The sequence below is a fragment of the Apium graveolens genome, unplaced genomic scaffold, assembly GCF_009905375.1.
Source record: "Apium graveolens cultivar Ventura unplaced genomic scaffold, ASM990537v1 ctg4796, whole genome shotgun sequence".
NCBI classification, from domain to species: domain Eukaryota; kingdom Viridiplantae; phylum Streptophyta; class Magnoliopsida; order Apiales; family Apiaceae; genus Apium; species Apium graveolens.
In genome coordinates, this window is record NW_027418693.1 from 3,239 (window position 1) to 147,417 (window position 144,179).

Genomic DNA, 144,179 nt, shown 5'->3' on the forward strand with positions numbered 1-144,179 from the left:
TCTACAAAAGTCAATATATCTAAAGTGCTAGTTCCTGCCATCACTACTTCTCCAATCATTCAAATCAAGGGCAAGCCTGATGGAATTGATTTGATTCAGCTAGCAGCAGCTGAAATTCAAGTGAAAGAGCAAAGGAGGAGAATTGATGAAAGGTTGCAACTGTTGTTTGGTTCTACACAAGACAAATCAACATCTGTGAAATACAGCACAAAAATTGAACCAATCAACATGGAGCTCATGCCAGTAGGGAGTCATAAGGATGGAGAAGCTTCTTCCAAAGAACTACAAGCTATAATTCTCAAGCCCAATGAAAGATCCAATAAGGACTCAACAAAGAATCCTTTAAAAGAAGTGGACTTTCCTCCTCCAAAAGCTGATGAGAACAAGATTTTAGGCAGGAGTATTGCTTATCTCAAAAAGACCATGGATGAGGCTGTAAGGAGAAATAGAGCTATTATCATTAGAGAGGGAAAGAGCATATGTGTGATGCAAGGACATCCCAAATTCTCAATAGCCAAGAAGGAAGAAGACAAGCAATTAAAGGCTGACAAAAGAGCACAAGCAAAGCTTGAACAACAGCTAAAGTCAAGTCTAGTTGAAAAAGAAAAAGGGATTCAAGTCAGGGGTGAAGACAAGACTACAAATCTAGATGAGGTTTTAGGGAGTATATTTGGTGAGAGTGTGGAAGAAAGAGAGGAATGGCAGAAGGGAAACAGAAGAAAGGCCAAGGCACATAGAAGGAGTGGAGATAACACTGAAGTAACCAAATCTATATCTAAACCACTACCTTCCATACCTGAACCCCTTGTTGCTGATCCCACAATAAACATCCATGGTGAACCAATCATTCCAAAAGAGGAACCTATTGATTGGGACACTATCAAATTGCCTACCTTTCTAACCACTCTTCCACTACCAAAGAAACAGAAAAGAAAACCAAAATCTACACCTCCCATATCCTCTAAGAAATTCACTCAAAAACAAAAACCTAAGCCTAAGTCACCCATTTCTAAAGATGATTATGTTCACATCTGTGACATAAAAGAAATTTCAGACATTGAACTCTATCTGGATGAGCTGGAGGATGTAAGGGGAATAGCTGCCTACAGACAGCTACCAGAGAGATTAGTGTTCAGATATAAAGGAGCTGGGGAAAGAACATGGCCTCTCCACAGGATTCTGGATGAAGGCTACTCTACCTTGATTAGAGTCTATTCAGCTATACACAAGGATTCTGGCTTTACCAGAACTGCCAAGACTGAAATTCTCAACAAGATAGCCAATATAAGGAAAACTTGGAGGGAGCCCAATGCTTTACCCAGGACTTTACTCATTCAAGAAAGGGAAATGAAAATTCACAAATCACCTCATTGGTTGATGGAATTTAGAGATGATAAAGGAGTCAGAAGATTTTTCAGACTTGAAGACCAACTCAAGATTGCCAGCAATGAAACTCTCAAAGAAATGCAATCTAAGTTGGATGTCAGTGTTGAAGATGAAGCTGAATTCTTCAGACAACTCCAACTCCAAATTGAGGAAAATGACAAAAGGCTAGGAAAGAAAACCAGGGAACAAAGAAGAAAAAGATGATTTGCTCAGACTAAAGGAGTGTCCTTGGAAACACTGTAAATCTTCAATTATCTCCTAGTACATACACTTTTGCAGCATTTTTAAATTTCTACTTAGTTTCAATTCATATATCTGTTAAGTGTTTTGTTATCATCAAGTTAACCCTGAATTTATGCCTACAATTCTTATAGACATAAATAGGGGGAGATTGTTAGGAATGTATGTGCATTAGTTTGATGATATGTTTAACAAAATACTTAAGTAGAAATTTAGTGTATGTAGCCTCAACGGATAAGACCACTTTGGCTATCCGTTGATGGTGTAGCTTTACTTAGAAATAAGTCTAGTGTTGTAGCATATTTCAGTCTCTGTATTTAAAATGTAATTCTTGGAAGTTGAGAGAAACTATGAGTCATGTTGACTACTAGATGATATGCAGATAGGAAGGCCAATTGTAAATACTTCATGCCTTGTAATTTTGTATAAGTGAAGTGGTATCAACGGATGACTTAAAGACCTTCAACGGATGAGAAGCTAAGCTTCAACGGATGTCTCTAAAGCTTCAACGGATAAAGTCATCAACGGATAACATCCTTCAACGGATGAGTGCATCAACGGATGAAAGCTTCAACGGATGAGTGCATCAACGGATGAAAGCTTCAACGGATGTTCTGATGATTAGCCGTTGATAAGGGGTAGTTGTACCTACAAACAGAGGCACATGGGTTGATAGAGACAACTGAGATGTGGTAGCCGAATTTCAGGAACAACAGAAAAAGCAGCCGTTCTTCTTTAGTACAAAGATGCAATAGTCAACAAAGTACTGGAGTGAACAGGAAAAGAAGCAAGTGAAGATTTTATTTTATTACTGTATTTTATATTGTTCTTCACTTGTACACTTGGTAATATATAAACCAAGAAGAAGCTAGTAATTTTAAGAGAGATTTTCCAGAGCTGTTTAGAAAAATATTGAGAGAAAATTCATCTAATTTGTACTAGGATGCAGCTGTGATCAACATTGTTTAATCACAGATTTTCTAAAATACCATCTCTGGTGGAACAACAAATCCACCAGAAAAGTTTTTAAGGTCTGTTGTGTTCTTTACATTTGTGCTTGAATATTTATCTGTCTGTATTAGCTTAAAGCAATTCACACACTTGTTCTTCTTGAACACACAACTTTCATAAACTGCTCAAAACTTGAAAAAGTTTTGAGATTTACATTCAACCCCCCTTCTGTAAATCTCATTGTTAGTCCACTAGGAATAACAAATATGTTAAAACACTTAACAACTTGAGTACAAAGGCATCAATTCAAAGCTTAATAGAGCATTATAAAGTGTCATAAAGGCCACTCAATATACCCCCAAACTTGAGTCGATGCTTGTCCTCAAGCATAAACAGACTCAAAGAACAAGAAATAAAAAATGCATGAATGCAATTAATATAAATGCAACGATCCCCATAGAGTAACTAAACCAAACAACGAGCAACATCTCAGCAAATGCAATTATTCGCATAAAGATCAAACAAATCTCACAAATCAACCTACAAACTAGAGATGTGCGTGTGTGCAAATGCTTACAGATGTACTATCGCAACTAGATCGACAATCATGACTCACTACTTATCAAGACAATCGCAAGTTTATAAATAAAATAAAAGTTAAACTCAGAATAACTTACAACACTTCAATTCTTATATCAGAGTTTTGTATGGATTCATACTTTTATTCACAATAAAACAACACAAGTATGCTTAATTAATCGTGCAATGAGTGAGGTCCATGAAAGACTTATACAATAGTACCCATGTAGCGAGCGTTAGGTTAGCGGATCCCAGACTATAAAAGCCTTAGGTCACTAGTCACAAAATCCCCTAAGAACTTAATAACTCGAGTACTAAAGAGCCCACTCATGATCACTTATACATACACTTATTCTTTTCTTCTTTTTTCTATTTTTTTCCAATTCTGAATGAGTGCGCTTCGCTCCATCTCATTCAACCCTAGACTACTCATAAATATGAGCCGGCTACTAGTCATTTGACACCTAGTCACACAACTAGCAATGAAATCCAATTTTCTCCAATTTTTAAATATCCATGTCTTTTATTACTAAGAGAATATCCTAAATTCCAAATATAAACAAGCGATTAAATCTCGACAAACAAACAAACCATGACTATGATCTGGCACTCTAACAACCTATAAGACTTAGTGAAATACAAGTGTCTCTAGCATGCAAATCAATCCAATAAGACTCAACATTACTAAATATGACATCACTACACTAGCATCAATTTCACAAGTCAATCGGAAAGTTATCTAAGGGATCATGTTATAATGTAAATGCATGAAACTACATGAACAAAATAAAATAAAACTACCAAAAATAAAAATAAAAAACTTCATGGCAAAATATGCAACTATATGAAATAAAACTATCATGAATATGCAATTATGAGACTCACACACTATATTCACACACTATATTCCTTCAACTACTACCCCCAAACTTAAAATATTCACTGTCCTCGGTGAAAGTAATAGTAAGGAATCAGACATACCTACTGTGAATCAGAATCCTCACCCTTAACGGGTGGAGTGTCAGGCGTGTCCGGAGGCGGTTACACGGAATCCTCACCAAATACTGGCCACTGGATGTCAACACCAGTGGCTCTAAAAGCTGTCCCAAGTGCCTGGGTGAGATCATGTTCAAACCGATTATAGATGTCGTGCATCGCATCCATCATCCTCGCGAGACGCCTATACTGCGTCGAACTCAAATCAGCTCCCATCTCTGCTCCTGCTGCCTCCTCCTACTGCGGTTGCTGCTACGACGAACCAGCCTCCTCCCTATACTGAGCTCTCCAAGATGCTAAGGGGGCATGCTGAGAACCTCCTACAGTAGCAGTCTCCATGGGCACACCACCTGGCAGATAATTATATGAATAAAGCCCATTAGGATCGGGCTTCCCTCCATACCACTCCTGTATGCTCTACAGAGAACTATCAATAGGAGCACTAGGAAGCTGCAGCTGCTCATGTGCTGGCCAATGAACACCAACTGTCACGCACAACTTCGTCACAACAGACACATACGGAATAGCACCTGTAGTACCTCCCCTCAAGAATCTCAGAATCCCCTGATATATCACCATCCCCAAGTTAATGTAATCACCCTGCAGAATCCCCCACAGCATACGAGCACGCTCCACAATAATCTCATGCACATGCGAAGATAGCATGATGTTAGCATAAATAAACGAGTTCCAAGCCTGTGGAAACCTGTTCATGCATGACGCAGGGAACGTGGAGTAATCAGTAGTGCCCCTCTTGATCTTCCAATGATTTTCAGGCACACAGAGAGTAGCCACGATAAGATCCAAATCAAAGTCCTCCGGAGTCTTATCATCCCAAGTGTCCTGACCCACCTTCCTCGTGGGCTGCTCAATCACCGCCCTGATAGCATCAGCACTGTACTCTATAGTCCTCCCCCTCACCAACGTGAAGCCATTCTTCTCCGCCTTGGCATTTGCATAGAACTCCCGCACCACACTCATGGGCACAACAGCGGGCGCCTCACAAAAAGAAATCCAACCCATCTCGAGAATCATCTCTAACAACTTACCATCCTTCCCTGATGGCAAAAAACCTTGCTCCTTAGCAATAGGCTTCGAGAGAAGCCTAGTGTACTCCTCATCAACCTCAGGAGTAGAAAACCTGGGCCTCACACCACCTGCGGATGAAGAATTGATGGTGCTGCTTCCAACTTGTGTTCTTTGTCTCTTGGGGGCCATCGGGATTGAAGAAGAGAGAATAAAAGTTTAAGTGTTTAGAGAGAATTTGTGTTTGAGAGTTTGTGAATTGGTGAAGAAGTTGTGTGTAAGTGTATGTATTTATAGGTGGAGAGGTGTGAATTCTATAAGGAATAGAAGTGGGAATTGATTATGGGAATCGTGGGAATAATGGAATTGATTAGGAGAGGGAATTATGGGATGTGGAAGTGTAAAAATCGGGTTGGAATTGATTTTTAGTTAAGAATCCCTATTTTTTCTTAAAACAGCCATTTTTCTATTTATTTTATCAGTGACCCGGCGCGGCCGCGTGCTACGACGGTGCGGGCATGCTCACTCTCTGGAAAACCGGCGCGGCCACGCGCTAGGATAGCGCGGGCGCGCGCTTGGTCGGCGCGCGCTTGGTCAGCGCGGGCGCGCCCAGCTTCTATAGTTGGCCCTAAATTTTTTTCTTTTTCAGATTTTTTTTGTGTTTTTCTCCTTTCTTCTTGCTTTTTCTACCTACTAGTATACAACATACTTGGGTTGCCTCCCAAGAAGCGCTTCTTTTACGTCGCTAGCTCGACATAGAATCTCGAGATCAAATGGACAATAAAACGGCACTAACCACCTCGCGGTTTGTCGTGTCACCATAGTAATGCTTCAACCTCTGACCATTTACCTTGAATGCTTGGCCCAGATCATTCTCAAAAATTTCCACCTCTCCATGTGGAAACACAGTTTTAACAATAAACGGCCCTGACCATCTTGACTTCAACTTTCCAGGTAAAAGACGGAGACGAGAGTTGAACAAAAGAACTTGTTGCCCCGACACAAATAACTTGAGCACTAAACCCCGATCGTGCCACCTCTTGATTTTCTCCTTATACATTTTGTTGTTCTCATAAGCTTGAAGTCGAAACTCGTCGAGTTCATTCAATTGAAGCATCATCTTCTTTCTGGCCGCCTCCAAGTCCAGATTCAACTTTTCCAAAGCCCAATGTGCCTTATGCTCGAGCTCCACAGGCAAATGACACCCCTTACCATAGACCAACTGGTACGGAGACATTCCCAATGGAGTCTTATATGTTGTTCTATATGTCCAAACAGCTTCATGAAGCTTCAAAGACCAATCTTTCCTTGATGGACACACCACTTTCTCCAAAATACGTTTGATCTCTCTGTTAGATACCTCAGCTTGACCATTTTTCTGAGGATGGTAAGTCGTGGTAATGCGATGATTCACATTATACCTTTTCATCATAGTAGTGAACTTGCGATTGCAAAAATGCGACCCTTCATCACTGATTATGACTCTTGGAGTTCCAAACCTTGTGAATATCTGCTTGTGAAGAAAATTAAGCACCACTTTCGCATCGTTCGTTGGTAACGCCTTAACTTCAATCCATTTCGACACGTAATCAACTCCCAACAAGATATATTGATTGTTACAAGATGAGACAAATGGCCCCATGAAGTCAATTCCCCAAACATCGAAGACCTCAACCTCGAGAAGTACATTAAAAGGCATCTCATCCCTCTTAGACATATTACCCACACGTTGACATCGATCACATTTCAAAATGAACTGATGAGCATCTTTAAACAAGGTTGGCCAAAAGAAACCTGCTTGAAGAACACGAGCTGTTGTCTTTTCTCCACCATAATGTCCTCCATAAGTCGTCGAGTGGCAATCTCGCAAGATCCCCCCTCGTTTCGCTGTAAGGAATACATCTCCTGATGATATGGTTAGCTCCTTGTCGAAAAAGAAACGGCTCATCCCACATATACCACTTCACGTCATGTAGAAACTTCTTCCTTTGAGCATAGGATAAGTCGGGAGGCATGATATTACTCACAAGGTAGTTCACAATATCTGCAAACCACGGTTCTTCCTCTTGCACCCCAAATAGCTGCTCATCGGGAAAAGACTCATTTATTAATGTCTTATCCAATGAAGTAGCATTAGGATTTTCTAAACGCGAGAGATGATCAACAACTTAATTCTCAGTTCCTTTTATGTCCTTGATCTCTAGTTCAAATTCTTGGAGCAAAAGAACCCATCTAATTAATCTAGGCTTCGAGTCCTTCTTTGAGACGAGATATCGAATTGGAGCGTGATCAGTGAAAACTGTCACCTTAGTCCCAAGTAGATAAGATCGAAATTTCTCAAAACCATAGACAATAGCGAAAAACTCTTTCTCCGCAGTAGTATAATTCAGTTGAGCACCAATTAGGGTCTTACTATCATAGTAAACCACAGGAAATATGTTGTTCTTCCTCTGCCCAAGAACTGCTCCAACTGCATAGTCACTTGCATCGCACATCATCTCAAAAGGCTCATTCCAATCAGGTGCAATTATGACTGGTGCCGTGATTAAACTCTTCTTCAATGTCTCAAAAGCTGCAAGGCACTCGTTATCAAACTTGAAAGGAACATCTTTCTCTAATAGACTGCACAAAGGCTTTGAAATTTTCGAGAAATCTTTGATGAAACGCCTGTAGAAACCCGCATGACCAAGAAAACTGCGAATTCCCTTAACAGAAATAGGTGGAGGAAGATTCTCAATGACCCCCACCTTGGCCTTGTCCACCTCTAGACCTTTACTAGAAATCTTGTGCCCGAGAATAATGCCCTGACGCACCATAAAGTGACATTTCTCCCAATTGAGAACCAGATTGGTCTCAACGCACCTTTTGAGAACATGTCCAAGATTTTGCAAGCATTCATCAAAAGAATCGCCAAAGACTGAGAAGTCGTCCATGAACACCTCCACATTCTGGCCAATCATGTCAGAAAATATAGCCATCATACATCTCTGAAATGTGGCTGGTGCACCACACAGACCAAAAGAAACTCGTCTGAAGGCGAAAGTACCAAATGGACAAGTGAAGGTGGTTTTCTCCTGATCTTCTGGAGTGATACAAATCTGATTATAACCCGAATAGCCATCCAGAAGACAGTAGTACTCATGACCAGCCAACCTGTCGAGCATTTGATCAATGAAGGGTAAAGGGAATTGATCTTTTCTAGTGGCTTTGTTCAGCTTCATGTAGTCCATGCAAACTCTTCACCCCGTGACTGTCCTTGTAGGAATAAGCTCATTCTTCTTATTTGCTACCACATTAATTCCACCTTTCTTTGGCACACATTAAACCGGGCTTACCCATGAACTGTCAGATATAGGGTAGATGATCCTTGCGTCTAGCCACTTAAGAATTTCCTTATTTACTACTTCCTTCATGATAGGATTAAGTCTTCTTTGTTGCTCGACCGTAGGCTTGCTACCTTCCTCTAGCAGAATTTTATGCATAAAATAAGAAGGGTTGATTCCCTTGATATCTGCTATAGTCCATCCAATTGCCGATTTGAACTCTCTTAGAATCCTAAAAAGTTTTTCCTCATCACTACCTGAAAGGTCAGATGCAATAATAACAGGCAGAGTAGATGCATCACCTAAAAATGCATACCGCAAATGCTCAGGTAAAGGCTTAAGCTCAAGAGTGGAAGATTCCTCAATAAATAGCTTGAGGCGTTTAGGAGCTTTGTTCAATTCCTCCATTCCAAGAGATTCAAAAATCATATCTATCTTCCTTTTCCAGGGAGAAGCATTCAAATATTGCAATTGTTCTTCACCTTCGTCATCTTCACTATCTGAATTCCCCAACAAGGCTTTCTCTAAGGCATCGAACCTTAACAATTGATCAAGTTCCGATGTAATTACCGAATCGACCAACTCCACCTTTAAGAACTCCTCATTATCAGTAGCAAATTTCATAGCATTGAACACATTAAAAGTAACATCCTGATCCAGAACTCGCATTGTGAGCTCACCCTTCTGCACATCTATCAAGGTTCGTCCAGTCGTCAAGAAAGGTCTCCCCAAGATTATGGGAGTCTTCTTGTCCTCCTCGAAATAGAGAATGACGAAATCGGCAGGGAAGATGATTTTATTAACCTTGACCAAGACATCCTCCATAATACCCCGTGGATATGTAATAGAACGGTCGGCCAACTACAAGGTCATATAAGTCAGTTTAGGATCAGGTAAGTCCAACTGCTTGAAGATTGACAAGGGCATCATATTGATGCTAGCTCCCAAGTCACATAAGCATCTGTCAAAAGATACTTTTCCAATAGTACATGGAATAGTGAAGCTTCCTGGATCTTTAAGTTTCGGAGGCAACTTCTGTTGCAGCACAGCACTACATTCCTCCGTGAGAGCGGCTGTCTCTAAATCATCAAGTTTCACCTTCCGGGAGAAAATACATTTCATAAACTTTGCATAATTAGGCATCTGCTCAAGAGCCTCGGCGAAAGGTATGTTGATATGAAGTTTCTTGAACACCTCCAAAAACTTCTCAAATTGCTTGTCCAGCTTTTTCTTCTGTAGCCGCTTAGGAAAAGGCGGTGGAGGATAGATATGATTCTCCCATGTATTACCCTAAGGCAGAATATGCTCAACAGTAGTCTTCCTTGGTTCCACTTCTTTATCCTGTTGCTCTACTTCTTTCTCAGCCTCAGCTTCTTCAGTCAACTCATGAGTTTGTTCGGGATTCGCAACCTTTCCAGACCTTAAAGTGATTGCCTTTACCTGTTCTTTAGCTTCCCTCTTTCCTGGCACTTCAGTGTCACTAGAAAGTATACCAGGCTGACGATTTAGCAAGGCATTGGTAATTTGACCAATTTGATTTTCCAATATCTTGATACAAACAGCTTGACTCTTGCACATAAGCTTCAACTCCTCTAATTCAGATTTTTCATTGGCTTGTTACAGCTGGAGTTGCTGTCTTGGTGCATACGGTGGTTGCTAAAAACCAGGGGGGTTGTACTGCTTAGCTGGGTACTGCTAATAAGGCTGTTGAATCGCATTATGAGCATTGCTCCAACTGAAATTAGGATGATTGCGGTTGTTAGGATGATAGATGGTTGGCACTGGTTGCTGCGATCGCTGGAAATTGCTCATGAACTGAGTTGATTCACTAGAAATTGCACACTGATCAGTCTCATGGGCACCAGCACAAAGTTCACAGACACTGGCGATTTGATTAAGTCCATAATTAGCCAAAGTGTCCACCTTCATTGTTAAAGCCTTAAGTTGGGCAGCGATAGCAGTTGTTGCATCCCACTCCAGAATTCCAGTGACTTTCCCCTGAGTCAGTCTCTGGGAAGGATTTCGGTACTCGTTAGTAGCCATCAGTTCAATAAGTTCATAAGCTTCATCGTAGCTCTTATCCCACAAAGCTCCTCCTGATGCTGCATCAAGTATGGGTCTAGAAGTAGCACACAATCTATTGTAGAAATAATTAATAATCATCCAATCAGGCATACCATGATGTGGGCACTTCCTTAGCATCTCCTTATATCGATCCCAAGCCTCACACAGAGATTTCCCAGTTTGCTGAGCAAACTGGGTAAGAGCATTCCTGATTGCAGCAGTCTTCGCCATGGGGAAGAATTTAGTGAGAAACTTTTGCGCGAGATCCTTCCAAGTGGTGATAGATCCTGCTGGTAGAGAGTATAACCTGCACTTAGCCTTGTCCCTCAAAGAGAATGGGAAAAGGCATAGCTTGATATCGTCTTCAGTCACATCATTGAATTTGAAAGTGTCACAGATCTCGATGAAATCCCTGATGTGCATGTTGGGTTTTTCCGTAGGAGAACCCCCAAACTGAACTGAGTTCTGTATCATCTAAATCGTGCTTGACTTGATCTCAAAAGTATTAGCCCTGATGGCCGGTCTGATGATGCTTGACTGAATGTCATTAATCTTAGGCTGAGAATAGTCCATCAAAGCCTTCGGATTTTCTGCTTGATCTCCCATCGCTACTACAAAAGGTTCTTCGACTTTCTCTTTTTCCTCTACCTTCTTTTCTTCCACAAAAACTTCCTTACGAATTACCACAACTTCTTCCTCGGCTTTATCCAGTGTTCTCTTACGAGTACGCGAACGCGTCTGCATACACCCTCGCTAGAGTACCTGAAATAAGACAAGGAAATAGATAAGTAACAATGTCCGAGTCAACGAACTTTAACGACCACTGATGGAAAGCACATAAACTATCAATTAACACTGCAGTCCCCGGCAGCGGCGCCAAAAACTTGTTAGTCGCTAACACGCGCTAATAATACACGCAAGTATACGAGTTCGCAAGTAGTATAGAATCTTTTCTAGTTTATTCCCACAGAGACTGTATTGATTAACTAATTAATTCACGCACTTAAGCAACAACGTATGGTTATTATTCAATGCTAAGACGATGATAAATTGAGGTTGTTTATAACTAAGAATTAACTAATGATTATAACTACAGGAATAAGATTGATTGAATTAATATATATGACAAACACGGGATTCTAACTTCATTAAATACTTCATTCAATAGCCTTATTGTTCATAACCTTAGCATGCAATGGTGATGACACTAATTAGACAACACGAAACTGATAAACGCCAACGTTCATTGCACGAGTACCATACTACCAGACATCAACAAAAGAGATAGAAGTTGAATAGACACCAATTATATTGAGACCCTATATGTCTATAGAATTTGACAACACGACGATTTAAGCACAAGTATCTATCTTGATTACACAGGGCAAGTAAGATGGTTAAAATTACCTACGAATCATGCATATCGAATACATGAACCTATACTAGCATGGTAAGTTCTAAATCCTTAAATTCACTTTCACTTCATTAAGAATTAACACACTATCTTATAAGTTCGCGTCGCTCATAAGACGAATACGCACAACCAATACTAGGATATCATACAATCACCACATACTAAGGCATCAAACAATTCAACTAAGGAAATCCATAAATAAATCCGCTAGAACCCCACTATAACGATTAGCCCATAATCGGACTCATCATCAATGTAGGTTCCGATGAAAGCATGGTATATAAAACGTAGTCTTTATAACACATAAATAAAACCAAGTAAAAAATAAGATTAAGGTTCACAAATAAGAAAACTAGCATCCAAATACAACTTAAAACAAAGGTTCACAAGTAAAAACAAGATCTTCTTCGTCTTCGTTGAATCGTGCTAAATCGGTCTTTTTACGCTCTCCTTGATATGTCTCTGACTTGATTACTTATTAAAAACGACCTAGAGTTGTTTATATAGCATCCCCATGCAGCATAGAAGTCTCCCAATTCGAATTAGAATATAATCAGAATTCTGCATCCCGTCAAACGCGCGGCCGCGCTGGCATTCTGTACTTCGGCGCGACCGCGCGCTTGATCAGCGCGGGCGCGCTGGGCTTCTGCCAAGACTGACTTCTTTATTTTTCTTGCAGCTTCGAGCCGGCTTTCAACGAGTTTTTATTCCAACACCACCTTGACACCAACTTAGCACCAAAATAATGTTAATGCACCTAATTACCGAGATAATGCCTGAAATGCAAAAGCACTCGAAAACATGTTAAAACACTTAACAACTTGAGTACAAATGCATCCATTCAAAGCTTAATAGAGCATTATAAAGTGTCATAAATTCCACTCAACAGTACGCAGCTCGCTTCTTAGCCTTTTCTTCTTCAATTAATTTCTTCTTAGAAACTTCATTTTGCTTCTTTGGACGCGTACCTGAGAACAGTGTTGTAGAGGTTGCAATTCTTTTCCCCTTATCCATTTCTAAGATTTTGCTTCAACATGAGAGATTGTTGTGGTTTTGGGTTACATAGAAGGATATATTTATAAGTCAAACATGTGGTTGTAATAGGAGATTCAAAATATTAATGGGATAAGTTTACATGTGACTTCTGGCCTAATTTCAGGCTTTCATCTATATATCATAAAAACACGAAATGACTTGACACTGATACAAGTAAATGCAATGACTTTATTTCATTTCATCTGCAAAAAGTAAAAACTTTTGTCAAATAGTTCTATTTTCCTTTGTATTTCGTTAATATGATTTGACTTGTCATTGTTGTTTTTCATATGTCCTTCCACATGGACCTTTTTTAGTATTTTATCGTAAAATTATTGAAATTGCTTGCATGTGGTTTCTACTGTGTACTCACGGGATAAGGGTCTATGAATTATTGTCACATTTCACATTGTTGGCAATAATGACACGTACATCAACAAATTTAACAGCCTATACATCTTCATTACTTTTCTCATCCACAACTGTTAGGCTTATTAACTTTTCATTATCACCCAACTACTTACACTATATAAATTTTATACCATCACACATATTTTATCCAAACAGTACTACAATGTCATCGTCCACAAATCACAAGTGGTTGCTACGAGAAAGAGATGACGATTATCGTAGTCTTTGGGTAAGCAGTCCAGTGGAGTACTTTGCCAGTGTACGCCGAAAATGGGCATTTCGACGTGAAGAATCTGAAAGTTTTACACATGATCTGATTGCGATGAGTGTAAGGGTTCCGCTTCGTCGTTCCCTATCCATATATCCTCGCCCTGAAGAAAATCTTCCTTAATCTAAATTTAGGCGAAAAGTAATTAAAGCTGTGACTCGTATTCGGAGGAAAAATAACCGAATGTTGTTGCGTATGAGTCGTTATTATATGTTTGAACTAGCACAAGATTCAGTTCCTGCTTCTGGTAGAGAGCTTACGGAAGCAGAACAACACATATTATTACAAAATGAGGATTACATTTTCGATGATTACATGTTTGATGAACAAATTTGACTTAAATGTTTTCCTTCTTTTTCATGTTTTATTACTACTTTCAACAGTTTCACGAATGTCCTTCCCATTTTATAGTTCCATTTTTAATTTATGGATGAACTATTTCACACACTTGCAGTTCCATTTTCAGACAATACAAATTGCTACGTTTTCTATCTTTTTTGAAATTACTTTTATTTTTAATGCTCACAACACACTAAATGTACGTCTACATCAAACAAAGAACATTTTTATAAATTATGTACCACTGCACTTCTAAAATTCTTGATTATGAGGCCTCGTCAAGAAAAAATATATTCCCTCGTGATACACTTTTCCAAGCATTTAAAATCATACAAAAAAAATAAAAAATACATACTACAAAAATGTTTACATTGCTCGTCAACAGAAAAAGAATTAAACCAGAATAATTTTTTGGGAATTAAATATGAACGTTGTAAAACATGCCCTCACGTAACAAATGCACACTCGACTCGCATGGCACCCTTTTCGAATCCACGAAAGTCATATATTTACAACTTTTTATTTAAAATAAAAAATATGCACTAAAAATAGATTTGCATGACTCACCAACAAAAAAAACCGAAATAATTTTTTTTCAATTTAATATTACATCTCAAAACATGACCTCTAGAGGATTATTTTTTTGTACTTGAAAAACAATAAACACAAGTTACAAACCGGGAGAAAAAGAAAAGAAAATTATAAACCCCGTAATGCCGCTACTTCTGGATCTCTGGGGTGAAATTTTTAAAAGATTTTGAGTGACCGTAAAAAAAATGAACTTTATCTTCAAATGTGGCAAATATGTCCGGAGCTAGAATTTGTGGTAATACCGTAATGATAAAATAATAGTTATACTGTAATGTAATAAAATAATATTAAAAAATAGAGGGGGCCAGGGGGTCACACCTTTTGTCTTTCTTTGAGTGCACAAGTGAAAGAACACTACAACTCCAACTCCCCAAGTAGCCCTTACTTTGGGCAGCCATTTCTCTCCTAAACGCAAAGAGAAAGAGAGAGAAAAGGTAAAAACACACACACACACAAACACAGACACACACTAATATATGTACTACTACCAACACCATTTTGATCATAAAATTATGTCACATCTTTATGTTATTTTTATAGCTTGACTAGTACTACTACTGTTCTTTCAGCATCTTCACTATCAATGTTTTGTAATATTCCCAATTCTTTGTTTTCTGGTAAAGCTCCCCTTACTTTATTTATTTTTATTTTCCCTTGGTTTATGTATATATAGCACCCCTTTGTGTATTTATAATGTTCCACAAGCAAAACAATGACTGTACCAGGTTAGAGTCTTACAATATTTATGTGTTCAAATGTGGATATGCTGAAATAATTTTTTCACGAGAGTCTGCGTATATTTTACCCTTCTCGTCCTTATACTCTTTGTTTGGTTTGGTGTTACCATTCATGTGTTTGTATATATATATATTTATGGAACGGAGAGATTTTAATTAGAAAATGTTTTATTTGCATTTACTCATTTTTCTTGCTGGATGCTGCTTGCTTGATCAGGTCTTTCTTCATCTTTTTCTTTCTTTTTTGGTGTGGTATAGTGTAATATTGGGAAATGGCAAATCCACATGTGGCCCAGGCTACAAAAGTTTTGTACTTGTGCAATAAAATAAGTAACTTCTAGAAATATATTCCCAGCCAGGTACCCAAATCTTGAATATTTCAGTGTGTGTGTGTGTTGGGACTTATTCATTAAATTTTAGAATTCACAATGTTATGAGTTGCCATGTACATAATTTAATTAATATTGTAAATCCATACAACTTTTAGGAGTTTTTATGGAAGTTATTTTGTTGGAATAATGTTAGGCTAAGATGGTTTTTCATGATATAAGTGAACCTGTCTTAAAAATCTGCATTTAAGCTCTGAACTGTGGTCTCTTGATACATTAAAGTCTGGTGCAAACACTGCTTGTAGTACAAAAACTAAATACACATATAAGAAGTCAGATATGGAAGGAGAAGTCATTTATATGGTCCTTAAGTATTCCAATGTCAGATACTATGACTACTTTTTTCTATATTTATTGTAAATGTAATCCAGAAGCATTTATATCTAAACCTGGCATGTTAATTGAATACTGGATTTAGCCTATCAGCAATGTCACTTCTCCCTGTTCAGTCTTACTTTGTTTTATGCCGAGTGATAGTTTTTATTTGGCAGTTTGATTTAGTTAGGTAATTTTGAATGAGAAGAATGGGAAGACAGCCTTGTTGTGACAATGGAGTAAGGAAAGGTGCTTGGACTCCCGAAGAGGACAAGATTCTTGTTGATTATATCGCAAAAAATGGCCATGGTACTTGGCGTTCTGTTCCCAAAAATGCAGGTAACTGTGTAGAGTTTCATGTTCTGTAGTTTGTTTAAAGATTGCTTAAGGACCGATGTTTTCTATGTCTGATGATATTTTTTTGTCAAGGGAGGACCTGTATATTCTACTTGTTTGATAATTTACTGTAGTCAATGGAATATCCGGTTTCGATTACCGTTTCATGAGAGATAGTGTTAAGCTCTTTGGAACTATGTATTTTCTAAGATTGTTTCTTCTTTATTGTAGGAGTTACAGATGATATTAGACAAAACGTTGCTAAGAGGAATGACGTATAACATGTTTGCTTTTTCTTCCAAACTCATACACACTTGATGTGCTAATTTTTTCAAAGTCAAATACTTTATTTGCTTTTTTCTCCAAAGTCATACGCTTGAACTAGTAACAGACAAAATAGTTGTTCGAAGAATACAAAATCCGACTTGTGATCTTTGACACTGCTATAAGTTTAAAGTTCTATATCTACCATGTAACCTCTTCTCTATAACTCTTCATGATATATCCACATCTGGTTTTTGTTGGTTATTATATGGTTTCAGCAGCACAATATCCTTTATATTTCTTCAATATTTCCAAAGACAAAAAATTTCAACTTTTGTGATAATTTATTCCCATCTACAAAACATCCTGCATCATGTGATATGTGTTAAACAGTTCTCAAATGTGTGGTATTTTCATAAGTTTCTTCTTCCTTGTGGGAGTTGCAGATGATATTTAATACAACCAGGAAACTAACACATTTGTTTTGTTCCTCTTAAGTCATATTCTATAATGCTTGTTTATCTACTGCAATCTTTGAAGCAGCGTGGCTACAAGTCGTTTTTGTTGTATTTGTATTCTTCTGATATTAATTTTTTGTGCTTAAATATTTATACATCACGCGACACCATACTTACCATCAAGTTTGGCCTCTTATGCATATTTAATATGTAATCAATATTTTTTCCAGTAGGCACCACACGATGGGCATGACCCAACAGATAACCAGTAGGCAGTAGCCATTTTGTATCAATCAAGTAGGATGACAAAGAGAATACTTGATGGTAGTACATTGTTTTTGTACACCAAAATTCTGTTAGCTTTGAACCCCCAAAGATGAGAGTTTGTTTTGGTGCCACCGTAGGTTTTAGTTGGTGTGTTCTCATTCTATTTGCTAATGTGTATCCTCCTACTTTACTTGCATCATAGATCATCTATGTTACCATCGTTAGGAAGGTAATAGTCGGCTTACAGTTTTCTAATCTGAAACTTGAACCAGGACTCCGTCGCTGTGGGAAAAGCTGCCGGCTTCGTTGGACAAACTATCTAAGGTCTGACATTAAGCGAGGTCCATTCACTCCCGAAGAAGAGAATATTATCATCCAGTTGCATGGAGAACTCGGTAACAGGTAATTGCTTGCTTCGTTTTCTTTCTTTGGATTCCTTATACCAGGACAATAAAAAATATTTGAAGAGTGTGATCATGTTTAATATTGTAGTAGCATTTGGTACTGGATATGTTTTATTCACAATATGTGATCGATACTGACTTTAGGGTATTCAGTTTCTGTAGTACCTGATAAAGTATATATGTATAGTGGATAACTGGTAATCTGGTATTAACCTATCACATTTACATAGTTTTTGTTTATTTGTGAATGTAAAAACCTATATATTCTTTCACTCGTTGAATAAATTTAAATCAGTAAGGATTTCGCTAGTTCATGCTAAGTAGTAGTGTTAATGACTAAAAATTTAGCACTTGCAAGTTGTTCCAAGTATTGAATATGTTTGATATGATATCCTGAACACTTACTTTTGCACAAACTTAAGCCACAGAGAATATTTTCAGGTGGGCTTCTATAGCATCCCATTTGGAAGGAAGGACAGACAATGAGATAAAAAATTTCTGGAACACCCATCTAAGGAAGAAGCTACACAAGACACAGAAGACAAACCTTCCAACTGGCCAACCATTATTCAGTTTCTCCAAAGCAATGGAAGTTAAAACTGAGTCCCCATCAACTAGCCACATGGTGCAGTGGGAAAGTGCCAGAGTCGAGGCTGAGACTCGGTTTTCCTTAACTTCGTCACTGGCCTGCCCCTCTCCAAAAGTTGAACCGCATTCTGATTACTTTATAAAATTATGGAACTCGGAAGTAGGAGAATCATTTAAAAACATAAAGAAAGAAGCAGAAATGACATTCCAAGAGCCAAAGCAGGAGATGACCTCACCATCAATAGTTGAATCAGACTCGGTAATCACTAATCAGGCCGAAGGTGCAGGTGCAGCCCTTACCTTGGGTGACATGGCTGACAATGAAAAGGAGATGTTACTTGTCACACCAGATAAAGAAAAAGACAAGGTCGGATCAATTTCCTCAAATTCATATGAACTCGATAGTTGCTCCGACGCGGAACTGGACCTGCTGTTGGACATACCAGGGGGAAACTATATGGATTTTCTTCAAGAGGACACATCTGATGTCTCCCTTTACCTCAAAAATCTTATGTGAGAGGGTAAGTTTAGTTGCTGGCTTAGTTGCGGCCTAGCTGTCATGAGATCCTTCACAAACTGGGTTTAATTTTGCATGCTAACTTTACAAGCTAGACATATCTCCAAGTTAGAACTTTAGAACCCTGTAATGGTTTGCAAGTTTGGTGTTTGATATATACAGTAACTAGCCCTTTTTGTTATCTTGCATTCTAATACAATGATCAAAGACAATTAGGGCTTGTTCCTAGGAGCATTTATGTTCCCCTGTTTGGATGCTATCATTGCCTCTCTCTTTTTTTCTTCTGCTGCTACAGAAACAGAAGTGACTCTGTTTTTCAGTTTTTATACTGATGCAGCCTTCTCCAACTTCTTCTGCTTATTATACATCTCTGCGTCTCTGATCTTTTAAAAAGGGATTTAGTCGTGGTTAGAAATAGTGTCGAAACACTCCAATTCAGTTTAAAAAACTAACACTGAATTGAAAAAACGAATTAAAGCTCCTCCTCAAAGAAATGAATGATGAAGGCTGTTACTCTATCTTTTAAAAGGCCATATTTGCCTTCTATGGTAGCTTTCTTGCTGTTCTCTCATGATCCAGTTCAACATGAGAAATCCATCTTGCTTCAATGGATTTTACATTTGTAATAATCATCATTTATCAAAATTATAGAGTAAATCAGAGTTTTCTATAATAAAGAAAGAATATAATATCAAATTTGTGCTTCAATAGTTCCGTATTCGTATTCATCTTAATAGGCTCACCTTTTCCAAGTATTATTATTTCATATAACAAAATTGTGAAGTTTACGTCTGCAGAAGAACACTAAGTGAGTCACTTATAAATTCTTTATTTCAGTGTTTTTAAATGGGCCACAGCGTGTCATAGCTAAGTTATACCAATAGATACCCAAAAAATAACTTAAGGTTTGTGACCGATTTATGGTGGATAAGAGGCATATACCTGTTGCGATAGCTGCTCGATAATCAACTTCAGGGTTGTAACAAAAATATAGTGGATTATTTGCAACTTCGACTACACTTAAAACAGCTGGGCATGAAAGGAGCCAACATAGTAAGTTAAGTGATGACTAAAATACATTCTGTATTCTTCATTTCCAATGCACACATAATTTTAAGTCCATACCATACAGATGCAGGCAATTAGAATTTTGCTAACACTTGTGCAACGGCGTGCTCAATAACTATAAATAACTTTACACGTGGTAGGCCAATACCAATACAAGCTACAGAAGTTCTGGTTCATGGGTACAATTCCAACTTCAGCAAGATATGTGTCCGGTGTCCACATATAAGTAATGACTATTACATTTATATAGCTGTGTAGCTGTATTCGTCCTCGCCAGGGCCTTGGGATAGAGCTGTCAACACTACCAAGGTTCCGAACAAAATGGTGGCGATAGCTGTAAAGTTGACAAGGAACGCCTCTGAACCATACTTCGCAATCCCAGAGTTCTCAAGGAATGTAAGCTTTTCAAGAAACCCTAGAGTGGCAGTGCCAACAGCCAGGATGTACAAAAATAGCCCAAATAGAATGTGCCATGGGAGCGACTCCTTCCTGATCAGAGGCGTACCACCAGGATAGAAGAATACCACAAAACCATATGTCCACTGCAAACCGCTCATAATTACGAATTAAGTGGTGTAAAAATTGTCCATCAGATTCAAGTCCAATAGATTTTAAGAATTAGCAGCTAGGCTATTGTATTAGAGGAAGACCCCTGGGCGCTTGGCAAGTAAAAAAATAAAAACTAGAAAACAAGATGGCTAAAATTTTAAAATTCAGGGAAAAACAATGTGACTTTAGCAAGCTTCGAAGTCCTCCATATACGAGTTCTTTCATACAAGCTGATCCAGGACATAACATATTAATAGGTCAAATGAAAATTCAATCCAACTACATTCTATAAATTCAGGGGCAAAATATAATTCTAGACGGATACATTCTGTTAAGCTCCCCCAACACCCACACACTGGTGTTCGAAGGTTGTCTTGCCAGGCTAGGATATAACATGTGTAAAGGTTAGAATTAACTATATTAGTACCAAAATTTTGAAATTTCAGCACTGTTTGTAGCCCTTCGCCCACACTGGGTACACCATTGCATATTATTTAAAGCAAATATAAAAGAGTCCGAAAGCAATATGCCTAGTTTGACATGACATGATGAGTTGCAGGCAATGCTGCTTTATTTCAGATAGCCAAGTACCATAACAAGAACAAGCATATATTTCTATATTGAAAGTATGAAATTGCTATGACGAGTATATTGTATATTATGAAAAAAACTCATGGTAGGAAAGACAAGGGGAGAAGTACCTGTATGGCATAGAGGACTACAACCCCGATCCCGATCCAGGAATGTAAACTGTATAGATTGGCGATATTACTCTCATTATGAAATTTGAAGGCCATGTAAACACCAAATATGGCTAGTATCAGAGCGATACCATGCAAAACTAGATGTATCAATTTCTTCTCTTTCTTCTTTAGGGGGAGAGATTTGTAGCTTATGATTGCTAAATTCAAGAAACAATAAGAAAAACGTCAGATTATCAGCTACTCAAACTATAATGGTACTACCAAATATATGTTGAAAAGATAAATTACTTACCTTCACCGCCAATGATAATCAAGCCAATTAAAAGCAAAACAGGATGAAGCTGCAAAAAGGATGAAAAGAAATTGTGAATAGATAACAACACTGTTGCCTGCTGTGCGAAAATTAAGGATAGAATCCAACAACTGACAACAGATATGCATAATTCACTAAAATCTTTAGGCCAAAGCACATTGTCCTTATTTTTGACCTTGTTAAGTTTAAAAGTGGAGGTTTGGAACCCTGGTTAACAAGTGCTGTCTCATTCAAAAGGCAAATATGAAAAACCGGGCTAGTAAGTGCTGTCCAGTTAGGAAAGTAAAACCATCTACTTGATCCATCACATAATTACAACCTTAGATTTTTCTGTAAGTCAAGTTTTTCATTTAAATAACATAGCTAAGCTTTCTACCTCACGATCAATATTACCACAAAATTCCGCAAAATTATCAGTAGTCGTGTGTTAAAATTTTAGCAAATAAAGTCGCAACAGTGAAGTAAAAGAGCCAACAAATATAGAATACAGAGATTAGCTAAAATGTTTTCCCAAGTATCCTTAACAAGATAACCCTACCTAGACTATAAAGCACATAAGAACTTGCAATATCTAAATCAAACAACATGATGAACACACAGCAAACAAAGATCAACTAATAATTCATTAACAAGCGAAATCAATTTCAAGAGCATATAGTTAAAAATCCAGATACATATAACAAGATAAAACTAATACAAATTTATATACATGAACAGTAGTGTTTTTTCGTGTGATATAATTGTTGTCCACTTTTAATTAATGTCGTTTTGTAAAATTTTAAGAGTGCAGAACAATTGTTCTCACGAGCCTAAAGTGAAAAAAGAGGGGTGGCTAGGAAAATTACATTAAAGATGAGATTCTTATTTTCAGATTCCCAGACTAAGCCTCCTCGGAAGTGTATAGACCAAACAAGAACCATCACAGCTGCGATTGCACCCACCACGTGCGTTGCAAATGACACTGGCAGTGCTTTCAGTTCGATTCCCCCCATATTTTCTCCTCTTTGTTTCTTGTTCCTGTGTTTTGTGTTTTTATACAGACATATATATAGTTAGTTATTATGTGTTTCGAACTGGTTAAATCATTGGATAATAATCCGATAATGTTTGCAGGCTTGCTCTGTGTCTTCCACAATCTTGTTAGGGATTTGTGACGTGGCGTGCTGTGATTGGATAAATGTGCCCCCACGTCTCTGCTGTTTCGTGTCTCTTTTTTAGCCGCTCGGACTTGACCAGTTGGTGTAAAACACAATTCATGTACGATTACCTATTTTTTCAGCCAGATTCATAGCTCATGCCGTATATTTATGGTCGAATTTAATATTTTTCTGGAGTATATACAATTAATAAAATATAAACAGTAGGGTAAGTCCAATGATGATATTAAAATAGATGTAGCTATTGTTACAATTTGAAACCAAAAAGTAGTTTTTGATGCTAAAATAAAAGTTGCACTCCAATGCTAGTTTCATAACTAGTTTCAAAATTTCATAAATATTTTAACTTCTACTTAATTTAATATTGTTTTGATACTTTAAGACGTACAAGATAATAATTATTTAACTTTTCCCCTCAATTTGTACTAATAGATGATGTGACAAGTACGCATATATGTATCCTTGATTTCAAATATAAAACCAAGGATGCATATTTGCATCTAAATATGACACCCCTTTGGAGTTGAATATTTTGCAATTGGTGCTATAATATAGTAATAGTATCAAAGATAGCATTGCATTGGACTTACTCTTATAGACAAAGAATTTCATATGTCTGTATGTAAAATATCAACAATCTCCTTGAAGCTATTATAATGGCTGTCAAATTACAATTTTGCCCTTTTATATTGACAAATTATAAAAATATTCTTCTCACATATTTTTTATTAAAAATAGGTATATTGCTGTATAACTAAGAATCGAACACCTCTTACTCAAAAAATTTCATATCACTATTAGTCTGCTACATAACTTCTTTAGTTTTCTTTAAAAAAATTATTAGAAAAGCCACATACTCTCTTTTTATCAAAAAAAAATCTATTACTTTAAATTTTGAATAAATTAAATGTTGGTTTCAATTATTTATGTTAGGAATATGTTGTGTACTTGATGATCAGCTTAACAAAACACCTTAGTGGATTTAATTTAGTGAATTTTGTAGCACCCGACGGATGATTCAATATTAGTCCCGACGGATGACTAATTGATATCCATCAGGTGAGTAGCTTATGTAAACAATAAGTCATGTAGCACATTTCTGCAAACCACTTTGTGTAAGATTCTGTAGTAGCTTATAAATCATGTAGACTCCTAGTAAATGTGCAGAATAGGTTGATTAAATGTAAATATAAGATGTCTTGTAATCCTGCACAAATGAAATGGAGTCAAGATGTCTTGTAATTCCTTCTATCTCTTCCAAAGGAATGGAAATCAATGTCAGTCTCATTGAGAAACTCTCAAGATTATAAGGAGTTTACTCTGGAGAGACTGTATGGCATCCTGAAAACTTATGAGCTTGAAATAGAGCAAGATGAGAGGATGGAGAAAGGAAGGAAGAAAGGAGGGTCCATAGCACCGGTTGCTGAGTTGGAGAAAGAGAAAGAGGTGAAGGTAGAAGCAGTTGAGTCTACATCAAAGGTCTGTGAAAACAAGGGCAAGGAGCTGGTAGCTGAAAATGAAGATTCTTTGAGCCAAGATAATATGGATGATATTGATGAACATCTTGCATTTCTTTCCAGAAGATTTTCCAAGCTCAAGTTCAAGAAGAACTTTGGAGCAGCTAAGCCAAATAGAAACATGGTGGATAAATCAAAATTCAAATATTTCAAATGTGGCTTGGCAGGGCATTTTGCCAGTGAGTGTAGAAAGTCAGATTCCGGCAAGAAGGAGTTTGAGCCTGTGGATTATAAACAGAAGTATTTTGAATTGCTCAAACAAAAGGAAAGGGATTTTATTACATAAGAAAATGACTGGGCAACATATGGTTTAGATGAGGATGAAGATGTCAGCTATGTAAATCTAGCCCTAATGGCCAAATCTGATGAAACGGAAACAAGTTCTTCAAGTAATCAGGTAATCACCACTAACCTAGCTCATTTATCTAAAGCTGGGTGTAATGATACAATTAATGACATATCTACAGAACTATATCATTTGTGTGTTACACTTAAGTCTCTCACTAAGGAAAATGCTAAAATCAAAGAAAACAATATGTTTTTAAGTGAGAGGAATAATGTGCTAGAGTCTCAGTTTATTGAATTTGAGAAATTGAGAATAGAATGTAAGATTGCTATGGAGGAATTAACCGAGTCCTTGAAGAAATAAGAGATTTTGAAGAAGCAACTTGAACGAGAACAGGAGGTGATTAAGGCGTAAAAATCATCTAGAGATGTTCATGCTCAAATCACCAAAGTTCAAGGTATTGAGTCCTTTTGTGATGCAGCCTGGAAAAAGAGTAAGGAGAATCTGGAATCCAATTTGGTTGAAGGATTGCTAACAGATGTGGACTCGACGGATGATGAGAGTCATCTGTCGGATAATCAAAAGGATTATCCGTCGAGTGACACAAATACTCATCCGTCGGCTGTGAGCACAAGAAAAAGATTTTGCCTAGTAATTTTAGATGATTTCTCAAAGTTCTCTTGGACATATTTCCTAAAGTCTAAAGATGAGACTAGTGAAATCATCATCAATCACATAAGGCAAGTCAATAATCATCCAGATTTTAAAGTTAGAAGAATCAGGAGTGATAATGGAACTGAGGTCAAGAATATTGTTATGAGAGCATTTTGTGAAGAGAATGGGATTATGCATGATTTTTCAGCGGCAAGAACTCCACAACAAAATGGAGTAGTGGAAAGAAAGAACAGATCACTTATTGAAACTGCAAGGACAATGCTTGAAGAATCAAAGTTACCAACATACTTCTGGGCTGAAGCTGTAAATACTGCATGCTACACTCAGAATATTTCTTTGGTTAATCAAGCAAAGTGTATGACACCCTACCAATTATTCAAGAACAAGAACCCAACTCTAAATTTTCTTCATGTCTTTGGCTGCAAATGTTATATCTTGAGAAATCAAACTGAACAAAATGGAAAGTTTGATGCTAAAACAGATGAAGGAATTTTTGTTGGATACGCTGTTGGTAAAGCATAGAGAGTCTACAATCTAAGAACCAACATTGTTATGGAATCAATACATGTTGTGTTTGATGATAAGAAGATTGAAGGACTACAAGATGGAGATTACCATGAGAGCCTCAAATTTGATAATGTGGAGATGATTAGTGATGACAGTGATGATGAAAGTGATCAAGAAATAATATCAAAGGATAATGCAGAAAAATCTACTACCAATGAAGCACAAAATTTAACATCTGTCGAGTTGCAAAATGCTTCATCCGTCGGGAGACAATCAGCTTCATCCGTCAGGTCATCAAAAGAAGCTGAAAGTCAGAATAGATCACTTACAGAAAGTTCCCCTTTCTCAAATCAAAGATTCATAAACTCAGGGGGAGTTTCCAATAATCAAAACTCAGTTACACATCAAGACAACAATGAGGCATCTTCATCTAGAGCTAATCTACCTCAACAAAGAAAATGGACAAAAGATCACCCCTTTGAGCTCATCATTGGTGATTTATCTTCTAGAGTTCAAACAAGGAGAGCAACTCAAGAAGAATGTCTGTATAGCAGCTTCCTATCTAAGGATAAATCAAAGAAGGTAGAAGAAACTTTGTTGGATCCTGATTGGATTTTAGCTATGCAGGAGGAGCTAAACCAATTTGAAAGGAATAAAGTATGGAAGCTAGTACCTAAGCCTAAAGGAAAGAATCCAATTGACACCAAATGGGTATTCAGAAACAAGATGGATGAAAATGGCATAGTGGTCAGAAACAAAGCTAGATTGGTTGCTAAGGGCTATTGTCAACAAGAAGGAATATATTTTGATGAAACTTTTGCTCCTGTTGCAAGACTCGAAGCCATCAGAATTTTCTTAGCCTATGCAGCTCATGCCAGTTTCAAGGTCTATCAAATGGATGTCAAGAGTGCCTTTCTAAATGGAGATTTAGAGGAGGAAGTCTATGTCAGAGCATCCTGGTTTTGAAGATCCAAATTTCCTAAATCATGTCTACTATCTTTTGAAAGCACTCTATGGACTGAAGCAAGCACCTAGAGCCTGGTATGACACTTTATCAAAGTTCCTTTTGGAAAATCACTTCACAAGAGGTACTATGGATAAAACTTTATTCTTTAGAAATGTTAATTGCTCTAGTATACTAGTTCAAATTTATGTAGATGATATTATATTTGGCTCTATAGATGAAAAACTTTACAAAAAGTTTGCCAAATTGATGCAAAGTAAGTATGAAATGAGCATAATGGGAGAATTAACTTACTTTCTTGGTTTACAAGTTAAGCAAGTTAGTGATGAAATATTCATTAGTCAAACTAAATACATTCATGATCTTTTAAAGAAGTTTGATCTAATGGATTGCACATCTGCAAAAACTCCCATGGCCACTGCAACTAAGCTTGAATTAAATACTACTGGAAAGTCTGTGGATATTTCAAGTTATAGGGGCATGGTTGGCTCACTTCTGTACTTAACAGCTAGTAGGATAGATATAATATTTGCTACTTGTATTTGTGCTAGATTTCAGGCTGACCCTAGAGAATCTCACCTAGTGGCTATTAAGAGAATTTTCAGATATCTCAAGGAAACACCAAAACTTGGCATTTGGTACCCTAGAGATTCTCGTTTTGATCCAACTGGTTATTCAGATGCAGATTATGCAGGTTGTAAAATAGACAGAAAAAGTACAACAAGGACCTGTCAATTTCTAGAAAACAAGCTTGTGTCCTGGTTCAGTAAAAAGTAAAATTTAGTTTCTACTTCTACAGCTGAAGCTGAATGTATTGCTGCTGGTAGTTGTTGTGCACAAATTTTGTGGATGAAAAACCAATTGTTGGACTATGGTCTACAAGTGGATAGGAATCCTATTTTCTGTGATAACACAAGTGCAATTGCCATCATTGAAAATCCAGTACAGCATTCAAGAATAAAGCACATAGACATCAAGTACCACTTCATAAGGGAACATGTGATGAATGGTACTGTGGAACTGCATTTTGTTCCAAGTAAAAAACAGCTTGCAGATATATTTACCAAGCCACTGGAAGAATCCACCTTTTCAAGGTTGGTAAGTGAATTAGGTATGCTAAATTTTTCTTGAATTATTTCAGATATTTTGCAAGTTGTTATGCAACCAGAAATTTAATTGATTTTTCTGTTTTGGATGAAATTTTGGCTAAAGTCAAAATTTACATCCCGAAGGATGATCATTATCCATCGAGTTTGATCATCTGTCGGAATACAATTTGTCAATAAAATCAATTATTTTTCTGGAATACTTCATAACTCGACGGATTACTGATTTATCCTCATCCGTTGAATTGTCTCAATCCTAGCTGTTAATTCCCTGAATATTATCCATCGAGTATACTTACAGCTTGTAAGCATCACCCGACGGATAAGTAACGGAATTTTTACAATTTATTTATTTTTAAACGGCTATTTTGGGCAATTTTTATTGGTTACTTTATTTTACTTTATTATTTTTGACAGTTATTTTCCGAGATAGTATAAAAGTAAATAAAAGTAAATTCACTTTTATTCATTTCTTTTATCATTCTCAAGATTCAATTGCTCTAATTTCTTTCTTCTCAAAAGCAAACCCTCTCTGCAAATTCCAAACCTCTAACAATGGTACCTGTAGTGAAAATCATGTCTCAAACCGGTTATATCTATGAGAAAAAAAAACTTCTCAACTTTGGTAAACAAGGAGATTCAACAGTCTGGTGACTATCACAAAATGATGGATTTTGTGAAGAACTGCAAACTCAACTATGCCATGCTGGAATCATCCACCATTTACTGTGAGGTTGTTGAAGAGATATGGATAACTGCAGTGTACAACTCGACAGACAAGACCATCACATAATTTTGCATAAATAGTGATATTATTAAAGCATGCTTCAAGATCCCTGATAATACTGTAACTGCTCCACACACAGATACTGACATTGTTAATATGCTTAATTCATGGGCTATGCACTCACTACTTCTAAATTAAGTGAAATTAGGAGATTGGGTCTTAGGAAGGAATGGAGTTACCTGTGTGATGTAGTGACTAAGGTGTTTTCTGGTAAAGTTAGTAACTTTGACTCTATAAACATTTCTATGCTTAACATGCTTTATATGTTAGTTACTGATAAGTACTTTAATTTCAGTGATTTGGTTTTGTTTGAGTTAGGCTTTAAGTTAGGAGAGGTCAATAAGAGAAGTAAAAGTGTCTACTATGCTAGATTCTTTATGATGTTTGCTAACCATCTTATTAAAGATATTATGATTGAGAACCCAACCAGCAAGTTAAATAAGGATAATTGCAGATTTAAACAGAGCAACCCATCACAAGGAGGTTCCCTTATACTACTTTCCAGTAATTGAGGGACCTCGGGTAAGTGAGGTAATTTCTTTTAACTCCACTCTTCCAACCTCACAAACTTCTTTGCTTTCTAGTGTAGCTATGGCAACTGTGTCAATGTCCCAACAGTTGCCTACCCAAGCTACCAAACCAACAAAAGTTCCTAAATCCAAAGCTAAAAAAGCCTCCTCTAATTTCTTTCAAATGAAATCAATTGTAAAATCCACCAAACCTAAAGAGAGGAGTGTGAAGGTGGGCAAGGAGAGTTAAGGGACAGGGTGAAAATCAAAGAAGCCCTAAGGATAAGGCTGGTGAAAAGAGTGTACCCAAACCTAGCCACACCACAATTTCCCAACAAACTATGGTTGTTGATAAGGATATTAGCTCATTACTGGTTTCATCCTCCCAAAAGGATGTTACCATTGTGTTAGGTCACACAACACTGTAGAAGGGGGTTGAATACAGTGTAGAATACAATCAAATCAATTTCGAACACAAGTAACAGTAAACAGATATATTTGATATAATAAACTCTGTTAAAATGGAACTGTTCTCTCTCAGTGATGAACAAATATCACGAGAGCTGCTAGGTTACAATGTATGATCTTCTCGATAATGATAACACATATAGTGTAAACCTATGTCTGTGTTTATATAGTACACAGTTACAAGATAACTTCTAATTGATATGAAATATAATTCTGTCTCCTAAAATATACCAATCAGATATCTTATACAAGTCTTCTTATCTTCTAACTTTTTCCATGCATATCTTCTTTTGTATTAGTCTTGATCTTCTTTCCTGTAAATCAGCTTCCTTCCTTAACTGTTAGTCCTCCCGTACTTAAGTTCTGATATCCATCTTCTGATATTTATCTTCTGATAATCTAAGTTCTGATATCCTTAATTTCTGACTTCCAGTAAGTACTGATTCCAGTAAGTACTAATATTTCCTGTTTGTTAAGATCTGAAAACTAAACATGAAATATATCAGACATGACATCTCAAATATATCTAACAAGTTCTCCCAACTTGTAAATTGTGCAAAAATATACAAGTTAATAGATTTGATGATGTCAAAAACATTTAAGTTCAAATGTAATGAGAGTTTAATAAGACTATTAACTACAACTTACAGTCCTTGTAGCTTTACCAACTTCACTGGATCAATCTGAATCCATAATGATTCTTAACAAAATCTCTTACCAGCTTGTCTTCAGCTTTTCTCAGAACTTCAACTAACTGTGCTTTGACCTGCATCAGTTCTTCATCTTTACTATCACCAATTTGATAAATGGCTATTCTGAGAGCTTGAATTGATGTTCTTTCAAGTCCATCACCAAGTCTGATAACTCTAGGATGTGAAGAGTTTTCATTATAACATAAGCATTTTCCTTTCAGATTAACTTCCATCTTAGAAGAGTTCTTCAGCATAGGAATTTATCTTCCATCACCTTCAGTAATCATTGGTATACTGAGAAGTCTTTGTACCAGAGATTCTAAATAGATCTCTTATAGCCTTCAAAATGTATTCTGACCATCTTCTTGTAACATCAGATTTTACTTCCAGAAGATAGTGAATATTTTGAAGTTCTCTGATAGACTTCTTTAGCACATCAGTATCAGCTAGTCTGTAAGTTAATCCATCATAGAGAAATAAAATCAATTTCTCCTTTATATTATAATTATCATGAGCATCTATCACAATTTGAGCAGACAGCACTTTGTCAAGGTGCTTTTGTTTGATTTGTTCATATGGTTTGTCTGTCAACATGAAAGGATCTCTTAGAGTAACTTCTACTCCTGTTTGTATCTTCTCTTCATCAGAACCTATTCCAGCTTTATCTCTAGGTTGCTTGGATCTCAATCCAAATGTTGCGAGTTGATTCATCATAAGATTGGATTTTGGTTCAACTGGAGTAGCTTTCTTCCATAACAGCTTCTTCTTATCAGCAATTGTCATCTTTTCCAAATTAACTTGATCAGAATTTGTTGTTTCTTCTGTAGCTTGCTATTCTTCATTCTGAATAACTTGAGCAGTGTCAGAGGTTGTTTCAGATTCTTCAATTATCTTTCTTCTCTTCAGAATTTGAACAGTTTCATTTTCTATCAAATCATCATCATGCATTGTAGTTTGATAGACTGGAATGGAAGAACTTATCTTTTTCTCAATCTTTAAAGGTTCACTAACCTTTTCTTTTCCTTTTGAATTAGGATCAATCTCAGTTTGTGATCTAGTCTTGGACTTTGAAGTCTCAGAATTTGACTTTTCCCTGATCACAATGCCTTTTTCCTTAGGCCTTGGAGGTTTCTTTGCATCAGAAGCTTTAGACTTAAGATTTGTCTTATCAGCTTCAAATCTAGCTTCTTCCTCCTTGAGAGTTTCCAAATCCATTCCTGGATTTTGTTTCAGAAATAATCTTCTAGCTGTCTCCTCATCAAGTGTCTGGATTTTAGGATTTTTGTAATAAACAGTAGTCTGCTTCCCTTTTAGCTTCAGAGTTTGTAAAAAATTCTGAGAGTCTTTAGATCCTGACTGAATCAGAATATCAGAACTTGACATCAGACTTTGCTTATCAGAACTTGACTTTAGACTTTTAGCATTCACAGCATCAGAACTTGACTTGTTTTGTGTAGAATATTTTCCTTGAACTTTTCCTTGACCTCTACTCTTATTAGAGTTTCCCTGGTCATCACCTTTATCATCCTTTTTCTTCAGTATTTCAGTAGGTGAGCATTTGGACTTAACTACCTTCTCCCCTTTTTGGCATCATCAGGAAGTAAGAGAGAAAAAAGAAGTTGAACTGAAGATTGGATTTCATCTAATAGAGCTTTCTGAGAAACTTGGTTAGCCAGGACCTCAGCAATTTGGGTCTGTTGCTTCTCTTGAATCATCTCAATGGCTTCAATTTTCTCAAGAGTAGGTCTGATATATCTGTTCTTGTTAAGCTTGATCTGTAGATCTAGCTTATTATCATGTTCTGTTAGTGTATCAACCTTTTCATGAGTAGAAGAATGTAGACCTTGAAGATGTTTGGTAGATAGAGCAGTGATCTTGAAATGTGTCTTTAAATCAGCATTTGTGAGCAACTCATCAGCTTTAGCATTATGCTCTGTCAAAACGTTAGAACTTGGAATAAAATCAGTGTCATTCCACTTCTTGGTCCACTCCACACCTCTGTGAGTATCCTCCCAAGGAATAGGTGTTTCCTGTTCAACAAATTTCTTCACCAATTCTTCCTTTCCCAGAATGGGAATTGGAGTCTCAACAAAAACATTGTCTTCAGAACTTGAGGAAGACTCATTATGTTCTGACAGCACAACAGTGTGTGAAGCAAATGGAGATTCAGGAACAGCTTCATTTAAATTCTAAACATCAGAATTTATCTCCAGAGCTGATGTGGTTGATGTAGATGGTATCTCAGCATTTAAAATTAGAAAATAAGTTGGAGATTATTGAGCTTCTTTAGATGGAGCTTCTAGATAAAGAACATTTGGTATATTCAAATTATGAATATCTATTTCAAAAGTTGTAGTTTGTCCTTCAGCATCATCTATAGCTTTAATAGGAGAGACAGGAGGTGTTGACACAGTATCCTGAGCTTGAGTAGGGAATGGCAGAGCTTCAATTACCACAGGTTCTGATGAGATCAGAGATTCCTGATCCCCTTCCTCAGCTTCAGTTGAATCCTAAGATATAGGCTTGGCCTTGTACCTTTCGGCCCTCATTTTCTTTAGTCTCCTTGCAAATGAAGGAGTTGCTTTAGCAGCTTCAGAACTTACAGATTTCCTCTTCAAAGTATCAGAACTTCGAGCTGCAGTTTCTTTCTGAGAAGTAACATTCTCAGCTCCAACTATCACAGGTTCTGATGCATGAACCCATGCTTCAACTGTTTCCTCATCATCATAATTTATTATTGACCATAATTTTAATCAAAACATTCATCAAAGGATAAAGTTCAAATAGATGAAGTAAAGATTAACAAATTACAATTAGAACATGCACAGTCACATAATATGAGAGAAACAGAGACTAAATCTTGCAATTAAGGGAAATTCCATTAATATATCAAACGAGTACATTTCATAAAATTTATAGATTACATGCAAAAATTACAAGATAGTCCTAGTCTAAAAGAACAAGAGGTCTGTGTGAATCTCTTGTAGAACAGAGTTCCAGAGCTCTTCAGGAATGGCGGTGACATGCCACTCCTGTTGCCAGTCATCACAACTCAACTCTATATTGAAAGTTTCATAGTTCATGAACAAGTTGAAAAGAACCATTTTTGTTTATAAAGAAGAAAAATGATGAGAATTAAAAGAGAGAGTGAGTTTGTGAGAAAATGGAAGATGATTTGGGTGAGATGAATTGTCGATTTTAATATCCAATGGAATACCAAGGGACGCGAGGACTGTTTAGCGATTAAGAGTAAAAAATAATGATGCCTCATCTCCCTAGACGGATGTGTAATAATAACAGTCAATAAAAAGTTAAAGCAGGAGTTAATGAGCACGAGAAATAAACAATAATTACTGTGCACATGCAGTTTTTCAAGACAAACACGTTTATCACTAACCCATAATGATTATGACTGTTTTTATCTTACCCAAATATATTCTGATTTAAATATGATTGTTTCTGTTTTTACCACAAATAAGTCAAGTAAAGAATAATGCCATGTAAGCATCAAGGATTCCATCAGGATTTAATATGAGAACTTAAATTTATATCAGGTTTTAATAGTCATCAGAATATGGTTTCTGTACTCAAAAAGTGAATATCTTTTTCTGTGATTCTTCATACAAATACTGACTTGTTTTCTTCAGAGTTTAATCATCAGAACTTCCATCGGAACTTGTCCTCAGAATTTATGCAAATGACACTTAACTATTTGTCAAAAATAACTTAATCACCAAAGTAATTTTCATCATTCATATGGAGTGAAAGTGTGTGCATTCAGCAGAATATCAGATAAAGATTAAAGTCTGATAAACTTCAGTACATCTTAGAAATAAGGCATAACTAAGAAAAGTGCGTAAAATTTGTCATCAATCGTGAAGTCTACTATGGAACAAATTTATGCAAGAGTCCACCTCAACTGTTTGTGCTCATTTTATGCATCTTTTGAAATTCCTTTTTACAGTGGCTTCTCAGTGTAAGTGAGTCACGACTGCTTATCATAATTTATGATGTTGTCATAGTATTTCTCCAGTAATCAGAGAATGTGAAAAGTCACCAAGAAAATTTATTTGATTTTTTAATGCATATTACTTAATAACAGCAATGCACTTGGGTCTTCCCTTCCACATATTTACTCTAGATCTCAACGGAGTACCTGACTTTTATTTTCTTTTCTTTTTTGTTCTTTTCTTTTGATAAGTGAGGCTTATCAGCATTTAGTTCATCCTTAAGATTTATTGACATCAGAATTTGACAGATAAGAAGCAAGAATCTAGTTTGTGACTTAGTAATAAGATACACAAAGTAAACTTGACTAAGTTCAAAATCAGAATTTGCTTGTGTTAATGAGTTTCCACATAAATAACTAATTCAAACATGGGATTTCTAGTATGTTAAAGACTACTAGGTCAACATCTAGCACAATTATCCTCATTGGATTGAATAGTCACAGAACATTCAAAACCCTATCAGAGTTTAAAGATCCATATCATATAACAATCAGTATTTAATGAATTTCAATTAAAGAACATATGTTATGAAGATACGACAATCTGTAAACACTGATCATAAAGTCTGATGCATGAGAACAAAAACCAAGCAGATTTAGAGAAAGAACCTGAAACCATTCCAAGTTCATTTACCAGTCTTGTAAAAGTAGCTTCACATACTGGTTTTGTGAAGATATCTGCTAGTTGTTGATCTGTTGGAATAAAATGCAATTCTACTGTACCTTCCATCACATGTTCCCTTATGAAATAGTACATAATGTTGATGTGCTTTGTCATTGAGTGTTGAACTGGATTACCTGTCATAGAAATAGCACTTTGATTATCACAATAAATAGGGATTTTAGAAAATTCCAACCCATAATCTAGTAACTGATTCTTCATCCAAAGAATCTGTGCACAACAGCTTCCTACAGCAATATATTATGCTTCTGCAGTTGATGTGGAAATTGACTTATATAATTTGCTAAACCAAGAAACCAATCTGCCTCCAAGAAATTGGCAGCTTCCACTAGTGCTTTTCCTATCTATTTTGCATCCTTCAAAATCTGCATCTGAGTAACCTATTAGCTTAAAATCTGATTCTCTAGGATACCACAATCCCAGATCAGCTATACCCTTAAGGTACTTGAAAATTCTCTTCACAGCTATTAAATGAGGTTCTCTTGGATCAGCCAGAAATCTTGCACAAAGACAGGTAGCATACATGATATCAGGACTACTTGCAGTTAAATAGAGTAAAGAACCAATCATACCTCTGTAGTTAGTAATATCTACCGGTGAGCCAGTATCTTTATCTAACTTGGTTGCAGTGGCCATGGGAGTGGATACAGTTGAACAATCTTGCATTCTAAATTTCTTCAGTAAATTTCTGGTGTACGTGGATTGACAGATAAAAGTACCTTCTTCATTTTGCTTGACTTGAAGGCCCAGAAAATAACTAAGTTCTCCCATCATACTCATTTGATATCTTGATTGCATTAGCTTTGCAAACCTCTCACAGAGTTTGGCATTTGTAGAACCAAATATGATATCATCAACATATATATGTACCAAAAGTAAGTCTTTTCCATGGTTGAGGTAGAACAATGTTTTATCAATTGTACCTCTGTGAAATCCACTTTCCAGAAAGAATTGAGCTAAATTCTCATACCATGCTCTAGGAGCTTGCTTAAGGTCATAAAGTGTTTTGTCAAGCCTGTAGACATGATTTGGAAATTTTGAATCTACAAAGCCTGGAGGTTGTTCAACATGACCTCTTCTTCCAATTCTCCATCTCATATGGTGTTTTTCCATGCTTGTTTATGAGTGTAGCATTCTGTGTAAAACAAGCAGTCTACACAGCTTCAGCCCAAAAGTAGGTTGACAGCTTTGCTTCATCAAGCATAGTTCGTGCAGCTTCAATGAGAGTCATGTTCTTTCTTTCTACAACTCCATTTTGTTGTGGAGTTCCAGGTGCAGAAAATTCATGTTTGATTCCATGCTCTTTGCAGAATTCTTCCATGATTGAATTTTTGAACTCAGTGCCATTATTACTTTTTATAATTTTAACAGAATCTCTGACCAACTTATCCAGCTGTTTGACATGATCATTTAGAGTAAATGCAGTTTCATTCTTCTTGTGCAAGAAGTACACCCAAGTGTACCTTGTGAACACATCCACTATAACCATAACATATTTCTTCTTTGCAATAGACATGACATTGACTGGACCAAATAGATCAACATGCAGTAGGTGATAAGGCTCAAAAATTGATGACTCAATTTTGCTCTTGAAAAAAGATTTTCTTTGTTTTGCCTTTTGACATGAATCACGAAGGCCATCAGGAGCAAATACTGATTTTGGCAATCCTTTCACAAGATCTTTCTTTACAAGCTCATTTATGTTGTTGAAGTTTAAATGAGAGAGTCTTTTGTGCCAATCCCAGCTTTCTTCAATTGATGCTCTACTCAACCGACAGATTGCGGAACCATCAGAACTTGTTGAAAGTCTGGCTTCATAAATGTTACCATGCCTGTAACCTTTCAGAACCACTTTGCCTGTAGAATTGCTAACAATTTCACAGTGTTCTTCAAAGAAATCCACATGATAACCTCTGTCACATATTTGACTCACACTCAGCAGATTGTGTGTAAGCCCTGAGACAAGAGCTACTGTTTCAATGATGACATTCCCAAGATTAATACTGCCATATCCCAGAGTTTTCCCATGTTGCCATCTCCATAAGAAACTCTTGGGCCAGCTTTCTCTACAAAGTCTGAGAGCAGGGCTTTATTTCCAGTCTTATGTCCTGAACATCCACTATCCAGTACTAGGATGTTTTTCCCGTTGCCCTGGAATTACAAAAAAAACCACTAATGGTTAGTTTTAAGGACCCAGACTTGCTTGGATCCTTTGACCTTTTTAAGTTTGTCAGCATTTGCAGCGGATTTAATATCAGAGTTTATGCTAACATGCTGTTTATCATAACTTATATCAGACTTTGCATCAGATTTTACACTAAAAGGAATTAAAGCAACTTTCTTCAAAGAAGGTTTTATTGGATAATAATCATAGTATAAACTATGATATTCCTTACAAGTATAAATGGAATGCTATAAACTACCACAATGAAAACAAGGATTTTGTGACTTAAACCTAACATACTGACTCTTAACTCCTGACTTAGGAGGTAAAGAGTTTATATTCTTATTCTTCCTGCAAAAAGAAGCAAGATGGTTAGAGTTTCCACAGTTATAACATTTCTTTCTAGGAGCATTAGGAACATACATATAATTATTGCTTTTATTCACACCTTCCTTTCCATTCCTATTTTTCCTAGCTGCCTTAACCTTGTTGACATTCCTTATTTCTTTCAGCTTATGCTTAAGCTGCTTCTTTGTCATTAAGCCTATGTTGACTTTAGTTGGTTTATCTTGTTCTAATTTGTCAAAATTTGACTTCTTCTTAACTTCTGTCACAGACTCTTTCATCTTTTCGGAATCAGACTTTACAATTTTAGCTACAAACTTAATAGGATTTACCTTTGGCTTAACGGTTTGTTTAACAACAATTGGCTCAATTTGTTCAGTTCCTTTTTCACTTTTATCATCTCCATAACCTAAGCCCTCTTTCCAGTTTCCACTACTTAATAAATTATGAGTTATTCTGTCAGAGTTAGTCCAAGTCCTGATAATCTCTTTTTCTTTTTCTAACTCAGTTTTTAGAGATTTATTCAATTTTAGCAATTCATCTCTAACATAAAAAGCATCATCTCTTTCTTTCTGAGTTTGATGGAACATAACTAACTCTTTTTCTAAATAATCATTCATTTTCTTAAAAGCAAGATTTTCAAAAGTTAATCTTTCACATGTTAAAGTTTGATCTATGTAGCTAATAAACATGGTTTTAAGATATAATCTCAACTCAGTAATATCATCAGTATGAAAGGCATAAGTTGTTTGAGGTACCTTCAGTTCAGCAGTTTCAGGGCTCCCATCAGCATTTGCCATCAAGGCATAGTTCACCTCATCTTCAGAATCTGAAGTGTCTGTCCAGCTTTTCTTCTTTGTGACAAGTGTCTTGCCTTTGTCACTTTTTTCTTTCTTGTAGTAAACTTTCAGTTTTTGAATCATCATCATCAGAATTTGATGATTCTGAATCAGACTTTATGATGAGAGCCTTTCCTTTGACTTTCTTTGAGACAGCCACTTTGGGAATTCCTCCTCAGCCTTAAGAACAATTGTCCTTGACTTTCTCCCATATCTCTTGCTTCTTTGATCCATCTCAAGTTCATAAGTCTTGAGCATACCATTTACATCAAGAGTAGTTTCATCAAGAGCATAGTTGTCTCTTATAGTAGTAGACTTCAAATCCTAACTTTCAGGAAGAGCTAAAAGGAATTTTAGATTTGAATCTTCAAGATCATATTCCTTGTCCACCAGTGACAGATCATTCAAGAGTTTGACAAACTTGTCATATAAGTCAGTTAATGACTCATCACTTTTTGAGTCAAAGTGCTCATACTCTTGAGTGAGTATAGTCCTCATGTTCTTCTTGATTGCATCAGTTCCCTGACATCTTGTCTCCAAAGCATCACATATCTCCTTTGCAGTCTTGCAATGAATTACCCTGTTTGACATGACATTATCAATGGCACTATGCAGCAAATGCCTTACCTTTGCATTCTTGGAAATGGATGAGATATCTTCAGCTGTATACTCACTTTTCTCCTTTGGTATGGTCTTTGTTGGCTGATCTACAACTACAATAGAGAGCTTGGTTGGCTTATGCGGTCCTTCATTAATTCTGACAAGGTATTCTAGATCAGTAGCTTCCAGAAACATAGCCATCTTCACTTTCCATATGGGATACTCAGAAGGTCTCAGTATGGGAACCCTAATAGTCTCATATCGACTGTGGATTTGAGTGTTTTTAGTTTCTTCAGTTTTGTTGGGCTTGGTTGGATTTTCTGCTTCTTCAGACATGATTGTTTGGATCTTTACTCTGTGTGTGTTAATAGATAGGCTCTGATACCACTTGTTAGGTCACACAACACTGTAGAAGGGGGTTGAATACAGTATAGAATACAATCAAATCGATTCCGAACATAAGTAACAGTAAACAGATATATTCGATATAATAAACTATGTTACAATGGAACTGTTCTCTCTCAGTGATGAACAAATATCACGAGAGCTGCTAGGTTACAATGTATGATCTTCTACATAATGATAAGACATATAGTGTAAACCTATGTCTGTGTTTATATAGTACACAGTTACAAGATAACTTTTAATTGATATGGAATATAATTCCGTCTCCTAAAATATACCAATCAGATATATTATACAAGTCTTCTTATCTTCTAACTCTTTCCATGCATATCTTCTTTTGTATTAGTCTTGATTTTCTTTCCTGTAAATCAGCTTCCTTCCTTAACTGTTAGTCCTCCCGTACTTAAGTTCCGATATCCATCTTCTGATATTTATCTTCTGATAATCTAAGTTCTGATATCCTTAAGTTCTGACTTCCAGTAAGTACTGATTCCAGTAAGTACTGATATTTCCTATTTGTTAAGATCTGAAAACTAAACATGAAACATATTAAACATGACATCTCAAATATATCTAACACATTGAAACAAGCTCCCAACCAGGAGCATAGGCCAAGAGGGGTAGGGACACTAGCTCACCACAAACTTATGCCAGAAAGAAAAGTTCAAAAACCCTTGGGGATGCACAGGGCTCACATACTGTGCAAACTGGTGCAAAAGACCCAATCATTGTACCTTCTCAAAGTCAGGTTGATGTGGCTCCAATAAATGTGGAGTCATAGCCAAAATCTCTTATAATTGAAGTACCTGAAACACCAAACTCTCCCACACACTCATTGGATGTTGATATGATTCATACATCTCAACCAAATTCTCCATCTTTAACTCTCTTAGAGAAGTCAAAAATCCATGCAAGTGAGCATCATCTTCTAGATGATTTGTTGGCTCACTTGCCATTTCTTTCAGAGACTGTTAAGACATCTGTGCCAAAATTTTCATCAATCTGCACAGAGTCTATAATAGTCTCCACTCCAAACTAAATTATTTCTTCTATCCCGATGGATATTTCTCATCCGTCGAGTAGTGATTATTTCTCGACGGATAAGCTTAACAACAGTTATCCGTCGGATAGTCAAACTGCTAACCCGAAGGATGTTCCTCATCCGTCGGGTGTCTCTGCACAGCTTCAAATTTCATCTATTCTTACAAGTGCAGAAGACTTAGTAGTAGTGCAATCACTCCGAGGACTGAGGGAAGGGAGTGATTTGAGTGAGAGTCTGGGTTGCTCCCAGGAAAAAGGAGAGGAAAAGAGTGATCTAATATAGTCCATTTCTTCAGGACTGGCAAAAGTGAGTGAGAGGAGTCCCACCTTAGATGGTGAAGGTGAGGGTGTGAGGGTGGGGAGCCAAGGTGAGACCTTGATGCAAGAAAAGAGAGATAATGAGAGAAATGCAGGTACAGGAGATATAAGGGTGGATGTCATTGCAAGTGAGTTAATGAATGTCCAGGATGCAGACAGGGAGGGACTATTTCAGCAAAGTCAAGCTGTTATAGATTCTGCCTCCTTGGATGCTGAGACATTTACTCACCATGTTCCAGCATATCAACTTCTAGTTGGACAGGGCAATGACAATGCAGAAAGGATACTAAATTTGGTGCACGCCACACAGTCTATGCAAAGAGCAAAGGATGCAATCACAGCTCTGCCCTCTACAGCTGGTGATATTGACTATGAGACTAGTGGTTCAGAAGATTTCTTTGGTGGTGAGGGTGAAGAAAGTGAAGGAGAGCTAATGGACATAGGGGAAGAAGCAGGCCCTAGTTCCAGATCAGGCATGCCATCAAGACCATACTCATCCACCTTATCAGTTGTAAGTCATATGTCATAGACCTATTTGTATATTCGAGGATTCAACTCAACTCAAATAAGAATGTAATAAGTAAATAGTGGATCTACCGTCAGAGAGATCTCGCAAAGTAATATCTGTCAAAGGATTCAGAGACAATGTTCATCTACAGACTTGAGGAGTTAATTCACTGGAAGAAGTTCAAGAAGTTGATCATGCCTCAGTGATATAAATCAAGATCGTGGATTTAATCAAGTGACAGAGATCTCGTCAGGGTATCAATAAATTACAAGGATTTAATCTGAAGAAAATCAAAGTGTCAAAGTCAAGACATGAAGAAACGTCACGGAAGTTAGTCACTCATGAACCAGACAGTACATCGAGTGTCAGCGTTGAAGTGGTGGAATTGATTCATAATTTTCAGTGATTTTCAGAAGATTTGCAGAAGAATGGTTGCTGCTCAAGACTATAATTAATTCTCTATTAATTAATTAAGTCATCTAATTTAATTAAGAAAATAAATTATATCTGCGAAGAATAATTTATTTATTAATTGAATTAATTGATTAATTAATTCTGAATTAATTCTAGGAATTTTAGGAATTTTCAGAAGCTTAATTGGATTAAATTCAAGCATTAAATCAGCAAGACAATTGAAAATGAACTAGCATGACAATCAGGATTGTCATACCGATTGTCATGCTAGGCCATTTTCCATTGTCATACCGAAAGTTACTCTAGGAGGATAATTGTCTTGCTAGTTCATTCTGATTGTCATGCTAGTTCATTCTGATTGTCATGCTAGTTCATTCTGATTGTCATGCTAGTTCATTCAGATTGTCTTGCTAGTTCAATCAATTATCCTACCGAAAGTCTTGCCAGCTATAGGATTGTCATGCCAATTAAATTCTATTCAGCTGATTGATTAAATAGAAGCAGAGAAGCAGCATCTCAAAAATAATCCAACACACAAGTCAAGAACAAAAGAGCAGCCGCCTTGAAATATAAAATCATCTTCTCTGCAGAAATTCAAGATCAATTTCTAGTTTGTTAATGTTAAATCCAAACCACTAGAATTATTTATCTTGTTCTTGTGTAACAATCTAGCGGATCAAAATCCCTAGAACTTAATCTCAAATCGCGTTTAGCATTTGATTCTAATTATTGCAAAAATAGAAAAAGTTCATGTCGAATTTATTCTAGATTTGTGATAATTGATTTGAGATTAATACCTTGTAATCGATACAGTTGTTGTAACACCTTTCAAGTTTAATAATATTTTTATTTAACTTGAATTTTGTTTCACATTTTTTATTCCGCATTTTATTCGATTATTTGGTAACGTTTGTATTCAACCCCCCTTCTACAAACATATTGGGACCCAACAATTGGTATCAGAGCCTTCTGATTAACGAACAAATCAAGATCCTAGACTTTTGTGATTTTTCAACTCTTTGAATTTTTATTCATTCAAAAATTCATAATGACTTCACATAAAGTTGGAACCGTTAAAATTCCACAATTTGATAAAGAGAATTATATCATGTGGAAGAAGAAGATGCTATTATTTTTACAAGTTGCAAATCCCAAATATTCAAACTTGTTAAAGAAGGGTATAAAAACTCCGATGATTATTGAACCGGAGGTAATAATAGATGGTGTGGTGACTACTGAAGCTAGAACCTATCCAAAAGAGCCTGAAGAGTTTACTCCTGCTGAGAAGGAAGAAGCCTCCTTGGATGCCAGCCTTCAATTAATATTAATTGATTCCCTTGATCCCTTGATGAACAAACATGTGATGAACTGTAAAAATTCCAAACACATGTGGGAAACTATTGAGGTGATTAATGAAGGCACAGAGGAAGTTAGGGAGAACAAGTTGGAAATCCTAACCTCTGAATATGAACATTTCAAATCAAATCCAGGAGAAGGAATTACTGAAGTGTTTGAGAGGTACAATGCGTTGATCAACAACCTGAACATCAATGGAAAGTATTATTCAATCAGGGAGGTCAACAAAAAGTTCCTTTTAACACTACCAGCTCATCTTGAACATAGAATCACTGCCATTAGAGAAGCTAGAGATCTGAGTGAGATTTCTTTGGACAGGCTCTATGGAGTGTTAAAAACCTATGAGTTGGAGCAGATTCAACAGAAGGAAGTCTACGGGAAGGATAGAATGGTCAGCACATCTACTGCACTTGTAGCTGAAGGTCAACAACAACAACAATCTCAACAGTTAGAAAGAATGGTACAGTTTTCCAAGGGTGAGGAAAATGAGTTAGTAGCAGAATATGATCCTCCTACTACAAATCAATCAAGTGATGATTTTTATTCCTTGGAAGAGCTGGAGCAATTGGAAGATGAATCAATGGCCCAAATTGTCAAGAGATTCTCCCATGTCAGATTCAAGAGGAATCCCAAGCTTAAGTACAAGTCCAACTACAACAAATTCCAGAAAGGTGGATCTTCATCCTCTAACACCAGCAGTGGTGGATACAAAACAGGGATGGTTGATCGGAGCACCATTAGATGCTATAACTGCAATGAGTTGGGACACTTTGCCACAGAATGTAGAAAGCCAAAGCAAGTAAGAAAGAACTCTGAAAGGGCTTATCTGGCAAAGGGAAGAAGCTGGGATGATACTGACAGTGAAGATGAAGATGAAGGAAATCTTGCTCTTATGGCTATTGATGGAAAAGCTTCATCGTCAAGAATAGAGGTAAAACTTTCTGATGCTGAAATGGTTTATCATCTAAGAGGTAACTTAGATTGTGCACGTCGTGATAATGAACTGTTAAGTTTACAGATCACAGACCTTGAGAAAGAGGTCAATGAATTAAGACTTGTGCACATTAATCAAGACAAATTAAAAGAACAGGTATCTTTTCTAGAGAATAGAGTTGACTGTTATAGAAAACTCGAAACTATTCTCAAAGACAAGATCACCGGTCTTGAGACTAAGGTTAGAGCCTACTTCAATTCTTGTTCGAAGGCTAAAGAGTTCTACAGTAAGCAAGCTGTTAATCAAACATCTGGAATAGGTTATGATTACAATGCTGCTATTGGAGAATTAGGCATAAACTCCCCTCCTCATGTATGTGCTAAAGGGAGGGAAGTACCACATGTGCTTAAGGGTGTTGATGAACCCCTCTATAAAGCATCAATTGCTGAACCATTTGATGCGACCTCTTCTGTTATTCAAGAAGAAATACGTGCTGAGGATCATGCTAATGAGAAGATTGTTTCCAAGTCAAGTGAGTCGAAAGTTCCAGTCAAAGTTGTGAAAGCAACTGAGACTAACTCAGACACACATGAGTTGGATAACAATAATGCCATATCTACCATGCATAAATTACCTGCTGTTAATCACTCTCATAAAGCATGTGGTGTTGCTAATTGTATGTCTTGTGCTTTTAATATGATGTATGCTTATTTTAATGGTAAGCATGTGTCTAATGATAAGACTACTCCTCGTCAGCATGTGAATAACAAGAAGCATGATAGGTCTAAGACTGCCAGTCCTTCTAAGGCTAGAAAGGAGACATTTGTGCCTAAGCTTAAACAGAAATTTGTTAAGGCTGTTTACAAGGTCAAATGTTCAGTCATTGAGAAAGTTGAGACAATTAAGATTAAAAATGTTGTTTTGCCTGACAAAGGACAGTTCTACAAGTATGCCGGGCCCAACCAAGTTTGGGTTCCGAAGAAGGTCTAATTCATTTGAAGTGCAGGGCATTAAACAGGTGTAACCGGTAGTGTGGATTCTTGACAGTGGATCATCAAGACATATGACCGGAGATAGAGCCCTGCTATCAAATATGGATTGAGAAAGCTGGCCCCATGGTTACCTTTGGAGATAACAGCAAAGGTTTATCTGAGGGATATGGCTGTTTGCAAGCTGGGAATGTTATCATTGTAATTTTGTATATTGTGCTAGGTTATTATCAGGAAGCAGTATCTAACATATAGCACCAGTGACGAGACTTGAGAATATTACGACATATCAGGCACCTGCTGCACATTACACTTGGAATTGTACTCTAGTAAGATGTGTACAAGTGTACTCCTGATTGGTGAGTTAAAAGAAGAAGTCAGTGCACCACAGTTCATGGACTTTGCAGCTGCAGATCTATTGGACTATGCAATCTCTTCTTCACAATCTCACTTCAGGTTGGTATGAACTAGTATACTGCTCAAGCAATCGTCAAGGACATGGTATGGCACTCTAACAGAAGTTATAATTTTATATGAATAAGTAGAGTCGTCATATTAATAACTATCTTATCACTAAGCACAATCATATTGTTTTATATGTGCAGTGGTATATTGTTTATGCAACATAACAATTAGTATCTAAAGTACTTGACAAGTATCGGTCAATGATATCTTGTTAACATTATGTTGCAAGTATTTGTAAGCTTTTGACATGAATGAGAATTACTTAGACTTTACCCTAAGTGATCAATGTTTTATCAAAAACTCATTCATATTGAAAAACAAAAATCAAACTTCTTTCTACATTAGTGATTTCTTATTTCATGTAAAATCTTTTGAAATCACTATTGTAAATCATTTTCTCTCTATTACCATATATTCTGTGTTACAGGTTCAGTCTCCAATGACTTTCTTTCATTGACAGTCATGAGGTTGAAAACCCACAACGTCTATCCCAGACTGTAAAGACAAACACAAAAACAGAACCAACCAACACTCTCTTACCACTAAATGTAGTATGAATGAGCGTGAGGGAGATAGTGCCTAGTGCACCACATAAGGAAGGTTCTGTAGTCAACCCAGTAGCTCTGTCTCCTACATAAATGAGTAGTATTTAAACCGAGACAACTGCTAGCCCCCATACATCTTCTCAAAAAGATGTAATGGCTGAAAAGGCACAAAAACAGTTACTAGATTCATTCTCTCAACAGGGTGAGTCTATTGAATTTTGCCTGTCGGCCAAGGTATCCGATGTAGTGTCACCACTTCAAACATAATCAATTCTTGATGCACAAGGAGAGGTTACACACACAAAGGATGAGTTGACGGAAACAAGAGTTTCGACCATTTTAAGGTCAGATTCGATTGTTCAAGGTTCGTTAGTGGACCAATTGCCTTTACAGGTGTTAGGAGAGGATACTGATCCAAAAGCCATATGTCAGTGGTCAGTGTCTACCTCCTCAGGCTTAAATCCCCTGGATGCATCTGCGGATAGTGGATCTGACATAGGCGCAGATCGGCAACTTCTTGACAATGATTCAGATATTACCTGATAAGTCACAAGGAAATGTCTTCACAGACATTAGAAGGGAACTTTGATCTTTATGCTAAATTCGTTGGATCATTGTTTACCTTCCCAGAATTCAAATCTGGAACCCTAAAAGGGAAACTAGCAACTTGTAAATTATGACTCAGATTCATCTGACGAGTTTAACAAGGATGGGGATTTGTGAACTCCCATTGCACCACCTGTGACCTCCTTTAAGGATGGCTAAGGTGATTTTCCTTGCAGGTACAGCTGGATTATGGAGCTATGAGAGAAGAGTGATACACTTGTGAGAATGAGTGTAAACACGAGTGGAGAGAAGAGTGAAACACATGTGAGGTACACTAAACAGAATCACACACTCACAGTGAGGTAGAAAGAGAAACTACTTGTTATTTCTTTTCCAACCAAGTGAAATATGAGAACTCCTTCAGACGACGGCATACATTCCTTCTTTAAGGGGGAGATAAAAGCTTAAGAAATAGTTTGGAGGATTCCTCAACTAAGGGGGAGAAATAGCAAGGAGGAAGAAAAAGATCCTAAAAATGTACACTACACCACACCATTGTTGTTTCTAACTACGGATCCTATTGTACGGGAGAGGTGGTAAACACAAGGTGATTTCCTAGTAAGGGAAGAAGCAGTTAGGGGAGTACCATTGGTTTTTATCTGCGGATCCTATTGTACGGGAGAGGTGGTAAAACGAAGGTGATCTTCTTTAATCAGTTGATTCTCATAGGGGGAGAAGCAAGAGATATGGGCTTCTCAACAGGAAATGTGGTTGTACAAATGAAGATGGAACTACTTGAAGATATGTTCAGTCTAGAGGAACATCTACTTGGAATCTGGAAAATATTAAATCTCATCCAGAACTTTTCTACTATTTACTTTGCATGTATGTTTATATCTTTTTCTTATTTGTTAGTTGAGTTATCCTCTAGGTATTTGTGTGTCATTGTCTAACAAACAAATAGGGGGAGATTGTAAGTCATATGTCATAGACCTATTTGTATATTCGAGGATTCAACTCAACTCAAATAAGAATGTAATAAGTAAATAGTGGATCTACCGTCAGAGAGATCTCGCAAAGTAATATCTGTCAAAGGATTCAGAGACAATGTTCATCTACAGACTTGAGGAGTTAATTCACTGGAAGAAGTTCAAGAAGTTGATCATGCCTCAGTGATATAAATCAAGATCGTGGATTTAATCAAGTGACAGAGATCTCGTCAGGGTATCAATAAATTACAAGGATTTAATCTGAAGAAAATCAAAGTGTCAAAGTCAAGACATGAATAAATGTCACGGAAGTTAGTCACTCATGAACCAGACAGTACATCGAGTGTCAGCGTTGAAGTGGTGGAATTGATTCATAATTTTCAGTGATTTTCAGAAGATTTGCAGAAGAATGGTTGCTGCTCAAGACTAGAATTAATTCTCTATTAATTAATTAAGTCATCTAATTTAATTAAGAAAATAAATTATATCTGCGAAGAATAATTTATTTATTAATTGAATTAATTGATTAATTAATTCTGAATTAATTCTAGGAATTTTAGGAATTTTCAGAAGCTTAATTGGATTAAATTCAAGCATTAAATCAGCAAGACAATTGAAAATGAACTAGCATGACAATCAGGATTGTCATACCGATTGTCATGCTAGGCCATTTTCCATTGTCATACCGAAAGTTACTCTAGGAGGATAATTGTCTTGCTAGTTCATTCTGATTGTCATGCTAGTTCATTCTGATTGTCATGCTAGTTCATTCTGATTGTCATGCTAGTTCATTCAGATTGTCTTGCTAGTTCAATCAATTGTCCTACCGAAAGTCTTGCCAGCTATAGGATTGTCATGCCAATTAAATTCTATTCAGCTGATTGATTAAATAGAAGCAGAGAAGCAGCATCTCAAAAATAATCCAACACACAAGTCAAGAACAAAAGAGCAGCCGCCTTGAAATATAAAATCATCTTCTCTGCAGAAATTCAAGATCAATTTCTAGTTTGTTAATGTTAAATCCAAACCACTAGAATTATTTATCTTGTTCTTGTGTAACAATCTAGCGGATCAAAATCCCTAGAACTTAATCTCAAATCGCGTTTAGCATTTGATTCTAATTATTGCAAAAATAGAAAAAGTTCATGTCGAATTTATTCTAGATTTGTGATAATTGATTTGAGATTAATACCTTGTAATCGATACAGTTGTTGTAACACCTTTCAAGTTTAATAATATTTTTATTTAACTTGAATTTTGTTTCACATTTTTTATTCCGCATTTTATTCGATTATTTGGTAACGTTTGTATTCAACCCCCCTTCTACAAACATATTGGGACCCAACATCAGTCAAACACGGTCTGCTCTTCAATCATCCAACAATGCTAGCACCAAGAAGTTTCTGCAAGCACGTCTTATTTCTCTCCAACTATAACAAATCCAAGGTTTCCAACACAATCAGGATATCACTTCTATCAAAACAGAGATTACTCAAGTGAAGAAGGATATAGCTGATAGATTAGATGCAAAACTTCCAGAAGCTACAATGTTTGATATCAAAAGACAACTCAGGAAGAATTCTAATCTTGCCAAAAAGATAGATTCCTTGGATACCAGAATGACAGCAATGGAAGCCTCTCTAACAGCAATTCATCTACACCAAGCACAACAAACAGACTTGCTTCAAAGGCTAGTGGCAGCACAAACCTCCTCTTCTACTCAACTTGATGATAACAAAAGGGGGAGAAAGAAACCTCTTCTAAGGGGGAGAAAGATAGCTCAATTGTCTTATTCAGTCAAGGGGAATCAAGAAGTGAGGGGGAGCAAAAAGTGCTCAATATTCAAGTAAGTAAAGCAATTGTGCCAACAATTGTTTTCACAAAGCCACCTGCTAAAGATAGCATAGATCTAATTAAAGAAGCAGCAGCCAATTTGAGAGCAGCTGAGAAGAAGCAATTGAGTCCAATCAATTGGAAGAAAATTGATGAGAACATCCAGAAGATATTTCTCCCAACACAGAAGCCAGACAAAGTCTTTCATCATCACTTAAAAGTTATGAAAATCTCTGTGAATGATATAAGTATGAACTATCTGGAAAGGGGTCAAACTTCCTGTATCAAATCTCCAAAGAAAGATCTCATCATGAAGGCCAAATGGAATTATCCTAAGTTTTTAGACAAGAATCCTATGGATACAGTGTTTGAGACACCAAAGCCAGATGAAAAGAAACTGTTGTCAAGATCTATTACATTCTACAAGGATCCAGCTGATTCAGCATTGAAAAGAAGAATTGCCAAATTTTACAGAAATGGTAAGGAGATTTGTGTGGTGGTTGGACATCCACTGTTTGTGGAAGCTAAGAAGGAAGAGAAAGAAAGAATTAGGCTAGAAATGAAGCAAGTTGCTTTAGATGTTAAGAAACAAAAGCAAAAGAAAGAACAAGCTGTTATCTAGGCCAAGCTTCAAGCTGTAAAAACCATAACAGAACCTCATGTACAACCAACTGTAATCACTGAACCTAAGGATCTGAAAATGCAAGAAGAATCACAGCAGAAAAGAAGATTTAGATACAAACTTCATTCCAAGAGGAAAGTGAACTTTAATGATGAGTAATTGGAAGATCAGTTTCCCAAAAAGCCTACAACTACAAATCAGACATCAAAACCCTCAGTGGTATTTGAAGAATTTAAAGTGGTTGATCCAACAAGGAATATTCATGGTGAACCAATTATTCCTAAGGATGAACCTGTAGACTGGGATATTTTACCAATTCCAGAGCTAAATTTACCCATCTTCAAGACAAAGAAGACAAAGACTAGAGCTAGCAAGAAAGTGAAGCCTGTATCTCTCAAATCCAAAGCTCTAACCAAATCCCAATCCACAGTCAACACGAGAGATCTCATGTACATTTGTGATATCAAGGAATTTTCAGACTTGAATCTCTACTTAGATGAACTGGAAGAAGTAAGAGGAATTGATGCTTACAGACATCTTCCTGAAAAACTGGTATTTAAATACAAGGGAGGGAAAGAGATGACATGGCCTCTTCACAGGATTCTCCAAGAAAGCCAATCTGTTCTGATTAAAGTCTATTCATCCTTCAAAAAGAACTTTGGATACAATGTGACTGCAAGAAGAATAGTTCTAAAGAGGATTGAGGAACTAAGGAGTATTAGAGCCAAAGATTCACTTTCAAAGACTCTATCTATTCCCTTTATAGGAAAAAGAATGAATCTAAGGCCCTATTGGCTGATGGAATTCATGGATAACAAAGGTGTCAGAAGATTTTTCAGATTGGAGGACCCATTGAGTATCTCTAGCAATGAGACTCTTTTTGAAATGCAGGAAATGCTAAATCTCTCAGAAGCTGATGAACTTGAATTCCACAGACAACTTCAGAATCAAATTGAAGAAAACAAAAGAAGGCTTGGGAGGAAATCCAGACAATCAAGGAAATAGATCTATCTGCTCAGACTAGAGGAGCATCTTGATAACAATTGTGAACAATTTCTTTGTGTACTTTGTATTGTTCAACTTTCAGCAAATTGTAGCACTTATCAGTTTTATCTACTATTTTTTTAATCTGTATCTTAAGGATGTTTTGTTATTATCAAGTTTCTCTTAATTTATGGCTACAATTTCAGTAGACATAAATTGGGGGAGATTGTTAGGAATATGTTATGTACTTGATGATAAACTTAACAAAACACCTTAGTAGATTTAATTTAGCGAATTTTATAGCACCCAACGGATGATCAATTATAGACCTGATGGATGATTCAATATAATCCCAACGAATGACTAATTGATATCCATCGGGTGAGTAGCTTATGTAAACAATAAGTCATGTAGCACATTTCTGCAAACAACTTTGTGTAAGATTTTGTAGTAGCTTATAAATCATGTAGACTACTAGTAGATGTGCAGAATAGGTTGATTAAATGTAAATATAAGATGTCTTGTAATTCTGCACAAATGAAATGGAGTCAAGTGATAAATGGCTACCCGATGGATGATCAACAAAGCTACCCGACGGATGATCATCAAGGCTACCCGACGGATAACAAGCATGTACCCGATGAATGATAATTCAAATATATGTTAACAGTGACAACACAGTCACATGTGTCGAGTGTTTGCAAAAGGAATGTGGCAGCCTGTTTAGCAGGATTTTGAGAACAAAGAAGCATTACCATTTCCATGCTATTATGAAGATATTCAAAGGTGCTGCAATAGAGTAGTGAATCAGCATGGAGTTAGACTTGATATGTTTTGTTTTATTATCTTGTCTTATTCTATGTAAACTTAGTGTTATATAAACCAAGTGTAGCTAGTAGAACAAACTAACTAAGCAACCACATTTTTAGTAGAGAAACATTTGTAAGTTGTATCTTGTAGCATTTCTCTGTAGTTTTGTTTGTTTACTTGTAAAGCAGCTGTGAGCTATTCAAGTTTCACATGGTTCTCTTGATATATATATATATATAGTGGATACATTCAAATCCACCAGAAAATTTTAAAGACCTGAGTTTTTATTACTTTATGTTTGATTAACTTAACTCTATATTCTGCATTTTGCAAATCAAACAGTTAGATATAAATTGAGTTAGAACCATTTTTCATAAATCTCAAAAAGTAGCCAGAATTACATCCAACCCCCCTCTGTAATTCTTGTTGTATTGTTAGGGAATAACAATTTACATGCCTTCTTTTTATTTAGTTTTTATAGTTTTATTATAAAATTTTAAAAATGTCACCATCTCATATTTATTATATATATATATATTTATAAATTTTATTAAATAAATTTTTATGAAAACAATATTTTAAGAATTATAATTATTTTAAAATAATCTATAATTTTATTGATCAAATTTTTTACATTATAAAATAATATATATTTTAAATTTATCATTCATTTACATTATTAATCAATTTTAATATGCTATGATATTAAAAATATGAGATATTATCAATATTTTTATATATTACAAATTAGTATAATGTTTTTTTTTATTTAAAAAATATACTGAAAATACAAAATTATTACTTTAAATTATTCCCCGTACCCTGTGGAATCCCCGCTCCGGCAGAGATCGGTAATGAAAAGAATCCCCATTTATGATTCAGGTGTGTTCGGGGATCAGGAGCGAGAATAGTACTCCCCGGCCCCGAAGTGACCCGCTGCATATCCCTACAAATAAACTTCAAATATTTTTGTTATAATGATATAGTTTTAATATTTTTATTAATTAGGATTATATAGCTTATAATAAATATCTCATAATTTTCGGGGTAAGTTAAAATCAAACTTTACGATAAAAAATAAGATATCACCATTTAAGTTATCTATTACGCTCTAATAGTACGTATGAAAAGAAAAAGAAGTAAAACAATCTAATGAAAAATTAAAATAATCATTTATCGTATTCAAAAATTATTTCTGTATAGATGCAAATTCGTTCGAGATAATATTTCAATATATATGTAGGTCTGGTATGACTTTTTTGGTTGGTTTGGTTATTTCCATTTATGAACGTCGGATTTTTTTAATCAAGTGATCAGAACCGTTCGATTCAAATACTAAAAAAATATTCACAACTCAAACTCCCAGGTTGGAACCCCGTCAACGACAAATATTTATATTATTATTTATACAATACTAAAACTCGAGGTTTGAAACCCACCCACAACAAATATTTATATTATTATTTATACATTACCCAAAATTCAAGTTTGAATCCCGCCAACAACAAATATTTATATTATTGTTTATAAATATACTAATAAGATAATGATCCAAATTTTTTTATTATAATTTTAAATAATATAAAAATATTAATAAATACCGGTATATCGCACATGTTTATTTTACATTTTAAGACTAAACAAATATGTAACACTTTGGCAAAAAAACAAATACTAGGTAACAAAGAGTAAAAGTTTATTGTCAAAAGAAAAAGGTTCCCGAATCTAGTAGATATTTTCCTTTAGGAAAAGTAAACTAAATATTTTTATTAATAAGTTTTTAAAGAAATAAACCAATTTGCGTAAGTTCATCAGCAGATAACAGAAGAAAATCTTGACCAGGGACGAGAGAGTAAGGCTATCAAGCTACCAATAATAGTTTCACCCACCCGTCAACTAGACAGCGAAATCTGCAAAATACGTAATATGCTGCGTCACTTATGAGTAGGCTAATTCCATGGTTGCTACGATATTCCCACCCTGTTAATGATAAGCAGTCCTTCAAGGAGAACTAGATAAAGACAAAAAACTATATATGCAAGAGGCTCGTCCATGCAACTCCAGTACATTCCTCACCTAAAAAGATCTGTTTCCATGAGGACTGTCCACAACAAGCATTCCATTAAAATCATGTGGACCTCTAGGAACCATAGTGTTCGTCATCATAATCATACACTACAACTCTAGATCTCACTAACTTTCAGAAGTTAATTGTTTTTTTTACTAAACGGAAATAAGCTTTTATTAAACACCGAATATTACATAAGGTTTTGCAAGTCTGCTACAATAGCAGAATTAGCTACAGGAGGAATATGTTTGTCCCAGGTAACACAAGATCTAGATGATAAAGCTGAACCGGCTAACCTATGAGCTACAACATTAGCTTCTCTAAACACAAAGTTATGCTAATAAAACCAACTATATCCACCAGATTAACTGTTACTACACCTCTTATTTACATCTTTGTTTTGTATCAACTAGTTGGGAACCGTCCAAAACACGGGCCCGAAATTAAAATAATAGTATCACATTATTAATTGTATAAAACTGAAACTCATAATCCGTACAAAATACAGATTTAACTATAATATATATAAACTACAATTAAAATATGTAATTAAAAAAATCTAAGTTAAGTGTAACTCTAAAATTTCAAGATATAGTTCTAGTTATGCATGCACCTAATTATTTACTTATATAAATCTTACATGTTAACTTACTAATATAATTATATTAAAGTAAACCGACGCTTGGATGAAATAAAATTTACAGAGAGTAAAAGTTAATTTTTGTCAATTGAGATTTTTTTACATAAAATTTTAAAAATAATTGTATAATTTTCTAGTGAGTACCAAGATTAAGGACCTAAACATGATTTCCTTATTAATATAGATAGTTGATAACCCGTGCGACACACGAGTCCGAGACTAAAAATATCAAATTAATATTTGTAGAGAATTATTCATAATCCATGCAAAACACGAATTTAAATTAATATATTAATATCACTATTAAATTGGTACTTGTAAAAAATAGTTATGTGCTTAAAAAGAATTGAATCAGTTATGAAATTTTTCACTATAATTCTAATTTCGCATTGTTTTACTTGATATGGAAATCTAACATATTAGTTTTATTTTTGTGAAACGAATTGTATCTCTATCTTATGAACCAAATATTTGTTCTTTAGATAATTTAATATTAATTAATATAATTTGATAATTATCTTATAATTAGCTTTTGCAATATAGTTGATTTAATATTACTTAATTATCGATAAAAATTACGATCGGATAACTAAAAACAAAATAAAATTTACAAAGAATATAAGTCGTTTTGTGTTAAAAATAAAGTTTATTAAGACTAGAAGTCTACTTATATCATGTAGGTACCAAATTTGGTACTTTGGTACTTTTAGCACCAAATTATACATTGTTTCGCTTATTAATAAAGAGTATAGATTCTACTCTTAGAGCAACTCCAACCACGTTCTCCATATTGGTTATCTAAAATAATGTAGAATAATGGTTCTTTAAATTATAGATAACCAAAAAGGTGTGTGTCTCCAATGGTATTCTTCATATTACTTATCTATAATTCAAAATCAATATTCTATCGATTTTATTTCATATTCAAATTCCAACGACTATAATTCCAATGGCTATATTTTTAACGGTTATAATTCCAACGTCTATATTTTCAACAGCCATTTTTTCATATTATATATATCACTACTTGTAAATTTTTAGATAGGATTCAATCAAAATTTATTATACTTGCAAACACAATGTCAAATCTTATTCGATTAATGCGTGAAATGATGAGAACCGAAGAAGAAGAAGCTGAACAAATGTTAACACTGACTACTGTTGTTCAACAATATCGACAACTTCACAATGAAAGTTCAGTTTCATAACATGGTGGTTCGACACTAAATCGCCGCGTGTCATCAATCGAAATAGAGAAGAAGGTCATACTCGACTTTATCGTGACTATTTTTCTGATAATCCAACATATCCAGAAACAATGTTTCGTAGAAGATTTCGGATGCGTCAGCTACTATTCTTGAGGATTGAAGGAGCAGTTACAGCTCATGATAGTTATTTCATTCAAAAAACTGACGCAGTTGGGGTCCGTGGATTATCCTCCCTACAGAAAATTACAGCTGCGCTTAGAATGCTTGCTTATGGTGCGGATGAAGATTCGGTTGATGAATATATTAGGATTAGTGAAAGTATAACTATCGATAGTCTTAAAAGATTTGTGAAAGCAATTATTGAAGTATTCGGTCCTGAATATTTGAGACGGCCAAATACGGAAGATACATCAAGATTATTGGCATTTGCAGAACAACACGGCTTTCCAGGTATGTCAGGAAGCATTGATTGTATGCACGGATGTGGAAAAATCTTATACAGGTCATGTTCATGAACTTACTATTATTTTAGAAGCAATAACTTCATATGATCTTTGGATTTGATACTCTTTCTTTGGATTACCGTGATCCTTAAATAATATTAATGTGATAGATTGATCTAATATTTTCAATGAAATAGCAGAAGGTCGCGGACCTGAAGTTAATTTTAGTATCAATGGGCATGAATATAAGATGGGATACTATCTCGCTGACGGTATATATCCTTCTTGGCCAATCTTTGTTAAAAATATTTCAGTTCCTCAAGGTAATAAGAGAAAGTATTTTGCAGAATTTTGCTGCAGAAAACTGCTGTAGAAATGTGCTAAAAACTGCTGAAAATTCCTGCAGATTTCTATACAAGACTGCTGAAAATCGCAGCAGAATTCTTTCTGCTGGAAAACTGCTGCAAACTGTTGAATAGTTGCAGAAATTTTCAATAGAATGCTGCAGAATTTGACAAAAACAACGCTGCAAACAAATTGATAAACTGCATAAATTTATACAAGTATAAGTACCTTGTCTAGTTCACCGATTCCACTTTGATTTCTTTCGTCTATTTGATTTTAAAACCCCTGAAATTTGCTCACACAAAGTTGTATCGATGACCAACGATTACATAGAGAGCTTGAGGTTCGTTCATTTGTGAATGTTTTGTGCTCGTTCAAGTAGCTTGTTATTCTACTCCAATATGTTTGTTGTGTTTGATTGTTGCCTTGTATTAAGTCCAAACTCACATTTTTCCACGCGGATATAAGTAGAGGTGGCCAAACGAACGGTTTGGCTCGGCACGATGGGTACGTATATTTCTAGACAAACCGGTCGTTAATCGGCTCCCCAAAAATTCGTTTAAGTCGGCTCGTGACGTGCCGGTTAATGATTCGGCACTAACCGTTTAAAGAAACGAACTGAATACGAATAGGACTTTCTGAAATCGGAACCGGCCCGGGCTGGACCGGAACCGGCCCGTGTAATTCGTTAACGAGCTAGCAAATATATTCTATTCGTTATTCGGCCCGGCACGTGGTGAATTATTCGGCCCGCAAACAAAATATTATTCTATTTTGAGAGTTCCCACTTTAAGCGGAGGAAAACCAGACTGAAAAATTAAATAATAAAGATAATGCAAAAAGGAATACAACGCCCCACCCAGTCTAAAACTTTATGCTCCCAACTAAGATCTAAGTAGGATAAAGTCTATATTCTCAACTCCTGACCAAACTCTAAAAAGGATAACCCCTCCAAAATCTTAAGGTTTGTGCATACTGAACCGGAAGAGTTACAAGAGCTTTAAAAACTAAATTTGCAAAAACTAACTTTGTTTTTCAAAAATAACAATTTTATTTTTCAAAAACTAACTTTCTAAAAATATGAGTAAAAATAAAATTTGTTTGTTTTAATTAGTTAATCAGATAAAAATACGAGTAAATTGTTAAAAATGTTAAAATGTGTTAAAAATCGAAAAAAATTCAATATAAAAAATGTAAAATAAAAATAAAAATCCAAAAAATGTAAAATAAAACAAAAATGCAAAGTCTGTTTGTACAAAGTAAAAAACAAAACATAAAAAAAACAAAAAAAAAAAAACAAAAGGTGGGCGGATCAATCAGTTCTGTCATCTGTGTACACACCACAAGTTCAAACCACAAATCAACACAGCACGCGGTTATTCGTTTTATTCGTTATTCGTGTTATTCGTTCGTTCGCCCCGAACCGCCAGACTCGTCGGACCGCTAAAATTGTCTGATTCGCGAGCCGTTCACGGGTTAACATTCCGTCAAATCGGCACGGCACGGCTCGTGCAGCTTTACGGGCCGTTCACGAGTTAACTAGCTGATGAACCGGACTGCCAGAAATTCGGCCCGGCACGGTCGGCCCGACCGTTTGGCCGGCTCTAGATATAAGTAACATATCTTCTTGAATCGTGAAATTTTTTGACCGGCTCTTTGCCTTTTTCATTTTGTTTGTTACATCTTGTGCTTGTGATAATGGAGGTGATTCTGAACTCATCTCTTCATTATATACCCCATTATTGAGCAATTGAATGAAAGAGGAATCCATTTTCTACAATAAACACAATTTATCAAGTAACTGCAATTTCTAATTGTCCTAAAACATCAAGACACATGAGAGCTCAACTAGACTGTTTTAGACTCTTCACAATAGATGAAGCACAAGCATGTACATGTTTTTGATTTAACTACTATAACCATTAATAAATATATCTTAATTGAGACAAACACATGACAATACTCAAAAAATCATGACAACATTGAAAGCTCTTTACAAGAATAGATCAAACACATAGTAGGCAATCCAATATAATATGCAGCAAACAAGAAAACACCACACAAACATTCAAAATATAATATGTTTGACATAAAATTAAACCCATCGCAATCTATTTTCATCATCTTTAAATTAACAAATAAAATATCTAAATTAAAATTCAACATCTATAAATGATAGTTGAGTTTTAACATACCTTTGATTTTGATTTTTGGAGCTAAAGAAAACGTGGATGAGGTGTGGAACACTGAAATTACATTGTGGAATAAAAGGGGCGGGAGAGAGATTCAGGGAGAGGCGGGAGATGACGGGAGTCTAGATGGACTCCTTTTACCGAATGGGCTTTTTTAGTGAATATACAAAATCCATATACAAAACTCTAAAAATATAGATAATGGGAAGGCTGCTTTGGAGCTGGTAAATCAACTTTCATTCTCTATAATTTTTGTGCCACGTCAATTATACATAACGAGAGATAAGGGTTGGAGCTGCTCTTATTAGCTACGAGGTATGCAGCAAATACACCCATTTTCCACCCTACAACTTGAATCATTTCGATCATTAAACGTAACAATCGTTAGAATTATTGCATTGAAGTGCTAGTAGAACTCAGAACACATGACTAGTCGTATCCCTCTCTTTCCCTTTATTCCCCCATATCGCCACAAAAAATGTATATATTTTGAAACTGTTAATACAAAAAAAAAACAGACTATACCGGAAGCGTTGGGTGGGGCACTGGGGTACTAGTACCACTATACAAGGAGATCATTTGTTTTATAGGACAATAAGGAATAGAGTTGAGTAGCACCTAAGTAATAGGTAAATAGAAGTATAGAACCATTTACTCAAGCTATTGGCCTATCTAGACTGAGTGCTAACTTATTTAATAGCTTTTGCCATCAGGTCCAAGAACCAGATACTGGAAGCACCAAGCCACGAATAACATGCACAGAAATGTCTCTTAACAAATTAAGAAGGCAGTATGCAGATAACACTTAAAAAGCTAATTTCGATGATAGAAATATTATATTTAAATAAGCAAGAGATATGAAAAAGGAAGGGAGAACTCAGCATTAGGTTAGCAAGCCCAAATTTCAAAAATTGCAGGTATGCAGGGGGGCACTATGTCTGTCCACCCACTTCACAGCAGGGATCCCAGAATGACGAGGGTGAGTTTCAATGCAGTCAAGCTTATACTTTATGTAATCAAAATTCCCAAAAGTTATATCCATATTTCAGGTACATGTAAATACTGTCAAAAACAATGATACCTGTGTAGTTGCTATTCAAACGATGCCTACATAAAACTGAGACAAAGCCCTATTCCCGTGTTACTTACAACCTAAAGTTACATCATATTTGGAGCTAGAACTGTCTTTTAAGTGCATGAGTTCCTGTATCACCCCAAACCAGCTTACTCTGTCCACCGCTTCCAGGTGTTGCAAAAGATAGAGTCTGCACTCAATTAACGTTTGCTTAGGTATCTAATTTAGGAATACTATTGTTTGTAACTAAGATAGCATAATATAAGAAATAATAATGATAATATTGCACCTGTCTTGCTCTCTTATCGATTGGAGTCATTTCTGGAAGAAAGGAGGGTAATGTTTTCTCATTGTATGAAGTTGATGGTTGTGAGGTACGCTTTTGCCTCTTCTGTTCCATTTTTTTACTAGGTTTGCTACCCTTCTGATACTTAAAAAATTCTAGGATAGAAGGACTTCTCCGCTTGGTCACCTTCGATATGTTTCCTTTGTAACCCAATGAAGGACCAGATAGATCACGAGGGAGAGACTTTTGACGCAATTTGCTCTTCTCCCGGACTCTGTTAAGAAACTCTATTGTCCAGGGTGATCCTTGGTGCGGTTGAGCAAAGTGGATGGCATTAGAGAGTGGTGTACTTATGTAACGCGGCATACTGTTTTCCATAAGTGAATACTTGCAAGAACTTCCAACTGACTTTGGCAGTATATCCTCCTTCAGTAGATAATTTTGGTGCTCTGAAAGCATATTTTCCTGGATATTGATCTCTTCGTTTAAATTTTGAAAGACTTGTTCCTTTAAGTGTTGTTTTCCCCCTAAACCTTTTATATCATTGTTAATGGAAATGAAGCCATCTGTGTCATAGTCGATCTCATCAGCTCTCGGGAAGGTAGGTAAACTATTATTGTCAAATGACAATTTTCTTGCAGTTTTAGGAAATACTAGAGGGGGGTTCCTTTCCATGTCAGACTTTAAATATGAGAGACCTGGGAAAACTGTTGCTGAAGGGTCCTCAGCTCCCGGGTGTTCATCATCGATGTTAATAACCTCACCTATGAAGTTCTGAATAAAATTTTCTGAGTTCATGCTGTTCCACGTATCAAATTTATTTGTTTTTCTGCTTTCCAGTCCCTGGTTTCGGCAGGACAACACATCATCAGCAGGTAACACATTATTGTCTCTCTCCTCAGACATGACATGACTTGCGGACATATAGGAACCACATGGCTTAGACATCCGAGAGGGAGTTACTTTGAAATTTATGTTTGATCTTGAATTTTGAGGGAAGGACTCATTTTCAAATGACAAACTAGACCTCCCAACTTTATTGAATACATCAGGATCTTCTGATAACCAAGTATCATTTGGCTTAGACATTCTTCTTGGAGTCTCTCTCCCTTTTGCAAGTAGATTTGATGCATCAAGGTGAAATAACTCATCCACGGGAAGGTCAGCATTTAGAGTACTCTGAATGTGTTTCCTTTTCCTCATCTCGGAAACACTTTTAGTTGGACAACTATCAGAGTCAGGAGCAGATGATACAGAGGAAGAGCATTCAGTTGTTCCTGATTTACAATCTTCGCGCTCACCATACCTGAAACATGCATTCAGCAAATTAATGCTTTCATCAGAAATCTGGTACTTTTGAACAGCACGAGCCCTATCTCTGTGCGGCAATTCAAGAAATTCAATAAGCACGCCAACTGAAGACAGTATTGCGTGAGCTGAAAGTGGATTTAATGAAGGAAGCGTAGTCAGAAATGATTCTGCCAAAGTCGCTGATTCAGGCATCGCAGGGTAAAGGCCTCTGGTGAACTTGGATGCATGTATAATGCAGCTCAAAATAATTTCATCGGTCATCTCAGATGAGTATGAGAAGAAGAGCTGCATATCCATCCCCAGGCTAGCTGCTGCAGCATATAGTTCATCTGATGATTCCATTACTCCGCCAAGGAAACTGCTTTGTCCTTCAAAAACCTGGTACAAAGCCATACCAAATTAACACAACTTTACAAGGAAAAGTTGTACAAATAAAGATTAAACATAAGGATAAATACACGGGGATACTACGCAACAAAAAGAGGACACCATGGCAATAAAACCCCAACTCCTAAACCATTCAAAACTAGAGCCGTACATCTAATTATCTAAAGCCGCCAAATTCCAGACATTATAAAAAATTATAACTCAGTAAAAAAAATATTTAACTTTTTCATACTCTAATTGAGGCTATGCAAAAACAGGCTAAGGCCTAAGCATAATAATCCTAAAGGTGTATGGTCAGGAACTCAAATTAATCAGCCGACCACTATGATCCATCAAATTCGATTCCACCTGTGGTTAACAAAAAGGTAGCCAACTATATGACTTGAAATTAAATTTCTATTGAACTCAAAGAGACACCAAGAGTTCCATGTAATGACCGACAGGGATTAGTACTCGGGTATAGTCAAAGGTCAGTTAGTCGCTTCACCGGAAATACTTAAAGAAATCTCCCACATCAACAGGCTAAAACAACCTAGAATATTATTTCCCAAATTTTCTTTAACAAAACAACAATAGATGTTGAAGTTCAGAAGAGTGACTTGTCCTCAAAAATAGCAAAAAGAAATATCAGCCAGTAGTACAGATGAAATGTCATATGAATCAAAACTAGTCCGTAAAAACAAAATAGTGAATCAATTTCCATTAATTACTTTTCTCCATGAAGAACTACTAATCTATACACCCCCCCTGAAGATATTCCGCAATGTGCTTTTCGATAATAATTGTTCCATTACAGATAAAAGACAAAGATCATAGCAATATATATGCTTGACACAAAAACAAAATTAAATTTACACCAATGGCGCCATCTTATGTAAACTTTACTGGTCTAATGTTCTTAGATATATTTTATCAATCATCAGATAATTGGCCCTTAACATCAAAAAAAAATCTCAAGAAAGAAAATCAGAAGCATCCTAAGAACCTTATGAGACGAGATATTACATATTCTGCTGAATATACCTAGTTATACGAGACAAAAATAAATTTTTAATTTAACATAAATATTCGCCAAAAGTAATATAAATATTTTTTTTTATTTTTTTGGCAAATGACGTATCATCTATCCCTATAAGTGCCCACATTAGTGAATATAATATAGTTCGACACGTTTTATACTGAAATGTAGCAGCTATCACTGCTTTGAGTTTCTAGTTGGAAAACATAAACCCGTTGGGAGCACAGAGTATAAATTAGGACTTTGGCATTTAGATTCCTACAGTCAACCTACAAAAAAGTCAGAAAATTACTACAGCAAGAGATTCAAGTAAATATAAAATCATGTCAATCACATGCTACTTCCAATACGATCTCAGTTTGATGAGAAGGAGAAATACCAGAATGCAGCCACTGAATGCGAAACTAAGTGCAGTCAGACCATTTGCTGCAATATTCTCAATACACAAAGGTAAGGATGAAGTAGCGTCATTTGAAGCAGTAGCTTTCTTCCGAATGTTTTTGCAATCATACCAAACAAGGCAAACAGCAGCATTGACAATAACATCCACAGGGTGATGCAGATCACGCTCAACAACTTGTGTTCCTTCTTTCTCCATTGCAAGAATTTTTTGGTATGTGCTCCTCCTCGAAATTATCATTTCATTATCAATACTTTGTGTGTTTACAACTACGATTGTGTCAGGAAAAGATGACATGCTTGGGAAAACTTGACTTGTTTCTCTATCTATCTGGGTACATGAAAGTGACTGAGGGATAGACATAGGTTTAAAACAATTTGCATCTTTTGGAGATACTGTGTTGTACTCAATAGTTGGTATGAAGTTGAGCAGTTCCTCCAGATTCTGGTTTTCACCTATGATCAGACCAGATTGATAATCTCCATCCTAGTATAACCATTGAGGTTAGCTTCATAATACCACTTATTATAAAATGTTGCAGTTTTTTGTGCAAAAGTTACAAAAAATAAAATAAATCATGCTATAAGACATCTGCATATGACAACTATCCGATTGAAGTCATTCACCTGATTTAGCAGTTCATATTAAAATGGGAAGAAGTGAGAAAGGGTGATCTTTATACTGAGGTATTGAACCCTGTAAAAGTAATATATAGATTTTCTTACTCTAGTTAGGATCTATAGCATACATCTGTAATATAGTAAACTAATTTATGAAAGAACCTAGATATCCCCCTTGGTTATATAAGGAAGAGATAAACTACCTAAACACTACTTGTTCGCTGAAGTAAGAACACTACAATTTAATATTTTTTGCACCAAAGCGTGGTATCCTTGAAGATAATTTATTCCCCTTGCACCTCAAAATTATTAGGAATTTCAGATATTAAACACTTCCGAAGGGTATATATGCCAGTTATCATCGCTTTAGTTTGTTAGTTAATGAAAACAATCTTAGGGGACAAACTAAATGTAAGGGAGCATATGCTGGTTATTTTATTCTGAGAAATATTCTATATATAACTATTTCTGTCTGCTATCAATGCAACTTCGTTGCAGAACTAAGTGCCCACGACAGAATTTGGGAGTGATTAAAAGTAGATAATGTAGTATGAAATGCAATTTGACAGTGGCATAAAAATATAAGTAGATGGACTCTAAACAATCTTAGAAAGAATGCAAATGCTACAACATAATGACATTAATTACCAAGATCTATTCAAAAAAAAAAGTGCCAATTGCCCTTATGTCATGCGTACCTAGTCTGGGGTGGCAAATCATGCAGAGCTTTTAATCCCCATAGAAAAAAAATGATGTATGACATGAGTAAGTATACAGCATTGTTGATAATAAATTAAGGTGTTTCATGGACTTTATGACATATGCTACACTCTCACAACTTTATTTTGTGTACCTTGTCCCTTTTTTTAACCTAGGTAATTTTAATGCAGCGAAGCAGGCAAAATATGAAGATAAGTCATTAATTTACCATCCACCAATCTAATACACAAGCCATATGTGAAGTAAAAGTATGATAATAATCTAAAACAATTATATATCATGGCACTGGCCTACAGAACATGTTACTATATATAAGATGGATGCATGGAGATATAGACTTACCCTTCTTATTTCAACGCGACTTGGTGTGTCCACATTTTCACAAAGGGCTCTTGCAGCACTAAAGTTCTCCAAGTCCATCTTGAGAAAATGGAGTATAGGGAAACCGCTGACTTCTGGTGAAATGGTTGATAGTCTAGAGGACCCATATGAACCTCCATATTCCATAATTATATCGAATTTTTCAAAAGGAAATGACGTGGAAATGTGCCTTAATTGGAAAAGAAAAATATTTAATCATTGCTTTAAAATCATAATTGCCAAAAGAACATTATAATAGTAGACCGGGGATAATAAGATACTCAAACAAGAAAACTTCACAATTAAAGTTCCAAATCTTGTGGCTGCAACAGATTGAATTGAATATACTTGTACACCTAGTATTTGATAAGTTAGTTAATCATAGTAGCACAATATTACTTACTCGAGGGATATCAAACAGCTGTCTGAATGAACCACTGCCTCCATTATGGTATTTGCAGACGGGATATCATAACAAGTACCAAGTTCATTTTTGTGAGTTTGAAATAACCGTGGATTGAAGCTTGATATCTCCATCGAATTTAACAGCATTTCCAATGGCCGCCAGAAAACTCGCTCTGCCACAATCAATATTTTGCAATTCTTTCTAAATTTTAATTTCAAGATCCCATGGATAACGGAAAGTGAAGGATGGCATCTTATAATGTCTGTTTTCACTTTCTCATTTGCATCTAACACCAAACCCCTCAGAAAACTCAGTCTAAATTTCGAGCACTGCAATTTTTGGTGTAAATTATCTATGTACAGATAAGTGGCGTTTATGCCATAGTAACAGAGGTACCAAGCCATCTGTTTGATTGCATACAACGTGATGAGCGGCACCATGTTATCATCATTGTTGGCCAAAGATGTTCCAGTACCTATTTCTTTCATCCAGTCCATTAACTTTTTGTTTGAAATGGTGAGCAAAGTGAAATCATCTGCAGCTAGACAAGAGTACTTTCTTTTTCCTAGCTCTATATCACTATCCAAGATGCCCAGATAAGTCTTACTCAAGTCATCAAGAAGAAGCAAAATATTTTCAGACAACCTAATTTGATGCAGCTCGATGTTCCATTGCTCAGATGCTGCAATCGAATCACTTGCTGAACCCCCGGGCACCATAGCATTGGTACCAACTGTTCTAGTTGTGCAAGGAGTTTTTATTGCAGCAGATATTTCAGGATTTTTGAAAAATCCAAGATTATTACACTCTGACATGGATTTAATGAGTCTGGAAACGCTATTAGATTCAAGGTTGCATGGTGATTCTCCCTTTACCCTTTTCTGACATCTGTCATTCAGTGCTTTTTTTGAAGTTTCTTCAATACACACATGAGCGACTGACGTGTTAACAGAAGGTATCTTCAACATTTCTCTGTCTTCTTTTCTGTTTGGTAGGTATTGACTATCGTCACATAAAACTGAATCCAGGACTAGCACTCCGGCATCAAATGACTTCAGACTGAAATCATTAGCATAACCATCTAATTCTTCCAAAACATTCAGACAGGAAGAATATCTACTGCTGTTGCATTTGCCTTCCTCTATAAGATGACAGTCTAAGTAAATGGCATCAGATGTCAAGGATGGTAGTGGATTTAGTTCAGCTAGTATTTCCTCAAGATACTCCTGCACTGAACTATTCTCTCTTGAATAAGAAAGCATAGGCACAGGCAATGATATGAAAGAGTCATCGAAAAGAGTCAGCTCGTGAGAAACAATCAAGTCATTGAAATTTTTGACTTTCAAAGTTTCACAGAACATTTGTTGACAAGTTTCTACTTCATTTAGCGCTTCAATTCCGGAAAAGAATTCAGAAAACTGAAATGACAGTAGGTCAAAAAATTGGAGCTCCTCGTATAGAATTGGGGTCATCGAGCAAACATAAGTATTTTCCGGTCTTCCTTCATATATTTCCGCCTTTTCTACCACAACTTCGTGCTCTATAACACTGAAAAGGTTAATTTCTTTGACAAAATTTGAACAGACATTATCGGTTTCAAGCCTTTGGTTCGATAAAGACTTACATAAAAAATAATCCAAAATGTCCAACTCCATGAACTGCACCAGCTCCTTTCCATCAAACAGAGTCTCATTATTTTCCCACCAAATCTGGGGTTCAATGCTTTCGAAAAGTTTATTTTCCTTATCCACAGACATGCTGCTGAAAATTCCCAAACTTGATACATCCACTTCAAAAAGAGGAAATCCGGCATAGCAAGGATGATGTTGTACTTTAAACGGACTGCTGTCTTCCGACAAAAAGTTGCTCTGATCCGTTGGGTATTCCACAGAAATATTTTCGACTGCAAAAAGAGATTCCTGAATCTTGCACAAATCTTGCATCTTGAGCATGGGCATTAGAAGATCCTGAAAAGAAAGCAATTATATTACAGTAAATCTAAAATTTTGTGATATAGCTGACATAAATATTCATATCCACACTTTGAAATAAATCTTGCAAATTGTGCTCTTTCTGGGACTTCCATGCACTTTGCAACTTGCATTGTTATTAGTTTCATATTCTTCTATAACATTTAAAATGAGGGACGTCAAGCAGTGGTGAAAAGAATAGAGAGATTAACTTAATTCCTAATCTTGATTCATGCGAGTCTCAAATTAAAGAGGAATAAGTAGAACAAAAAGCAACCACGCTTTTATGAAGCATATGTATGTCATATCAAAAATTATGTATGCCCGGAATTTTAGTAAAACAGTGTGTTTAAGTTTAACTCATGTTTCTGTAGCGTAAACTGTAGCAATTCTGATCTAGATAACATAAAGGGAGTACAGCAGCAAGGATGATATTTTGATGTAGGTTTAAAAAAAAATGATCTGTATAGGACAAGATTCAACATTTAACACATTAATTTAGATATAACAGAACATATCAAACTGAACTGCAGAATATCTGCAGCTTACACCTTAAGGACCCAAATCTAACAAAACCTAAAGAAAGGTCAGCCTAGTTCGTCTGAATTTGTTTTTAAAAATAATAAATATAGGGAGTAAATATAATAACATGCTATGTGAAGGTAACTGCCAAATTTTAACCTTGTATAGCCCAGTGACATTCTAAATGTAACTTCCACAAATTTCACCAATAATCACTTTGCTAGCAGGTCGGTTTTCGTAGTACAAGAGGAAGTAAAAAAACGGTTCCCTAAATGTGTAATAACATTTAAAATTAATTATATAAGAACTAAAGCAAATAATATCACCTCACTAGTTTCAAAATCTGATACTTCTGAGAAAATCTTTAGCTCCTTCTCTTGTGCAGTACAAACATTTCCCTGCCAGAAACAAGATATCGCACAACAGAATAAGTAAGGTAGTTCACAAAAAATAGATAAAACCTTGGCCAAATTTTCATCAAAATAATCTGGTGTACCAATGACAGATCTAGCTCTGGCATTTCAAACATGAGAATTTCAAAAATGTTATCACCCTTGCCATGCAGGGGAATCCCACTTTCATCCTGCAGATAATTATGTAAGATATAGTTAATGAACATCAACAGCAACAAAGCAAACATGATAATTAAATTGAAAGGAAACTATGATGCACCGTGAAATTATTTAAGACAGTTTAAGAAAAATAGCTTGCGTGTAAGCCATATAAAAGTTATAGATGCACTATCGATCTACATTTAACTACATAAGCTCAAACAGTCTCGCCGATATAGTTGAATTCAGAACACTTTGACACCCGGACTCATAAGATGACCTTAATTCAAAATTTGTCATCAAGCAAATAATTGAAATTAGTGACTGGAAAATTTACGCTAGTATCCTCCAAAGTCCGACACATAAAAATGTACGCCCTTACAAATAACAGTTACAAAGGTACTAATGTATTATCATGTCATAAACGTATCTTCACCTCAACCAGCTCTGATTACGCCTCTGTAACCTGTAATTTACCTTCTCTAACTATATCACCGTACAAATCCAAACACTCCAACAGAGGAATTAAATCCCTAACAAAACCACAACAATTACTAACAAACCACCTGTCATCATGATAATCGTGATCATCATCGTACATTTACATAAAATTATTTAGTACATCACAGATTAATAACCTTCGTTTCGAAATTAAAACAATATCCGATACACGAAAATCTCTAATTCAGCGCCAACATTCATTTATTGACTCGAAAATCATTACATCAAACCAACAAATAAAAACCTACATCAATATTTCACATTATACAAATCAAACATCTACTCATATATCATCTCACACATCAAATTGAGGAGACTAAACGAACAATAAATTGCCAAAATTAAAAATAATCGAAAGCTAAAACTGATCGAAACAGAATATACCTCATCGGAACAATCTCGAGAAAAACAACACTGATGCAGCTCAACACGGTCAGGAAGAACGTCATCATAGAACTTCGAAAGAGCGGTATCGATCTGTACGGACTGGAGCTGAGAGGATAAGCTGAGAATATATACATCGTTTGTTTCGATGCAATCGAATATATTTTTATCGCCTAAAATCGAAAATGATGGCGGAGGAGCTGCAATTTCAGGGACCGGAAAGCGGAGAAAATCATCTAGGGTTTCGATTGGGGCGGAGGAGTTGAAGAAATCGAGGCCGAGAAATCGAGTTCGCATTTTAGTGTGTGTGTTTTGGAGGGGAAAGAGGGGAGATCACCGTTTTGAAATTTTGATTTTTCGCCAAGCAATTGGCGCCTTTTATACTGAAAGTTTTGCTGGTTTTTTAATACTTCTTTCTAAAATTATTATTCCACCATTTTTTGTTATATATATCGTTTTTCATTGTAAATTTTTTAATTAAAGCTAAAATCATGTGATAAAAACTGATTTTTTACCTCAAGTGAAAGTTAACCTCCGAGTTTGATTTCAATTTCAAGTATTTGGAGTCAAATCGAGTTTTAACTAATTTTTTATAAAATTATTTTTGGACCCGATTACTCGAAATCGAATCGACTAAGATTCGAAAATGAGTAATCGGAAATTGGATTGGACTAAGATTCGAAAACAAAAATTCGGATATTCATATAATTTTTAAATCAAATAAACTTTATTTACAGTACAGTATCAAGTTGTTACTCTGATGGCACTGGAACACGTAAAAATAAAGCAAGCTTCAAAGTCCAACAGGTCTTGTCACGCTTTTGGATCATTTCTACTCTTGTAATGAAGAAAATAAAAGACTGAACCCCAAAAGCACAAATGTGTTGCGACTTATATGTTTTTCTCGGGGAAGGAGGGACTATTTTATATTATATCATGTAGCAGCAGATATATATCCTGGTCTTTTCATCTTCTTCATTTCAAATCATCAACAAATGCTGACTTATATGTTGTTAAGTCACAAATATATATCTTACTTTGAAAAGGAGGCAGGTACCTTTAATATTTACATCTTCTAAATCTATATTTGATCTTGCATGCTATTGTTATCTTAGTACCTAACTATAAGATAGCTTCAGATTAAATATTTTCATTGTTGCAAATTTCCTTGTTTTTGTTGGAAAAATCATGGGGGATTTCACATTATGCAATAGTATGATGTCTACTTGTGTTTCTAAGAACATGTTGGGGTTTCAATCTGATCCAGCTAAACCCTATAGGCCCATTAGTTGTACTGCTTTACCCTGTGTCAAAATCTCTGCTGTTCCTAAAAATTTGTTCAAGTTTGGGTCTGGTTCAGCAACTTCCCACATGCTCCTTAGTTCTACTACTTTACCAAGTGTTAGAATCTCTGCTGTTTCTGAAAACTTGCTAGGGTTTGAGTCTGGTTCACCAACACCAGTTCTACTCATTTTCCCAGTGTCAAAAGCTCTGTTGTTTCGAGAAACTTATTTGAGTTGGGATTTGGTCAAAAATTAGGGAAGCGATCGAGTCATTCTGTTGGAACAAGGCATCATTGTTGTGCTCAAAATACTCAAAATTTTCTATGTAAGCCTCTGACAAAGTGTTTGAGTTTTGTTACTTTCTTGACTGGGAGAGTTGAGATCGTGCCGTTCACAAATATAACCCTTTATGTGTTCCCATTCATTGATAAAATTTGGGGAGAGTTATATTTTAGAGATTTGAAGGATCAATGCAAGAATGGGTGGATACTGTCCCAGACACACCCACAGAGTGCTCGAATTGAATCGATTGCTATAAAGATTCTTGAGGCGCTACAGAGGAAGACTGGCAGGCGTCACATGCTAGCTGACCAACAGTGGGTTCAAGAGAATAATAGTGAGGCTAAACTGATCAAGAAAGCCAGGAGGGGAGAAAATGTTAAGTCCACATCTGAGCATTTGAAGGAGGGGATAGCTTGGGAATTTTTCGTGGTGGATGTACCTCTAGTTCAAGCTGGTTACATAAATATTGGGAAGATTCTTGTGTTCAGGGGTTTGTTTGATCGTTTTAAAACGGATGCAGAGCTGGCTATGATAATTGCAAAACAGGTATGTACAATTGTTTCTTCCAATTAGTACTTGCTACCTTCTTAATTATTTATGAATGTTCAATATGAGTAACGCCAGGTTGCTTTATGTTTAATTGTTCATGTCGGAATAGGTTGGTCATGTTGTTTCTCGACATCCACAACGAAGTCTTGCCTTAAATCTGTTATATCATGTTAAGATCTCCTTAAACTTTATGGCTTTAAAATAGTTGTTAAGTTAATGATACAAAGCCATATGTAATATTAGTAAAACTCTACACTTGACTGAGGTTACTTTGAAGATAAAACAGACCGGTACTATAAGAGAGACTGATTTAAAACTAAAAATAATTGTTAAATTGTATGTTTGTTGTGCCTTTACACTGTACTCCATGATCTTGGAACTGCACGGATCAATTTTTTCATAAACACTTTACAGCTTCACAAATTATATGAACTGATTACTATTGATGATTTGAATAATCTGTGTTGCAACTTATGCTCTGTCTTTTAAACCCCGTATTGAGACTTAAATAGATGGGCAAAGTAGCATGTTTTTGTGGACAAGCATGAATGAGCACAATTTTTTGGATGATGCAAATCATATTGTCTTTGTAGTATACTTCTGGATGTTAAATGTGCTGGAATTATATTATATCCGAGCCGTATCTACAGTAGTGCTGCTCTCATGTCCATATACTGTCTTATATCCTGTTGCATTTTAGAGCGCTCATAAGCTAATTTTAGTTCTATTTGATGCATGCTTCTTGCCAAACAGTTATTTTTTAATCCTATCATATTGCATAGACCTGTTTTGTTTTACCTTTTAATGCCCTTGTGCATTATTCATAAAACTGTCAAAAATGTCCGAAAAAATAATGATTCCTAACATACGTGTTGAACTGATTTCCTATCAGATATGCATCTACAGGTATTGCTGGTCTCATGTCCCAGTAGTGTCGTCTTATACTGCTACATTATAGTGTGCTAATTCTTGATCTTGTTCATGAATGCGTTGTTTGCTCAAGCAGTTTCTGATCCTACAATAGACACCCTATTTTTTACCTTTTGATGTCTATATGCAAAATCTTAAATCTGGCAAAAAAAATCACGACATTCAAATAATTCTATAATTCATAAGTAAGTGTGCAACAAAATATCTTTTTTGTTTATTTTTCTCAAATTGGCGTGATTTATATTCACTTTGATCTTGTCAAAATGTTCTTAATGTAGCTGTAATTTGTTAGTAGAACTGTAAAAGTGAAGATACTACAGTCTTCTAAACTCTTGCTGCTATTTCCTTATGTCTTATACTCTCATCTATGTCTTATACGACTGTCCTGTTCCACTTTTCAATCCCACATATAATCAAGTGGTAGTGTGAAGCATACCAATTTGAATTTGTAGCAATCCTAGGGGTCATCTTCTCATTCTGTAACGGTTACTTTGTCATCAGGCACGAGCACGAAGCATACCTCCTTGGGATGCTATTGGCTGCCTCTGCTGGCTATGATCCTCGAGTTGCACCTAGGGCATTGGAAATGATGAAAGGAGAATGCAGAGAAAATGATGAACTACTATTTCTTTCGGAGGTAAGAATCAAGTTCATGGCTCAACCAGAAGTGATGCAAGCAGCAGTCTCCATATATGAAAAAACAATGAAGAAACAGGGTTATGTCTGAAATTTATTGCCAGGAAACTGTAGGAAATGCGAGATCGGATGGAATATTTTTGTGCAACAAAAAACTGTAGTATCACCAGATTCTGCTTACTGATGCAACTTATCAGCATTGAGGCAACTTTAAGTGGTGTATTTTGTTGTTATTTTGCTTGATATTACATTATAACGATCATCATGATCCTGTTCTTTTGCCTATCATAGATCTCTATATTTTATGACTATCCCATTGCGAAAGCGAAATATTCCAAGGTTTGTATTCAAAATTCTAATGACAACAAATGATTTTTTGATGTTAAACTCCCCGAGTGTTTTGGATCTCTAATTTCTGCTGCGTGTCTGAGCAAGTATGGAAGCATGATCTTTACTTAATATTCGTTAACCTTACGATGACATTTAAATTCACCATACTCAAATTCTTGAACTAAAAGTTTATTTGCAATTGAAAAAGCAAGGAACGTTACGCTGGTCCTGATTAGTAATAAAAAGTTCGGTTTCATGTATTTTGACCATGTGTAAATAGATTGAGCATGGCCTCACCGCTGTCAATTTACAAAGGTAACAAAATAATAATACTATACTTTTTTGTCTAAAAACGTTGGTTTGAGCAAAGAGCCCATGTGGATTGGCATATATCATATCCTATCGAACACCTGGAAAAGAAGCCACGTCTATAATACTTCTCAAGACACGCGTCAACAACTTGATACGTGTCCTCTTTTAACATCCACCGCCATGCAAAGATGGCCCAGCTCTAATGCAACTTAATATTAATTTATATACTATCTGCTTCCCTGCCCTGCCTTTTATAAACCACACTTCATTCACATCCATCTCACACAATTTGCTAACTATTATCTTTACAAACACAGAAATATACTTGTTTTGCTAGGCTAAACATTGTTCTCTGAAAGTGAAAAATCAAATCTACAGCCATGGAATCACAACAGTTACCTCGCACTCACGGCCATCATTATGAATCAACTGATCTCTCAGCCAGCCCTTCTGCACAACACTCAGGTATATTATTCAGTAGTTACTTTATTTTTTTGCTTCATTTTGATTTTTTTTGAATAAAAACCACAGTTCTTTTTTGTTTTCTAAAGTTCTAATGTTTTTGAGTATACATTAAGGTGAAGAAGGCCATCACGAGAAGCCATCGGTGTTGAAGAAAGTGAAAGCAAAGGCTAAGAAGATAAAGGATACACTTACGAAACATGGTCATGATCATAACCACAGCCAAGACGAATATGAAGAAGATGATGAGGAGGAAATGGTTGAAGATCCTGAAATCCACGGCGCGCCAAGTATGTAAAATGCATTGAGTAACAACAAGTATATTCTCTTAAATAATGTTGCCTATGTTGAATGCATATCTGATTATATACAATTGATTGTAGTTTATGAGTCGGAAGCTGTCAGGGATGCTACTCGAGCGAGTAGCGGCCATCCTACCACAGGAGGGACTAATTTCGATAGGCCTTCAATGATTGTCGATCCTCACTATGATTCTACAAAGCCTATCTCAGCTGGAGGGACTAATTTGGACAGGCCTTCGATGGTCGGCGATCCTCACTATGATTCCGCAAAGCCGACCGCTGGAAGGACTAATTTGGATAGGCCTTCCATGGCTAATCCTCATTATGATTCTCCGATTGTTGATCCGGAAACAAGGCCTTTTGCTCAGTGGCAAGTGGACGAAGGACATGGAAAACATCTTCTGAAAGAACATAAGCATGCGCCTGTACCTTGTAAACTTGTTGATACAAGGAGCGGTGAAGATGTATATCCTGAATTGCCTCATAAAGGTATTAATACGAGAACAGGGAGAAATGTGCGTGAGGAAAGAAAGAATCCGGATCAACTTGGAGATTCAGATGCTATGGAAGGAATCCGTCGTGGGATAGGGACTACTGGTTTCGAAGTCGATCCACAAGGTCCCAACATCCGGGCTCATCCTTTTAATGTTCAGGTCAAAACTATTGATCCAGCTGGTAGAGGTATGACTAAGTTCCTTACTTTGCATACGCTTGATTGATTTATTGTTCTGTATAGCTGTAATTTTCTCATTGCTAAATGTCACTGGTTGTTAGAGTTTGTTATTAGTTTTTAAGTTTATATCAGAATTTAACCCTGTATACTCTATTTACAAATTAGTTTAGCGAACCAACTAACTAGGGTTGATACACAATAATTTAGCCCGTCACCATTTAAATTAATGGAGCACTTGATTTTTGGAAGTCAGAAATAAACTTGTTGATTAGCCTGCAAATTAGTGGATTAATTAGATAAGCACTTGATAAGTAAGCTGGTTTATGAGAGGCAAAAATCTATCTCTATACCACCATCTAAAAGTAGAATTAGTTTAATTAGCTTTGTTATCTGGTTATGAAGCTTGTGTATTTTTGTACTAAATCAAATATGTTGCAGGTAGTGAAGAAGCAGAGGGAATCACCCCTGTAATTAAATCTTTCAATAAAATGGGGATTTCGGAAGAAAAACCAAACACTGAGCAAGAAGAGGGACTATATTCAGGAAGCCATGACCAATTTGCTCCCGAGCCAATGCCCCGTGGAAGCTCTGATTCTGTTCCGAAAAGCAACAATGCTTCTAATCCTAAGGACACTCCTGGGGATATATATAACCCTGCAGGCAATAATCCCCGGGACATTCCCGGGGATATATACAACCCTGCAGGCAATAGTAGCACGTACACTGAGAAGATCACCTCTGCTTCTGCTGCTGCTGCTTCCGCTATTGCTGGAACAGCTCAGTCAGCTAAAAATGTTATAGCGTCCAAGATTGAGCAAATGCGTGAACCAGGCGAGGGTAACAAGACGGGATCTGTCGCTGGGACTGCTAGTGATTATGCCCATAGAGTTGCAGCTACGGTGACGGACACATTGGCACCTGTTTATGGGAAGGTTGTTGGAGCTGGGAGTGGAGCAAGTACAAAAGCGTCGGGCCTTGGAGCTGAAACCACTCAGGAGAAAGGAGGAAATGTAGGGCAAGATAAAGGGGTATCAGTGAAGGAGTATTGGGTGGAAAAGCTGAAGCCAGGTGAAGAAGATAAGGCGCTGTCTTCAATGATTACCGAGTCTTTCGGTAAGCCTAAGGGGGAAAAAATGGATGAAGTGCCTAGTGGTGGTGGAGGAGAACGTAGCATTTCTCAGATTGTTTCTGATGCTATTCATAAACGCGAGCCAGAGGAAAGTGAAGAGCGAAAGCCGATGGGGAAGGTGACAGAGTCGGGAGAAGTGGCCAAGCGGTTGGGTACTGGTGAAGAAGGTAGCGGACTGGAAAATATAGGGACTGGAGCAGGTGTGGTTAATAAGCTTACTGGTGCAATAGGTTCATGGTTTGGTGGACATGGAGGTCGAGCTCAGAGTACCCCCGGAACAACTTTAGGCAAGTTAAATTACTTTACATATGCATTTTCTTACAAGCATTAAAGTGTATAAATGTTTGTACTAATCGTATGCTTTCTATACAGCTGATAATAATGAAGGAGAAATGGGAAAGAATGCCTGATGCTCAGGGTGTTTCTGGAGGAAGAAGGCTTCAGGAGTCTAGTAATTAAGCAGGACCTTCAGAATGTGATCAAAGTCTTGTATATGTTTGTTTTGTTGTAATTCTAGTGGCATGATTAGTCTACTTGTTTGTGTATTTTTTTTTAAGTTTTGTTTTGCTTGGCATTGCTGTAGCAATGCTCTTATGTTACGAGTGTTGTGCTTGTGCCCATGCAACTGTGGGGGTTACTGTGTTAATAATGTATGTTGTGAAATATGAAAGTGATGTGCGAGTTGCAAATAAAATTCATGTCATGTATAATAATAAAACTATGAATTTACCTTATTCAGAAAGTTTAATCGAATACAATAATCTGTATATCTTTCAATAATAAATCCATCAATATACTTCTAAAGTTTACTATTTCCGAATTCTCTATATTACTTTTTGACACGTTTTTTAATATTTATTTAAAATATAATTTTATTATTATTTTTTTATTTTTTTTATGTTTAAATTTTTATTAAAAAAAATTAAAAAAATATTACCAAACTAAACTCTATAGAGGTCTCAAAATAAGTGAAATCAACGGGGCGCATGAGCAGCATTAAGATTTACAAATTATAGTTTGACTTGTCTTGCGCTTCCTCCTCTGCTCAAACTCCTCATCTACATTACAAATTATAGTTTGACTTGTCTTGCGCTTCCTCCTCTGCTCAAACTCCTCATCTACATTATACTAAAATAGACTGTATTTTACATCATTATATATTTTAACTAGTATAATAACCCGAACTAGTATAATAATTCGTGCGAGGCAAGGGTCATTTTTTAGAGTTTTTTTATATATCATGCAATTATAATGTTTGTATAGCAACTCCAATAATATTCTTATATAAACTCTTGAGTCAAATTTTGAAGAAATAGAGATAAAATTTCTCTCCAACAAGCCTTATGTTCCCCTCTATAACGTTAGGAGTTTCGAATCATCAGTTTTACGTGAATATACACTCAACTATTATTAAATTATATTTTTCTTACCGATTATTTTATATTTAATGAATGAATATAAATAGGGTAGTAAGTGTATATTTAAAACAAAACGATTAAACTTAATTTTTAGAATGCCGTTGATATATTTACAAATAAAAAATTTCAATTAACATATATGTTAAATACAGAGTGGACCAAAATCTTGAATTTTATTTAAATAAATTATATGTACTGCTCTATATTATTACTGAGTTCACTACTAACTCACTCAATTTAAAAAGATAAAAAATGCATAACTGAAGTTAGAATGACTTGCAATCATAATATACAATAATGTAAAATTTACATTATTGTTAATATCAAAATTGATTTTAATGAAAAATATTAGTTTTTGAAATTTAATATATGTATGTATGGAAAAATGTTGATTTTTTATTTACACTACCGTTAATAAATTAAGATTAACTTATATGTATGTGTGTGTTAGCATGTAAATTATTGTATGTTACATCTCTTATTAAAATTATGAGGTTTCAATTATTTATATGCTAAATATCTGATTTATGTACATGTATAATCATTATTAACATCTGGTGAGATAATTGATTACTTAAATAACATGTATTTATAATTATTCAAAAATTAAAATTATGTAATAAATAAATTGCTATAATTTATATATGATATTCACATTATCACTGACAAACAATCCAGATCTATTTTTTTACACAACCGGGTATCAATCATAGTTGTACCATAAAAATAAATTATATATTTTTAAGATTTATTATTGATATTCATGATTTTTTTCAAAAATTCGAAAGAAAAATTGTATTTATATCGTTATTTAAACCGTTTTTAAGTTTCTTTCATTACTACTCTAATATTTCTTCATATAATAATTTGATAACATTTTATACTATTCTTCTAAAATTAAAAAATTTCAGTTCGATAAAGTTGTATATATATCACTTGAACTGGTTAATTCCTTCAAATTATTGAACACTATATGTTTTTTCCTTAAATAATATAAAATGCATTAAATCAAATGCTACAATATAGTATAGATATAACTTTTATTTGAATAATTCAAAATATTAAAATAATTTAAAAATATTTGTATAATATTATCTTGATCAATGAATATTGCGGATCTAATTTTTTTTTTTTTAAAAGTTAGTTTTTTAAGTGAAAAATGAAAAATAAATCGATTTAATATATCATCGTAGTTTTAACAAATCTAGTGAGATCTCATTTCAAATTTCAAATATTTTTAAAATTGTGACAAATTCCAAAAATAATAATGCGTTACGAGTGAAGTTAGTAATTTTAATATAAATAATCAATTGACTTGATCCTATAAAGACCTCAAACACATTAATGTATATTAACATAAGATATTAAAAAAAAATCACATTATTGGTAAGATATTGTCGCCGAGCTTGTAATTTAAATTTACTAAACGTATAATGTGACGATGTTTTTCGACCAGGTTATGTAGTCAAATTTCAAGTATTTTTTGAACAATGGGCCAATATCTAAAATGGATTAACTCATTATAATTCGAACTAATCTAAATATATAATACCAATATAGATTATTTATATATAAGCGATTCTATTTTCAATATTTTTTAAAAAATAAATTATATATGTACATTTCAATTACTTTTTATAATAAAAAATATGTTAAAAATATATGAGATATATTTTCAAACTAAAAAATGATTAATAAATAAGATAATAATCCATTTATGTATTATGCCTAATTTTATATTTGAAATTCAATTTTTTAAAATTAACTGTACAAATATTCAACTAACTATCCTTTTTTTTGCGTAATTCAAGTAAGTATATTTAAAGTTAAATAAAATATTCATTTATCACAGTTACATATTATGTCTATGATAAAAATCATATACGACAATATGGTGTAGTGATAAGAGGTTGTATAGTTGAATGAAATAACTTTTTGATTATCACAAATCACATCTTTTATATAAATATTAAAAATAGAGGTAATTTAGTCTTTTCAATAAAACTTTTTAATCTCATAAAATTATACCCTTATTATTCCATTATATATAGAAGAGATTGTCAAACTCTCCTTTAAGAAATTACATCAAGCTCTCATTAATTTTGTTAATGTCATTTTCCACTAATAATTTTCTCCTCATTTAATTTACTTTTAACCTCTCTTTCATTTATCACCTCCACTAATTCTCTCTCACCGATTTCTCATTTCTATTTTACCTATATTTCATTCACTTTCTTCCTCATTTTTATATTCTTAAATTAATAATTTTTAATAGTTTTATTTTCTTCACTAATTTTATCTTATTCAAAATTAATTTTATTTACACAAATATTCATTATTATATTTTAATATTTAATAAAAAATTGATAATCAATATTTATAGTTTGGGTAATATTATTTTTTGAGTATCGGTGTTTATTATTTTATTCTACTCTCATTATTATGTATTAAAAATATTATATTAATATATATAATTCAAATTAAGCTATTTCAAAATAATTTTTTTAAAAATAATTAAAATATAACCGGGTATCGGTTCTTTCAAGTCCAGACTTATGATATAATGCATTTTAATGTTTGGTTCCCTCTTGTGAATTTGTTTGGTCCTAACTTTTTTGGGTGGTTATTATCTTGTCTAAATGTTACAAATTTGATTAATTTTTTCCCTAATAGCCATTTTATGTCCTTTTTGGTAATGAAAAATTTAGATGGACCATCTATATTAACCCATGGTTGATCCTAATTCAATTTTATACTAGGTTTATACTGTAACTATTTAGCATATCCATATCATCCGGATCACCTGTTTTTATATGTCCAATCCAATATGGTAACTATCTTGATAACTCCTTGATGCGAGCAACAATCACGTTAATTTAGATTTTGAATATCTATAATTTTTAAACGATTAAAGAAAAGAAACACTGCATTCAATCATCTTTCTTACTTATCACAATGTTTATCATCTCCTCTCCTCATTATTTTAGCACTAATTCTTCACTTTTCAACGAAAACTTTACTATTCGAAGATGGACAAATCTGGTATGTCATCACTAAATTTATCCGTCTTTACTTGTAAACAATTCGTTTTTAACAATTATTTCATTACATGTGTGTATAAGACGTAATTGATTGTCTCTTGGAACATTATCTTTATCATCAGTACATAATATTTTGTCTATGTCTGTTTTTCGGCTATTTGATACGTATTTTTCTTGGTCTATGTTGTGAAATTTTTGTTATTAGGTTTGAAAGAAAGACAAAGTCATCTGTCTCACGGAGGGCATGATAAAGGGAACTTAACTCAAGGCTATCATAAACCAAAATATAAGTTCGAATGTTGCGTGCTCAATTGATATTGGTATTTTTTTGTTTTGATCGTGATGTAGTACATTCAACCAAATCTAAAATGTATCTCAATCTTTTCTCAGATGTATCAAATTCATCTACAGATTACCGTATCGATTCATCACAGAGGACACTGGTACAATCTGTTAACACTCAATGAAGTGTGATTACCCATTAGCAGAATTTATCAAGTTTGGACATTTGTTTATGAATATCGCAATTTCTTACATATCATTTACTTTTTCTGCTGCATCTAAAAATCATTTTGTACATTAGCAACCATTATTATAGTTTAACTATATATCTACAGAAATTGTATTTGTAAGTTTTTTTTCTGTAGAGCGTGTTGTAGTGAATCAAACAACTCCGTCACAAAAAACGTTTAATACAACTAAAACATCACATCGCGGTGTTATAACCCAACAAAAGAGAACAACTGAAACATCACATTATAACCCAACAAAAGAGATCCCCTGGACAGACAAATAACAAGCAATACACAAATATAAGTCTTTGTAAATAGTTCAATTGTTATTTAAGTCATTACCTACGAATTAATTGATGATGTCTACATGATTTTCTAATTTTTTTCAGACCTTAATGCGACAATTCTAAGAACTACAATTGACAAAATAAAAAAAGTATATGATAAATCTTCTGTCAGTGTAACAACACATTTACATAATCTCTCAGGTTACTACGCAATTTACACTTCGAAGTTCTATTTGATTTTTCAACAAGTCATGTTTTTTGTCCATATTTAACTAAAAGAACATTTGACTATCAATGATCAAACCTTGCATATGTTCGTGTATGATCTTCTCATTAGTATTAAGACAATTACTCTTTTACACCTCATAACAGACCATATGAATCATTCTCACTGACATCAAGTCTTTGTTTAAACTTGATATATTCAGTAGACCAACATTCTCTAAAGAATGTATCGATACTTTAGTTGAATGAATAAATAGTTGTTTTATGTTCCTTTACTTGATATACACGAAAAAATACACCAATGTCCATTAATTTGTTTCTCGGTTTCTCCAGATTCCGCATTGATATGCAAAATATCAGCACTGTGTACTTCATCTTATAATTGTTTGGTCACACGTGTATATGCGTAATATCCCGTAATTTTTAGAATTCGATTAATAATAGAATAATAAAAAAGTATTAAAAATTAGATAAGGACTATGATTTAAATTTGAATTAGACTAGTGGGCCTAAAATTTTGGATTTAATTCTAATATGGATAATTTGTAGTTTAAGATATAGGGTTTTCTATCGTTATAAATACACTTTATTCGTCTTCCTCATTTTTATTCATTAAAATTCGCAGGGCTCTTCTCAACAAAAATCAGCAATTTTATAAAATTCATAGAAAATTCATCATAAATCAGAATTTGTTGATTCTGAACCTTTCGGAAAGGTCTTTTCGTTCTCTACAACTTTCGTATTTCGTGTTTTCCATTAAAACGTCGTTTAGAGGGTTAAAAAGAGTAAATTCAGATCTGGTCAGGTTTTGAGGTAAGTTTTCGATCGATCTTACTAGTGTCTTCAAAATTGTGTGCTATGCGTTTATATTTTATCAAAACATGGTCGAAGTGATCATATATTTGAAAGTATTATGTATTAGAGTATATGTATCGTTGTGCATGCGTGGTGTGTCTCGATGATAATTTAATATCTTTGATTTGTGCTATGATTTTTGAAAATATCGAATAAGAACTTAGGACCGCAGTCACCGGATTGTAGTGACAATTTTCTGAAAATTTAGGACCGTTATCACCGGGTTGTAGTGGTCGTGGCATGAGTTATTGATTTTGAATTATTGTTGTTTATGTATTATGTGTATTGTGTGTATCGAATAAGAATAAGAAAGTTCATCGAAAATGTTTGTTACATATATCATATCGTATAGATTATTGTATTTTGTTATATGTGTATGTGTTACTTGACTTATTAGTTGGATCGATTGGTTTCTTGTTGGGATGTATAACTCATTACTTACAATTTCAGGTTTTGTGTAAGAGTTCGAGTTGGATAACATTCAAGTTCAGGGACTTAATATTGGAGTAGATTGACTTTTGGACTTCCGCTTTTAGTTGCGTTTTCGTATCGTTATCTTTGTAATAGACTTCTGGATTAAAAGTGTATTTTGTATTAGTTTTGATTTAGAATTAATAGTCAGAAAGTGCGGGCTGTTACAGTTTCTAATTCAAATTTAAATCCCAGTCCTTATCTAATTTTAATACTTTTTCTATTATTTTATTATTAATCGAATTCTAAAAATTACGGGATATTACATACTACTCTCCTTTAAAATAATTTGGTCCCCAATTTCACAACAATCCTAAAGTTCGAGACAAATCTACCCCGTCTACCCCCTTATCTACCAAAGGTCAAACTATGGTCCACTGGAACACATCCCAGAGAATGTACTAGTCCCATAACTAATACACTCCGAAGGACAGCCTACTCTAGATACCAACTTCAACAACCCGCACTTCCGGACTATTAATTCTAAATCGAAACTAATACAAAATACACTTTTAATCCAAAAGTCCATTACAAAGGTTACGATATGAAAGCGCAACTAAAAGCGAAAGTCCAAAAGTCAATCTACTCCGATACTAAGTCCTTGAACTTGAATGCTATCTAACTCGAACTCTTACACGAAACCTGAAATTGTAAGTAATGAGCTATACAGCCTAACAAAAACCAATCGATCCAACTAATAGGCCAAGTAACACATACACATATAACAAAATATAATAATCTATGCGATATGATATACAGAACAAACACTTTCGATGAACTTTCTTATTCTTATTCGATACTCACAATACACATGATACATAATCAACAATAATTCAAAATAAATATTCATGCCACGACCACTACAATCCGGTGATAATGGTCCTAAATTTTCAGAAAACTGTCACTACAATCCGGTGAATGCGGTCCTAAGTTCTTATTCAATATTTTCAGAAACCATGACACAAATCAAAGATCTTAAATTATCATCGAGACACACCACGCATGCACAACGATACATATACTCTAACACATAATACTTTCAATTATATCATCACTTGGACCATATTTTGATAATCAAATATAAACGCATAACACACAATTTTGAAAACACTAGTAAGATTGGTCGAAAACTTACCTCAAAACCTGACCAGATCTGAATTTATTCTTTTAACCCTCTAAACAACGTTTTATTGGAAAATACGAAACACAAAAGTTGTAGAGAATGAAAAGACCTTTCCGAAAAGTCCAGAATCAACAAATTCTGACTTACGATGAATTTTTTATGAATTTTATAAGACTGCTATTCTTTGTTGAGAAGAGCCCTACGAATTGTAATGAATAAAAACGAGTAAGACGAATAAGGTGTATTTATAACGTTACAAAACCCTATATCATAACCTACAAGTTATCCATATAATAATTGGATCTGAATTTTAGGCCCATTAGTCTAATTCCAATTTAAATCCTAGTTCTTATCTAATTTTAATACTTTTTTTCTATTATTCTATTATTAATCGAATACTAAAAATTGTGGAATATTACAATGTGAGACATAAGTGACTTTCAGTTGGACCATTATATCCATCATCCACATATAATGTTCCATCTAACCCTGTTCTTTGCTTGTTTATTACGTCTTATTATTAGACCATAAATCATATATTTTTCGTATTAGGTTCAAAGAAAAGACAGAGTCATCTGTCTCATAGTGGGAATGATACATGTGACTTAATTCAGCAATCTATAATAAATGAAACAGATATCAGAATGTTATGTGCTCACTTGATATTAGTATAATTTTAAAAAACTATATGTAATTATGTACTATGAGAAGCCGGACAAGTTATATTTGATTAATTGTCGATTTGTTACGGTAAATACAACCGTTAAACATTAAAGTTATTAAATGAGAATACTTGAATGCAATATAAAAGAATATTATTTATTTCGATTTCTAAACTATTCTTTTGTAAGTTAAACAAAACTACTCCTTCTCATAATTTAAGATATTTTTTTCGCTATCTACACTAATCACATCAATCAAGGTACAAATATAAAATAGTACTTGTGTATAATTAAAAAAAGATAGGATAAAAGTTTGGTTTAGAATGACCCGACCCGACTCGTGAACCTAAAACAGACTTCATACAGTTAAACATCAATAAAATAAAAATCGATAAAATAATAAATTCACTAAAATAATATTTTTTCTGGTCCCTACATAATTGATAAAGTGTATTTTTATTTTCAGTAATAAACTCGAAAAAATAATATTTTTTTTTGATACCCACCCTATTACTTTAAAAAAATTTAACTGTATTTTAGGGCAAACTCGACCCAATCAGACCCAATTTTCAGAAAAACACGACGCGATTCATTTTAAAAAAAATCGGATTTTTTGAAATCCGATTAAAACCCGGCCAAGGGGTTTTGGTGCATCTCCGCGTTTTTAAGCCAACATGGGTTTTATTACCCGGGCTCCGATTCGGTTCGAATAGGCTACGTCCCAATTTGACTCTGGCCTGGCCTCCTCCAATTTCTTGATTTTCAAAAACCTACTCTTTCATTTACAACTTCATCCATACATACACTGTCACTAATCTCTGTTGTTGAATCTACTCCACTTTTTAATTCTTTTCCGCCTCAAAATCATCTCCTTCAAGGTTAGTTATTCCTTCATTTCACTACCTACACTAAACCCTCATTAAACCCTAAAAATTTGCACATTTTGATCTCAAGATTTCTTTGTGATTGCAATCTTATGTGAATCTGAAACTGGGTTTGTTTTTTATGAGATTCTTGTTAATGGGGTTTTCACAGTTTATTAATTTAGCGGAGTTTTACTTGGAATCAGTTTGTTAAAGCTGTTAAATGCTGTTAATTGGTTTATTTGAAGTTAATGAATTGGATATGTAATGGGTTTGATTCGATTCTTAGTAGATTCTTGCCATGTACTGTGTAACTCTTTTTGTTAGAAGGGTTATGCAAAGTTCTAGTCTTTCTCGTTTTTCGCGGTCTTTGTGTAGCCGTAGTAGGAATGGTGATGGAGTGGATAGTGAGTTTGGAAGTAGTGAGGAGTATTTGGATGTGAATTTTAATTGTTCGGAGTTTGTTTCGGGTTTGGATGAAGAAAGAAAGGTTAGTGAATCGTTAGGTTGTGCAGGAACTAGTTGCAGCTATGGAAAATTTGATTATTCTCAACCAAAATTCTCAATGCGGAGGAGTTTTTTGGAGAAGGCGAGAAGTGATGCTGATAGGGCCTTGAGTATTTTAAGTCAAGATGGTCCTGGTTTTGATGCAAAAGCGGGTTTAGATGATATGGAGGTAACAGTTTCGGGCCTCTTTGTGCGATATGTTCTTTTAGGGATATTGACGAATATTAATTATGCCAATAAAATCAGGTACGCAAAAATGGGTTATAAGTTCTTTATGTGGGCTGGTAAACAAGAAAACTTTTCGCATACAGTGAATTCGTATCATTTGATGATGAAGATTTTTGCAGATTCTGAGGAATATAAAGCTATGTGGAGATTAGTTGATGAAATGATTGAGAAAGGATTACCGACAACTGCACGAACGTTCAACATTGTAATATGTACCTGTGGTCAAGCAGGTTTAGCTAGAAAAACTGTAGAAAGATTTGTTAAGTTGAAGTCATTTAGTTATAGGCCATTTAAGCATTCCTTCAATGCAATTTTATACTCCCTTCTTACAGTGAAGCAGTACAAATTGATTGAGTGGGTATACCAGCAGATGTTGATCGAAGGTCATGATCCTGATACATTGACTTATAATGTTTTAATGGTTGCAAAATATAGGCTCGGGAAGCTTGAACAGTTCCACAGACTACTAGAAGAAATGGGTAGGAATGGTTTTTCTCCTGATTCTCATACATTTAACATCCTTCTTCATGTTCTTGGAAAAGGTGACAAACCACTAGCAGCACTTAATCTTTTGAACCATATGAAGGAAGTTGGCATTGAGGCAAGTGTTCTTCACTTCACTACATTGATAGATGGGCTGAGTAGAGCTGGAAATTTGGATGCGTGCAAATATTTTTTTACTGAGATGACTAAATATGGATGTTCGCCAGATGTGGTTTGTTACACTGTTATTATTACAGGATTTATTGTTGCAGGAGAGCTGGAGACAGCTCAGGAATATTTTACTGAGATGATTGTCAAAGGCCAGGTCCCAAATGTCTTTACCTACAATTCAATGATCCGTGGGCTTTGCATGGCAGGGATGTTTAAGGAGGCCTGTTTGATGCTTGAAGATATGGAATCCAGAGGGTGTAATCCAAATTTTCTCGTGTATAATACCCTGGTTAGTTACTTGCGGAATGCTGGAAAGATGTCTGAAGCTAATGAAGTTATAAGAGTTATGGTGGAAAAGGGGAGGTATGTTGATCTCATATCAAAGTTTAAGCGTTATAGAAGATGCTAAGGCGGCTAACTATGCGGAATTCAGCTGTAAATTTGTAAGAGTACTTATTGGTCTAGATTACCTGCTGCTTCTTTTTTATACTGTGTAAGTTTAGTTCTGTCATTGCTTACTATCTTTTTCTCATTTTCTTAGTTTCGTTCTCGCTGAAAGAAATACATGACAGGAAAAGCTTTTTTGTGACTTATTTGTGAAATTTTATAATTACTTGCTTGTAGGTTGCTATCCAATATCAATACACTTTTCATTTATTCAAGGTTTCCGAGGTTAATGACTTAATTCACCGTGACGATTATATATTTCCTTTTTCTAACAGATACTTATAGTTAATTAGCACCCCGTGTCTGGAGTTCTATTCTTGTACTCTGTACTATTCCAAACTAGATTTTGGGTTGAAATCTGCCATTCTTGTGATTTGGAACGGGTTCTTCTTCTGTCACTGTCAATGTCTGCTTATCAATAGAGACAGAAAAAAACAGAGTCTGTGATCTTGTTACTGCGGAACTGATTCAATGATCAAAGTGGAATATGTTTAGATTTATCGAACTAAAATTAATTCAAAATAACTCGACGTATGATCCGATATTAATCCGAAATTGAAAATACTTGACCCAAAAAATCTCCGATAAAATAATGTAATAGAGTTTGAATATAATTTCTCTCTTTCACAATCTCATTCTCACCCACATACTTTTAATTTGTATCATATATATATAATATATTATATCCTATATATAATTAGTGTTAAGGAGTTATGATGGTTAGGTCGTGAGGGGCACATCTGTATTTCAAAATTATAAATAAAATAAGTATCATCAACTGGGTGCAGTTTTTATTTTATTTTACAATTTCTGCAAAAAAATTGAAAAAGTTTAATAAATATAAAAATTTATAAATATCATTAATAAAGCATCCTGTGCATTCAGAAGAAGAATCTGAATATGAGACTGATTCAGATGAAGAACAGCCAGGTTGGGATGGTGAAACCTATCTCCGTTCCGAAGTCAGAGAGGGATACTATAGCTGAACGTGAGAGGCTTGAGGCAGAAGACCGTGCACTTGAAGATTGAATGAAAAAGAAACTGGAAGAGAGAAAGATCGAGACCAAGCAATAAGTTGTTGAGGAGATACGGAAGGATGAATTTTTTTAGAAGAATATGGAACTGGATGCTGATATTGCAGATGTTGACACTGATGATGACCTGAATGAGGCAGAGGAATATGAGCATGGATGGCTGGTGAGATTGCAAGGATCAAGAGGGATAGAGATGACTGAGGAACAATGTTGAAAGAGAAGGAAGAAATTGAGAGGGTAAGAAATATGACAGAGGATGAAAGAAGGGAGTGGGAGAGAAAAAATTCCAAAGCCTGCTGCCCCATAAATGGAGGTTTATGCAGAAATACCACCATAATTTCTTACCAGACAGATTCTGATGATCACTCATCAACTGATGACTCAGATAATTTATTCTATCGTGATTTCTCTGCTCCCACTGGTGTGGATAAGATGGATGAGACGATATAACCTAAAGTTATGCAGGTTAAGCATTTTGGCCGTAGTGGAAGGGTGAAAGGGACTCATCTTGTCAGAGAGGACACTACTGATTGGAATAACCTGTATGTACATCATTATTATCTCAAGACATAAACTTTTGTTTTAGCATTCATTCCGCCTAGACATGAAGCCTTTGCACTTTCTGTTTAGGATATGTCTTAGTCCATTAATTGATGTCTAATTATTACAATGCTGCCTGCTTTTCTGCCTTTTAGTTATGTATTTTTGGTTAGTTAAAATTTAAATGCCTATATTTGCTTCCAGTGTAAAATGTCAGACTAGTTGAGGCCTTTGGTTGAGATAAGAGTGCACTTCATAGGTATTCACATTGTAACTTTCTAACTTGTTGACAGTTTAGTGTTTGTGACTTCTTCCCCTTTTTACCTGAGCCTTTGTTTAGTACTGTTTTACAATATAATAAGGTAAGGGGTTTGCTATTTTGGTGTGGAAGTGGCAATTGTTGCTAGTCATTTAGCAAAAAAAAATTTTTGTTGCCAGTCTAAAACTGACACCGGATAGAAAGATCGAAGACTATTCTTTGTTTAGTAAGACGAGACTTCTCATTTCAGAACAGAAAACATGCTTATGCTGTTCACTGGTTCTTCGTAAATAAATGTTCTAATGGTTGCTTAAAAACGACAAGAAATTTATTTTCAGGATGCATACCACAGAGTCTTGAGTACATAATGTTTTTGAATGCACATTGCATCTTTAGGTTCTTTAAATTATCCTTAACGCATTTATCTAGTTGCTAATTATGGTGATACTACAGGTGGACTTGTATATATTGCGAATATGGGTGGAATGGATGCTCCAATTACTAAACCTAAAGGCAGCACGGAGATAAAGGATTCAAGGAGCTTTTTTCTTCATCATACAAGTATGCGGATTAGCGCATATAAAAGAATGCTTTTATATTGCAGTAGACGTGGTACCAGTGCTTCAGTTTCATTTATATGGCATGACATCGGACCGCTAATATGTGCGTGCAGGAATGATTAGTCTGTGAACTGAACTGATTAGCAATATAAAAATGGAGTTTCAGGCGTCTTTGCAGGAATATGATTCTTAGCAAGATGTTTCTTAAATATTAAAGATTCTAATTTCACCTCAAACAAATTATATGGGAACTTTTGCTTAGTTGCACTGTAATGATCATTGTTGTCTTCGGTTGAGACAATTTAAAGTTTGATGCCAGTCCCAAATCCTAGTTATTGTAATGCTCTTGGTTTAGAAGTTTTAAATTATCCTTCATTTCTAACCACCCAAATGAATAGTCTTTATTTTTTTTAAATTTTTCCTTCCTTTTTAACAACCTAAACGAGTTGTCATCATATTTCTCGATCCTAAATTTCAGACTTTGAATTCTTTTAAAATGTGCCGATTATATTTTGGTATGTTCCCGATGATAATTTTTTTTAATTTTTTGACATTGTACATAGAATAAAGTACAAGATATGCATCACTGAAAGAATTTTGTTCATTAATTTTTTTTATCACCTAATCAGAAATTATGCAAGATATCTACTGAAGATTAAACAATAGAACTTTTAATATCTGAAAATAGAAATCCTATAATTGATCTCATTTCCTGAAAAAAATAATTTAACTAAATTAAGTTTTCTTAATGGATAATATAATTTAGAAGACTCTAAAATAGAAGACCTTACAAAATAAAATCTTAATTAAAAGAATAAGTACTAAAATAAATACTGTTTCTCCAAAAAAAAGAGTAAATACTAAATTTAAAATTTAAAAAATAAAACAAAATCTAACCATAGGGAATACCTTTGGTTATATATATCAAATAGTACTTTAATTGTCTGGTCAAAATTAATGCTAATGATAAGATATATTATTTGAATATGATTAATCAAATCCTTATTAGCACATATTTAAAGAGAAATATGTGTTTTAAATAGAGATACTTATTAAGACTATATTAAATTATTTGAATGGTGCATATACGTACATTAACTTATGACATAAAAAAACATTTTTAGCATTAATAAATTAATAAAAGAAATTAAATAAATTCCCATGAACTGCCACAAATTATCATTGAAGACACATAAATCATAAAACATGACAAACAAACATTATACAGCAAAACCTTCACTAATTAGTAGTCTATAATTTAGTAACCCACTATAAATATTTTCAATATAAATTTTTGATCCGATATAATAATGATAATGTACATGTAACCTCAATAATTAAATAATTTCAGTAAATTGTTAAAATGCACCGATATCAATATTATTAATTTATAAAGATTTTACTATAATGTCCTATTGTAAATAGGCACAAGAATCACCCAAATATATTTTTTTTGACGGAAAGCTGAGATTTTATTAAGGAATTAAATCCACAGAAATACAATTTTGAATCAAGATAGGAACAGATCTCCTATCAATAATACGACCAGACAAATAATATGATTCCCGAGCCAAATGGTGGGCAACCATATTAGCAGATCGCTTGACAAAAAATAAATCTATTTTGTTTAGCCGCTGTAGCATAGAACGACATTCCTCAATAATCAAACCAAAGTAAGATTTCATGGGTATTTTACTCCGAACAGATTGCACCATTGCATAGGAGTCAAATTCCACACTGGCCTCATACCAGCCTCGCTCCATCATCCAACTCAAGGACTCTTTGAAGGCCATCGTTTCAGCCATCAACGGAAAAACCAACCGAGGGTGAAATAACGCTCGAGCTTCAACCAACTCCCCCTAGAATCTCTGGCAATCATTCCAAAACCAACACCACCCCACTCTTCAAAAACATCTGCGTCAACTGATACCTTAACTTTGTTCGATTGAGGTTTAACCCATTTAGAAGCTCCATCTCCTTCTACGTAGGGCTGAAGAGGAGTTACAAACGACCTACATTGGGTTTCAGTCCATTGTGTAAGGTACTGCCTTGCTGCAACAACTGTTTTATTAGCCGAAGATGATTTTTGATTCCAGACACGATCATTCCTTGCTCTCCAGATTACCCAGCAGAGAGTGATAATTTCCGCTTGAACCCGAGCATTGACAGAAGATAGAAGAGTGACCAGCCAAGAATTAAAGCATGAAGAAACATTAACCTGGACGCTGGGAAGCATAATGGACCAACACTGGGATGCAAATGGACATTGCACCAGTGCATGCAAAGTTGTTTCAGGTTCACCTTGGCACGGAGGGCATATAGCCTGGACTTGCACACGTTTCATCTGAAGTTGAACTAGAGTTGGCAGACAATTTGAAAGAGCACGCCAGACTAAATTCAGAGATTTTGGATGGGCCTTTATCTTCCAAAGAACCTGCCAGATTCTATCATTCTCATTAACGTTCCATGACCCCTTTTGAGACTGGAGAAACTTATAAGCTGATTTCCCAGAGTAAATACCAGAGTCCTCATGAAGCCAGAACCAAGTATCACTGTGATTCGACTCTGACAGAGGGATATCTAAAACACATGACTGATCCCTTTCATTGAAAACATCCGACAAAACTTCCATGTCCCAACTCTTTTCGTTTAGGCACATCAACGAATCCACCGTTTTGTTATGAAGAGGACTGGAGACGAAGTAATATACGGACAATCATTTGACAGGAGCCACGGTTGATCTAAAATTTGAATGCTTGTGCCATCCCCGATTCTCCAACGAGTTCCATCCCGGAGTAGCTGCTTTGCTTCGAGTAAACTTCTCCAGATAAAGCTCGGGTTATGACCTGCCGTTGCATGAAAGAAGTCTGTACCATGAAAGTACTTGGCTTTATACAGATGGGACACTAAGCTATCTGGAAAAGAAATCAAACGCCAGACTTGCTTGCCTAGCATCGCAATATTAAAATCTCGAAAGTTCCTAAAGCCCATACCTCCTGCATGTTTATGCTTCGACAGATTTTCCCAAGACATCCAAGTAATCCTGGAGTTATTTGTTTGAGAGGAATTCCACCAAAAATTTGTTAAAGTTTCCTCAATATTCCTCGTAATATCCAAAGGCAGAAGAAATACACTCATAGCATAACTGGGAAGTGTTTGAGCTACTTGCTTCACTAAATCTCCTTACCAGCTCGTGATACATGGTTAACATTCCAACTGCGGATCTTTGTATTGGCTTTGTCCTTGAGATAACCTAACATTGCAGATTTATTTCGGCCAACAATATTTGGCAATCCCAGATAAGTAGAGTGCATGCTAGCTTCATACATCTTCAAAATTTGACCAATGGGCTGTTTATTGTAATCTAGCACATTAGTGCTGTAAAAGATCGATGACTTGGACCTGTTTACCTGCTGCCCAGATGCTCTTTCATAAGTCTCCAAAATCTCTAAAACTGTCGAAACTTCAATATGATTTGCTTTACAAAATAGGTATGAGTCGTCGACAAACAACATATGAGTGACTGTGGGGGCTCGTTTACAGATTCTTACACCATGAATAAGACTATGTTCCTCACATCTCCGTAGTAAAGCTGATAAACCTTCAGCACAGATGATAAATATATATGGCGAAAGGGGGTCTCTTTGACGGATTCCACGAGTTGGAGTAATAGGACCTATTTCATATTCCCCATGATTGATAGAATAAACCACCGTGGTCACACATTGCAACAAAAGATGGACCCACCATGGCAAGAAGCCCATCTTTAGGAGAATAGCTTTAAGAAAATTCCACTCAATACGATCATAGGCCTTACTCATATCAAGCTTCAAAGCCATGTATCCGTCTTTGCCTGTTCTTTTTCCTTTCAAATAGTGCATGATCTCGTAAGAAATTATAACATTATCTGAAATTAGCCGACCCCGGATGAATGCACTTTGCGTGTTCGAAATTACATTTTCTAGCAGACCTCTCATTCTATTTGCCATCACCTTGGTTATGATTTTCATAAGCACGTTACAAAGCGCAATCGGCCTCAACTCCCCCATTGTCGTAGGGTTTCTCTTTTTTGGGATCAAAACTATATTTGTATCGTTAAGCCCTTGAGGAATCTCACCCGTAGCAAAGAAATGATTTGTTAATTGGAAAATGTCCTCTCCAACAATACCCCAATGTTTCTGAAAAAAGGCCGGAGTCATCCCATCCGGACCCGGGGCCTTCTCTGGATGCATCTGGAATAATGCACCTTGAACTTCTTCTCGAGACACCTCCTTGCTTAACCAACCATTCTGCTCATCGAAAATCGACTGTGAAATACAGTTAATAACTTCATCAAAAGCTACTGGAGCTGTAGTGAATAGCTCCATATAAAATGACTTAATAAGCTGTTGTAGACCATTCTGCCAGTCTATCCATTCTCCAGAATTATTCTTTAACTTATCAATGCGATTTACATTTTGACGTTTATTGCAAGCTGCATGAAAGTACTTCGTGTTCTTGTCTCCAGCTTTGATCCATAACTGTTTCGATCTCTGACGCCAGTAAATCTCCTTTTGATCCAGGATGAGAAATAACTGATGTTTGGTGTCTTTATATTCTTGGATCGATTGGTCGTCGCGCTTCCGTCTCAGAGATTTGAGCTTCAGATGACAGTTCTTAATTCGAGTATTGAAACTACCCGTGATCTCTTTCCCCCATATTGTGAGATGCTCTGCACATGACTTGATTTTCTGCTGCACATTCGCCTGACTGTTATCTTCCCAGTTATCCCTGACAATGATTACACATAACGGGTCTGTGAGCCAAGCATTCTCGAAACGAAATCGTTTAATTTTTCCGCCCATCTCTTTATGGTTTGGATCAAGAAATATAGCACTGTGATCTGACGGAGACCCTTCCAAGTTATATAACTTTGTCGTAGGAAATAATAGAGCCCAAGTCTGAGTGATCAGAGCACGATCTAGGCGAATTTCCAGCCATAAATCAGTACCTCTACCTCTCTCCCATGTAAAAGGGTGACCAACTAAGTCAATGTCCGACAACCCTGTAGCATCCAAAGTATCATTGAATCCATCTAGCAACCACTAGGGGTAATTAGCCCCTCCTTTCTTTTCAGTTTTTGAGCTAATATTGTTCATATCTCCAATAACGAACCACGGGAGATTTGAGTCTCTCGACAAATTCCTCAATAAATCCCAAGTACGCCTTCTCTGGCTCCTGTTTGGCTCGCCATAAAAACCTGTCAACCTCCATGAGGGTTTGTCATGTGGGATAATAACAACATCTATATGGTTGCTAGACAAACTGTGTAAGTCGACTTGATCCTGGTTATTCCAAAACAGAGTCAATCCTCCACTTCGACCTTGAGCTTCCACCATTAACAATCCCTGAAAACCCAGCTTAATTCGCACCTTCTCCATATTTGCTTTTGCACTTAGCGTTTCACACAAGAATACAAAATCGGGCCGTTGTTGACGAATTACGTCCTGTAGGAACTGTAACTTCCAAGATGGACCCATACCTTGGCAGTTCCAGCTTAATATACTCATGTGAGCGGCAGGCCTGCGACGCAACACCCGCCAAAAATCCGTTTTTTTGGTTCTGATGATCCTCATTCAGGCTGTCCTCCATGTCCTCTCCCCTGGGAGTACTGTCCATATTGTCATCTGGATTATTGTTGTCCTCCCCCACGCGTCTCCTTTTTGGAATCGTGATCACGAGTTCAGTAGAATCAGAGTTATTCTCGTCGTGAATATAGTGAAATTCCTGATTTGATGGTATCAGTTTTTGTGGAATATCCTACTCTCCATTATTTGCTCCTTGCATTTTGTTTACAGTTGGCACTAACTGTGTTGAGTTCATCTCGGTAGCAATCCCTGAAATCTCGCAAGATTTATTTACTGGTGCTAATTTTCCGGATCCTAACTTATCCCTTCCATCTGCTTCTGAGTTGTATGCCGGAGTTGCACCACCGGCGCGCAACCACTTACTGCCCATAGTGTATCAACGTCTCTTTGGATCAGCATGCATCCAAGGTCCATATGGACGTTCAATGTTCTCCCCTTGGGTTTCAAATATTTTTGCACATAATTTATCACTGTTACCAATTGCGCCACAAATAAAACAGAATGTAGGAACAACTTCGTATTTGAAATGCACCTAGCACCATTCAGTAGCGTTCTTCATAATCTTCATCCTCCGTTTTAAGGGGGAATGCAGTAGAATTGTGACACGAACTCGAAAGTACTCTCTCCAGACACCAACAAAGTTGTTTGCATCCCCTTCCACAAACTTGCCGATGTGATTCCCGATATCTGTGACAACTCGCTGTGACATGAAGCCCGTGCCTATGCCATGTAACTGAACCCAAATGTCCAGGTTGTTTATGGGCATGGTGCGAGGATCCATTCCTTCTTTCAATCTCTCAAACACCAGATGAAAACGGCCAAACATCCATGGGCTACCATCGCAAACACGTTTGATGTTGATTTCATGGTAAAACTGGAAAAGAAATCGATTAGGCTCCAATTGTTTCACATACACTCCCTTACCTGGTCTCCATAAAGAAGCCATTTTGTGTTGCATGGCTTGAAAATCAATCGTTGACTCTGTTAGAAACATCCCAACCAAGCACCAACGCGTATCGATCTCACTCAGTTCTGATGAATCTTCTGCATAAACGAGACCTTGTTTTTCATCCTCTATCGAACATCTGGCAAAGCTTTCTTCCATTTCGCGGACATCGTGCCTTTGCCCAGCCATTGATTTAGTGGATAAATGATAGTGACTAAGAGAGACAGATTCTGAAACTATGTGAAGGATAGACTAATCATTGCACGAGAGAAAACATTTATACCATGTCAATAGACAAGACTATTTATACGTTTATCCAAATATACTGTTTTAGCATTGCTGAAATGTGCTGGCTTTTTATCAAATCGAATTTTTCCAACACCCTAACTGGGTCGAATTAAATTTAGGATTTTAGATTTTTGAAACATCTCTAATCCTTACCATGATATTTCTTTCAATAATAGAAGATTAAAATTTTAAATAGAAATACCAAAATTAAAGATGTTCAAGAAATTCAAAACCTAAAATTCGATTTGATTTGTTAAAAAATCTGAAAAGTTTGCCCCATTCCTTCGAATGAGTATCACTTTTTCCTGAATATCATCCGATTCTTCCCGAAACTTAAAAAATCCTAATAAAATCCCTGATTACAAAAATCTGAAATAAAAGTACAGTTGAACCTATTTGAAAGCATGGGCTTTTTCAAAAATTCGGAAAAAAATTTATTTATCCTATATAAATATAAAAATATACAATATTTAAAACAAATTTTAGATATTGTTATATACTATTAAAAATAGAATGATATATATTTAGTTGGTTGCCAATTTGATATGTTTAATAAAATTTATTTCATTGGAATGACACCATTTGGTTCACTTTTTTTTTTTTGGCAAAGCCCTTAGGTTCACCTTGAATGGACATCTTTTTGGTGCCACTAAGAAGTAAAGCTGTACTAGTAAGATGACCCGGCTCATCAAAATCAGTTATTATTCCTTACATATCATTTGGCTTAACCTGCACAGATTTTCAGAAAAACCCTAACAATTGATTAACATTACCAAGACAATAGCTATTACATAATAAAAAAGTTTGATTTCCATAAACAAATAAAGAAAAAAAATGTTTGAAACTCCACACAGAACAATCACAATAAAGACACCCATGAAAATATAAAAAAATTATTTCGTTCAATATCTAAAGTACTCAACTAAGTTAAGACTCAGAATAAAAATTAGTATAAAAGCTTGGCGCGACCCCATCCGAAAATGAGGCTTGTTATAATAATGATTGTCAAATTTTACTAAGGAAGACTCGCGATACTTATTAAAGAAGACTCACATAACTTCTCAGAGAAGAAACTTAGTAAGGAATAATTTTTATTAAAATCCTATCTTATCCTTTCGTAACACGTGCAATCCTATCTTATCTTTTCGTAGCACGTGCAATCCTATCTTATCTTTTCGTAATATGTGTAATCTTATCATACCTTTCTGTAAGTATAAATAGGACCTTCAGTTATTGAAATCAGACACACTGAAAAACATATTGAACAATAATTCTCTCTCTTCACTTTCTAATCTCTCTCTATGCATTTATTAAGTCATACATTATCCAGTAATTCGTGATTTACAACACATTATTCACAATACGTTATCAGCACGAGTCTTTGCCAACTGAAGCTTTATTCTCGAAAGAGCTAAGACTTATTCTGACCCACGAGTCTCTGCCAACTGAAACTTTATTCTCGAAAGAGCTCCGACTTATATTGACCCACGAGTCTCTATCAACTAAAACTATTTCATAAAAGAGGTACGATTTCTTTTACTCATTTTATTCTAATTATTATTATATATTTATTTATATTACTGATTGAAATCTATAAAGATGGCTCTGCTGGCGCTGCCGTCAAGTAATAATCAAAAGTTTTCTGGCCGGCTATGCCGTCGTAACTTTTGTATAAAGTTATTATTTCTACTTGCCCGTTTAAATATTATGTGACATATTAAATCTTATTTGAGGTTGGAATAGTAGAGACAGATGAACTTACCTCACTTGAGGTGCTTCCATTACAGGGAAATAGAAGAGTGGCACCTCTTTGTGATGGTTTGCCCTGTTCAAATTGATAAGTGGCATTTTATACCACGTAGAACGTCTTATAATGGCTTGAAATGATGTCTTGAAATTAGGTATTTTGTGTATTTAATGCGTTTTTCTAGTGTTTTTGCATTTCAGTGTATAACTTGCGTATGTAGGAAGAATTCATCAGAAAGAAGCCTATGGAAGTGTGTGGCATTGGTTGTGAAAAGTTGGGGGAAGAACAAAGCAAAATCAGGAGCAGAATTCAGAATTTTCCAGAAAGTGCTTGGGCGCCCGCTCAGGATGCTGGGGCGGCCGCCTGGGAGCTTGGGCGCCCGCACAGGAATCTGGGGCGGCCGCTCAGGGACGAAAATTTTAATACTGAATTTTATAATCCTTATTCTGATGGACTTCTGAGACGGCTGGTTCTTGTGGGCTTCTCTATAAGTAGTTCTCAGAGACGTTTCACATAAGTGTGGTATCAAGCAAGGAGCAAGAAGAGAAGGAAGAAGACTGTTTAAGCACATCACAACGAAGAAGAGGAAGCATATGTTTTCTTGTGATTCTTTTATTCGTTGTATCAGTGGATGTTAGTTTTCTTTACTTTGAACCTTATTACTCTTGTGACGTACTCTGGTTTTAATAAGTATTTTTATTAGTTTATATTGTGTTTATTATCATGTTTTCATATGAACCCATGGTGATGATGAGTTCTATCATGGGCTAATCGTGATCATGGGATCATAACGGATTTACTATGGATTTCTTTAGTTAGTTGTTTAATACCTTAGTGTGTGATGATTGTATGATATCTAGCATAGGTTGTGCTTATTCGTCTTATGTGCGTCGCGAACATATAAGATAGTCTGTTAATCTCTTGTGAAGTGATGGTGGATCTTGAGATTTAGAACTTGCCATGCTAGCATAGGTTCATGTATGTGTATGCATGATTAGTGGGTAACTCTAATCGTTTTACTTGCCTTATGTAATCATAAAGAACAACTTGTGCTTAAATCATTATGTTGTCAAATTCTGTAGACATATAGGGTCTCAACATAGTTGATGCCTATTCAACTTCTATCTTGATTGTGGATGTTTGGTAGAATGGTATTAGTACAACGAAAGTTGGCTTTTATCAGTTTCGTGTTGTTCGATTAATATCATCAGTGTTACATGCTAAGGGTAATAACGATAACTATTGAATGAAGTAGTAATGCATTTATGATCTCATGTGTGTTTAATATTGTTAATTCAAGTGTCAATTAAGTGTTTAATTCTCGTAGTTAATTATAGTTAATAATTAGGTAATCAAATTTAAGTGTTATTGTCTTGACATTGAGAAGTAATTATACATTGGCGAGTAAGTGTTAATTGAACATAATTAGTCTGAGTCTCTGTGGGAATGAACTAGAATTTATTCTATATTACTTGCGAACGCGTATACTTGCGTGAATTATTAGCGCGTGTTTTCGCCCTAACAAGTTTTTGGCGCCGCTGCCGGGGACTCGGCGTATTTGTTTAGTTTATGTACTTGCCATCAGTGGTCATTAGGACTCATTGATTAAGACGTGTTACTTATTATTTCCGGTTGTGTTTCAGGTACTCTAGCGAGCATTTATTCTCGCACTCGTAAGAGAACTTTAGATACGGCTGAGGAGACAGACTCAGTTCTTGATATTCCGGAGAACATAGATTTTGAAGATTCAGATAAAGATAGTGAGCAGAAAGAACCAATAATCATGGGTGATCGTATAGTTCCAGCAGCAGATCCAACTCTTATGGACTTTTTTCGGCCTAAAATTGATGACATTCAGTCAAGCATCCTTCATCCGGCTATTCAGGCTAATACTTTTGAAATCAAGCCGGGCACTATTTAGATGGTGCATAATTCTGTTTCTTTCAAAGGTGCTGCGATTGAAGACCCCAACATGCATATCAGGAATTTTGTCGAGATCTGTAGTACTTTCAAATTTAATGGTGTGACTGATGAGGCTATCAAGCTGAGGCTTTTCCTATTTTCTATGAGTGATAAAGCTAAGGACTGGTTACATTCTGAACCAGCTGAGTCCATCACTACTTGGCAAGATCTTGCACACAAGTTTCTGGTGAAGTTCTATCCAATGGCGAAGACTGCAACTATGAGGAGTGCTCTTACTCAGTTTGTGCAACAGCCAACAGAATCTATGTGCGAAGATTGGGAGTGCTACAAGGAGATGCTGAGAAAGTGTCCACATCATGGTATGCCTGACCGGATGGTGATCACTGGTTTATATAATGGTTTGGGGGCCCAATCTTGGCCCATGCTCGATGCAGCAGCTGGAGGCGCATTGTGGGCCAAAAGCTATACTGAGGCTTATGATCTTATTAAAACTATAGCTGCAAATGAGCATCAAAATCCAACTCAAAGGATGATGCCTGGGAAGGTAGCATGTATTTTGGAAGTCGATGCAGCTACAGCTATTGCAGCGCAGCTCCAAGCTATCTTTGAAGGTCGACTTTTTAGCCAACTACGGAGTCAATCAGATAGCTATGGTATGTGAGCTTTGTGCAGGCTCTCATGCTACGGATCAGTGTTCTCTTGTGAATGAATCTATTCAGTATGTGAACAATTATCAGTGACCGCAGCAGCCTGTGCCAGCTACTTATCATCCTAACAATAGAAATCATCCCAATTTCAGCTGGAGTAATAATCATAATGTTGTTCAGCAACCATATCAGCAGCCTATCAGTAAGCAGTTTAATCCACCTGGATTCTAGCAACCACAATATTATGCTCAAAGGCAATCATATCCTCAACAAGGAGGTGCTGCTCCACCTTCTAGTGCTGATTTCGAGGAGCTCAAGCTGTTGTGCAAAAGTCAGGCTGTTTCTATCAAGACCTTGGAAAATCAAATCGGTCAATTAGCCAATGCTGTGCTCAATCGTCAACCTGGCACACTTCCCAGCGATACTGAATTGCCAGGCAGGAAGGAAGCTAAGGAGCAAGTAAAGGCTGTCACCTTAAGGTCTGGAAAAGTTGCTGATGTTGAAAAAGCGAAAGATGGAGAAGCTGAAGTTGTTGATGAAGAAGAGAAGCAAAAGGAGAAAGCGGCGGAACCAAGGAAGACTACTGTTGAACACACTCTGCCTGAGGGTAATACAGGGGAGAAACAACTCTATCCTCCACCACCTTTCCCTAAGAGATTGCAACAACAAAAATTGGATAAGCAGTTCAGTAAGTTTCTGGAGGTGTTCAAGAAACTTCACATCAACATACCTTTCACTGAGGCTCTGGAGCAAATGCCTAGTTATGCAAAATTCATGAAGAGTATTCTTTCAAGGAAGGTGAAACTGGATGACCTTGATACCATTGCTCTAACTGAAGAGTGCAGTGCTGTGCTGCAACTAAAATTACCTCTAAAGCTTAAAGATCCAGGTAGCTTCACCATTCCTTGCACCATCGGCAAGTTGTCTTTCGACAAATGCCTGTGCGATTTGGGAGCAAGCATCAATCTGATGCCATTGCCTATCTTCAAAAAGTTGAATTTGCCTGATCCAAAGCTTACCTACATGTCTCTACAATTGGCTGATCGTTCTATTACATACCCACGAGGCATCATGGAGGACGTGTTAGTAAAGGTGGATAAGCTCTTCTTCCCCGCAGACTTTGTCATTTTCAATTTCGAGGAAGATAAGAAGATTCCCATAATCTTGGGAAGACCTATCTTGGCTACAGGCCGTACCTTGATAGATGTGCAGAAAGGTGAACTTACTATGAGGGTGCGGGATCAGGATGTGACATTCAATGTATTCAAGGCGATGAAATTCCCTACAGAAGACGAGGAGTGCTTAAAGGTGGATTTGATTGATTCTGCGGTAACTTCAGAACTTGATCACATGCTAATTTCTGATGCCTTAGAAAAAGCCTTAGTGGGGGAATTTGACAGTGACGATGATGATGATAATGAGCAACTACAATATCTAAATGCTTCTCCTTGGAGGTGAAAGCTAGACATGCCATTTGAATCTCTTGGTAACACCGATCTCAAGAATGCTGAAGGAAAGCACAAACCATCTACTGAGGAAACACCTACTTTGCAGCTTAAACCATTGCCTGAACACTTGAGGTATGCTTTTTTAGGTGAGGCATCTACTCTACCTGTTATTATTGTATTTGACCTTTCAGGTAATGAGGAGGACAAGCTCTTGAGGATCTTGAGAGAATTCAAATCGGCCATCGGATAGACTATAACAGATATAAAGGGATCAACCCTTCGTACTATATGCATAAAATTCTGCTAGAGGAAGGTAGTAAGCCGACTGTTGAGCAACAGTGAAGACTTAATCCTATCATGAAAGAAGTGGTGAAGAAAGAAATTCTGAAGTGGCTGGATGCATGAATCATATATCCTATTTCTGACAGTTCTTGGGTGAGCCTCGTGCAATGTGTACCCAAGAAAGGAGGTATAACTGTGGTAGCAAATGAGAAGAACGAGCTCATCCCCACTCGAACAGTCACAGGATGGAGGGTATGCATGGATTACAGAAAGTTGAACAAATCCACGAGAAAGGATCACTTCCCTCTTCCATTTATTGATCAGATGCTTGACAGGTTGGCTGGTCATGAGTATTATTATCTTCTGGATGGCTATTCGGGTTATAATCAGATTTGCATTGCACCAGAAGATCAAGAAAAGACTACCTTGGTGAGTTCATCTACCAAGGGATTTTAAAGTTTTTGAGGGGGGAAACACAGCAACATCCCTTATGCATCTACTGTCACGAAGCTGTGTAGAGTTGTGGGAGTTCATTTGCCTTCTCACGAGCAGCTGCAGATGTCGACCGCTCCTATTGACTCAGCGACTCTGAATGCGATGCAGGAGTGGACAGGTGGAGAGCCCGAGGAGCATGGTTTGGGATATCGTCTTCCAGGCGGACGTTCGGCAGCTGGTGCTACCATTGTAATATCCGGGATATATCGTGTAATTATTTTTGCTAATAAATAATTATTGTATGTGTTCAGTATCTATTCTGTGAATTATTTGTTAAGTGTTAAATGTGTTTGGATGTTTAAAAATATTATTAATTGAGTATTTTAATTTTTATATGTCCAAAATAAAATATAGATAATTGTCATATCTAATTATTTTTATGTTGGTTTATGAATTTATAGGAATCATATGGATTTTATAAAATCTTTTTCCGGGTATTTAAAATCTATTTTATAAAAACGGGAACCAACTGACGTCAATCATTTTTACGTTTTTATAACCCAAAACTCTTCCGAGAACTCCTTCCTAACCTAATTGTAATATTCCGAGCATTTCCCATGTTTCAACTTTTTCGATCCGACGTACGGTTTGTCCTACGCGGGTCCCGACGCAACATTTTCGATACAATTTTCATTTCGGTAAATCAATAAAACTCGTATTTTCGATAAACGGGAGCTTTTTATTAAACTATCACAATTATCACCTCGTAATACGTGTAACCAGGGGTTGAGACCAAGACCGCAGTACAAATTGTACTGATTTGGATAATTATCCCGAAAACCGATACCGTTTGGATCATTTTTTTTATAAATAAACGTACCGTTTTATATCCAGAATGATCCAACGGGATACTAATTTTCCGTAAATATAAATAGCCTTTTACCGTATTTTATTTCGTATCAAAATCATTTGCAGTCAGCTAAATATATAATTTTCCAGAGGAAAACCCTAAACTCATAAACCTTTCTAAGAATCAAACAGCAAAACGAAGGTGTTATTGATCTCTGTTTTCAAAGCTTGAGTAACCAAAACGAAGGATTTGAGGAGTACTATCAGATTCTGAGCTTCATTTTACTGCAGAAACTAAGGTTATTTTTCTATATTTTTATTTATTTTTGAATTATTTTTATTAAAAATATGAATTTTTGTTCGGATGATTGTTTGTCTGATTTGATGATTGCATGTTGTAGAGCTTGTTTTCCTGATGATTTTCATATGTCATACGTCTGATTTGGAGTCCAATAACATGCTTAAAAGTGGGTTTAATTCTCGAATTTTGAAATTAGGGTTTATAACCCGTATGAATATTTTCAATTGAAATTTTGGGGCTTTTTGATTTAGGGGTTATTAGCTGTTGATTTATAGTGGATTATGTTCCTTATGAAATATGCAATCGATTGGTATATGGCTCGTTAACAGAGGATGTCTGAATCGAAGGGAGTTGTGTTTTGAAAATTTTCGAAATTCGCCGGAAACCGGCGATGTTCTTGGCCAATTTCCGGCCAAGTCTGGGGTCATATGTCAATTTTGATTGCATGAATAAGTTTCTGGTGTTGTGTAGATTAAATCTGGAGGTGATGGTGCTGGGAGGATGCCGGAGGCGAGTTCTCCGGCCACGCCCGACGTTTTCCGGCGACTGGACTGCAAAATTACAGTTTAGTCCCTGTACTTTTGAAGATGGTGAAGTTCAGTCCCTGAACTTTCCAGAGTTTTCAAAAATAGGATTCCTGTTTTAAAAATATTCAAAATCATATTTCCTATTTATTTTTATTATAAAAATTCATTTTTAATTTCTAAAAATTCCAAAAATTGTTATCTTAATTCCAAAAATTATTTTTAATTCAAAAAGAAATCTGAATTAATTAGTTAATTAATTTCAGTTAATTTTTAATTGATTAATTGGTCAATTAATTCGAAAATTAATTGATTAATTGATTTAATTAATTATTAATTGATTTTAATTAATTATTTAATTAGATTTAATTACTTAAAAATAATTTAAAAATTTTGAAAAATAGTTTCGAGCTTTAAAATATTATTTTAAATTGTTTTCAAGGCTCGATAATTATTATGAAATTATTTCAAAGCCAGAATTGGCCAGCCGAACCCTGTTTATTACACCGAAATTGATCCAACGACCCGTTTTAATTCCGAAAAATGTTTTAAAAATCATTTTAAATACCTGAAAGCTTGTTTATGACCCGAGACTTCTTTATAAATGTTATATCATTGATTATGTGACGTGTTATGTGCTATATGTGACTTGTTGGTTAACTGTCGGTATATATATTCGATGTTTACTTGTTTATTGCGTAATTTTCAATCCATTAATCGGATTTGGGTGAAACGAGGGGTAGATAGAAGTATGTTTCGAATAGAATCGTATGAGTTGAATATTGATATATGCTTATGATATGTGAGCAGAAGAGGCGAGGCGTAGAAAAGGAAAACAGGTAGTCGAGGAGTAAGACAGTGGTGATTGAAAGCGAGTGCAGTATAGTAAGCTAGTACCCGGCAAGTAATATGAACTTTCTCGAGGTATATTATAGTGAATTGATAGTACTGTTTTATATTGCAAGTGCTTTGATGCACTGAACCTAAACCCTGAATCCAGTTATTGATCTTGAACCATAAACCTTATTCTTTCTAAACCATGGATTGTTGTACATCCAGATACGAACCACAAATTTACAATACTACTCCACAAATACATACAAACTAAATATCAAACACTGAACCAGATTGCTTACACATTCAAACCATTGTATCTTATGCTTTGATAGACCAAGTTTTTGAAACCCTGAAACATTGATTCCTTTGTTATCCAATTCTTTCATTACCCAACAACCAAGCTTTGAAAATGCCCTATTGATCCTTACTAAGATTGAAGCCATTTCATTACTGAGCATCCACCGTTGTTAATGATTTTGTTCATTGCTTTATATTGTTTATTCTGTTATTATGTTAGAATTGGATTGTTTTTATAAAATTGTGGACCAGATTCGTGGTCAGACCATATAATGGTCAAGTTAGGCCAATGTGTGCCTTGGATCCAGTAGTTAGAGCAGTGCTGTGTGCTTTGCTCGGGGTTAGTGCATGACTGATCAGCAACCTAACCTTGGTTTTTAAAATGAAAATATAATATCCAATTCTAAATCATAATCCATTATTCACTTGATATCATAACCATATTCACCTGATGATCATTATTCTCAATTTTGTCATTGTGACTTGCTGAGCTAGTTAGCTCATTTGTGCGATGTTGTTTATGTTCTTTTCCAGTTAAGAAGGAACCGCTTGGTACCGAGGATCCTCGGTCCAGCGCGAGAGCTAGGGGTTCAGGTTGATCGAGTTGAGCTAGTAGGCTTCTTTTGGAATAATTTAAGTTTGTAAAAGTTTGTAATAATATTTAATACTCAGTTCTGAGTTGGAATAGTTGGGATTCAAATGTTTGTAATATAAGTAAGTGTGTTTGGCTTGTATGCATACTTTAACCTGTTGCGGTCTGTGGTAGTTGGTAAGTAGAGTCAGTGCATATTATTCTTATTATTTCTATTATTGTTATAAGCAGGTTATAAATAAGGTGTGTGTGTGTGTAGACCCCAAACTTCTGACCCGGGTTTGGAGGGCACCACAGGTTTGGTTTCAGAGCTACAGGTTATAAGTCACTGACACAAGCCTAGGTTGACGGGAATGGGTAGAGGGTTAGGATTAGAAGTAAGGAATAGAAAGATAGAATGTCGAGAGGTTGAGTGCTACAGTATAATATGTATTAGTATAATTCGGGTCGTGGTTCGAAATTCTTATATTGCGACATGATTTCAGATAGCAGCGATGGCCGACTCTTTCATCCCCGTATCAGCAGATCATTCAGAGCCTTCAGTTGGAGGACCGTCTTTAGATCTACGTCATGCTGTTCCACCAGTGCTAGCTATTTTACCTCCACCTGTGTTGCAGCCCGTACTACTGCAGGCTATTCCACCTCCAGGCATGAGGCCACCTATCAGAGGACCCCCACATGCTTATTCGGGCTTTACTGGTCATTCAGTTACAGGAGTACCTTCCAGTTCTCTTCTTATCCTGTCCCATATCATCAGTTTGAGGCTTGCCTTATGGAGCAGCGATTTCTACAGGGTCAGATTCAGGAGTTACTACATATTATGCGTACCAGAGAGGTTGGGAGTGGTGAGAGGCGACTTAGAGAGAGGCTCTAGGTGTTTCGTAGAGCAGCTGCTGTGAGGATTGCTGAGGCTACACATGAGGACATCACCCCTGATTTCCTAGTGGAGTGGGCTAAGTGGGTTCTAGAGGAGCTTGATGAGATTGGAGGTCTAGACTTGCCATGAGTCATAGATCCAGAGATGGAGATGCTGAGCAGTGTTGTTATGGTTGTGTAGTATGTACAGTAGTGTGTAGTGTGTGCCTGTAGACTTTTGGGTTGTATTTATAGACTAGCTATGCTGATTAGTGAGTAGGTTGTTGTACCCTTTTGTTTTTTTTACTTCCGAAGCGTCTTTACGCTTGTACTACCCAAAACTTTTGATCTATATATATCAGTACCTTTTCCTTTCCAGTACTGTCATTTACTTTATTGCACCTATTTTACTTTACCTTATTTATTGCACCAGTTATACCCCTGTGATACCATGTACCCTGTTTTCCATAACTGTTTATATTCTGTAAAGAAGCATGCAATTTACTTAGTTCAACTGTTACAACTGTTTTCAAAAAGAGATATTTCTGTTTTACAAAACTTTTCTTTTATGCAAAGAATTTGATTTAAAAGCTAAATAAGTTGTTTGATTAATTACAGAAAATGCCTCCCAGAAGAAATACCCGCACCAACACCCAGAATGAATAAACCAACAACAACAATAATAACAACCAAGATGATACAAACCAGAATGCAAACCCAGGACCCATAGACCCAGCAATAGCCCAGATTCTCCAAATCTTGGCCCAACAAACAGTTCACCTTGTACAACAACAACAAAGACAGACCAATCCCCAGGTAACTTTCAAAACTTTTCAGGCAGTAAACCCACCAGAATTCTAGGGTTCCTTAGAGCCGATTGAAGCAAATGTTTGGTTAAAGGAGATAGAGAAGGCATTTGCCTTAGTGAAAGTAAATGAGGAACAGAAGGTTGAGTTTGCAAGTTACTATATGAAGAATGAGGCCCCCTATTGGTGAGAGACGGTGAAGACGTTGGAAGGTACATATGTTATTACTTGGGAGAGGTTTAAGGAACTGTTTTTAGAAAAGTATTTTCCTCCAGGATCAGATGGAGTTGAAGTTTTTAGAAGTAAAGGAAGGAAATATGTCGCTGGCAGATTATGAGAGTAAGTTTGAGCAATTTTCAAGGTATGTGCCGTCATATGTGGATACTGACAGGAAGAAGGCTAAGAGATTCCAGCAAGGTTTGAAGCCATGAATCAGAGGGAAGGTAGCCATTTTTGAATTAGATACCTATGCAGGAGTTGTACAGAAGGCTATGATCGCAGAGACAGAGAGTGAGATGTCACAGAAGGAGAAAGAAAGCAAGAAAGGAAATTTGAAGGGAATGAAGGTCAGTCACAACCAGGAAAGTTTCCAAATTTTAAGAAGGGCAAGTTTCATCCAGGGAGGAATTTTAATTTCAAGAGACAAAATGTAGGCGACGGAGGCCAGGGCAACCGTTAAGTTAATGCGAATCAACTGAATCAATTGAGGTTAACTTTTCCAGATTGTCAGGTATGTGGAAAGAAACATGGAGGAGTTTGTAACAAGTTGAAAGTGGTGTGCTTTAAGTGCAACCGGAAAGGGCACTATTCAAGGGAGTGCCAAAATCAGCCAGCAAAAGAACCATCAAGTAAGGATCAGCCTATCTGGAATCCAGTAGTGAAAGTTCCAGCCATTGGATTTACGTGCTTTAAATGTGGAAAGCCAGGACATATAGCAAGAGATTACAAGACACCATCCCCAGTCAATAATACATTGAGGATTATGGGATCTACCCCAGCAGTGAATGAGACTCCAAGGGCTAGAGTTTTTGACATGTCTGTGAAGGATGCTATCCAGGATACTGATATCGTGGTAGGTACGCTTAATGTGAATTCTTTATATGCCAAAGTGTTAATAGATTCGGGAGCAACTTGATCATTTATTTCACAAGATTTTGTTAGTAAGTTAAATTGTTCAGTTGAGTATTTAAATGAAATAATGACTGTGGAATTAGAAAATCAAGAATGTGTATCTGTTTATCAAGTTTGTGGGAATTGTGAGATTGAGATTTCTGGTAGTAAGTTTTGTGTAGATTTGATACCATTTAAGTTAGGAGAATTTGACATTATATTAGGAATGGATTGGTTATGTAAGCACGATGCTCAGATAGATTGTCGAAATAAGAAGGTAATGGTGAAGACGCCAGATGAGAGGATAGTAACGTTCAAGGGCCAGAAGCAAGTAAAGAAGTTCTTAACGATGATTTAAGCCAAGAAGTTACTACGACAATGATGCAAACATTTCGTGGCATATGTGATTGACAGAAGTTAGAAGCCAGCAAAACTTGAAGATATTCCAGTAGTGAATGAATTTCCATAGGTGTTTCCCGATGAGTTACCAGGACTTCCTCCAGACAGAGAAATTGAGTTTGTAATCGACTTAGCACCTGGAACAGAACCAGTATCCAAGGCCCCGTACAGAATGGCGCCCGTTGAGATGAAAGAGCTAGCAAAGCAATTGTAAGAGTTGTTAGAGAAAGGAATAATCAGACCCAGTGTATCCCCGTGGGGTCCACCGGTGCTATTTGTTAAAAAGAAGGATGGAAGCATGAGACTGTGCATCGACTATAGGGAGCTCAACAAGCTTACAATTAAGAACAAGTACCCGTTACCCAGAATTGATGATCTGTTTGACCAATTGAAAGGAGCCAAGTACTTCTCTAAGATTGACTTAAGATCGGGATATCATCAACTGAAGATCAAGCCAGAAGATATACCAAAGACAGCTTTCAGAACAAGGTATGGACATTACGAATTTTTAGTGATGTCTTTTGGATTGACCAATGCCCCGGCAACGTTTATGGACCTGATGAACAGAATTTTCAAGGAATACTTGGACAAGTTCGTTATTGTGTTTATAGACGATATTTTGATTTATTCAAAGACGGAAGAGGATCATGCGAAACATTTGAGAATAGCTTTGGAGATTTTAAGGAAAAAGAAGTTATATGCTAAATTCTCGAAGTGTGAGTTTTGGCTACAGGAAGTTCAGTTCTTAGGACATATAGTCAGTAATGAAGGGATCAAAGTGGACCCAGCAAAGATTAAGGCAATTACAAATTGGGAAAGACCGAGAACACCCACCGAGGTAAGAAGTTTCTTGGGATTAGCGGGATATTATCGTCGATTCGTTCAAAATTTTTCAAGGATTGCCACACCATTGGCAAAGCTTACACGGAAGAACGAAAAGTTTATATGGAACGACAAGTGCGAAGAAAGTTTTCAGGAATTGAAGCGAAGATTAATCACGACACCTGTTTTGTCACTTCCAGACGATAAAGGGAATTTCGTAATTTATAGCGATGCTTCTCATAAAGGACTAGGATGTGTTCTGATGCAGCACGATAAAGTGATTGCGTATGCGTCAAGGCAACTGAAACCACACGAACAGAAATATCCTACTCATGATTTGGAGCTAGTAGCCATAGTTTTCGCTTTGAAAATTTGGAGACATTATCTGTATGGAGAAAAGTGTGAGATTTACACGGATCATAAAAGTTTGGAGTACATATTCATATAGAAGGAGCTTAATATGAGGCAAATGAGATGGTTAGAATTGATCAAGGATTATGACTGCTCGATTAATTATCATCCCGGTAAAGCAAACGTTGTAGCAGACGCGTTGAGTCAGAAGGAAAAGTTAAATGTGTTATCAGTACCTGAAGAGATATATAAGGAATTTCAGAAACTGGAATTGGAGATTAGAGTTTGCAAGTCTGATGAAGCAAAAGTGTACAGTATGATTTTCCAGCCGGAGTTGTTAGAGAAAATAAAGAAGTGTCAGGAAGATGTAATGTATCAAGATATAAATCGTTTGGTAGGTGAAGAATTGTGCACACAAAAAGACGATCAAGGTATTCTTAGGGTTTCTTTAAGAATTTGGATTCCACCGGTGACGGAGCTGAAGAATGAAATTTTACAGGAAGCACATAATTCAAGGTATTCAATCCATCCAGGGAGTACCAAAATGTACAGAGATTTAAAGGAAAATTATTGGTGGCCAGACATGAAGAGGGAAATTGCGGAATGGGTTAGCAGATGTTATACATGTCAGGGAGTTAAAGCAGAGCATCAAAGACCAAGTGGATTACTACAGCCATTGGAGATTCCGGAGTGGAAGTGGGAACATATTTCCATGGATTTCATAGTTGGATTATGTAACACCCCCAGATCCGGGGTCGGGGATCCGGGTCGTCACGGTCTTTCTTTCCACAATATCACTTCACTTAATTAATAATAAATAACCTTATGCTGTGACCCCACACTAACACACACCACAACCCGTTATAGTCTCAGAGATGAAATTTAAATAAGTACAAGTCTTTGAATCCACAATTTAAAAGTTATTACAACCCAAAACGATTACTTGATAAATTTACAGTTAATTGCCATTATCTGCCACAAGTTATAATTATACATAATTGATTCTCAAAAGCAGATGGTCTAATCTACAATAGATCTACCTCTGCAGCTATAGCAGCTACGACATCAACGGGAAGACGCGGAACGCTTTCCACGCGCTTGCGCTGGGTCTGCTGGAGTCTGGTCATCTTTCCTAACTGTTGTTGTGTGATGAAAGAAGAAAGCAAGGGTGAGCAGCAAGCCCACCAAAATAATATGCATAATTATTTACAGTATATGAGTCTACTCATAATACTCATGAAAGTCTTGGTCAAAAGAAATGAACCAAGTTGATAACTTAATGCGATGAAGTCGCAAAATATTCAGTATATATATATATACATAGATACTTTTCAAAATATTGGAAGTCCTCTTCCATGCATAATATACACAAAGTCCCAATGTATAACTGTATATAAAAAATATCGTTGCAAGGTGATCTCATATATCTAACCTTGTCTCAACATTTTTCTGAAAATCTTTGTCATTCATAAGACAATTATTAATTAGATATAAGTTTGAAAGATGAAGTTACCAAATACTTCACTACACTTATCTCATTCCCAATTACTACTTGAACTACCACCGTTCAAGTTATAATCAATTTCAAAAGTTCATCCCACTGATGAGACCACAAGATAAGACTTGAATAGATTCAATCTTTGAAATATTATTGAATGAAAAAGTTATGAGATACTTTATTTAGTCCCGATATATATATATCCACATACATATATATCCCGAAAACATTTCCTGGAACCTCTGTTATGTGAAGTATGAACAGAGTTCGAAACATCCAATGAATTTTGGAAAGGAAAAGAATTTTGGCATAAACCCGATATCTCGCTGATCAGGCAAAGATACCAATAAGTAACCTTTTCTACTAGTAGATGGACGAATTCCCCACTGGTCATCACCCTGGTCATAATTAAGACCTATGCTGGACTGCCACTCAGCCACTTATGCATTTGATGGACTCCCACTGAGCCACTTACACAATAATAGACCGTACCCCGGCCTGTCGCTTATGCCGACTCAATGAGAGGGGCTTACTTCCCGAACGTTGGGCAAGTAATCAATTCATTTACCAAATCTGCAACCTTGTTGCGAATATAAAATACACCACAGAGCCGGATTCCCCAGGTTTTGAACGAGTATTTAAATCCCCTTAAAAGGAAGATCTTAAATATAAAAATGAGTTTTTTGGGATCCGCTCTGACTTTTAAAAATCATTTTGAAGACTCGAAAACACTTTAAAGAGTGTTTGGAGTAAGGCTGATTTAATGAAGTAAATCAGTCCCCAGAATATTTTAGAAAATGACTGAATATTATTATTTAAATAATATTCCCATAAAGAATAATCTTTATAAAAATAATTGAAGTAGAAGTTTTAAAACTTATACTTAAAACGAATATTAAATAACCAAAGATATACTTATATAAAAGTATTATCTTTATTTGAATAACCGAAAATAAGTTTGATTATTTACACCTTATTCTTTAATAAAATAAAGAATATACCTCAGCAAATAATCGGAGTCATAGATCCTCAAATGAATATTCAGATAATATTCAATAAATAAAATACGCTGAGTCATAATACCTCGAATGAATATTATAAATAATATTCATTAAATAAAATAAAGGAGTCATACATCCTCAAATGAATATTCAAATAATATTCAATAAATAAATAAAAGGAGTCATAAGTCCTCGAATGAATATTCAAATAATATTCAATAAATAATATAAAAGAGTCATAAGCCCTCGAATGATATTCGAAATAATATTCAATAATAAATAAAGTTTAAAGTTATCGAATAAACCTTATTCGATTAATAGTTTGGAAAACTATAACCATATATAAATAAATATATATATATATATCCATATCCATATATATACAAAATCTACTCGGGATCCTCGACTCCCGGTTTTAGAAAATATTTTCACCTTTGGGTCCCTATACTAAGGGTATACGCAAATACCGCTTATCTCTAGCATAGGTATTATGCAACGAATAAGCATTTGAACCAACAGATATATATTTCAAGAATATGAAACAGGCATGCATATATACCATATCACATGCTACAATATATCGCAACATTTGCTAATATAAACATCATGCATCTATCGCAAGATAATGCATATACATATATACATCACAACAACAGTATAACGGATAGAATACTTGCCTGAGCGACTGGGGGTTACGAATGGCTCGGGACGAGTCTGGTAACCTATAAACAACAAGTAAGTTGGAATTAAACCAAAGTCACTTGTAAATCTATACTTTAACTAACTTAGACTCTAACGCTTGTTTTGCGCTCACTGATTCGCTTAAGTCACTCGGGTACCCTCGGCTCCACCATTTTTAATAATTTAACCTTTACGAGTTTTAAAGCGATTCCTTCGCGAGTGACTTACCAACTGCCTAAAACACTTACCATAAATGTTTCATGCATTAATTAACCCTTTTTGGTCTTTAACCTACATTTCAAAGTAAGGCGAGGGAAAAAGTTTCGTTCGCGAAACGCCGTTACTTGAAACGGTCGTTTCTCCTAAACCGTAAATCGGAATCGAACGAACTACATATCAAAACGAAGCTCGTAACATGAGCTACCTAAACATGGCAGTGGTCACAATCTAGCAGGGGGTCCTCGGGTCCTAATGTTATGCACAAAACAGTCTAAAGAAAATCGGACGTTACGACGGCTATGTTTACGCGATTACCAATATTTATACCACTCCAATTCTTTACCAATTCACTACAAACCACCCAACCATCATCAATACCTCAAACACAACTTATATCAAGGCAAAGTCAGTCCATAATCTCAAGGTTTTCCAACTTATTCAACCACAAACATGATCTACTAACCATAACTTAAGATTCATTAACCATTAACCAAGATTCATATCCAAAATCACCACAAATCCAACCAAACCATCTATCATACATGGATCTTGCTATACATACATGGATATTTCTATATATACATTAATCCATCCATAAACTCATCAAAACTCAAAGTTCAAACTATAAGTTAAAGGTGAAAGTTGTTTATACCTCCTTGAAGCTTCCTAACACAACCCAAGAGCTTTGAATGCCTAAAAGAACCTTGATCCTTGCTTGTATAACCTTAATCTTTCATAAAAATTCAAGAAAACTAAAGTTATTTCTTGAAGGTTACTATTCACCATCTTCTTCCTTGATTTATAGAAAAAGATTGGCTTGGAATTAGAAGCTTAAACTTATAGGAAGTATGTAACTATCCATGGGGAAGCTTAGATAATTACCTTGCTAAATAGTAAGTGGTGGAGCTTGGATCTTCAAATTTTAAGAAATGGGCCGAGAGCTAGCTTGGGAAGAAGATATTTTTGTGTTTTGTTTGATGAAAATGAAATGATTTGCTTGGTTGGTTGATTTTTGTGTTGTTTTTGGTTAATGACTTAATTAACCTTGATTTTGTGTGGTTATAATTCAACCACACTTCCTTCCCTTCTATGTCATGCTTGTGTCACCTTGCACATGTCATTATGCTCCCACTTGTCCACACCTTGTGGTTTGATGATGTCACAATCCCTGGCTTCTTGTACAAGCTTGTCTCTTGGTCACTTATTTGTTTTACGGTTCGCTTATCTTTCGTTCTCGTTTATCGTTTGAGGGATCATACCCGGGATCTTATTACTTAGGTTCCCTTAACCTTTCTCAATATATTATATTCCTTTTATGATCCTCTCCTATAATCCTTTAATTTCAATCCTTTTTATCCTGTTACCTTATACTCAATTCTCTCCGTATCTTGTGGATTTCCGGGAAAAATCAAAGTGTTCGGAATTGGATTCTGACGATCTTTACATACACTTATATACCACATAGAGTACTAATAATATCTCAGAATATCCATATCAGAACCCCTACATAGTGTGGCATGAAAAGTTTTCTCATTCAGCAAAAACACTATTCATAAGGGTTTCAAAAATTTCCCAAAAATTGGGGTTATTACAGTCTCCCCTCCTTAAAAGGATTCCGTCCCGGAATCAGATAGAAAGTGAATAGGGATACTCTCTTAGCATTGCACTTTCTAACTCTCGAGTCAATTTTCCACATTGTGGTTCTACCACCAAACTCTGCCTAGTTTGATAATCCTTCTCCTAAGCACTTGTTCCTTTTCACTCTATAACCCTTCCTGGTTGCTCCATATAGGTTACGTCGGGTTGCATATCTATGCGCTCATATGCCCCTATTTGACTGGCATCCGAATTACACTTCCTTAACATTGATACGTGGAACACGTTATGAACTTGCTACATATTCGGGGTTAGGGCTAGCTTATATGCTAACTTCCCAAACGTCTTAATATATCCAAGGGTCCAACAAATTGTAGACTTAGCTTTCCTTTCTTTCCGAACCTCATCAATCCTTTCCAAGGGATACCTATAACATTACTAGGTCCCCTATTTCATACTCTTTATCCTTTCGTGTCAAATCAACATACTTATCATGTCCATCTTGGGCTACTACCAGCCGTCCTCTGATTAGATCTATCATATCCTTGGTCCTTTGGACTACTGCGGGTCCGAGTATCTTGCGCTCTACAACTTCATCCTAACATAAGGGAGATCGACATTATCTTCCCTCAAGGATCTCATAAGGCGACATCTCGATAATGACATATGATCTATTGTCGTAAGATAACTCAATCCGAATTAAGTGATCATTCCAAATTCTTTCAAGTCTATTGCACAGACTCTCATTATAGCTTTTATCATTAGAGCTTCTGCTTCTCAATACCCATTCTTTTCCAGTTCGTAATCGCTACTACCTTCCGTTCCTAATATTATACTGGTTATACTTTTGCTCGTTAGCGTTCTATAACCTTTTAATAACCATGTCAACCTTAGTATCACGAATGTGTTCCCATTCCGCATACTACCACCACTTTATTACTCCTTTTTCAGTTGCTTCTATTTTCCAAAATTTGATCAATCAAATAGAAGTAAAGGAATTTGTTGAGAGATCACTAAGATCATGAACACTTGTTATATTGCATAGTTAGTACAGAAGGTGGCCAGCCTTTAGTACTTGACAAGCAATTAAACAATAGCTGGTATCCTACTCGGCTTCTATCACACAGATAGATAGTCATTCGGCAATACCTCCCCTTTTGGAAGGGTTGTCCTTCTCAGATTACATGAAATGAAAAGAAGAGAAAAGAACGAATTGAAGAGAATTGTATATTCATAAAAATTTTATTGCCATAAAATATCTGGCTTGGAACCTACCTCTGAATTATAGAGGTTTGTCATAGGAGAACAAAACATAAACGTATTTATATCAGTATCAAGTATTATAGCATCGTATTTCCCATGCCTAAATATTTTCGCTATCCCGTCCATCATTCTATGGACCCATGCTCTTCCTCGAGCTTATACACAATTACCTTTGAAACTCCCTCGACATCGAAAATCGAATCTGGGATCTCATTCTAGACATCATCGTTACTTGAATTCTATGCTTGCACCGCAACCTTCCTCGTATAATAATACGACTCTCTATTGATAAGAAAGAATAATAATTCACTAGGTAGATACTCTACTTAATTAGTCTATCAATGATAACTTATACACTACCACGACCCGATTAGTGGTACTCAATCTCAACACCCATTCCAATACAACTCTCACGGTTGTAATCAGCTCAATACTCGCATAACCATTGCTGCCTTACCATGGTCCACCACTGACCTACTGTAGTCATTTATTTTCCATGAAGTCTTAATAGCTAACCATACGGAGTCCATACATCTCGTATCAAATCCTTCTAAGAAGGTAACATAATCACCATTCCTGATTCATGAAGAACACTCATGATCCTGACATACATACATGACATGAAGCAATTAAAATTGCAGAAGAGTTTCCATCAAAGCAACGATAGTAGGTTAATACCATTCTTAATCATATGCCTTCAATAGAAGACTTAACTCAAAGGTTCGTCTAGTCCTTTTGGAAACATGGTCCTGGCTTATCCCAAGATAGGACCTTCTAAGATAGATAGCCCGTTCATGGCGATTACATGAATTAAACCTTTACCAACTACTATTACGGTTGGGTATTGCACAGTCATCAGAAGGAATGTCAATCTTCCAAACCATAATACAACCTTCACAGCTTTAACCATCATCACTGTATTCCTCTCGCACGAGCGCCTATAATTATCCTCTTACCTTTAAAGTGTCGGCCACCTCTTTGGCCTTTCCTGATAGTAAAATTTCCTTACAGTCAATGTCACTTTAACCATCTCCAAATAAATTTTCTACCTTATTTCAATCACAGCTTATGTGAAAATGCTTTCCTTAAAATTTGATGAGTAAAAAAAAAATCACCATTTTTCCATAAGTTATTGCCTCAGTCTTTAGAGGTTAATCACTGTCACGACTGACTCTCAATTATACTTAGAACATCTTTTATCTTAAGTCTTAATTTCCTGGAACAATTTCGACCTTTACTGGTTCGATCCATACTTTCTCGTGGTTTAACACGTGCCCCACTTGGCATCATTATAATTACGTCATATTTCCTTTATCAACATTTCTATTCTTGAGAATTTTGAATATTACCTTTCTCCTTGTAAAACCTCTAAGGTTATCCTTCAATCGTTCCTCCTGTATTCCCTAGATACAGGGCATATCAAAATACCATTTACTATTACTAGAACCATTGTCTATTTACTTCTGAAAAATTTCTCCACTGATCCTTAAAGGTTATTATTACCTTAATCCTTTCCAATTCATACTGTCAAAACTCATACTATCCCTATTAAGGGTGAAATGCCAACCTTTATGCATTCCCCTAGGATTCGTTTTAAGTTACCGATGTTCTATCCTTAATTCCACCTTTAAAAAGGTACAAGCATCCTTCCATGGATAAATAAAGTCATATATGCCTGATAAGGGTATCTTATTCAATCAGTTCTACCTCGATAGTCTATACCGAATTTCACAATAGCATCCTTATTCAAGTTAAGGTCAATCCACATGGCCTCCAAAAGATAAAAATGGTTATCCGCTTGTCTTGCCTAATTTGGTAACGATAACAAGGATGTTCTGGAAGATATTGGTCGTGTTCAACGTGAACTTCTTCTTAATAATTCCTTATTTACTTTTGTTGTTTATCTCAACAGTCACCTCAATGTTGGGATATCTCTCATACCTGGCGTCTCCCTTTCTGGGTATCAAGCCACTGGTCTTACACTTCACATTCCTGAAGGTCACTTCCTTCATCCAATTTTCCTAATTTCTTACTTCCTTATACCCAACTCCCTTATCATTATTTCATGAACAAACACAACATAAGCATTGATTTCAAATATCCCGTCATTCTGGATTCGTGCCCTCAGAACGAATCTTGACAACTTTTTACAACTTAGATTCATAATTCATCATACTCGTCCGCCTTTGATCTGGCTCTAAAGCTTTTACACTATCTCCATAACCTTGGGAATTACCTTCCCGAAAATAATTGGCTAAACTTTAATCAGTTTATTATAATCTCTGGCTCCATGCCTTTCTTGGTCTTTCACCAGCGGGTGGTCTCTCCCTTAGGAGGGTAAGTGACAAAAACACTCTTTTGTGATTCGTCAATCATTTAGAATCTCAAATGATTCATCTATTTCCTTTAGCCAGGCTCTTGCCTCGACTGGGTCAACCTGTTCCTTGGAACTCTGAGAGCTTAACGACTTAAAGGTCATGAAGAATTTCCTACCGCATTGTTTCCTCAAGGTGGTGGTTGGGAATAAAGTATAAGTTCTTTTAAGACAGGTCCATGAATTTCCGTATAGGAGTACCGTCTTGGGTCTCCTTATCTCGCTCGACTTTCTGTTTCCTTATTATGAAATGTTTCATCCTACTCCCCATAATCGGGGTCATCTTTTAATTTAAAATCCTCATTTTCCACTCCATTATGTCATGGGTTCCTTCTATCTTGATGGCGACCTCCCTGACTATCGCGTTCAGGGTTTGCTCTAAATCTTATTCCTCAACTATGGCTCTCATCTAAGTTCTCATCCTTACACTCTTGAACTTTCGGAACCCAAATTCTATAGGAATACCTCATTATTCCCTTATCATCTTTCTCGATATTAATCTTTTATCTAATTGTTGGCTCTCTACCTTCATTCATAACTTTTTCTGGCACAATATGATCTTTTCCAATAATTCGGGCTGTATTGCAATCTCAAACAACTTTTCGGTACCGGCTCCGGTTACCTTCACTTCTATTTCCATTTTCTCAAAATCTCTTATAAACTCTCCAAAAGGCATTATCATCTTGAGTCTCTCCTTTTTACTAAGGGCATCCGCCACCATATTGGCTTTCCCCCGAATGATAAAGAATCTCATAATCGTAATCCTTGATTAGCTCTAACCGCCTCCTCTGGCGTATGTTGAGCTCTTTCTACGCAAAAATGTACTAGAGCTCCTATGGTTTGTGTAAATCTTGCACTTCTCTCCATACAAGTAGTGCCTCCAATCTTTAGGGAAAAACTATTGCCACGAGCCCAAGCTCATGGGTGGGGATATCGAATTTTATACTTCCTTAATTGTCTTGACGCAGACGCGATTATCTTGCTGTGCTATATAAGAAGCACCCTAATTCCTTATGCGAAGCGTCACTTACAAATCACAAAATCTCATTTTTCATCCGGCAACGCCAACATATGGGCCGCCACCAACCTTTGCTTCAGTTGTTAAAATCTTTTCTCGTATTTCTCTGTCCATTCGAACTTCTCAGTCTTACGAGTAAGCCGCGTTAAAGGGGCTACTATCTTTACAACTTGAACGAACCTCCGGTAGTGACCGGCCAATCCTACCTCTGGTAGTTTCCCTAACCATGGTCATCAATTCCTCAGTGGTCCTTTATTCATTCTTGTCAGGATCCTCCATGGGATCCTCCTCAATAACTATCCCTTCTAGGACAACATCATCAACCGCTACATCCTCACTATCAACATCATCCGGTCCTGCATTAGGACACTCTATCGGATCCGCAATCCGATCTCCAATTAGTAATAAAACATCATCGCGCTGTTGCTCCTCAACCTCAGGGTTCGGAGTCCCGCTACCATATACGATAACGAACTACGCTCCTATCACGATATTTATAAGGGTTCCCATAAGGGTTTTAACTGTCAGTGCTACGTTAGGTAGCCCGACTATGAACTTGGCAAGAGTTCTTATTATCTTAGTGAACTTATTATCTTTACGTCCCATCATCTCTGAGGTTTATAACGCTTAGCTCTGATATCATTTCTGTAACACCCCCAGATCCGGGGTCGGGGATCCGGGTCGTCACGGTCTTTCTTTCCACAATATCACTTCACTTAATTAATAATAAATAACCTTATGCTGTGACCCCACACTAACACACACCACAACCCGTTATAGTCTCAGAGATGAAATTTAAATAAGTACAAGTCTTTGAATCCACAATTTAAAAGTTATTACAACCCAAAACGATTACTTGATAAATTTACAGTTAATTGCCATTATCTGCCACAAGTTATAATTATACATAATTGATTCTCAAAAGCAGATGGTCTAATCTACAATAGATCTACCTCTGCAGCTATAGCAGCTACGACATCAACGGGAAGACGCGGAACGCTTTCCACGCGCTTGCGCTGGGTCTGCTGGAGTCTGGTCATCTTTCCTAACTGTTGTTGTGTGATGAAAGAAGAAAGCAAGGGTGAGCAGCAAGCCCACCAAAATAATATGCATAATTATTTACAGTATATGAGTCTACTCATAATACTCATGAAAGTCTTGGTCAAAAGAAATGAACCAAGTTGATAACTTAATGCGATGAAGTCGCAAAATATTCAGTATATATATATATACATAGATACTTTTCAAAATATTGGAAGTCCTCTTCCATGCATAATATACACAAAGTCCCAGTGTATAACTGTATATAAAAAATATCGTTGCAAGGTGATCTCATATATCTAACCTTGTCTCAACGTTTTTCTGAAAATCTTTGTCATTCATAAGACAATTATTAATTAGATATAAGTTTGAAAGATGAAGTTACCAAATACTTCACTACACTTATCTCATTCCCAATTACTACTTGAACTACCACCGTTCAAGTTATAATCAATTTCAAAAGTTCATCCCACTGATGAGACCACAAGATAAGACTTGAATAGATTCAATCTTTGAAATATTATTGAATGAAAAAGTTATGAGATACTTTATTTAGTCCCGATATATATATATATCCACATACATATATATCCCGAAAACATTTCCTGGAACCTCTGTTATGTGAAGTATGAACAGAGTTCGAAACATCCAATGAATTTTGGAAAGGAAAAGAATTTTGGCATAAACCCGATATCTCGCTGATCAGGCAAAGATACCAATAAGTAACCTTTTCTACTAGTAGATGGACGAATTCCCCACTGGTCATCACCCTGGTCATAATTAAGACCTATGCTGGACTGCCACTCAGCCACTTATGCATTTGATGGACTCCCACTGAGCCACTTACACAATAATAGACCGTACCCCGGCCTGTCGCTTATGCCGACTCAATGAGAGGGGCTTACTTCCCGAACGTTGGGCAAGTAATCAATTCATTTACCAAATCTGCAACCTTGTTGCGAATATAAAATACACCACAGAGCCGGATTCCCCAGGTTTTGAACGAGTATTTAAATCCCCTTAAAAGGAAGATCTTAAATATAAAAATGAGTTTTTTGGGATCCGCTCTGACTTTTAAAAATCATTTTGAAGACTCGAAAACACTTTAAAGAGTGTTTGGAGTAAGGCTGATTTAATGAAGTAAATCAGTCCCCAGAATATTTTAGAAAATGACTGAATATTATTATTTAAATAATATTCCCATAAAGAATAATCTTTATAAAAATAATTGAAGTAGAAGTTTTAAAACTTATACTTAAAACGAATATTAAATAACCAAAGATATACTTATATAAAAGTATTATCTTTATTTGAATAACCGAAAATAAGTTTGATTATTTACACCTTATTCTTTAATAAAATAAAGAATATACCTCAGCAAATAATCGGAGTCATAGATCCTCAAATGAATATTCAGATAATATTCAATAAATAAAATACGCTGAGTCATAATACCTCGAATGAATATTATAAATAATATTCATTAAATAAAATAAAGGAGTCATACATCCTCAAATGAATATTCAAATAATATTCAATAAATAAATAAAAGGAGTCATAAGTCCTCGAATGAATATTCAAATAATATTCAATAAATAATATAAAAGAGTCATAAGCCCTCGAATGATATTCGAAATAATATTCAATAATAAATAAAGTTTAAAGTTATCGAATAAACCTTATTCGATTAATAGTTTGGAAAACTATAACCATATATAAATTAATATATATATATATCCATATCCATATATATACAAAATCTACTCGGGATCCTCGACTCCCGGTTTTAGAAAATATTTTCACCTTTGGGTCCCTATACTAAGGGTATACGCAAATACCGCTTATCTCTAGCATAGGTATTATGCAACGAATAAGCATTTGAACCAACAGATATATATTTCAAGAATATGAAACAGGCATGCATATATACCATATCACATGCTACAATATATCGCAACATTTGCTAATATAAACATCATGCATCTATCGCAAGATAATGCATATACATATATACATCACAACAACAGTATAACGGATAGAATACTTGCCTGAGCGACTGGGGGTTACGAATGGCTCGGGACGAGTCTGGTAACCTATAAACAACAAGTAAGTTGGAATTAAACCAAAGTCACTTGTAAATCTATACTTTAACTAACTTAGACTCTAACGCTTGTTATGCGCTCACTGATTCGCTTAAGTCACTCGGGTACCCTCGGCTCCACCATTTTTAATAATTTAACCTTTACGAGTTTTAAAGCGATTCCTTCGCGAGTGACTTACCAACTGCCTAAAACACTTACCATAAATGTTTCATGCATTAATTAACCCTTTTTGGTCTTTAACCTACATTTCAAAGTAAGGCGAGGGAAAAAGTTTCGTTCGCGAAACGCCGTTACTTGAAACGGTCGTTTCTCCTAAACCGTAAATCGGAATCGAACGAACTACATATCAAAACGAAGCTCGTAACATGAGCTACCTAAACATGGCAGTGGTCACAATCTAGCAGGGGGTCCTCGGGTCCTAATGTTATGCACAAAACAGTCTAAAGAAAATCGGACGTTACGACGGCTATGTTTACGCGATTACCAATATTTATACCACTCCAATTCTTTACCAATTCACTACAAACCACCCAACCATCATCAATACCTCAAACACAACTTATATCAAGGCAAAGTCAGTCCATAATCTCAAGGTTTTCCAACTTATTCAACCACAAACATGATCTACTAACCATAACTTAAGATTCATTAACCATTAACCAAGATTCATATCCAAAATCACCACAAATCCAACCAAACCATCTATCATACATGGATCTTGCTATACATACATGGATATTTCTATATATACATTAATCCATCCATAAACTCATCAAAACTCAAAGTTCAAACTATAAGTTAAAGGTGAAAGTTGTTTATACCTCCTTGAAGCTTCCTAACACAACCCAAGAGCTTTGAATGCCTAAAAGAACCTTGATCCTTGCTTGTATAACCTTAATCTTTCATAAAAATTCAAGAAAACTAAAGTTATTTCTTGAAGGTTACTATTCACCATCTTCTTCCTTGATTTATAGAAAAAGATTGGCTTGGAATTAGAAGCTTAAACTTATAGGAAGTATGTAACTATCCATGGGGAAGCTTAGATAATTACCTTGCTAAATAGTAAGTGGTGGAGCTTGGATCTTCAAATTTTAAGAAATGGGCCGAGAGCTAGCTTGGGAAGAAGATATTTTTGTGTTTTGTTTGATGAAAATGAAATGATTTGCTTGGTTGGTTGATTTTTGTGTTGTTTTTGGTTAATGACTTAATTAACCTTGATTTTGTGTGGTTATAATTCAACCACACTTCCTTCCCTTCTATGTCATGCTTGTGTCACCTTGCACATGTCATTATGCTCCCACTTGTCCACACCTTGTGGTTTGATGATGTCACAATCCCTGGCTTCTTGTACAAGCTTGTCTCTTGGTCACTTATTTGTTTTACGGTTCGCTTATCTTTCGTTCTCGTTTATCGTTTGAGGGATCATACCCGGGATCTTATTACTTAGGTTCCCTTAACCTTTCTCAATATATTATATTCCTTTTATGATCCTCTCCTATAATCCTTTAATTTCAATCCTTTTTATCCTGTTACCTTATACTCAATTCTCTCCGTATCTTGTGGATTTCCGGGAAAAATCAAAGTGTTCGGAATTGGATTCTGACGATCTTTACATACACTTATATACCACATAGAGTACTAATAATATCTCAGAATATCCATATCAGAACCCCTACATAGTGTGGCATGAAAAGTTTTCTCATTCAGCAAAAACACTATTCATAAGGGTTTCAAAAATTTCCCAAAAATTGGGGTTATTACAGATTACCAAGGACAAGGGCTAGTCATGATGCCATCTGGGTCATAGTGGATAGACTTACCAAGGCAGCTCATTTTCTGCCTATAAATGAAAGATTTTCGCTCGACAAGTTAGTCCATATGTACCTGAAGGAAATCATAGTTCGTCATGGAGTTCCTGTGTTTATTGTATCTGATCGAGATCCAAGATTTAATTCAAGATTTTGAAGGAGTTTTCAAGAATGTTTGGGAACAAGACTGAATATGAGTACAGCTTACCACCCACAAACGGACGGCCATAGGGAAAGAACGATCCAGACAATCGAGGACATGTTACGAATTTGTGCTATTGATTTCAAAGGAAGCTGGGACAAGCATTTACCTGTGGTAGAATTTGCTTATAACAACAGTTATCACGCCAGTATTGGGATGCCACCCTAAGAAGCCCTTTATGGACGCAAATGTAGATCTCCAGTGTATTGGGACGAAGTGGGAGAACGTAAAATACTTGGACCTGAATTAGTACAACATACAAAGGAAGTTGTTGAAGTCGTCCAGAAGAGATTGATAGCAGCACAAGACCGTCGAAGGAAATATGCAGATCAATCAAGGAAAGATATGGAATTCGAAGAAGGAAGCTTGGTATTACTGAAAGTATCACCGTGGAAAGGACTAACGAGGTTTGGAAAGAAAGGAAAGCTGAGCCCAAGATATGTCAGACCTTTTGAGATTCTAAAGCGCGTTGGCAAAGTAGCTTACGAATTGGCGTTACCTCTGCACATGGAGCATATTCACAATGTCTTTCACGTATCAATGCTTAAAAAGTATAATCCAGACTCCAAGCATGTAAAAGAATATGAGCCAATAGAGCTTCATGCAGATTTGTCATATGTAGAGAGTCCGATAGAGATTCTAGAGGAAAGAGAGAAGGTATTAAGAAATAAAGTGGTAAAGCTAGTAAGAGTATTATGGAGAAACCCAAAGGTTGAAGAGTCAACCTGGGAGTTAGAAAGTGATATGAGAGAAAAGTACCCTCGTTTGTTTTCTTAGGAGATTCTGAGGACAGAATCCTTTTAAGGGGGGAAGGATGTAATATCCGGGATATATCGTGTAATTATTTTTGCTAATAAATAATCATTGTATGTGTTCAGTATCTATTATGTGAATTATTTGTTAAGTGTTAAATGTGTTTGGATGTTTAAAAATATTACTAATTGAGTATTTTAATTTTTATATGTCCAAAATAAAATATAGATTATTGTCAGATCTTCCTAATTATTTTTATGTTGATTTATGAATTTATAGGAATCATATGGATTTTATAAAATCGTTTTCCGGGTATTTAAAATCTATTTTATAAAAACGGGAACCAACCGACGTCATTCGTTTTAACGTTTTAATAACCCGAAACTCTTCCAAGAACTCCTTCCTAACCTAATTGTAATATTCCGAGCATTTTCCATGTTTTGACTTTTTCGATCCGGCATACGGTTTGTCCTGCGCGGGTCCCGGTGTAACATTTTCGATACAATATTCGTTTCGGTAAATCAATAAAACTCGTATTTTCGATAAACGGGAGCTTTTTATTAAACTATCACAATTATCACCTCGTAATACGTGTAACCAGGTGCTGAGACCAAGACCGCAATACAGATTGTACTGATTTGGATAATTATCCCGAAAACCGATACCGTTTGGATCATTTTTTTTATAAATAAACGTATCGTTTTGTATCCGGAATGATCCAACGGGATACTAATTTTCCGTAAATATAAATAGCCTTTTAACGTATTTTATTTCGTATCAAAATCATTTGCAGTCAGCTAAATATATAATTTTCCAGAGGAAAACCCTAAACTCATAAACCTTTCGAAGAATCAAACAACAAAACGAAGGTGTTATTGATCTCTATTTTCAAAGCTTGAGTAACCAAAACGAAGGATTTGAGGAGTACTATCAGATTCTGAGCTTCATTTTACTGCAGAAACTAAGGTTATTTTTCTATATTTTTATTTATTTTTGAATTATTTTTATTAAAAATATGAATTTCTGTTCGGATGATTGTTTGTCTGATTTGATGATTGCATGTTGTAGAGCTTGTTTTCCTAATGATTTTCATAAGTCATACGTCTGATTTGGAGTCCAATAACATGCTTAAAAGTGGGTTTAATTCTCGAATTTTGAAATTAGGGTTTATAACCCGTATGAATATTTTCAATTTAAATTTTGGGGCTTTTTGATTTAGGGATTATTAGCTGTTGATTTATAGTGGATTATGTTCCTTATGAAATTTGCAATCGATTGGTATATGGCTCGTTAATAAAGGATGTCTGAATCGAAGGGAGTTATGTTTTGAAAATTTTCGAAGTTCGCCGGAAACCGACGATGTTCTTGGCCAATTTCCGGCCAAGTCCGGGGTTATCTGTCAATTTTGATTGCATGAATAAATTTCTGGTGTTGTGTAGATTAAATCTAGAGGTGATGGTGGTGGGAGGATGCCGGAGGCGAGTTCTCCGGTCACCCCCGACGTTTTCCGGCGACTGGACTGCAAAATTGCAGTTTAGTCCCTATACTTATGAAGATGGTGAAGTTCAGTACCTGAACTTTCCAGAGTTTTCAAAAATAGGATTCCTGTTTTATAAATATTCAAAAATCATATTTCCTATTTATTTTTATTATAAAAATTCATTTTTAATTTCTGAAAATTCCAAAAATTATTATTTTAATTCTAAAAATTATTTTTAATTCAAAAATAAATCTGAATTAATTATTTAATTAATTTCAGTTAATTTTTAATTGATTAATTATTCAATTAATTCGAAAATTAATTGATTAATTGATTTAATTAATTATTAATTGATTTTAATTAATTATTTAATTAGATTTAATTACTTAAAAATGATTTAAAAATTCTGAAAAATAGTTTCGTGCTTTAAAATATTATTTTAAATTGTTTTTAAGTCTCGATAATTATTATAAAATTGTTTCAAAGCCAGGATTGGCCAGCCGAACCTTGTTTATTACACCAAAATTGATCCAACGACCCGTTTTAATTCCGAAAAATATTTAAAAAATCATTTTAAATACCCAAAAGCTTGTTTATGACCCGAGACTTCTTTATAAATGTTATATCATTGATTATGTGACGTGTTATGTGCTATATGTGACTTGTTGGTTAACTGTCGGTATATATATTCGATGTTTACTTGTTTATTGAGTAATTTTCAATCCGTTAATCGGATTTCGGTGAAACGAGGGGTAGATATAAGTATGTTTCGAATATAATCGTACGAGTTGAATAGTGATAGATGCTTATGATATGTGAGCAGAAGAGGCGAGGCGTAGAAAAGGAAAACAGGTAGTCGAGGGGTAAGATAATGGTGATTGAAAGCGAGTGCAGTATAGTAAGCTAGTACCAGGCAAGTGTTCTGAACTTTTTCGAGATATGTTATAGTGGATTGATAGTACTGTTTTATATTGCAAGTGCTTTGATGCACTGAACCTAAACCCTGAATCCAGTTATTGATCTTGAACTGTAAAGCTTATTCTTTCTAAACCATTGATTGTTGTACATCCAGATACGAACCACAAATTTACAATACTACTCCACAAATACATACAAACTAAATATCAAACACTGAACCAGATTGCTTACACATTCAAACCATTGTATCTTATGCTTTGAAAGACCAAGTTTTTAAAACCCTGAAACATTAATTCCTTTATGATCCAATTCTTTACGAAGAATTGAAAATGTCCTATTGATCCTTATGAAGATTGAAGCTATTTCATTACTGAGCATCCACTGTTGTTAACGATTCTGTTCATTGCTTTACATTGTTTATTCTATTATTATGTTAGAATTGGATTGTTTTTATAAAATTGTGGACCAGATTCGTGGTCAGACCATATAATGGTCAAGTTAGGCCAATGTGTGCCTTGGATCCAGTAGTTAGAGCAGTGCTGTGTGCTTTGCTCGGGGTTAATTGGTGACTGATCAGCAGCCTAACCTTGGTTTTTAAAATGAAAATATAATATCGAATTCTAAATCATAATCCATTATTCACTTGATATCATAACCACATTCACCTGATGATCATTATTCTCAGTTTTATCAGTGTGACTTGCTGAGCTAGTTAGCTCATTTGTGCGATGTTGTTTATGTTCTTTTCCAGTTAAGAAGGAACCTGTTGGTACTGAGGATCCCCAGTCCAGCGCGAGAGCTAGGGGTTCGGGTTGATTGAGTTGAGCTAGTAGGCTTCTTTTGGAATAATTTAAGTTTGTAAAAGTTTGTAATAATGTTTAATACTCAGTTCTGAGTTGGAATAGTTGGGATTCGAATGTTTGTAATATAAGTAAGTGTGTTTGGCTTGTGTGCATACTTTAACCTGTTGCGGTCCGTGGTAGTTGGTAAGTAGGTTCACTGCATATTATTCTTATTATCTCTATTATTGTTATAAGCATGTTATAAATAAGGTGTGTGTGTGTGTGGACCCCAAACTTCTGACCCGGGTTTGGAGGGCGCCACAACCATGGCTAGGCCCAGTCAGGTTCGTGATGAGGCAGGCTCTTCTAGAGCCCAGGAAGGTGCTGTGATGGCTGATGCCCAGTATAGGAGGTTGTCGAGGAGGATGGATGCGATGTATGGGTCGGAGAGTAGGTTCGCTCAGGAGCTCACACTTGCACTTGGGACTGCTTTTAGAGGCCTTGGAGCTGACATCCAGTGGCCCATTTTTGGTGAGGACTCTGCGTAACCGCCTCCTGACACTCCACCCTATGAGGGTGGTGATGATGATTTCTCCGAGTAGGTATACCCTGTGTTCCTTTCTACTACCTTCACCGGGGATAGTGAAGATTTTAAGTTTGGGGGTGGTAGTTAAGGAATATTTTTATGTGTGTGTCATGTAGTTGCATATTCATGATAGTTTAGTTCATATAGTTGCATATTTTTGCCATATAATAGTTTTTTTTATAGCTTTATTTATCATGTCATTTAGCTCATGCATATACCATGATCCCTTTTGCGTTGCTTTACCGATTGATTTGTGATATTGATGCGAGTGTAGTGATAGCATTAGAGTGATGATTGAGTCTTGTAGGTTGACATGCATGCTAGAAACACATGTAATTTTACTAAGTCTTAGAGTATGCTTAAGGACTAGATTGTTGTCATGGTTGATGGTTTTTGAGGTTAATCCATTGATTATACTTAGAATTTATGATAGGCCCTTAATGATAAAAGGCATGAAAAGAAAAAAAATTGGAGTAAAAATTGGAATTCATTGCTAATTGTGGCTACGTGTCAATTGGCTAGTAGCCGGCTCATATTTTTACGCGAGTAGTCTAGGGTTGAGCAAGATGGAGCGAAACGCACTTGGTCAGAAATTTGAAAAAAAAGAAGAAAAAAAGAAAAAGAAAAAAGAAGAAGAAGAAAAAAAATATAAAGTTTAATGCATAATTGATCACGAGTGGGCTCTTTGGTATTCGAGTTATTAAGTTCTTAGGGGACTTTGTGCCTAGTGACCTAAGACTTTTATTAGTTTGAGATCCGCTAACCTAACGCTCGCTAAATAGATGCCATTGCATAAGTCTTTTATGGACCTCACTCATTGCACGGTCAAATAACCATTTGTTGTTGTGTTGAATAAAAGCATGATTCCGTAATAAGCTCCAGTGATCTTGAAGTGTTATAAGTCATTTTGTGTCTAGAATTTATTCTTCGTATAATCATGTGATTGCCTTGAGGATAATCGAGTTATGATAATTGATCTAGTTTTGAAGCATATCTGTTAAGCATCCTCACACACCACGTTTCTGGTTGTATGTTAGTTTGCATGATTTGATTGATCTTTATTCGCCTAATTGCATTTGTTGAGATGTCATGAGTTGGTTGGTTTAGTCATTGTGAGGGGGATCGCTGCATTTCATGTAGATTGCATTCATGCATGTTTTTGTTTTGTTTTTGAGTCTGTGACGCTTGAGGACAAACAGCGATTTAAGTTTGGGGGTGTGATAAGTGGCATTTTATACCACTTAGAACGTCTTATAATGGCTTGAATTATTATCTCGAAATCAGGTATTTTGTGTATTTGATGCATTTTTCTAGTGTTTTTGCATTTCAGGGTATAACTTGCGTATGTAGGAAGAATTCATCAGAAATAAGCCTAGGGAAGTGTGTGGAATTGGTTGTGGAAAGTTGGGGGCAGAACGCAGCAAAATCAGGAGCAGAATTCAGAATTTTCCAGAAGGTGCTTGGGCGCCCGCTCAGGATGCTGGGGCGGCCACCTGGGAGCTTGGGCGCCCACTCAGGAATCTGGGGCGGCCGCTCAGGGACGAAAATTTTAATACTGAATTTTATAATCCTTATTCAGATGGACTTTTGAGATGGCTGGTTCTTGTGGGCTTCTCTATAAGTAGTTCTCAGAGACGTTTCACATAAGTGTGGTATGAAGCAAGGAGCAAGAAGAGAAGGAAGAAGACCGTTTTAGCACATCGCAACGAAGAAGAGGAAGCATACGTTTTCTTGTGATTCTTTTATTCGTTGTATCAGTGGATGCTAGTTTTCTTTACTTTGAACCTTATTACTCTTGTGATGTACTCTGGTTTTAATAAGTATTTTTATTAGTTATATTGTGTGTATTATCATGTTTTCATATGAACCCATGGTGACGATGAGTTCTATCATGGGCTAATCGTGATCATGGGGTCATAACAGATTTACTATGGATTTCTTTAGTTAGTTGTTTAATACCTTAGTGTGTGATGATTGTATGATATCTAGCATAGGTTGTGCTTATTCGTCTTATGTGCATCGCGAACATATAAGATAGTCTGTTAATCTGCTGTGAAGCGACGGTGGATCTTGAGATTCAGAACTTGCCATGCTAGCATAGGTTCATGTATGTGCATGCATGATTAGTGGGTAACTCTAACCATTTTACTTGCCCTGTGTAATCATAAAGAACAACTTGTGCTAAAATCATTATGTTGTCAAATTCTGTAGACATATAGGGTCTCAACATAGTTGATGCCTATTCAACTTCTATCTTGATTGTGGATGTTTGGTAGAATGGTATTAGTATAATGAAAGTTGGCTTTTATCAGTTTCGTGTTGTTCGATTAATATCATCACCGTTATATGCTAAGGGTAATAACGATAACTATTGAATGAAGTAGTAATGAAGTTATGATCTCATGTGTGTTTAATATTGTTAATTCAAGTGTCAATTAAGTGTTTAATTCTCGTAGTTAATTGTAGTTAATAATTAGTTAATCAAATTTAAGTGTTATTATCTTGACATTGAAAAGTAATCATACATTGGTGAGTAAGTGTTAATTGAACATAATTAGTCTGAGTCTTTGTGGGAATGAACTAGAATTTATTCTATATTACTTGAGAACGCGTATACTTGCGTGAATTATTAGCGTATGTTTTTTCCCTAACGCAAATCTGCAATAATTCTTCTCTCTTGAACCCAACAATCTAGTTTGTTGGTTGGGTTCTCAAGCACAATTCCCTCAGAGAGGTGGTTAGCTAACATCATGAAAAATCTAGCATAGTAAACATTTTTACCCCTCTTATTTAACTCTCCTAACTTAAACCCCAATTCAAACAAAACAAGATCACTAAAGTTAAAGTACTTATCAGTGACTAGCATGTAAAGCATGTTAAGCATAGAGATATTGACAGAATCAAAATTACTGATTTTACCAGAGAATACCTTAGTAACTACATCACATAGATAACTCCATTCTTTCCTAAGACCCAACCTCCTAATTTCATTTAACTTAGAAGTAGAGAGTGCATAGTCCATGGAGTTAAGCATATTAACAATGTTAGTGTCTGTGTGTGGTGAAGTTAGAGTATTATCATGAATTTTGAAGCATGCTTTAACAACATCACTGTTAATACAGAATTCTTTACCTTTAATAGTGAGTGTGATGGTCTTTGAGTTGTACACAACAGTTGACCACATTTCCTCAACAACCTCACAGAAGATGGTGGGTGATTCTAGCATAGCATAGTTAAGTTTGCAGTTCTTCACAAAATCCATCATTTTGTGGTAGTCACCAGACTGTTGAATCCCCTTGTTTACTAGAGCCATGAAGTTGTTCTTCTCATAGATGAATCCAGTTTGTGACATAATTTTGACGACTGGTGCCATTGTTAGAGAGTGGAAATTGCAGAGATAGAGATGATAATTGCTTTTGAGAAAGAGAGAATTAAGAGCAGATGATTTGAGAATGATAAAAGAAAAGTAATGGAAATGAATTAAGCTTTTATACTATCTCAAAAATAACTGTCAAATATAATAAAGTAAAATAAAGTAGATAATAAGAATTTCCCAAATTAGCCGTTTAAAAATAAACTGTAAAAATTCCTGCAATTATCCGTCGTGTTATACTTATAAACTGTAAGTATACTCGATGGATAAAGTTCAGGGAATTAACGGCTAAGATTCAGACAATTCGACGGATGAGGATAAATCAGTTATCCGTCGAGTCATAAAATATTCCAGAAAAGTAATTGATTTTATTAATAAAATGTATACCGACGGATGATCAAAATCGATGGATAATGATCATCCGTCGAGATGTAAATTTTGACTTAGCCAAAATTTCATCCAAGACTGAAAAATCAATTAAGTTTCTGGCTGCATTACAACTTGCAAATTATCTGAAAAGATTTAAGAGTAATTTAGCATACTTAACTCACTTACCAACCTTGAAAAGGTGGATTCATCCAGTGGCTTGGTAAATATATCTGCAAGCTGCTTTTCACTTGGAACAAAATATAGTTCCACAGTACCATTCATTACATGTTCCCTTATGAAGTGGTACTTGATGTCTATGTGCTTTGTCCTTGAATGCTGTACTGGATTTTCAGTGATGGTAGTTGCACTTGTGTTATCACAGAAAATGGGAATTCTTTCCACTTGCAGACCATAGTCTAACAGTTGGTTTTTTATCCACAAAATTTGTGCACAACAACTGCCAGCAACAATATATTCAGCTTCAACTGTAGAAGTAGAAACTGAATTTTGCTTTTTACTGAACCAGGACACAAGCTTGTTTCCTAGAAAATGACAGGTTCCTGTTGTACTCTTTCTATCAATTCTACAACTTGCATAATCTGCATCTGAATAACCAGTTAGATTAAAACCAGAATCTTTAGGGTACCAAATGCCAAGTTTTGGTGTTCCCTTGAGATATCTGAAAATTCTCTTAATAGCTACTAATTGAGATTCTCTAGGATCAGCCTGAAATATAGCACATAAACATGTAGAAAACATTATATCTGGCCTACTAGCTGTTAAGTACATAAGTGAGCCAATCATGCCCCTATAAATTGAAATATCCACAGACTTTTCAGTAGTGTTTAATTCAAGCTTGGTTGCAGTGGCCATGGGAGTTTTTGCAGATGTGCAATCCATTAGATTAAACTTCTTTAAAAGATCATAAATGTATTTAGTTTGACTAATGAATATTCCATCACTAACTTGCTTAACTTGCAAACCAAGAAAGTAAGTTAGTTCTCCCATCATACTCATTTCATACTTACTTTGCATCAATTTGGCAAACTTTTTGCAAAGTTTTTCATCTGTAGAGCCAAAAATAATGTCATCCACATAAATTTGAACAAGTATACTAGAGCCATTAATATTTTTAAAGTAAAGATTTTTGTCTACAGTACCTCTAGTGAAGTGATTCTCTAAAAGAAACTTTGACAATGTGTCATACCAGGCTCTAGGTGCTTGCTTCAGTCCATAAAATGCTTTCAAAAGGTAGTAAACATATTCTGGAAAATTTGGATCTTCAAAATTAGGAGGCTGACTCACATAGACTTCCTCCTCCAAATCTCCATTCAGAAAGGCACTTTTGACATCCATTTGATAGACTTTAAAATTGGCATGGGCCGCATAGGCTACGAAGATTCTGATGGCTTCAAGTCTTGCAACGGGAGCAAATATTTCATCAAAATCTATTCCTTCTTGTTGACAAAAGCCCTTAACAACCAATCTAGCTTTGTTCCTGACTACTATGCCATTTTCATCCATCTTGTTTCTGAATACCCATTTGATGTCAATTGGATTCTTTCATTTAGGCTTGGGCACCAGCTTTCATACCTTATTCCTTTCAAATTGGTTTAGCTCCTCCTGCATAGCTAAAATCCAATCAGGATCCAACAAAGCTTCTTCTACCTTCTTTGGTTCTTCCTTAGAAAGAAAACTGCTGTATAAATATTCTTCTTGAGTTGCTCTTCTTATTTGAACTCTAGAAGATACATCACCAATGATGAGCTCAAAGGGGTGATCCTTTGTCCATTTCCTTTGTTGAGGTAGATTAGCTCTAGATGAAGAGGCCTCATTGTTGTCTTGATGTGTGATTGATTTTTGATTGTTAGAAACTCCCCCTGAGTTAATGGATCTTTGATTTGAGAAAGGGGAACTTTCTGTAAGTGGTCTATTCTGACTTCCAGCTTATTTTGATGACCCGACGGATGATGAATTTTGAGTACCGACGGATGAGGCCGGTTGTCTCCCGACGGATAAAGCAGATTGTCTCCCGATGGATGAAGCATTATGCAACCCGACTGATGTTGAATTTTGTGCTTCATTGGTAGTAGATTTTTCTGCATTATCCTTTGATACTGTTTCTTGATAACTTTCATCATCACTGTCATCACTAACCATCTCTACATTGTCAAATTTGAGGCTCTCATGGTAATCTCTATCTTGCAGTCCTTCAATCCTTTTATCATCAAACACACCATGTATTGATTCCATAATAATATTGGTTCTTAGATTATAGACTCTATATGCTTTACCAACATCATATACAACAAAATTTCCTTCATCTGCTTTAGCATCAAACTTCCCATTCTGATCAGTTTGATTTCTCAAGATATAACATTTGCAGCCAAAGACATGAAGAAAATTTAGAGTTGGCTTCTTGTTCTTGAACAATTAATAGGGAGTCATACATTTTGCTTGATTAATCAGAGAAATATTTTGAGTGTAGCATGCAGTTGTTACAGCTTTAGCCCAGAAATATGTTGGTAATTTAGATTCTTCAAGCATTGTCCTTGCAGCTTCAATAAGTTATCTGTTCTTCCTTTCTACTACTCCATTTTGTTGTGGAGTTCTTGCTGCTGAAAACTCATGCAGGATCCCATTTTCTTCACAAAATGCTCTCATGACAGAATTCTTGAACTCAGTTCTATTGTCACTCTTGATTCTTCTAACTTTGAAATCAGGATGATTGTTGTCTTGCCTTATGTGATTGATGATGATTTCACTAGCCTCATCTTTAAACTTTAGGAAATATGTCCAAGAGAACTTTGAGAAATCATCTACAATTACTAGGCAAAATCTTTTCCTTGAAATGAACAACACATTGACTGGTCCAAACAAATTCATGTGTAGCAGTTGTAAAGGTTCTTCAATTATTGAATCAAGCTACTTTCTGAATGATGCTTTAATTTGCTTTCCCTTCTGGAAAGCATCACACAGTCTATCCTTAGAAAACTCCACTTGAGGAATGCCTCTAACCAGTTCTTTCTTTACTATTTCATTCATGCTCTTGAAGTTTAGATGGGATAGCTTCTTGTGCCATAACCAACTTTTATCCTAACTTGCTTTGCTGAGAAGACAAGTAACAGATTCTGCATTTAATGAGTTGAAGTCAGCTAGGTACACATTTCCTTTGCTCACACCAGTGAGAACCATTTTGTTGCTCCTCTTGTTAGTCACAACACAGGTTTTTGAGTTGAAGGTTACTGAGTTGCCTTTATCACAAAGCTGGCTGATACTCAACAAATTGTGCTTGAGAATCCACTAAGGCAACCTCCTCAATGATGACATTGTCTTTTTAAATCAAGCCATATCCCACAGTATAACCCTTGCTGTCATCTCCAAAAGTAATACTTCGGCCAACTCTCTCGTTGAACTCTGTGAGTAGGGTAGAATCACCAGTCATGTGTCTTGAACAACCACTGTCCAAGTACCATAGATTCTTTCTGTTTCCCTGTACACATCAAAATTAAATCAAGTTGATTTTGGTACCCAAGTTTCCTTGGGTCCTGCCTTGATAGCTTTCTTTTTCTGTTTCTTAGGTTTGATCTCATTTGACTTGGGGATATCAGATTCATCCTTAGTCATTTGAGTTGGACCTTTGAAACCATTCATTACAGCAGAATTATCATGCATATTTTGATCAACAGGGAATGTTATGCTATTGGTAAACATGTTATTCCAGTAAGGCATGCTAAATGGTATTTGTGGCATACTAAATGCAGCATAATAAGGATTAGGTGCAAATGGCATATTTGCAAACTGTGCATTCATATTCTGTGTAGACACAGCATTTATAGGCATAGAAGGCATGTCATTCATGTTGGGAAAATGAGGTGGCACAGATATGGAAGTAGGCATGGCAGTTTTGCAATTAACAGACAAATGATTTACACTACCACACTTGACACAGATTTTTCTAGGAGCATATTTATCAGGCGTGTAGTTATTATGCTTGTTAATTCCTACTTTACCATTTCTATTATTTTTCCTTTTAGCCTCTGTTTTAACCTTAATCTTTTCCAGTCTGTCACTCAATTGCTTGAAAATCATATGAACAACATTAGCCTTTTTCTCCTTCTTCACTTGACTGGATTCTCCTGAAATGAAGTTTTTGGAAACTGATACATACTTTTCATTTAACTTGGCAAGTTTGGTTTTACTCACAGGTTTGCTTACAGCCGATGGATGAGGATTTATGTCACTCGACGGATAATTCTTTTGGTTATCCGACGGATGACTCTCATCATCCGTCGAATCCACATCTGTTAGAAATCCCTCAACCAAGTTGGATTTCAGCTTCTCCTTATTCTTCTTCCAGGCTGCATTACAAAAGGACTCAATACCTTGAACTTTGGTGATTTGAGCATGAACATCTCTAGATGTTTTCCATGCCTTAATCATCTTCTGTTCTCGTTCAAGATGCTTCTTCAAGATCTCTTCTTTCCTCAAGGACTCAGTTAATTCATCCTTAGCAATTTTACACTCAATTCTCAATTTTTCAAATTCAATGAACTAAGACTCTAGCACATTATTCCTCTCACTTAAAAACAAGTTGTTTTCTCTGATTTTAGCATTTTCCTTAGTAAGAGACTTAAGTGTAACACGCAAATGATATAATTCTGTAGACATGTCATTTATGACATGAATACACCCAGCTTTAGATAAATGTACAAGGTTAGTAGTGATTACCTGATTACTTGAAGAGCTTGTCTCTATTTCATCAGACTTGGCCATTAGGGCTAGATTGACATAGCTGACATCCTCATCCTCATCCAGACTGTTAGATATATTTGATAATGTCATGTCTAATATGATTTATGTTTAGTTTTCAGATCTTACATAAACAGGACAAATCAGTAATTAACTGAAATCAGCACTTAACTGAAATCAGCACTTATACTGAAGTTAGAACTTAAGTCATCAGTACTTAAGGTTCATGAGATATTTATCAGAAGATAATATCAGGACTTAAAGGAAACGTTCAGATAAGGAAGGCGGCTGATTGAAAGGAAAAGAAGATCAAAACAAACATAAGAAGAGATATGCATGAAGAAGGAATTCAATGAAGAATAGAATACTTGGAAGAAAAGATATCTGATTGATATATTTTAGGAAGCAGAATTATATTCCATATCAATTAGCGATTATCTTGTAACTGTGTAGTATATAAACACAAACATAGGGTTTATACTATAAGTGTTATCATTATCGAGAAGATTATTCATTGTAACCCTAGCAGCTCTCGTGATATTTGTTCATCACTGAGGAAGGACAGTTCCATACTGTAACATAATTTATTGCTTTGAATAAAGTCTATTTTCTGTTACTTGTGTTATTAGAATTCGATTTGATTGTGCTATATACTGTATTCACCCCCCTCTACAGTGTGTGTGACCTAACAAGTGGTATCAGAGCCTATCTGTTAACATACAAACAATTTAAGATCCAAAAACAATCATGTCTGAAGTAGAAACTCCAACTAAGCCCACCAAAACTGAAGAACCTCCAAAGACACAAATCCATAGCCGATATGAGGCTATTAGAGTTCCCATATTGAGACCATCTGAATATGCTATATGGAAGCTGAGGATGACTATGTTTCTGGAAGCTACAGATCCAGAATATCTTGATAGAATCAAGGAAGGGCCTCACAAACCAACCAAGCTCGCTGTTGCAGTTGCAGATGAAGCAACAAAGTCAGTACCAAAGGAGAAGAGTGACTACACTGCTGAAGATATCACATCAATTTCTAAGGATGCTAAGGTACGACACTTACTGCATAGTGCCATTGATAATGTAATGTCAAACAGGGTAATAAATTGCAAGACTGCAAAGGAGATATGGGATGCCTTGGAAACAAGATGTCAGGGAACTGATACGATTAAGACGAACAGGAAGACAATACTCACTCAAGAGTATGAACACTTGGACTCAAAGGCTAATGAGTCATTGACTGAGTTATATGATAGATTTGTCAAACTCTTGAATGATTTGTCACTGGTTGATAAGGAGTATGATCTTGAAGATTCAAACCTTAAATTCCTGTTGGCTCTTCCTGAAAGCTGGGATTTGAAGGCAACAATAATAAGAGACAACTATAATCTTGATGAAACGACTCTTAATGAAATTTATGGGATGCTCAAGACTCATGAACTTGAGATGGAACAAAGAAGCAAGAGAAAAGGAGGAAAGTCAAGGACAGTTGCTCTTAAGGCTGAAGAAGAATCCCCCAAGGCAGCTACCTCAAGGAAAGGCAAGTGTAAAACTCTCTTCACAAAGTCTGATACTGAGTCATCAAGTTCTGATAGTGATGATGACTCAGAATCTGAAAGCTTGCCTGAGATGGATGCTGATGAAGAGATGATGAAGCTGTGTGCCCTTATGGTGAAAGGAATCACAAAGATTGTATACAGGAAGTTCAGGAAGGGAAAGAAGTTTTCCAGGAAAGGTGCAAGTTCTGATAAGAAGAATTTCAGAAAATCTGAGGGCAAATGAGGAAAGTCTGACAGAGGAGATTATACAAATGTCAAATGCTATAACTGTGGTGAGAAAGGCCACATATCTCCTGATTGCAAGAAAGTGAAGAGTGACAAAGGCAAGGCTCTTGTCACAAAGAACAAAAGCTGGACAACCACCTCAGATTCTGAAAGTGAGGAGAATTATGCCTTGATGGCAAATGCTGATATGGCAAGTGCTGAAAGCAGTTCTGAAGCTGCTGAGTTAAAGGTACCTCAAACTACTTATGCCTTTCATACTGATGATATTAATGAGTTGAGAAGATATCTTAAAACCAAGTTTATTAGCTATAGAGATCAAACTTTAACATGTGAAAGATTAACTTCTGAAAATCTTGCTTGCAAAAAGAGGAATGATTATTTAGAAAAAGAGTTAGTCATGTTCCATCAAACTCAGAAAGATAGAGATGATACTTTCTATGTTAGGGATGAAGTGCCTAAAATGAATGAATCTCTAAAAGCTGAGTTAGAAAAGGAAAGAGAGATTATCAGGACTTGGACTAACTCTGGCAGAATAACTCAGAATTTGTTAAGTAGTGAAAACTGGAAAGAGGGCTTAGGTTATGGAGATGATAAGAATGATAAAGGAACTGTAGAAATTAAGCCTATAGTTGTTAATCAAAAATCTAAGTTAAAGCCTGTTAACTTTGTAGCTGTAAAGTCTGATAATGAGAAATCAGAAGTTAAAAAGGAATTAACTTCTGATAAACTAAAACAGGAAAAGACAACTGAAGTAAACGTAGGCTTAATGACAAAGAAGCAACTTAAGCATAAGCTGAAAGATGTTAAGAATGCAAACAAGGTAAAACCACCTAGGAAAAATAGGAATGGAAAGGAAGGTGTGAATAAAAGCAATGATTATAAGCCTGTTCCTGATGCTCCTAGAAAAACGTGTCATAACTGTGGAAGTTCTAATCATCTGGCTTCTTTTTGCAGGAAGAATAAGAACATAAACTCCTTACCTTCAAAGTCAGGAGTTAAGAGTCAGTCTGTTAGATATAAGCCACAAAATCCTTGTTTTCATTGTGGTAGTTTATGGCATTCTATTTATACTTGTAAGGAATATCATAGTTTGTACTATAATTATTATCAAATAAAACCTTCTTTAAAGAAAGTTACCATTGTTCCTTCTAGTGTAAGTTCTGATTCAAAGTCTGATAGTGTAAATTCTGATAAGAAAAATGTTAACATAAACTCTGATGCTAAATCCGCTGCAAATGTTAACAAACTTAATAAGGCCAAAGGATCCAAGCAAGTCTGGGTCCTTAAAACTAATCATTAGTGGTCTTTGTGATTGCAGGGCAACAGGAAAAACATCCTAGTTCTGGACAGTGGATGTTCAGGACATATGACTGGAAATAAAGCCCTGCTATCAGATTTTGTGGAGAAGGCTCGCCCAAGTGTTTCTTATGGAGATGGCAACATTGGAAAAACGTTGGGATATGGCAATATCAATCTTGGGAATGTCATCATTAAAGAAGTAGCTCCGGTCTCAGGACTTAAACACAATCTGCTGAGTGTTAGTTAAATCTGTGACAGAGGTTATCATGTGGATTTCTTTGAAGAACACTGTGAAGTTATTAGTAAATCTACAGGTAAAGCTGTTCTGAAAGGATACAGGCATGGTAACATCTATGAAGCCAAGATTTCAACAAGTACTGATGGTTCTGTAATCTGTCTGATGAGTAGAGCATCAATTGAAGAAAGCTGGAATTGGCACAAGAAACTCTCTCATTTAAATTTCAATAATATAAATGAACTAGTCAAGAAAGATCTTGTGAGAGGACTGCCAAAGTCAGTATTTGCTCCTGATGGCCTTTGTGATTCTTGTCAGAAGGCTAATCAAAGGAAACCTCTGACATTGCTCATGTTAAACCTTCAAAGTTACTCCTACCAGGATTCACCAAAGCCAAACAGACTCAACCTTTGAAGACTACTGTAAGTGGTTTTGAAGCAAGAGTGGTTACTGGAAAGGAAGCAAGAGATAAATCTGGATTGGGTAGTGCTGATGAAAGAAGAATACTGAACACAACCAATGATCCAATTTCCTTAAGTGAACCAGGTATTGGAGCAACTCCTGAAAGATTGAATCAACTAGAATCTGTACAGATGGTTTACCATACCTACTTGAGAGAACACATCTTGTTGTACTTCATGACAGATGGTAGGGTTTATCATATAAGGGAAAATTCCATTCCACTGAAGTATTTTGAAGAATTGGAACATGTATTATTCTTACTTCAAGTGAATGACAAAATAACAGAAAGTGCTGCAAACTATTTGAAGAGTCAAATTCAGAGATAGAAAAGGCTTTATTCTGTAAAGTCTGACAACACATATCTTCCAAAGTACAGAGATCACAAGGGTGATATTGTTGAGATGAAGCCTAACTCTGCTAAGATTATAACTACCTTTCTGGGTTACAAGGCTGTAGAATTCAATCTTGAGTCTGACAAGGCGTATTTGATCAGACTGGATCAGGACATAAGGAAAGCTAAAATTAATGATCTCAGGGCTGCAATCTTTCAAACTGGTGAAGATTCTGCAGAACTTAAAGATGCTAAAAGGAGGATGATTGATGAACTCAGATATGCTGAGAGATGTTTAATAAGGAACTATCTCAGAACAACTCCTGACATCAGAGAGATCAAAAAGTGAAGCCAAGTCAAGATCTACAACTGCTCAAATTCTGATATGAATACAGACTGAAGTTGTTATCAAAAGTTAAAGTTGGTAAAGCTTTAAGGACTATAAGTTGTAGTTATCTAGTCAAATTCTCATGCATTTGTACTTAATGTTTTTGACATCATCAAATATCTGTTAACTTGTATATTATGCTAATTTACAAGTTGGGGGAGATTGTTAGATATATTTGATAATATCATGTCTAATATGATTTATGTTTAGTTTTCAGATCTTACTTAAACAGGACAAATCAGTACTTAACTGAAATCAGCACTTATACTGAAGTCAGAACTTAAGTCATTAGTACTTAAGGTTCAGGAGATATTTATTAGAAGATAATATCAGGACTTAAAGGAAACGTTCAGATAAGGAAGGCGGCTGATTGAAAGGAAAAGAAGATCAAGACAAACGTAAGAAGAGATATGCATGAAGAAGGAATTCTATGAATAATAGAATACTTGGAAGAAAAGATATCTGATTGATATATTTTAGGAAGCAGAATTATATTCCATATCAATTAGCGAATATCTTGTAACTGTGTAGTATATAAACACAGACATAGGGTTTATACTATAAGTGTTATCATTATCGAGAAGATTATTCATTGTAACCCTAGCAGCTCTTGTGATATTTGTTCATCACTGAGAGAGGACAGTTCCATACTGTAACAGAATTTATTGCTTTGAATAAAGTCTATTTTCTATTACTTGTGTTATTAGAATTTGATTTGATTGTGCTATACACTGTATTCACCCCCCTCTACAGTGTGTGTGACCTAACACAGACCATCTGCTGCCCAGTCATTTTCTTGTGTAATGAAAGCCCTTTCCTTTTATTTGAGCAACTCAAAGTATTTCTGTTTTATAATCCACAGGCTCAAAGTTCTTTTTATTGGAATCTGACTTTCTACACTCACTGGCAAAGTGCCCTGCCAAGCCACATTTGAAATACTTGAATTTTGATTTATCCACCATGTTTCTATTTAGCTTAGCTGCTCCAAAGTTCTTCTTGAACTTGAGCTTGGCAAATATTCTGGAAAGAAATGCTAGATGTTCATCAATATCTTCCATGTCATCTTGGCTCAAAGAATCTTCATTTTCTGCTACCAGCCCCTTGCCCTTATTTTCAGAAACCTTTGAAGTTGATTCAACAATTTTCCAACTTCATCTCCTTCTCTTTTTCTAACTCAGCAACTAGTGCAATGGATC

General features: G+C 35.8%; 8 protein-coding genes, 1 non-coding gene and 1 pseudogene across 14 annotated transcripts; 6 read left to right on the forward strand and 4 right to left on the reverse strand.

Moving 5' to 3' along the window:
- Window positions 1-10,674: 10,674 nt before the first annotated feature.
- LOC141702226 (small nucleolar RNA R71) lies at window positions 10,675-10,781 on the forward strand. The gene has a single exon (XR_012567060.1). It is a non-coding gene; the product is annotated as a small nucleolar RNA R71 (small nucleolar RNA).
- A 4,185-nt stretch (window positions 10,782-14,966) lies between these two features.
- On the forward strand, window positions 14,967-19,449 carry LOC141702216 (transcription factor MYB17-like). 4 transcript variants are annotated; one of them, XM_074505906.1, is made up of 5 exons: window positions 14,990-15,057; window positions 15,193-15,240; window positions 16,241-16,403; window positions 17,662-17,791; window positions 18,235-19,449. In XM_074505906.1, the coding sequence occupies exons 3-5, from the start codon at window positions 16,265-16,267 to the stop codon at window positions 18,896-18,898; spliced, it is 933 nt and encodes a 310-aa protein (XP_074362007.1). In that variant the 5' UTR covers window positions 14,990-15,057; window positions 15,193-15,240; window positions 16,241-16,264; the 3' UTR covers window positions 18,899-19,449. The 4 variants fall into 4 exon arrangements, with proteins under 4 accessions (XP_074362009.1, XP_074362007.1, XP_074362006.1 ...); XM_074505908.1 differs by lacking the exon at window positions 15,193-15,240 and having other exon boundaries at window positions 14,967-15,057; XM_074505905.1 differs by lacking the exon at window positions 14,990-15,057 and having other exon boundaries at window positions 15,102-15,240.
- Window positions 19,450-19,961: 512 nt separating this feature from the next.
- On the reverse strand, window positions 19,962-22,659 carry LOC141702217 (transmembrane ascorbate ferrireductase 1). Its single transcript, XM_074505909.1, has 4 exons — window positions 22,378-22,659; window positions 21,512-21,560; window positions 21,217-21,416; window positions 19,962-20,508 (listed from the first exon to the last, which is right to left on the reverse strand). Exons 1-4 carry the CDS (start codon window positions 22,522-22,524, stop codon window positions 20,209-20,211), a joined length of 696 nt encoding a protein of 231 aa, XP_074362010.1. The 5' UTR covers window positions 22,525-22,659; the 3' UTR covers window positions 19,962-20,208.
- Window positions 22,660-55,624: 32,965 nt separating this feature from the next.
- On the forward strand, window positions 55,625-58,652 carry LOC141702218 (uncharacterized). The gene is made up of 3 exons (XM_074505910.1): window positions 55,625-55,964; window positions 56,155-56,280; window positions 58,525-58,652. The coding sequence occupies exons 1-3, from the start codon at window positions 55,625-55,627 to the stop codon at window positions 58,650-58,652; spliced, it is 594 nt and encodes a 197-aa protein (XP_074362011.1).
- An 873-nt stretch (window positions 58,653-59,525) lies between these two features.
- On the reverse strand, window positions 59,526-69,332 carry LOC141702223 (protein SHORTAGE IN CHIASMATA 1). The gene is made up of 8 exons (XM_074505914.1): window positions 69,006-69,332; window positions 68,066-68,152; window positions 67,896-67,967; window positions 65,075-67,044; window positions 64,654-64,861; window positions 62,951-63,457; window positions 59,859-61,544; window positions 59,526-59,759 (listed from the first exon to the last, which is right to left on the reverse strand). Exons 1-8 carry the CDS (start codon window positions 69,300-69,302, stop codon window positions 59,670-59,672), a joined length of 4,917 nt encoding a protein of 1,638 aa, XP_074362015.1. The 5' UTR covers window positions 69,303-69,332; the 3' UTR covers window positions 59,526-59,669.
- A 4,231-nt stretch (window positions 69,333-73,563) lies between these two features.
- LOC141702224 (low-temperature-induced 65 kDa protein-like) lies at window positions 73,564-76,627 on the forward strand. The gene is made up of 5 exons (XM_074505915.1): window positions 73,564-73,792; window positions 73,906-74,079; window positions 74,173-74,772; window positions 75,203-76,180; window positions 76,266-76,627. The coding sequence occupies exons 1-5, from the start codon at window positions 73,708-73,710 to the stop codon at window positions 76,301-76,303; spliced, it is 1,875 nt and encodes a 624-aa protein (XP_074362016.1). The 5' UTR covers window positions 73,564-73,707; the 3' UTR covers window positions 76,304-76,627.
- Window positions 76,628-85,174: 8,547 nt separating this feature from the next.
- Window positions 85,175-89,919, forward strand: LOC141702225 (pentatricopeptide repeat-containing protein At1g55630-like). 3 transcript variants are annotated; one of them, XR_012567059.1, is made up of 2 exons: window positions 85,175-87,232; window positions 89,473-89,919. XR_012567059.1 is itself a non-coding variant. In XM_074505916.1 (2 exons), the coding sequence occupies exon 1, from the start codon at window positions 85,652-85,654 to the stop codon at window positions 87,146-87,148; it is 1,497 nt and encodes a 498-aa protein (XP_074362017.1). In that variant the 5' UTR covers window positions 85,175-85,651; the 3' UTR covers window positions 87,149-87,182; window positions 88,072-88,210. The 3 variants fall into 3 exon arrangements, 1 of the variants encoding a protein (XP_074362017.1); XR_012567058.1 differs by lacking the exon at window positions 89,473-89,919 and adding an exon at window positions 88,072-88,210; XM_074505916.1 differs by lacking the exon at window positions 89,473-89,919 and adding an exon at window positions 88,072-88,210 and having other exon boundaries at window positions 85,175-87,182.
- Window positions 87,160-89,547, forward strand: LOC141702219 (uncharacterized; annotated as a pseudogene).
- A 1,464-nt stretch (window positions 89,920-91,383) lies between the features above and the next one.
- On the reverse strand, window positions 91,384-94,999 carry LOC141702220 (uncharacterized). Its single transcript, XM_074505911.1, has 4 exons — window positions 94,819-94,999; window positions 92,767-94,623; window positions 92,314-92,446; window positions 91,384-92,269 (listed from the first exon to the last, which is right to left on the reverse strand). The coding sequence occupies exons 1-4, from the start codon at window positions 94,997-94,999 to the stop codon at window positions 91,384-91,386; spliced, it is 3,057 nt and encodes a 1,018-aa protein (XP_074362012.1).
- A 739-nt stretch (window positions 95,000-95,738) lies between these two features.
- LOC141702221 (uncharacterized) lies at window positions 95,739-96,341 on the reverse strand. The gene has a single exon (XM_074505912.1). It carries the CDS (start codon window positions 96,339-96,341, stop codon window positions 95,739-95,741), a length of 603 nt encoding a protein of 200 aa, XP_074362013.1.
- Between the last annotated feature and the right edge of the window lie 47,838 nt (window positions 96,342-144,179).

What these genes read in the sequence shown, in the direction of transcription:
- LOC141702216 (XM_074505908.1), top strand. Translation starts at nt 16,265, where the DNA reads ATGAGAAGAATGGGAAGACAGCCTTGTTGTGACAATGGAGTAAGGAAA. An exon ending in TTCTGTTCCCAAAAATGCAG is followed by an intron (nt 16,404 to 17,661) that starts GTAACTGTGTAG and finishes AACTTGAACCAG; the next exon opens with GACTCCGTCGCTGTGGGAAA. An exon ending in CATGGAGAACTCGGTAACAG is followed by an intron (nt 17,792 to 18,234) that starts GTAATTGCTTGC and finishes GAATATTTTCAG; the next exon opens with GTGGGCTTCTATAGCATCCC.
- LOC141702217 (XM_074505909.1), bottom strand. Translation starts at nt 22,524, where the DNA reads ATGGGGGGAATCGAACTGAAAGCACTGCCAGTGTCATTTGCAACGCAC. An exon ending in ATAAGAATCTCATCTTTAAT is followed by an intron (nt 21,561 to 22,377) that starts GTAATTTTCCTA and finishes TCCTTTTTGCAG; the next exon opens with CTTCATCCTGTTTTGCTTTT. An exon ending in TAGTCCTCTATGCCATACAG is followed by an intron (nt 20,509 to 21,216) that starts GTACTTCTCCCC and finishes AGCGGTTTGCAG; the next exon opens with TGGACATATGGTTTTGTGGT.
- LOC141702218 (XM_074505910.1), top strand. Translation starts at nt 55,625, where the DNA reads ATGTTTCGTAGAAGATTTCGGATGCGTCAGCTACTATTCTTGAGGATT. An exon ending in AGAACAACACGGCTTTCCAG is followed by an intron (nt 55,965 to 56,154) that starts GTATGTCAGGAA and finishes TCAATGAAATAG; the next exon opens with CAGAAGGTCGCGGACCTGAA. An exon ending in AAATATTTCAGTTCCTCAAG is followed by an intron (nt 56,281 to 58,524) that starts GTAATAAGAGAA and finishes TTGGAGCTAAAG; the next exon opens with AAAACGTGGATGAGGTGTGG.
- LOC141702223 (XM_074505914.1), bottom strand. Translation starts at nt 69,302, where the DNA reads ATGCGAACTCGATTTCTCGGCCTCGATTTCTTCAACTCCTCCGCCCCA. An exon ending in CATTCAGTGGCTGCATTCTG is followed by an intron (nt 61,545 to 62,950) that starts GTATTTCTCCTT and finishes GCTTTGTACCAG; the next exon opens with GTTTTTGAAGGACAAAGCAG. An exon ending in TCGATAAGAGAGCAAGACAG is followed by an intron (nt 59,760 to 59,858) that starts GTGCAATATTAT and finishes AATTGAGTGCAG; the next exon opens with ACTCTATCTTTTGCAACACC.
- LOC141702224 (XM_074505915.1), top strand. Translation starts at nt 73,708, where the DNA reads ATGGAATCACAACAGTTACCTCGCACTCACGGCCATCATTATGAATCA. An exon ending in TGAAATCCACGGCGCGCCAA is followed by an intron (nt 74,080 to 74,172) that starts GTATGTAAAATG and finishes AATTGATTGTAG; the next exon opens with TTTATGAGTCGGAAGCTGTC. An exon ending in TATTGATCCAGCTGGTAGAG is followed by an intron (nt 74,773 to 75,202) that starts GTATGACTAAGT and finishes AATATGTTGCAG; the next exon opens with GTAGTGAAGAAGCAGAGGGA.
- LOC141702225 (XM_074505916.1), top strand. Translation starts at nt 85,652, where the DNA reads ATGTACTGTGTAACTCTTTTTGTTAGAAGGGTTATGCAAAGTTCTAGT.
- LOC141702220 (XM_074505911.1), bottom strand. Translation starts at nt 94,999, where the DNA reads ATGGAGAAGGTGCGAATTAAGCTGGGTTTTCAGGGATTGTTAATGGTG. An exon ending in ACCCTCATGGAGGTTGACAG is followed by an intron (nt 94,624 to 94,818) that starts GTTTTTATGGCG and finishes TGGATGCTACAG; the next exon opens with GGTTGTCGGACATTGACTTA. An exon ending in ATTCAAATTTTAGATCAACC is followed by an intron (nt 92,270 to 92,313) that starts GTGGCTCCTGTC and finishes CTTCGTCTCCAG; the next exon opens with TCCTCTTCATAACAAAACGG.
- LOC141702221 (XM_074505912.1), bottom strand. Translation starts at nt 96,341, where the DNA reads ATGGCTGGGCAAAGGCACGATGTCCGCGAAATGGAAGAAAGCTTTGCC.